Below are 144,179 nucleotides of genomic sequence, written 5' to 3'. Positions count from 1 at the left end.
CTAATGAGCAAGTTAGATTAACAACAAGGTGGACGTTTGTTCTGAGTGCTGCTATACAAAAAAAAAGCTACTTTGTTCGTTCATGTCACATTATTCAGATAAAGTCAGGAATACCGCTGGTGCATCTTGTTTGATGATCACAATCTGCCTGTTCTCTTGCAGGTGTTACATCGCGAGTGGAATCCATTTGGATTTCGTCCATCAGTGTACACATGATTTAGAACCTTTTAGATGAAAAAGCATTCATTCAGCAATCATTGTTCATTCATGTCATATTCATATGGTGTCAACAAATTATGCAAGAAAGGAAATGCTGGTACAATAAACATACTGTTGACCTAGCAATGACTTATAGAGGAACTTGAATTTCATGTTTTACATATAGTACCAGTCAAAAGTTTGGACACCTACTCATTAAAGGGTTTTTCTTTGTATTTACTATTTTCTACATTGACATCAAAACAATGAAATAACACATAAGAAATCATATAATAACCAAAAAGAGTGTTAAACAAATCAAAATCTATTTGATATATTTGAGGTTATTCAAAGTAGCCACCATTGCCTTGATGACTGCTATGCACACTCTTAGCATTCTCTCAACCAGCTTCATGAGGAATGCTTTTCTAACAGTTTTGAAGGAGTTCCCACATATGCTGAGCACTTGTTGGCTGTTTTTCCTTGACTCTGTGGTCCAACTCATCCCAAACCATCTCAATTGGGTTGGCCAGGTCATCTGATGCAGCACTCCATCACTCTCCTTCATCAAATAATCCTTACACACCCTCGAGGTGTGGTTTGGGTCATTGTCCTGTTGAAAAACAAATCATAGTCTAAATAATCAGGAATTCTAAATAAATCACAGACAGAGTCACCAGCAAAGCACCATCACACCTCCTCCATGCTTCACGGTGGGAACCACATGTGGAGATCATTCACCTACTCTGCATCTCACAAAGACACAGCGGTTGGAACCAAAAATCTCATCATACCAAAGGGAAGACTTCCAACGGGCTAATGTCCATTGTTCGTGTTTCTTGACCCAAGCAAGTCTCTTCTTCTCATTGGTGTCCTTTAGTAGTGGTTTCTTTGCAGCAACTTGACCACGGAGGCCTGATTCACACAGTCTCCTCTGAACAGATGATGTTGAGATGTGTCTGTTACTTGAACTCTGTGAGGCATTTATTTGGGCTGCAATCTGTGGCTGGTAACTCTAATGAGCTCTGCAGCAAAGGTAACACTGCATCTTCCTTTCCTGTTGCGGTCCTCATGAGAGTTAGTTTCATCATAGCGCTTGATGGTTTTTGTGACTGCACTTGAAGAAACTTTCAAGTTCTTGAAATGTTCCGTAATGACTGACCTTCATGTCTTAAAGTAACGATGGACCGTCGTTTCTCTTTGCTTATTTGAGTTGTTCTTTCCATAATATGGACTTGGTCTCGTACCAAATAGGGCTATCTTCTGAATACCACCCCTAACTTGTCACAACACAACTGATTGGCTCAAACGCATTAAGAGGAATGAAATTCCACAAATGAACTTTTAACAAGGCACACCTGTTAATTGAAATGCATTCCATGTGACTACCTCATGAAGCTGGTTGAGAGAATGCCAGGAGTGTGCAAAGCTGTCATCAATGCAAAAGGTTGCTTCTTTGAAGAATCTGAAATCTAACATATATTTTGATTTGTTTTAACACTTTTTCATTACTACATGATTCCAAGTGTTATTTAATAGTTTTGATGTCTTCACTACTATTCTACAATGTAGAAAATACTAAAAAAATAAAGAAAAACCCTGGAATGAGTAGGTGTCCAAACTTTTGACGGGTACTATACGTCTATGAGAATACTTTCACCTGAACCACTTTCCCTCGATGTGGTTTTTATTCAAGACTCGATCTGAGGGCTGTCCAGCAATGCCTGTCTGCTTATGGAACTAACGTTTGGAGCTTATGGAGCTAACGTTTGCCAACACGCTATACAACGACAACAACATTAGCCGAACTAATGAGCTTGTGGCTGGGTAACTACTGTAGCAACCAAGCTACAAAGGGGACCTGAGAGTTGGCTAGCTGGAAAACTAGCTAACACCTAACGTTAGATACGTGTAAACAACCGCTTGCTATGAGCCGGTTGGAACGATTGTGTAGCTAGCTAGCTGTATATCGAGAAATATTTCATTCGAACAGTAACGTTATATTTTTGCAAATACTTACCAATATATTCAGCTCTCCGTGTAAGGACTAAAAAGCAGTAGCATCAAAAATAATTATTCTAAACAACGCCACGGAGCAAAGTGGACTGATCGAGAAAAGAAACTGTACTTCCGCAAAAGAGTTTCTGTAGTTTCTTCTTTGGTGTGGTTTATCGGCGGTTGACATCCAACGTTATGGTGCATTACCGTCACCTACTGCACTGGAGGGCCATAGACAGGGATAAATTAAATCTTAAGAATATGTTGCTCTTAAAAAATATAACAAAATATTTGAGACTATATCTAATGAAGTTCTAGTCAATATACTCTTTAAACTAAATTCCTGTATCCACTTCTCCCTCATACTAGATCCCAGCCTCTCTCTTTCCTCTGATACTGCCCACACTGCAGCAATACATGCTCCACGGTCTCTGTTTCCTGGCAATAATCACACTTTCCCGTTGGATGCTTTCCTATCACATTGACAGACTTATTCAACTGGCTGTGTCCCACCCTTAATCTTGCAAAAATAGCCTCCTCTCTTCTATCCCTTCCTGCCATCCTCCCCTCCACAACTTTCCTCTGAACATGAAGTAAATGCCTGCTCTTAGTCTCTCTATTACACTGCTCCTGCCATCTCTGCACCATCACTGTCCATAACAGGCTTTTTGCCTCTGCCTTGCTCATTGAAACTACAACATCAACATCCCCACTACCAAGTGCTTGTTTAGCCAGTACATCAACTGCCTCGTTCCCCTCCACCAACACAAGGGCTGGGACCCAAGTAAATCGTATCTGTATACCCATCTGTCTAATCCTGCCATGGGTTTGTAGCACCTCATAAAGCAGGTCTTGTCTGCTACGTGACATAAAGGACTGGAGACTCATCAACACTGCACATGAATCAGAGCAAATAACTACTTCTGTCTGGCTTGACTTCCTCCACCCACTGCAAGGCCAACAGTATGGCCATCAGCTCCGCCATATATACAGCCAGATGATCTGTAACACGTTTTCTGACTTCCACTCCACATTCCTGCACGACAAATGCTGACCCAGTACGTCCTGTCCTTGGATCTTTTGATCCATCTGTGTAAATGGCCACAAAATCCTGATACACAGTATCCAGACTTCTCTTAAACAAATCAGATGGATGAACACCCTCCCTATCTTAGAGACTACTATTCTGTAGTCTCTACAACACTTCTAGATCAACTACTGGAGGTAGGAGGGGCCGTGGTGGATTTACAGGAATAGCTACCGTTGGACAAAACTCCCTTCCATATAGTCCTATCTCCTTCGCCTGGGTATTACCCCACCCACCCAAAGCTTGTGTTCTGTCTTCGCTCATGTTCACAGCATGCCTCTAAAATCCCTTTCGTAAGATGAGACAACCCATGTCCCTGTAGGTTGACCCAATAATTAATTGCCAGCTGCTGTCTCCTAATCTGCAATGGCATATACCAGCATCTCCAACTGTAGAGCAGCCACTGGAGAGGTCCGAAAAGCCCCACTACATATTCTGAGCCCTTGTATGACACCTAGCCTTTCCAATGACGTTCGGGCTGCCGAACCATACGCTTTACTGCCATAGTCTATTACAGATCGGATCAATGCAACATACATGGTCCTCAATGAGGAACGCCCAGCCCCCCCACTCCTTCCCGGTCAGACAGCGCATCACATTTAGCACCTTCTTACACTTTCCCACCACTTTATCAATGTGTTCTGACCAGGTCAGTCAAGTGTCAAAATATACCCCAAGGAACCTGAAGGACCCCACCATCTCCAAGTTTCTCCCATATAACCTCAATCATACCTCATCTCCCACCTTCCTCCTGGTAGAGAACTCTGTCTGAGTTTTCTCTACAGAGAACCTGAATCCCACATTAATTCCCACCACTCTACCTCATCAATTGCTTCCTGTACCTTCCTGACTATGTATGGCTTCTGTTCCATAAGGCCCCATCATCTGCAAATATCGACCTCCCAGTATCTGGCTGTACCTGAGAGTAAACATTATTGGTCTCCTTGTTCACCTGAGTCTTCCTGACCTCTGCTTATAAGCAGAGCACTGGGTCCATAGTTCCCCTTCCCTTCCTGAACCCACTCTGATGTGGCGATACTAGCCCCCTGCTCTCTAGGAAGTGCGTTACCCTCTCCGTAATCATACGTTCCATAATCTTACATACATGTGATTTTAAAGCTATTGGCCGATAGCTTGTTGGCCTCGTTGGGTCCTTCCCTGGCTTCCGGATTGGTACCACTGCCTCCTTCCAGCTGCCTGGTAGTTTCCCCTCCTCCCACACTGTGTTGTACAACACCAATACCTTATCCAGTGCCTCATCACTAAGATGGTCCAACATAACATAGCACACCTTATCTTTCCCAGGTGAAGTTAACCCAGCCTTACCTATTGCCCTTTTCCACCTCTGCTATGGTAAATGGTGCATTCAACACATCATTTACATCCTCCCTCTTATCCAGCACTCCAGCATGCTCCTCTCTCACGAACCGATGCTATAACCTCTAGTACTGGGCAGCAAGTTCAGTATTTCAGGTCATGTTATTCTATAGACAATGGCTAAATGACTAAATAACAAGCCAATATCCTTTATTAAATGCTTGTCATTCTGACAGGGCAAATCAAGGAGTTCAATATGGCACATGAACCATTTTTTCATAACCATGGTTTAGGTATTCGGATGTTGACATGGAAAGTTAATGTTCATGTTAGACTCGTCTTGAATTTAGACTTCCCTCCCTGCCCTCCTCCAATGGAAACTGAAGCTGCATCAAACCCGGGGGGGTCATGTTTTCTGACTGCTTCAGATAAATAAGGTTTTATTCACAACGTAAGCGTCCATTATTTTTTACATTATCACATCTGATGAAAGAAAGAGAGAAGAGGGAGCCTAGCATATAAATAGATCGCACACATTTGAACTTTTTATTGATTGCAACATAATCACGTAATGATAAAACAACAATTGATAACACTCATTTGTTTTCAGAAATCCTAGCTAACTGTTGCACAAAGATTGCCATTTACGAGGAATCAAATGGTGAGCTGCAGCTTTGACACCGAACATGCCCTACATTCTATTAAAGTGGAAAGACAAAAGTGGCTTTTACATTTCAAAGAACATGATCATATGAAGTAGAAACTTTGCCGTTTTTCTGGATGAACTCAGTGTCCACTCTTTGTCCATCTTAACCTCACAGGTCTACCATTATAGGACAGGTGACGGTAAAGAAGTCCCCTTTAATTTCTGGTCTGGAAACAACATCTTCACAGTCGTACACTACTAATTGGAGGCTATCGTAGAAGCGGCACAGGCACTTGAAAGACATTAACATTGACATACAACCTGGTACACGGTCATGCAATGATACTTGGCCGACATGACTTTGAGGTAATGATTAACATACCGAAGAGCTGCTTGAAACACGGTCTATGTAATTCCAGCCATTTTTCAGCAAATGCACTTTTGAAATCCCCCAGTTTTAACTTGGAATACCCCCGTGCAACAGAAATGAAAGGGCACCAACTTTAGATTGTATATGTACAGTTTTATATAAATATACACATCTACCCCATTAGGAATCTTCATTTTCGACAATGGTTTTTGCTTTTAACTATCAATCTTGTCCACAATTTTTGCGGGTGAAGGCAAAGCCATCCAGTTTGCATAAACGCTATCATTGGCATATCTTGTAAAGACTGGGTTAGTGGCATCAAGTCTGTTGAGCAGTACGGGGCTCTTCTCAGGCCAGTTCGGGTATGACATGCCTAAAAACGAGAACATATCATTTTTCTGCACCGTGTAAAGAAAAAGAGTGCAGACAGTAAAGGCTCCCTCAAATTTAGGACAGAATGCATTTTTCAGAGGTGAATTATAGACGGTTGTTTGACAAAGGACCATGAGAAGGCTATACATTTAGAATCCTATGCAGAAATCACTTCACAGACAATAATGGTGTCCATGGTTCCTGTATAGTTTAACCGAGAAAATATACTGGATTGATTAAATAAGATTCAAAAGACAAAATAGCAACAATTATCGTTACATTATTGGTAATGTATGTCATGACCTCTAAATGTTATCCTTGGCTCACGCACCATTGATAACTGATGTCCACATAAAGCAGATACAAGAATTGTGTCACTGTAACAGGACACCATGGTCACCAAGTCACTGTTTGTTCATGGTAACTAAGTCACTGTTTGTTCATGGTAACTAAGTCACTGGCAGCCATCTTATTGCTAAATACTTTTATGAACTATCAACTGGAAGTGCTTAGGATCTATAGGATTTGTTTGGGAATTTCTTATGAAAATACTTTTACAAAGTATTGTTTATCAATGTTAGCCAAAAGTTGATTTCAAAAGACTTACTGTACGCTTACATTATGCTTAATAGGTAACCTATATACACACAAACAATTCAGACAACTTAAGACAGTCTGGAATCCAAATGTAATAGATAATGATTGATTCAGCAAGGCCCTGTTTCAAATGTTAAACTGTTTTTGAACAGTATTTTCCAAATTAATCAAAAATTGCGGGTGTTGGAATGTGTTTTGAAAATGTTTATGTCGTCCAAAACGTACGTTTCCGAATATAAAATCAATACGTAGGATTGAATGTGGATTACAATATGTCATATAAGGGAATTATGGAGATGTTTACTATTTACAAATGTGTCAATATTTTGGTCAAGTTGAATGTACATCAGAAGCAGGTCCAAATAGTGATCATCAGACACAAGATTCTCCTTTCCCACTGACTCTCATTTCCTAAGAAATGGGAGACGTCTTCATGAAGCATGCCTAGATCACAGTCACACACTACAGGAAGCCAATCACAGCATGTCAAAAACAGAGCTTATGTGTTCTGTCACTAAAATCGAGTAAATGCATGGGAAATTCTACCATAGAGCTTGTTTTCAATCCATGTGGAGGGAATGGTTCGAGGGAGAGGGGCATTATTGCTGTCCACTAGGGGTGTGTCCTCTTCGGAGAGGGCGTCGTCGTACAGTAGGGCGTCGGCTGGCGTAGACGCTGCCAGGTCCAGGTAATCCTGATAACAGGAGAGGAACACCTGATTAGGCTAATCACTAACGACAGGAAGGTGGAGCATACTGCTAATGCTGTCATAATACAGTCATATGCATACAGCCATGCAGTTATGACCTAACTTAACCTCCCATATGGTTAAGATTGTAGCTAACTGGCAATAAGAGATCCAATGACAAACATCTGATAGGAAACCGAATATATTAGAGCAATACATTTCCTACTTTTGTGTGAGATAAAAAAGTATTAAAAGTACTCTGTTTCAAATCCTAAACATATGAATCATATTTTTTCACTGTATTTGGCATCCTAAAAATGGCACTATATTTGGCCTCTTTACCTCAACACAAGACCAACTGCTATCTTTTGTAATTATACGTTTTGCAAATGTTGCCCAGGGCCATATTTTGGGGATGGTCACCTAACATTGGTTATACTTATTGCTGGACACGAGACTGGCCATTTGCGGTTTACTCCATTTATGACGTTGCGTACTGTAACTACCAGTGAGCAGTGTAACGACCGCATTAGACAGAGAAAGAGTGTTGGTTGTTTTTGCTTGATCCTACCCGGTTTTTCACCATCATCTTCTCCAGCTCTTTGCTGATGTCTATGAATATGGGCCTTTTGTTTGACTCCTGTTTCCAGCATCGAAGCATCAGATTATACCTGCAGAAACACATTCATACAACACTTAATGGTCAGAAGCAACAACACGTAACACACGATTCACCGTGAAAAGAAACGAACGGGATGGTTCACCTGCAATTTACAATAGATCATTAGAATGAATAAGTGTGGGTTTGCTGCCGGCTTGTCATGTCATGGATGTCATCACCATCACAGTGTAATAGAGTAACCGTGAGTTTTACTGTGGTTACAATGACGCTGGGGTAAAGTAAAGTGGCACACGTACATTTCCTCAGTACAGTTTTCTGGTTTCTCCATCCTGTAGCCAGTCTTGAGGAGGTTAAAGAGGCGTTCAGGGGCGATGCCTGGGTACGGGTTTCCACCCAGTGTCACAATCTCCCACAACAGCACACCAAAGGACCAGCTGGCAGGAGGCAGAGGACACCACATTAATAGCACCACAGTCTAATGCATGGGTGAAACAGTGACTGTTTGCTGTATAGTTAATCCGAGGCGGTAGGTAGCCTAGCGATTAAGGGGATTGGGCCAGTAACCGAAAGGTAGCTGGTTCAAGTCACTGAGCTGGCAAGGTGGATAAATCTTCCACTCTGCCGTTGAGCAAGGCAATTAACCCCCAACAACTGCTCCCTGGGTGCCAATGACGTTAATTAAGGCAGCCCCCAGCACCTGTCTGATTCAGAGGGTTTGGGTTAAATGTGGAAGACACATTTCGGTCGAATGCATTCAGTTGTGCAATTTAGTATATTTTTTGATCATGCAAATATTGTTGGTTATGGATATGTATCACAGGTGTTTTAAGTTGTTTTGCGCAAGGTACTCACACGTCACTTTGTGTTGTGTAAATGTGATCAAACAAGGATTCTATTGCCATCCATTTCACTGGGATTCGACCCTGAAAAGAGAGGCAAAAGAATAAGAGAATGGACATTGTGATCTCAGTTCTGTGAAAGACATCCTTACTACAATCGATAACAAACTAATTGACAATTTCAGAAAACAATCAAATTTAGTCATTTTTAAAAGTACTTGGGTATTTGACATTTGGGTTCCCTACCTTGCTCCTCTTCACATATGAGTCTTCCTCATACACGTCCCGGGACAAACCAAAGTCAGAAATCTTCATTTTACGGCCCTCCGCAACTAGGACATTTCTTGCAGCAAGGTCCCTGTGAACAAGCTATTGGAGGACAAAAGTCAATTCAAGCTCCGTCCTTTACAAAATACGGAGTCACATTGACATTGAGCTAGGTTTATAATGGGATTCATACATACAGTGGGTTCCAAAAATGTTGGTAGCCTTGATGAATTGACCAAAAATATAAGTTAAAAAAAAAATACTGAGCAATTTATATGCTCCAAAAAATGTGAAATGTATGTTACTTTATACTAATGCAATTGATTAGAGAAAGGGATTTTGTTTAAACAAGTTATATTTATTTTATCTTTAGCATGTTTTGGCATTAGAGTTAGGAGAACAATAACCAGAACTTTACCCAGAACAAACCCAAAACAGGAAGATCAGAATGCCATGAACCAAGAGGTTAAATTCAAATCCCAGGTGAATAATAATGACTGTATAAATGAAAATGCACAATGTAATCATGTACAGTACCAGTCAAAAGTTTGGACACACCTACTCATTCCATGGTTTTTCTTCTTTTAAACTATTTTCTACATTGTACTTTCAGATTTCGTTATCAACAAACGCGGCGAAAAGTACAGTAAATGTGAAATGCACATCAAATCAACAGTGTAATGTTTGGATTAAGTCTTGTGTTAAGTGAACTGCTGTGTCCTCAACTTTGGTCTAATCATTTTTCCACAATCTCCAAACTGTTCCCTTTCAATTGCTACTATGCTTATGCATTTCATAGAAACATTCAAATGTAACCATATCCATATTAACCTATTCCTACTAGTGTAAAGGGTTAAAGGAATGGGCTCTTTGAAACAGTCACATCACTGGAATATTCCTATGAAAACATTAGTTAATGACCTAAATGAGACTCTTAAGGGAACGTTCTCTAAAGTTGTATGAACATTTGTTGTTAACTGGGAAGATTCTTATCAATAAAATCAAACCAAATGTAATATTTGGTCCCATATTACTGGCACGCATTGAGTACATCAAGCAGTTTGTTTTAGTTGTGTTTGATTATTTTGTGTCCAATAGAGATTCATGGTAAATCATGTATTGTGTCATTTTGGAGTCACTTTTTATTGTAAATAAGAATCAAATGTTTCTGAACACTTCTACATAAATGTGGATACTACCATGATTACAGATAATCCTAAATGAATCGTGAATAATGATGAGTGAGAAAGTTACAGAGGCACAAAGAGCACACCCCCCCAAGACATGCTAATCTCCCTTGAAATTGGTAATGGTGAGAGGAGTATAATTTTGTTTGATTTTATAGATCAAAATATTTAGGGATGCCAATAATTTTGACACCTATAATTTTGAGATAAACAATTATTACTTGTAAAAAAAAATCTCTTTCTCTAAACAATTGTATTAGTATAAATATTTAAGTTTTTAGAGCATACAATATAGTTTAGTATTTGTATTATTTACTTTATACAGTCTGTATCACGGAGGCGCTCCGCACTGCTAAAGCTAACTCTCTCTCCTCTGCTCTCATCCTTCTAGATCTATCGGCTGCCTTCGATACTGTGAACCATCAGATCCTCCTCTCCACCCTCTCCGAGTTGGGCATCTCCGGCGCGGCTCATGCTTGGATTGCGTCCTACCTGACAGGTCGCTCCTACCAGGTGGCGTGGCGAGAATCTGTCTCCTCACCACACGCTCTCACCACTGGTGTCCCCCAGGGCTCTGTTCTAGGCCCTCTCCTATTCTCGCTATACACCAAGTCACTTGGCTCTGTCATAACCTCACATGGTCTCTCCTATCATTGCTATGCAGACGACACACAACTAATCTTCTCCTTTCCCCCTTCTGACGACCAGGTGGCGAATCGCATCTCTGCATGTCTGGCAGACATATCAGTGTGGATGACGGATCACCACCTCAAGCTGAACCTCGGCAAGACGGAGCTGCTCTTCCTCCCGGGGAAGGACTGCCCGTTCCATGATCTCGCCATCACGGTTGACAACTCCATTGTGTCCTCCTCCCAGAGCGCTAAGAACCTTGGTGTGATCCTGGACAACACCCTGTCGTTCTCAACCAACATCAAGGCGGTGGCCCGTTCCTGTAGGTTCATGCTCTACAACATCCGCAGAGTACGACCCTGCCTCACACAGGAAGCGGCGCAGGTCCTAATCCAGGCACTTGTCATCTCCCGTCTGGATTACTGCAACTCGCTGTTGGCTGGGCTCCCTGCCTGTGCCATTAAACCCCTTCAACTCATCCAGAACGCCGCAGCCCGTCTGGTGTTCAACCTTCTCTCACGTCACCCCGCTCCTCCGTTCTCTCCACTGGCTTCCAGTTGAAGCTCGCATCCGCTACAAGACCATGGTGCTTGCCTACGGAGCTGTGAGGGGAACGGCACCTCAGTACCTCCAGGCTCTGATCAGGCCCTACACCCAAACAAGGGCACTGCGTTCATCCACCTCTGGCCTGCTCGCCTCCCTACCACTGAGGAAGTACAGCTCCCGCTCAGCCCAGTCAAAACTGTTCGCTGCTCTGGCCCCCCCAATGGTGGAACAAACTCCCTCACGACGCCAGGACAGCGGAGTCAATCACCACCTTCCGGAGACACCTGAAACCCCACCTCTTTAAGGAATACCTAGGATAGGATAAGTATTCCCTCTTCCCCCCCCCCCCCTTTAAGATTTAGATGCACTATTGTAAAGTGACTGTTCCACTGGATGTCATAAGGTGAATGCACCAATTTGTAAGTCGCTCTGGATAAGAGCGTCTGCTAAATAACTTAAATGTAAATGTAATGTCTTTTTGTCTCAAAGTATTTATCAAGGGTGCCAATCATTTTGAAGGTAAGGTATACTAAAGGAAAATCCTTACTTCCACTTCAGTCAAATTTTCACTGAGTCATGCAATGGGAGACTGAGAGAAATTTGACTTAAGTAGAAGTTAAGATTTGGCACATGGTGAATATTTTGAAAGCGGTAATTGCTAGACAGGCACCTTCATTTCAGCCAGGTACTGCATGCCCCTGGAGATCTGCCAGGTGAAAGAGATCAGGTCGCCCATGGTGAGTGCCCTCTCATCTGGATTCTCCAGGTAACTCGAGTTGCGGTTGGCATCGTTGCCTGACATGTAGCTGGGTCCCACCTTTCGGCTCTCACGCAGGAAGTTGCGCAGTGACCCATATTTGGCATATTCTACAATCAGATACATTGGACCTAGACGGAAAGATACAACATTTCAGAACACACACTTAGGCTTACAGTATCTGGCAGGATTGAATTAAATATGCATCACATATACCAGGTATAACACCGGAAGGTTAAGCATTGCAAGGACATCATGTTTTCATTAATATGATCAAGTGGGTCCACAATTTATTGTACCACAATCTCGTGATGACTTTGAGCATCATTTGGTCAGACAGGGTATCTGAGGCACCGCTACCATAAAGGACAAGATCTGAAGACAAGATTCTCATGTATCACACACCTCCATTGTTGACGGTACAGTCAATCAACAATATTGATACCCTCAAACGGTGCTCAGAGTGGATCGGTATGAAGCCTTACCATCCTGGCTGCAGGCTCCATACATCTTGATGACGTGTGGATGGTTGACTTGCTTCAGTAAGGTGAATTCTGACAGGAGGTCCCGCAGTTCACTATGTGAGGCGTGGTCTGTTGCAAAAATAAAAGAGAGATTCATGAAATACTTTCATAAAATACATCACCTTATAGGCCTGCCTAGGTGGCCACACTGACGAGGGTGGTATTTAATAAACTTGCGGGATTGAATAATCTTGGATATCTTATATTCAGAGTTTGTGTAGCCAAAGTGATCTGTTTTAGGTCTTATTCAGGAATCAGGACTGACAAACTGTACCATATGGATGGGCAAGGGCGCAACTTTCACTGGGGATTTTTTTTTTTTACAACTTTATTTAACTAGGCAAGTCAGTTAAGAACAAATTCTTATTTTCAATGACGGCCTAGGAACAGTGGGTTAACTGCCTGTTCAGGGGCAGAATGACAGATTTGTCCCTTGTCAGCTCGGGGGTTTGAACTTGCAACCTTCCGGTTACTAGTCCAACGCTCTAACCACTAGGCTACCCTGTCTTCCCCACATTCTGAAATTGCAATTATGCCCCCCCCCCCAGTTGTATCATTGGAATGTGATACAAAACAAGGCAACTGTGTGCTTTAGGACCATGCAGACACCTCCGAGATGTTGGGTAGGCTGTTTGGAGTGTTTCTCATACCGGATAAAAAAATATATAAATAATAATCATGCCCCCCCCACTTCTAAAACCAAAGTTGCACCTCTGTGAATGGGCTTTCATGAAAATGAATTGCGAGCTGACACTGTATACTATAGGCTACCATTCTACCTTGCAAGGATAAGAGGGGGCATTTCATTTTGTCTCACCTAGGGTAGCAGAACTGCCTGCACCTTATATCTATCATGGGCTGGCCAAAAGTCACATCATAAAAATCTACTTCCACTGTATATTCAGTGTACAGACACCTAGGGACTCGCTCACTACATGAGTCTTACAATAACTGTTCCTATTGTCTGCTCCTTGTCCGGTTAGCATTACCTTTAAGCATTTTCACAGCTACTGTGGTGTAACCAGCCTTTCCTTTCAGCCGGAATGCAGTCGCCTTGACAACCTTCCCAAACTCCCCTTCTCCTAACGTTTTGCCCAGCACCAGGTTTTTGCGTGGAAATTCCCATTTGGGATCCTCCTGTTAAAACAATTAAGCAACACATTTAAAAAAAAAAAAAAACATCTCTATTAATACAACATATATTTGCAGGTCTCATGATCATTCAAAAGGCAATTTAGTATAGCTTGGTTTGCAAAATTCCGGAAACTTTCCAAACATTTTAAGGAAAGGCCTTACAGGTATTTTGAAGGTGTCAATGGCTACTTGGTTCTCCATGGAGTCCAACGAGCCACGGCGCATGTTGTTAGCGGAGTAGCTGATTGGGTAGGATTGTGCGGGCCGCCGGAAGGTCATCTCAGCTGAGGTGATGGGCGGCTTGGGGGAGTTCTTGTGGTAACGATGGATGAAGTAGGAGGACAGGAGAATGGAGACGATGAAGGAGAGCAGCACGGCAGTGGCAATGATGGTCTTGCAGACCTCGTCACACATGGCCTCTGCATCAGACAGGGTAGAGGAGACACTGAACAAAAAACACGATGGAAACCACGGGCAAAATGTAATTTCACCTTTGATTGACATACAGTATCATATCTTTAAACATCTCCATTTGGAATGCTGTTTCGTTACCTATGGGGGGGGAGGAGTATATGGGTCAATACACGTAGAACAAAAAGGATTTGAAATGATACAACTCACCCTCTATATCATCCTTCTCACAGAAGCATTTTTCAGAGTAGCAGTAGCAGGTTCCATGGCCAGCTCTAATGCCAGACATGATGCCCTTCTCATGACCACCTATGACGGGTTCAACTGAGAGACACAAACACATGTAAATCTATTGAATTCAACAATTAAAAAAAAACTCTTGAAATACCATCAAAAAAATAAAGAACATCAATAAGGTAGCCAAATATAAATGGCCGTAAAAGATTTAGGACATTTCTCACTTGTACAATCCTGAGGACATATTGATGCGTCTTTGCTTTCAACTGCATCACAAAAGCCATCAGGGCACGTGCGGAGGTCAGGGGAGCAGGTGGAATAACTTTCTGATATTCCTGAAAGATAAAGGAAAAATATAATAGCATCATTTCCTGTTTCCATTAAATATGTTTCCATTAAATATGTGGCATATAGGGCTTGCACTGAAGAAGAATTTGTCTGTAACCGAGAATAGGACCTTCCAGCTGGATTACCAGGTCAATGACAGGTAATCTGGTCAATGACAGGTAATCTGGTCAATGACAGCGTGGGTACCTTTTGCAGAGCCCTGTCTCCATTGGCACCTCCCTGTGGTTGCCCCCAGGCCTCTGATGGTCACACAATCCCCACGCTGTCTTCCCTTTGCACAGGAGAGGAACTGCTGGTCCTCTAGGCCCTGCTTATCAACTACACAACACAAACTTTATGAAGACAAAACACATGTTCACGGTATGCTTCGCTATTATGCAATTGTCAAGCAAGATCACAAGAGTCTTGGACACGGACAAAGATATGGACAGAGTCTTGGACACGGACAAAGCTATGGATAGAGTCTTGGACACGGACAAAGCTATGGATAGAGTCTTGGACACGGACACAGCTATGGATAGAGTCTTGGACACGGACAAAGCTATGGATAGAGTCTTGGACACGGACAAAGCTATGGATAGAGTCTTGGACACGGACAAAGCTATGGATAGAGTCTTGGACACGGACAAAGCTATGGATAGTCTTGGACACGGACAAAGCTATGGATAGAGTCTTGGACACGGACAAAGCTATGGATAGAGTCTTGGACACGGACACAGCTATGGATAGAGTCTTGGACACGGACACAGCTATGGATAGAGTCTTGGACACGGACAAAGCTATGGATAGAGTCTTGGACACGGACAAAGCTATGGATAGAGTCTTGGACATGGACAAAGCTATGGATAGAGTCTTGGACACGGACAAAGCTATGGATAGAGTCTTGGACACGGACACAGCTATGGATAGAGTCTTGGACACGGACAAAGCTATGGATAGAGTCTTGGACACGGACAAAGCTATGGATAGAGTCTTGGACACGGACAAAGCTATGGATAGAGTCTTGGACACGGACAAAGCTAGGGATAGACTCTTGGACACGGACACAGCTATGGATAGAGTCTTGGACACAGACAAAGCTATGGATAGAGTCTTGGACACGGACAAAGCTATGGATAGAGTCTTGGACAAGGACAAAGCTATGGATAGAGTCTTGGACACGGACAAAGCTATGGATAGAGTCTTGGACACGGACACAGCTATGGATAGAGTCTTGGACACGGACAAAGCTATGGATAGAGTCTTGGACACGGACAAAGCTATGGATAGAGTCTTGGACACGGACAAAGCTATGGATAGAGTCTTGGACATGGACAAAGCTATGGATAGAGTCTTGGACACGGACACAGCTATGGATAGAATCTTGGACACGGACAAAGCTATGGATAGAGTCCTGGACACGGACAAAGCTATGGATAGAGTCTTGGACATGGACAAAGCTATGGATAGAGTCTTGGACACGGACACAGCTATGGATAGAGTCTTGGACACGGACAAAGCTATGGATAGTCTTGGACACGGACAAAGCTATGGATAGAGTCTTGGACACGGACACAGCTATGGATAGAGTCTTGGACACGGACAAAGCTATGGATAGAGTCTTGGACACGGACAAAGCTATGGATAGAGTCTTGGACATGGAAAAAGCTATGGACAGAGTCTTGGACACGGACAAAGCTATGGATAGAGTCTTGGACACGGACACAGCTATGGATAGAGTCTTGGACACGGACAAAGCTATGGATAGAGTCTTGGACATGGAAAAAGCTATGGACAGAGTCTTGGACACGGACAAAGCTATGGATAGAGTCTTGGACACGGACACAGCTATGGATAGAGTCTTGGACATGGACACAGCTATGGATAGAGTCTTGGACACGGACAAAGCTATGGATAGAGTCTTGGACACGGACACAGCTATGGATAGAGTCTTGGACACGGAGAAAGCTATGGATAGAGTCTTGAACATGGACAAAGCTATGGACAGAGTCTTGAACATGGACAAAGCTATGGACAGAGTCTTGGACATGGACAAAGCTATGGATAGAGTCTTGGACATGGATAGAGTTAACATAATTTGACAGGTCTCTACTACACTAGTCCTAAGGTCTCTAACAATGAGGCATGAGCCTTGCAAAATAACTGAACTGATGACTTCCAAATATGAATGCCATACACCCCATTCATTGGTAATCACTGTGTCCAAATCAGCATCAGTCTGGAGTATTGCTGGGAATGAACTTATTATCTCATGTACTTACTATCGCTATCGAGCACAACGAGGATCTGAGTGCTAGCCTGCAGCAGATTCTGTTGCTCTTGAGCAATAACCACATACTGCAGGTCCTGGCACTCTGGCCTGCGAAGCGCCTCTGTGTCGTTTACATATAGCAACCCCACCATGTCCTTGAGGCTCTGTGCAATGCTAATCGCAGCGTAGCATGACTGTACGTCGTCGGACACATTCCCTGTCTTCTCTGCTACTACTAGCCGGTATGTGACATTGATGCCCTGGAACTTCAGGCTGTTGTCCACACAAATCCTACCGACCTGAAATGAGAAGGAACACGAATCATACAGGGAAAATGCTACAGTTCTAATCAGATTGACACATGATCTTACATTTAGCCTTCTGGGGGGGGGAAAATAAGTCCCCGATGAGCTATCCTCTGACATATAACCCAAGTAACCTCACAGACTGCTTTAATGGCATTTCATCACATCAATCTTGAACAGTGGAATACTATTATCTTAAAATAGTGGTCTGCTTCATAAGGATTTCATAAGCAGTATCCCTCTTCTCAAGCAAAGAGGGCTGTATGTGAACTCTATAGGTACCTGGGAGTAGACATTAGCTCTACGTGTTAGTGCGAAGAGGTATGTCACATTGGTGAAGAGAATGGGGACAGGTAAGATGGTGATATTGTAGTGCAGCATCACAGTTCCCTCTGGACCGGGGTATGTAGTGTCATTGACCAGGTAATCCAGCTGGAAGGTCCTATTCTCCGTTACAGACAAATTCTTCTTCAGTGCAAGCCCTACATGCCACACAAAGGGTAGAAGGGGGGGGCTGTTTATTTAATGAATCGATCAAAAGATTTAGTAGACGTTTGTCACATTAACAGGCTGGTTTCCCAGACACATATTAAGGCTAGTCCTGGACTGAAAAGCGACAAGGCTCACACAGTGTCTGGGAAACCAGTCTTTAGAGGGATTGTGCAACTCAACTGGACTACTCACGGAACTCATGAACAGTGCCTCGGACGTTGCCAAAAATGGCCTTCTCTTCTTTGAAAGAGTATTCTATGGTGAACATTTCATTTATCCATGAGTCATTGGTCATCATATTTCCGACGAATCTATTCTGACTCTGGGATTTGGGATACCTGGGTGTTGTGTCTCTATCATAGACAACCAAGTTGCCAAAAGAACTTCCCTGAGAAACACACAAGAACACACGAACAACAGTGGTATCAGTGATACATGTATAGCAATACATCGATATACATCCTTGGTAGTAAAGTAAAGTCACCTGCTTGCGATCAAATTCCAGCACCACGTCCTCTGTGTCTGGTCCACTGACATACGGCGCGTTGTCGTCCTCGTCGTAGACGTTGATATGCAGTGTAACAAAAAAGGTGTCCACCATTGTGTCAGTCTGCACTGTGCAGATCAGCATGGGACTGTATGTCTCGCTCTCCTCCCGGTCCAACGGAGCAGTCACTACCAACTCAGTGGTGTTTTCATTCACAGCGAATGGGGCCGGAACATCTAGAGCCAAACCGGAAACCGTGAAGAGGAGATGTAAACATATCATGTTAGTCTCATGTTGCCAGACTTTGCAGTTTCCTATTCACCCAGCTACTGGAACAGCAATGAGAAAGAAAATTGAGAGAAAAAAAAGATTGAAGTTAATATCGTGCATTCTATAAGAGTGGGAACGTGGGGTAGACGTTGTTAATGTTGTAAATGACTATTATTGCTGGAAACGGCTGATTTTGAATGGAATGTCTACGTAGGTGTACAGAGGCCCATAATCAGCAACCATCACTCCTGTGTTCCAATGGCACGTTGTGTTAGCTAATCAAAGTTAATCATTTTAAAAGGCTAATTGATATTAGAAAACCCTTTTGCAATTATGTTAGCACAGCTGTAAACTGTTAAAGAAGCAATAAAACTGCGGGGGGGGGGTGTCATATGCCAGTGTAGAGACCTGCAAAGTATTTGATGTTTCTCATAATATGATGCACAGAGACAGTGTGGGTGAAGGCAAGTGTAGCAAGCCTCACCGGATTCTACACTGTAGGAGATGGTGTAGTTGGGGCAGACGTTAAGCCTGGTGAGCTGTCTGAGCTGGCGGAGGGCCCCGGGGAACCTGTTCTCCTTGATGTGGGAGCTCAGGTCTTTATCAGGGAAGCACAGTTTCTTCAGCTCTGGTCTGGTCTGGCCACACGGTGGCGCCGTGTCATTGATGAAGGTCAGGCTGACTTGTACGGTGGGGTGGCCGAGGCCACAGAGGAACTTTTTCAACGGTCTGGTCGCAGCAATGACACTCAGCGGCAGCTTCCAAAACTTATCTGATCAGCAAGAGAACCAAAATAGTAACACAATGCCCCATTTAAATCTCCCACAGTGCATTTATTTCTTGATGACTGGGCACTTTCTGGGCTTCTATGCAATTCAATTACTGTCCTGGGCTCCAGTTTCCCAAAAGCATCTTAAATGCTAAGTTCATCGTTATGGTCAGAACCAGATTCTGAAAGCAGATCCCTGAACATGATGTATCACCTTGAAGCTCAATGCGTATTAGTACGCACAAAGCGTGAAAGCTGAGCAAACTTGAATAACTTCCCCTCACACATTTTACAATGTTAAATATAACTGTATGTTTGAAATACACTGGAGTGTTCTGTTCAATGGACAATTGGAAATTGCTATATCAAAGTAAATAGATTGAACGGTCAACTTCACAACATATTCCATAAACAATGGGAAAACAATGCGGGCGCACAACCTTCTGTCTCCTATTAAACTCACATGCAGAGTCAAAGTCGCTCCACTCCAGGGTCTTATTCATGGAGAGTATCCCTGTGGTCTCGTCCAGGTGGAACCACGGGGCATAGGTTGGAGGCCTCAGGTAGCACAGGTAGAAGTGGGGCCGTTGAGAGTCGCTCTCCACCATGGCGTGGACCTGGAGCACGGGTGTCCCTGCAGACTGCCCGACGTACACAGTCTCCTTGTACTGATTCTGGGGGAAGTAGAGCCCAACTGAGCCTGCAAAAAGAAGAGAAAGGCCATGTGTTAGGAATGGAGGTAGTTGGAGGTTCGGCGCGCAGGTAGACAGCACACTTCCACATCCCATCTCTAGGGGGCAGCAACAACTGGGGCAGGTGCTGAGAGGTCTTGACGGGGTCTTTCTGTGTTTGTTTGAATACATTTTTGTTATGGCTTTACTTGTTGTTTTTGTCACCAACAACTGAACATTTATGAACTGCTTTGGCTGGACAACTACAGAGTCACGACAGAGCTCATCCTGGACCCAGGTGAGTACACTTACTTCCTAGGCACATGCATGTTAGCTTTCTCCTACTTTCACGTTAAATGCAGACATGTTATAGAGTCGAGATCAGCTAGACAGGCCAAGAACCCCTAGACATAGCGAGAAGACTATTTTTTCATGGTTGGCTAGCTGCTTTCGTATCACATGGAATCACCAAACCACCCAGATACTATTTACATACCTGGGAATGTAGTCTGAATAAGCACAATGCACTCTGAAATATCAAGACACAGTCTTTGACATTCCCAGTACTGTAGCAAGTAACTGAGATGCTGTTCGATTGAAGAGAGAAAAAAGTAAGCACTGTTGCCAAAAACAGACAGGGAGATTCGTTGCCAAAATGCAGCCAAGACCTGTAACTGAACAGTTTTGTTTTTGTCAGGATAATGTTTCATTTTAGTTGGGTTGAATTATAGGTACCACGATTCGTGATGTCATATGCTTATTGTAATATGCTACTGCTAACACATGCATGTCACCTCTAAAATGATTGGCACCCTTGGTAATAATAAGCAAAAAAGACTGTAGAAAATAAACAATTGAAATACTGAGCTATATTGTATGCTCCAAACAAAATATGTATACTAATACAATTGCTCAAAGAAAGAGATTTAATTTAACAAGTAATACAAACTATTATCAAAAAGATAGGTGTCAAAATTGAGGCAGAGAGAAACATTTGCTGCTCATCGCGTGCTACTCGTTACATTTTGCCATGAAGTCGAGAGAAAATGTTGCAGTTTTAAAACTAAATTCATGCTATTCTACACATTTTGCCATTGCATATACTATCTGAAAGGGCCCCAACCCCCAAAATATAGGAAAAAACTTTTGTGTAATTTTGTGTGATTATTTCTTGGGGGGTTGGAGGCCCCAGGGCACTTGACCTGCATGCTTGTTTGGTAACCCGGCCCTGAAAATGAGGTAACACGCATATAAAATCCATTTGTCATCCATCCATCACTAATGTAAAGAAACAAATGGTGGAATGGAAAAATCCAAGGGCCACAGTGAGAGAATTGGTGGCATCTTGGGTTTAACAAGTCTCCAAATCTACAATTAGATGCCGCCTCCATGCCAACAGGCTCTTTGGAGGGTTTACCATAAAAAAATATATTTTATTGTGAACAACTAACACATGTAAATGCCTGGAGTTTGCTAAATGGCATTGGCACTTGAACTGGAACCTGGTGCTATGGTCAGATGAGATGAAAAATAGAGGTCTTTGGCCAAGCAAACCAGTATTGGCAACAAAAGAAGGATGCATATGCAGAAATAACCTTGTAACTACTTTAGAATATGCTGGTGGATCTATGATGTTCTGGGGCTGTTTGGCTGCCGCTGGTCCTCGGGCCCTTGCTATGTTCAACGTCATCATGAACTCCACCAACTACCAGGACAATTTAAGCAAAAGAAAATGGTTGCCTCTGCCATTAGGATGAAACTTGAAAAGTGGATCTTCCAGCAAGACAATGACCCCAAGCACACAACAAAATCCACAAAGAAATTCTAAATTGACCACAAAATGTACATTTTGCAATGGAAATGTCTCCGGACTTGAACCCCATTGACAGCCTGGCCGCAAAATCCACATGCAACATAGTAAACGTTCATTTTTTCCCCTCCAATTTGTATTATATATTATGTTTTGTATGGTTACATAGGACAGTAGGTTACTTAAGACAAAAACAAAAGTAGGGAGATTGGTCAGGGAGGATGGTTGAGCGTAAAACGCGAACATCTAGCAACCCAAAGTTTGCGTGTTTGAATCACATAATAGACAACTTTAGTATTGTAGCTCATTTGCAACTATTAGGTTTCAACTTGACTTGAAAGTTGCTATTAGCTAAAATGTTAAAGCTGTCTTTATACTTACCTTTTTACATGATTTTCCTCGAAAGAACAACTAGTGGATTTTGAATGCGTCTCCCCTATTTAAAGAGTTGGTCCTCCTGCTCTTCAGTCTGCGAGAGACATTCTGAGGGCAGGTTCATGTCTCCCTTCCTCTGTACATATTTTTTATTTTTATGACAGACACAAAAGTGTCTTTTGAAAACGGCTTCATATATTCCAAAGTCGTTAGAGAATGTGACTATGTATATATTTATGTGGCCGTTAATGTATATAAAGCCTATTTCGGCAAGTTAACCAAGTGTTTGATGGCTTAGCTAGCCATGTCAATGACGAGCTAACTATCACTGTCAGCCAGTGCACTGTAATGTAACGCTAGCCATTGCTAGCAAGTGACTTATTTGTAATCCAAGAATTCTTTAACAAAATATGAATAAGTGAATGTTTACTTTCTTACCATCTTAAAAGGTTTTTATGAAAAGCGTTGTACTTGTACTCTTGTACTTCTTAAATAAAGGTTAAAAAAAATCTAAATTAAATACTCTGTATATATGGATTGATGTCACTTCACATTGCTATTGCTTCTATCTAAAATATATAATGTGTTCTATCCAACCACTGAACGTGTGGCTGTGACCATCCTGTCAATGCCTGTCAGTAAGGGGTCCTTCATGCTCTGGGCATGACTAACTCAAGTGAACGAAATGAGTCGAAAGATTCATTCTCTTGACTGAAAGAGTCGAAAAGATCAGAAAAGACATGAACTTCCCATCACTATTAGCCACAACAAATTTGATTTCGCAATGTATCATACATATTGGCAATTCATAGCATATAATACGAATTGGAGGACGTAACATATCATGCGAAATGGATGATGGACATCCACAAATTAAAGCACATCATGTGAAACGTAACATATCATACTAAATGGAGCGGCTCAATTTACGTGTACTGTGTTACGTCGACCCCTGAGTCCAGGTTGCCATTGAAAACATGTGGTTTGAATTGAAGAGGGCAGTCCATAAACGCAGACCCCGAAGGATATCAAGGATCTGGAAAGATTCTGTATGGAGGAATGGTCTAAGATTCCTCCCAATGTGTTCTCCAATCTCGTAAAACATGATCGAAAAACACTCAGTGTCGTTATCCTCACAAAGTATTGAAATCAGGGGTGCCAATCATTTTGATACGTATCTTTTTGAGACACGTATTACTCCTTAACTCCTTCAGCAAAATATATTTCTCTTAGCAATTGTATTAGTATGAAATAATATCTTTGTAACAAAAACATTTGCATACATTATATCTCAGTATTTGAATTATTTATTTTATACTGTCTTTTTTGTCATCTATAAAAAATAATGAGAGTCGCACACTCTATATATTAACTCCCAGTAATTTATTGTGTAAATCACTGTCTTTTTTCCTCATCTTTATCAAGTGTGCCAATCATTTTGGAGGTGACTGGACCATGGGACACATATCCACTGAACGTAGCTTTTATGCCTACAACATCAGTGAATTTCACAATCCTATTACACTTTTTTTTAAACTGCCTAACTTGAGGGTGTGCCTGCACATACAACATCATCAACTATCAGAAATCTCTTCCCTGATAGGCCTATTTCAATTACGCCACCGTACATGTCAAATGATGAGACTACACAATATGATGAGACTGTATCTGTACAATATATACGTTTTACTGGCATATATCTTATTCTTATGTCAACGGAAATTGAAATGAGGGGCTCAAATGACACGTAAGCAGTAATGAGTTTCTCACATGGTCCATAAGGATGTGGTTTCCGTTTCTCCTTGGTTTCACCTTGGGAAGTATAATTGCTGAGGATAACATGATACCGGGAAGGGGGGGGGGGTTGTGGCCAATGTTGGCTAATCTATAAAGTGCAATAGCAGGCTACTGTATGCATGTTTTACAGGAAAATTGAGATGTGAGTGTTAGACCTGTAATTATATCCCATGTTGTGTTCCTGTCCAACGTCGGTGGGGACGGCCATTTAGGGAACACACTAATGTCATTAGCAGACAGCGAAACTAGATTTCCTATTTCTGTTGGTGCAGTTGAGGCCTTGGCTCTGGTTTCAGACATTGATTTAATTTCGCTGTGCTTGGGAGACAGGGGGTCGAATTGGTGGAAAGAATGTGTCCAGTCTTCCTGAAGGATGGAAATTCAGTCAGCCAAGCTATGACCCTCTTTATTAAAAGCTTTGCTAAGATGAAAAACAAACTGAAGTGCCAGTGGTCCACTTGTCTGAAAAATCTTGGCCAAATTCTGGCCAAAAGCATTTACCCTCCATACAATTCTGCTATTTGGGCTATATTATTTGGTTTCGCTCCACATCTCAAAGTTAAGTGAGGAACATTAATCAACTCCAAGATCTATTCAAATGAAAGCCATTCATAACACTTGATCTGCTTGAGAAAAAACCCCGTAAAGGTGTAATCCACAACATTTGGACATACATTTGAACATAGATTAAGAAAGTGAAGAGGTGCCAGATTTTGTATAGCAACATAATCATGAAGAATATCAAGTGCTAAGAAAAAAGCTCCACCGATCAGTGTTCACATGGACAGCGTAGCAAGAAATGTGACACGTATTCTTACAGCATCCAGCGTGTCCAAATCCAAGCAGCATCCAATGACCATCAGAGGGAGACATTTCCCTTTTCCAGATCCAACAACTAAAACAGTCCCCCTGCCCTGAAATCCAAGGCAACAGGGGAACATGATAACTGTGTCGCAGAGGAGGCTGGAACGGCTCATAATAATGGCTGGAACGGCGCAAATGGAATGGCATCAAACACCTGGGAACCATGTGCTTGATGTATTTGATACCATTCCACCGACTCCGCTCCAGTCATTACCACGAGCCCGTTCTCATCAATTAAGGCCCTTACCAACCTCCTGGGCTGTGGAGATAACACTCCGAAAACAAAGTGCTCGAACATCCTCTTAAGATTCTGAATCCTAAATGCTTGAGCGATGTTTACAAAAAGGAGCCACATCATTGTGTATCAGGGCCAATAGACAAACTATAAGAGCTGATTGTACATAAAATAATATCTGAAATAAGTATTGGGTTTCTTGATCCTTACCTCCTAAATCAGAGGCATATAAGAAACAGAGGTACACTCAGAGAAGATATGAAGGGAGGCATATGTGGACTGACAAGAATCAACGGTCAAACAACAAAACAGGTGAAATTATAATTCAGTAGTGAGGGCTGACTGTGGCTTGAGGTTGGACATGGTGGGTGAACCATATGCTGGCGACTCAATTGGTTTATATCAGTTAAAATTCAATTTATTTCCAGGACGGAAGCCAACAGAAAAGCAAGCAGTTTATATCAAAGCTAATTAATTGAAAGCATCAAACCCGCTTGGGAGCAAATAGGTTTCTTTGTTCAGTGATACCCTTAAAGGTTTAACACTGGAGTGACTCAGGACTGGGATGATTGAAAACCGGAGACATTCAATGTTAGAGACAGTCACTTCAGCAGATGCGCTCACTGCTTTGACCTCTCATAACCATGGCAAGGACTATGACCACAAACACGTGATGCAATCTGAACATATTGATTTCAGCTCAAAGGCATGGCCAGGATTTACGATGGGAAGATACGACTTTCAGAAACCGACACTTCGATCTAATTACCCCCGAAACTGATGGGTGCTAGACATTTGCGTTGGATGGGGTGAGTTACCCCATGTAATGCAAAGAACTAAACACCTTATGAAAATGTACACCATGAACGCAAAGCATTACGTATCAACATTATTGTCAATTAGAAGAACCGTCCGATTTTTAAAAAAAAATGCAATTTTCATCAATTGATATGTCCTTCCTTGAGGGGTTTTAAAGAACACTACGCTGCTGCTATCGTTATGGTGACATGTCACTTTTTCTTTATATTGATTTAATAACCATTACATGCTATAGGTATGAATGAATTGGTTTGTCTTGTCTCCTCCTTTAACCGAAGCCTAGATAGAGACAATCATCTGTCGCAGGACATAAACAAACAACTTGAAACATGTCTGCATACTCAGACCGCCGGTGACAGATAAGAAGGATGTTTAGGATTGGAACAGTTTGACAAACAGACAGCCTGGGGACGTCCTCTGACTCTCAGCTGGCCAGGACAAAGACAGAAACTCAATTAGCTCACGACGCACATCACCGGAGAGATTTACCATCTATGAGCTCATGTGCTACACTAGAGAAAGAGCCCCAGCTCCAACAATTCTCTGCTTACTCATCTGTCTCAGGAGTGACAGACACAGACCCGGGTTCAAATAGTATTTTGAGCGTTTCCTTGAGCCTGCCTGGAGTGCCAGATTGGAGGGGTTTGCCGTTTTGAGACGATTCTATTGGTTCCATAGTGCCAGGCAATGTCATTGAAGCACAGCTAAAGTATTTGAAAGATTTCAACAACAATTTGAATCCGGGTCCGAAAAGATGTGCATCTAGTAGTGGTCTTGTGTCTGGGCAATGAGTTGTCTGACTGTGACAAGAGCAAAGCCCGTGCCCTTTCTACCAAGGTCAACATTCATTCAATGCATCTGTCCCCCAGTAATGGCCCATCGGAAAAGTCAAGTATATGGCAGTGGGCTAATCAATAGCAATACTAATCAACATGTTCATGCTCATTGTTTTAACTGATGAGCTAGAGAAAAACACGCACAGTTAATTCCAAGCACGTAAAGTAGGGCTCATTGAATTATACTACGATGTGTTTTTGTCCCCCCAAAAAAACTACAACTGTGGAATCTGAAAGTCTGTTATCGAGTCATGTGGGTCATAATCATCACGCACACGATCTGCTTGTGTATAACCCATTATTCCACGCAGAGAAGGTATAGAAAACACCAATGTGAGAATATAAATCAATCTAAATCTGAACGCTGTCACGATCACTCTGTTTCCAAAAGTAAAACAGTAATGAGAATAATTACGGAAGACTGAGAATAATTACGGAAGACTGAGAATAATTACGGTAGACTCTATACAAGATCCAATTAACTAAAAGGCCGCAAATCAAGCAATAACTCAATTGATGAAAGTTATTATTGATTATAATGTTCTTCGTTTGCATTGGCAACACACAGAATTGCTACATGATACTGTCATGTCCAGATTTTTGTCGGCGTTGTTCATCAAATCAAATCAAATTGTATTTGTCACATGCTGAATACAACAGGTGTAGACTTTACCGTCAAATGCTTACTTACGAACCCTTTCCCAACAATGCAAAGTTAAAAAGTAAGACAACTTTGCTAAATAAAAAGGAAATATTAACACAATAACGAGGCCATATACAAGTAGTACCGCTACCGAGTCAATGTGCAGGGGGGTACGAGGCAGTTGAGGTAATTAAGGTCACATGTACATGTAGGTAGGGTTAAAAGTGACTAGGCAATCAGTAGAGTTAATAAACAGAGTAGAAGCAGCGTATGTCAAGATTGTGAAAGAGTTTGAAAGTGTGTCTATGTGGCATATTATTATATTATCAATATGCATGTTGGTGTGTGTTTTGTGTGTGAGCAGATGTAGTGCGTGTGTATGTGTGAGTGTGCGGGTAGAGTCCTGGGAGTGTGCATAGAATCAGCGCAAGAGAATCAGTGCACAAAAAAAAGAGGGGGGGGGGAGAGGATCAATTCAAATTATCCGGGTAGCATTTTGATTAACTGTTCAGTAGTTTGGGGGGTAGAAGCTGTTCAGGAGCCTTTTGGTTCCAGACTTGTCGTACTGTTGCAGCGAGAACAGTCCATGACTTGGGTGGCTGAAGTCTTTGACAATTTTTAGGGCCTTCCTCTAACACCACCTGGTATACAGGTCCTGGATGGCAGGGAGCTTGGCCCCAGTGATGTACTGGGGCTGTACGCACTACCCTCTGTCGCGCCTTGCGATCGGATGCCGGGCAGTTGCCATACCAAGCGGTGATGCAGCCAGTCAAGATGCTCGCAATGCTGCAGCTGTCAAACTTTTTGAGGATCTGAGGGTCCATTCGAAATCTTTTCAGCTTCCTAAGGGGGAAGAGGCGTTGGCGTGTCCTCTCCACGTCTGTGTTGGTGTGTTTGGATCATGACAGGTCCTTGGACACCGAGGAACTTGAAACTCTTAGCCTGTTCCACTACAACCCTGTCGATGTGAATTGGGGCGTGCTCGGACCTCCGTTTCCTGTAGTCCACAATCAAATCCAATCAAATTGTATTTGTCACATACACGTGTTTAGCAGATGTTATTGCGGGTGTAGGGAAATGCTTGTGTTTCTAGCGCCAACAGTGCAGTGATATCTAACAAGTCATATCTAACAATGCGCACAATTTAAAGTAAAGGAATGGAATTAAGAATATATTAATATTTTGACAAGCAATGTCAGAGCGGCATAGACTAAGATACAGTAGAGTAGGATAGAAGACAGGATATACATATGCAAAATATGTAAACACTATTAAAGTGACTAGTGTTCCATTATTAAAGTGACCAGTGATTTCAAGTCGATGTATATAGGGAAGCGGCGTCTAATGTGCTAGTGATGGTTATTTATCAGTCTGATGGCCTTGAGATAGAAGCTGTTTTTCAGTCTCTCGGTCCCAGCTTTGATACACCTGTACTGACCTCGCATTCTGTATGGTAGCGGGGGTGAACGGGCAGTGGCTCGGGTGGTTGTTGTCCTTGATGATCTTTTTGGCCTTCCTGTGACATCAGGTGGTGTAGGTGTCCTGGAGGATCATCTCCTTTGTCTTGTTGATGTTAAGGGAGAAGTTGTTGTCCTGGCACCACACTGCCAGGTCTCTGACCTCCTCCCTATAGGCCATCTCATCTTCGTTGGTGATCAGGCCTACCACTGTAGTGTCGTCTGCAAACTTAATGATGGTGTTGGAGTCATGTGCTGCCACGCAGTCGTGGATGAACAGGGGGTAGAGGAGGGGACTAAGCATGCAACCCTGAGGGCGTTGAGGGTCAGTGTGGCGGATGTGTTGTTGCCTACCCTCACCACCTGGGGGGCGGCCCGTCAGGAAGTCCAGGATCCAGTTGCAGAGGGAGGTGTTCAGTTACAGGGTCCTTAGCTTAGTGATGAGCTTGGATCATTCATCAAAAAGCACTAACAAGCTTCATCTCGCTATCTAGCAACATACTAGTGATAAGGATAGGCCAACCTCAAACTGATGTTTTTGGTTCCATCAATGTTTGGCATTTGAGTTACTGCATAGTGGATTGAGACCCAATGTGTTGTGTCCACGGGGCTAATTTAATTAATGAACATTCGTCATGCTTTTGTGTTGTGGAACTGCTTTCTGTGGCCTCTTTATGTGATAGCGTTGCAATTGAATTCAACATTTTGTTAGTCAGAGTAAGGGGATGTTTTTCTTTGTAACAATTTCTTTGCTTGACGCACATAGAAGAACCTCAGGTAGACTAATGTCGTAACATAGTAATCAATTCCCCTCATAACATAATCCAATTAGCCTCAGAGATGACAAGAACCGAATGCAATGTCCCATGTTAATCAGTCAACAATAAATCTAATATAACATCTCCTTAGGGGTTAGCTAACCTAGCTTCGACTACAAATTCAGTTGAAGAATTCCTCTGGGAATGACTGGGACATTAGGAAGTGAACAGAGGACAGGTCATGCAGCAGCTGATCTATGTTCATGTCTTCCTCAACATCAGGCCACTTACATGAAATGCCAGTTCCAAATATATACCGTTACGTTATTATACTGTTATTATTTGACATGTTCTTATATGTTAAAGTAACCTGTAGTTTTCTTCCCTCGGGGGTTTTTCCTAGCCAATTTGCCAATTTGCTCTTTGCGGTCTCGACCGGGTTACTGCATGACAGCTGATGTAAAATAGGGCTTTATAAATACATTTCAGTGATAGATTATCTGTATTGTAGCCAACGTATAGGCATTGTCTGTGTTCGACACCATAAGCAATAACTGCCCTGCCTCCGCTTGGCATTTTCTCTTCATTTACCACTTCTCAGGTTTCATGCTTGGTCACAGCAACAGCACTTCCTGGTCACTGATTTTGACAACTAGGCTATACAATACCTGCTGATGTGTTAGACTTGCCTTGCGTGTTCAATCAAATTGGCATGCTGTCCATGCAATCGGCGTGATCATAATGGCCCTATACATAAAGGGAGGGTCCCTAAATTCATCCAACAAATAGAACACCTTATTAGTCCAAAGGGTCCAAATGCCACTGCCAAAGCAATCCCAACGCTGAGCCATTTCTACATCTATCGCTACCCTGCCTGGTCAAAGAGAAAGCGAGAAAGAGGCTTAAAAAGAGCTCAGCTCAGTCGTGCTATTCTTCGTTGTGGTAAATGATCGGTCAAACACAGCATGCATCACCGACCACTGGAAAATTATTTGTCAAGACCCATGTGAGAGAAGAAAAAAAAAGAGCGCTAAATGCCCCGGGGACACAATTTCAATCAATGTCTCCTTGTCCTTCCACCAAAGCTAATTGGAATGTGCCCGTGCAATGGGTAGGAAATGTGACCCTTGACTGACTGAAGGATCAGGGACAGTGCCAGTGCAGGGAAAGGTTGTTGTAGCATCCATGCAGTAGAGGACCCTAGCAATAGACATACATACTGTAGACATTGGGCTTGGTCTCTCATGCTGTACATGGCAGTGAACCAATTAAGTACAATACAATGAGTACCTCGGTCTTTGAGAGAGAAGCACATTTATATCATTCTGGTGTTTTTGAGTATATGATTTTGTGACTAGGTTTACCTATAACAGTACACGTGCAAAATATGAATACAGTAAAATATCTAAATACACTGGTAAAACTGGAGTCCATATAAAAAAGAATGTATGTTTCAAAACAATTCCTATAGCTAAGCAAAACATGTCGATAGAACATCAAATGTAGGTAATACATTGTGTGTTACCACAATATGCTGATACCCTGAGGACAGTGTATCAACTCCTACACATGCAAACTACTGCCTATGGGAAAAGGTCCTCATTGACCCAAGAGTATCGCACAGCTGAGCTTTTATCTCCAAAACATTGCAGTAACATTGAAGTAACATTTGCTGATGTGGGGAACTGACATTCAACATGTTGGCTTGGTTTTGCTCCTATAGTGCACGTTCTATAGCGTACATTTTCACCACAGAAAAATTCCCATAAACCAAACTATGACTGGAATAAAAGGAAAGAAATGGGGTAGCACTCTAACAAATACGTTTTTCTTTTCTTCCAATTATACTAAAAGAAAACGCACTGACAGCAAGAGCAGAAAATGTAGAAGATTTAGAATGCATCCATAAGCAACCCAAGACACAAGCTTAACTAAATCATATAATGTAATAAAGGCCTAAATCAAATAGTGTCATGTATCAAATTAGATTTATTGGTCTGGTCCTTCTCAAAAGCAATGGATGCTGATGAAAATGATTGTGCTAATTCAAGGAGGAGAACCAGGTGAACTGTCCGCTAACAGAACTTCCTGTGGGAGGTGTAGGGAGCCAATCACTAGGGATTACCACTTGGGATAGCGTTTCAAGGGTTAGAGTTCCTCCCAGGGCTACAAATAGGGGTAATAAGGTCAAAACAGCAGGATCTACAGATCAATGTTTTTATACCTAAAACATCCATGTCTCTTTACTTATGAGATGCACCATGTTCCTACTTCCTACAGGTGACTGATTGATGTTCTGTCAGTGGTAACCTTTTCCCCTGAAAAGGGTCAACTCACCTGAACCTCGAACATTGACCGTGCAACCCTTTGGTCATAACAGTAGGCTACCCTCAGCTCCCCGATGGTGATTTCACACATTTGTTTCCACCAGACAATTGTCATCAAATTATGGACAGGATTGGGGAAATTCTCCCTAGATTACTTTACATTTATTGTTTTTCATGAAAGATGAGGGCCTATAACGTCCTAACATTTTGCTCATCTTAGTAACCTGAACTTTTGAAACACTTAAAATGATATATATTTAATACACAAAGATTCTGGATAAAAAAATATTTCCCAAAGTATAGGAGGGGTTTGCTCAGGAAATACGGTACCTTTTTCACTGAGGACAATAACACATTAATAGCTCTTCAGAGATAGATGGGAGGGGTTGAGGGGAGCTGAAGGATGGGACTAAAAGCAAACAAAAGATAACTAATGTCAAATATACTGTGTCCGTAAAATATATATAGTCTGTATAAGCTGGAAGTAGAAGCCTAAGTGTTATTGTCCATTGATGTACTCTAAATAGGTGAGGGATGGTAGGGTTAGGGGGAAATAATAAAGGAAAATAAATGTTTTTTATTTATTTTTTAAACACATTAATAGGCTAAGTGTAGACAGGTAGCTAAGTGTACACAGGTAGCTAAGTGTACACGAGAGAAAACACAGTAATCCTAGCAAACATTTAAGTCAGTCGATCTGAATCATATATTACATGACCACAAATTTGACAGAGCTGGATTACGTGATAAATCAAAAAAAGTGTTGATCTTTAGGCCACCTGTGTAGTCACCGCTTTCATGACGTGTATGGAAATATACACAGATATCAGATTTTGGAGTGTTTGAATAGAAATACAATTTTAGCCTTCACGTTATGCTAAAATAATACTGATTTCCAGCAGACATTTTGCATGCGCTTCTCGATCTGTACACCTCCTGTATATGTACGTGCACAAACTCTCCAACCAGCCACCATTTCAAAACACTGATGGCCATTACAGGAGCATTGAGTGCCAATTTCCTTTGTTTGATTACCCCAGCAGGAACCATGTATACTGAACAAAAATATAAACGCAGCATGTGAAGTGTTGGTCCCATGTTTAATGAGCTGAAATAAAAGATCCCAGAATTTTTCCATACATACAAAAACCATATTTCTCTCAAATTCCGTGCACAAATTTGTTTACATCCATGTTAGTGAACATTTCTCCTTTGCCAAGATAATCCATCCACCTGAAAGGTGTGGCTAATAAGCTGAATAAACAGCATGATCATTACACAGGTGCACTTTGTGCTGGGGAAAATAAAAGGCCACTCTAAAATGTGCAGTTCTGTCACACGACACAATTTCCCAAGTTTTGAGGGAGCGTACAATTGGCATGCTGTTGCCAAAGAATTCAATGTTTATTTATCTACCATAAGCCGCCTCCAACGTCATTTTAGAGAATTTGGCAGCATGTCCAACCGACCTCACAACCGTGTAACCACACCAGCCCAGGTACTCCACATCCGTCTTCTTCACCTACGGGATCTTCAGAGACCACCCACACGGACAGCTGATGAAACTGAGGAGTATTTCTGTCTTTAATGAAGCCCTTTTGAGGGGAAAAACTCATTCTGAAGTGGTTGGGCCTATGCCCTCCCATCCCACCCATGGCTGCGCCCCTTCCCAGTCATGTGAAATCCATAGATTAGGGCCTAATGAATATATTTTAATTGACTGAGAACCTTATATGAACTGTAACTCAGTAAAATCATATAAATTGTTGCATATTGCATTTATGTTTTTGTTCAGTATACCAGTTATTGATAACTTGGGGCGGCCATATTGTCCAAGGTATCATTACAATAATTAGAACATGACTGTTAACTGTTCAAATATCCATCTCTACAAAGGCTCATGATTTAAAGCAGAATCCCTGTATAGATAAATCATATAAATAGATTAATTTTCAATAAAAAAGCTATTGTAATTGCTGTGGCTTTAATGTGATTGAAGTTTGCTTTATTTTAATATCATCTGAAATAGTTAGTGTCTGCATTTGGCAAATCACTTTATACCTGTATGAAATTCCATCTACCTTACAGGTTGGATATCATTAGTAGGCCCACTTCACTAAATTATGAATGATTAAGTGACAAATATTTACAGTCAAACTCAATCAAAAGACATTGTTTTCCCATCAAAACACATGTTGTAGTTCCATCTCTCCACTGTTTTCCAAGTAACAGTCATGTCCTCTTATGGATGACCCTCATCTAACCTTATTGTTGTCACCATCAGTGGCCAATCCTATCCATTGACCTACTATCATTTTAAAAATGTGATGTACTGCCCTGTCTTTAGTTATGCGTTATAGGACGCATTTGCTATTAGAACGGTGGGTTGGTTCAGTTGTTAAACTGCCTGTACCTTCTCATCAGAAAACAAACATGCAGTGTTTGCCCAAAGACTGGTGCACCTGCCGCACACCTGCCCTCAGACCGTCACCGGGCGCGTGGCTTTTGTTCCGACAAAACGAGCAGGTGTAGAATCCATCCAATGCTCTCGTCTAGCCTGTCCGATGCTGTATTCAACACCTATGCAATTAGGACTGGGGCCTGCAAAATAACGTACTATTGACTCTCGAAATCTAGTTTAGGCCTACTCAATTTGATAAACAACACATCATTTCATAGGCCTAAGAAACGCGGGGACATTGGTTCAAAACAGGGTAGTGTATAGGGCCATTTCTGTTTCAATCTGCACATTTTTACGACACTGTAATAGGCCATATAGGCCACTTATCGTTGCTCCAGCTCCTCAAAATCATTTGGGTGTGATTTATTGCGAGTTTAGTTTCCAGATATCCCCTGCGGACTGAAGACAATATAAAGGCAAAGTGGTACATTCTGTAGAGCATTACTAAATGCCAACTGCTGCCACTGTGAAAAATAACCAAAGAACATTTACACAACTATGACAACTGAAGTACTTTATCATTTTTTACAAACTCTCCCATGGGTGATTACGTAACACATTAATTCCATACTCTCAAAAGTGAATGAAATAGGTCTAGCTATATAGGCTGATGTTTTTTTTCCCTCCCTCAATTCAAAGTAGCCTTACTATAATTACACTTAAAAATAAAAAAAATGCTAAACTGACTTTTATATGAACAGTTTATATGTGCTCTAAATTTGGATAAATATTTTAGTTATTCTATCAATACTTATACACAATGGTCTATAGTTGAACAACCTTTCTGCTTTAGCGCTCAGGCCACACACTGCGATTGACAAACTCTTGAGCCATGAGTTAGACTATAAATATAGTCTGGTTGGGGGTAGAGTGTTAGTACAGTTGGGCAGTGGGATTGTGAATGGGATTATAATATTATGGTATATAGCTGTATGCATTTTACTCACGGAGGCCATGTGCCATGCCATGCATATCACGAACGGAAAGGACAATGTATTTATACTATATGCCAGCAGCATGCCTGTTGTCTTATAACATGTTACTGTTATAAATACTCTCTGAATCCCATTCAAATCCCCAAACGAATCAAATGGCATACGCGTTTTAGTCCATTTTAGACTATACATATTCCATTGAATTTGCCGTGAATGTTGAGTCATGGGATTTCACGTCTTAGTAATGTGTTAGGAACGAACATACTGTATTTGCTTGCATAAGAAGCAAGATATTTGGAATTGAGATTTGACATTTCGTGAACATTTATTCGAATTGACATTAGTCACATCAATCTCTGTATATCATCTTGACTATGAACAAGATGCCCTGAGAATTGATGCTGACGAGAGGACAAACAATGATTGGCTACACTCCAACTAGGACATGTTTGTTTAAGTCACTATAACTAAGCTAAATGAACATGCTTGCTTAAGTCACTATAACTAAGCTAAGTTAAAACGTTCAGCCACGAACAAGCTTTACGCACGTTTATGCACGGCCCTTCATAAATCACACAGCGACATTAACGTTTCGTTTGACTACGTATATTTCCATCTGATTTCATCGGAAATTAAGTCAAATCCACCTATTCTGTAAGGTGAAACGAATTTGAATAATAACAAAGGTAAACTACATGCTTGCTACATGCAAACTAGGCTATGTTGTTCATTCAGATAAACGCACGCGTATTTAGATAGATTTAAACTCCATTCCCAGAAAACCATGAGATGCGATAGAGGCTAATTGAGGCTGACCCTTACCTTCACACAACAGCAGGAGGACCAAAACGATGTTTCCCAGAGAGAAACCACACGTTTGCCCCATAATCGCCAATCATAAGTGAAAGTTGCAGGATGAATAATCAAAAATCACGCGTAGAGACCACTGGTATAAAAGAACCGTAGAGAACCTATGGATAAAAACGTAAGCAAGAGTAATGTACTAGTTTTCCCGCACACAGCTCCTCCGGGCAAACAATGAAGTACATTGACGGAGTGCCTGTCCCATTGGGCTGGTCTCTGCAGCTTTAGCTGCTTGACCGTCTGTAGCGAGAAGTGCAGGGGGAGGTTTAAATCAAGCTAATATTCAGCGATGTATTTTTTCAGTCCAGCCGGAGCAGCACACTGTACGAGATAACATCTCCCCACACAAAACAAATATATATATATATATATATATATATATATATATATATATATATATATATATATATATATATATATATATATATATATATATATATATATACATCACAGAATGTCAAATCATTAACACCCCCCCCACACTCATTTTCCTATTAGTGCTAATGAAAAACATCTCAAAAGTGCTGTGCTTTTTACTTCTTACCTCATGCCTCCTATTTGTGAAGTTAATTTTCCAAATATGCTTATGTCATATGTCTAGGATTATTGGACATTATTAGACCTTACTTTTAGGTGACTTAATGGTAGAATACAGGTCTTGATAGGTCTATGGCCAAGACTAACCGGTGCCCCCGCACATTGACTCTGTACGGGTATATAGCCTCGCTATTGTTATTTTACTGCTGCTCTTTAAATTGTATTTTTTTGTATTATTAAAAAAAAACGTATATATTTTTTTATTTAGACGTATTATTCTTAAAACTGCATTGTTGGTTAAGGGATTTTAAGTAAGCATTTCACTGTAAGGTCTACTACACCTGTTGTAGTCGGCGCATGTGACAAATACATTTTGATTTTATTTTGATAACCGAGCTGATCACAGGCCCCTAAAAGACCTTGAAACTCAGACTGCAAACATCTCAAACCATCTGTTTGTCAGTGATATGATAGATTGATAACAAGTCAGCTCTGTGAGTGTGCACACTTACTGAACTTCTGCCAATGCGTGGGTGGCAAGGTGAAGCTAGATGCCGTACCAGGGCACCTCGTCCTCCACTGATGTATCCATTCCACTGGGGGCTCTGATACAGAAGACTCGCATTGTTTCAAGGATATTTCATATGAGGTATGTTTTGCCATGTATAACTTGTGAACAGGTGACAGGTCATCATGGCTGCCTCATTTGATGATGAGGATCTTTATTTACATTACAGTCAGTTAGCAGACGCTCTTAAACCAGAACAAATGACAGAAGTGAATGCATACATTGTCCTACTTTTGTTGTATGGGTCCCCAGTGGGAATCGAACCCCTAACATGAAGTAGGCTAATATACAGAGTTAAACGGACAACTGTCTGGCTGCTGTTAACAAGTGTCCAAGCCTGTGAGTGGGAGCTGTGCTCCGTGTAGCTCCAACCCTGGCCAAGGCTTATAACGAGAGCGGGCCCTTGTTACCCTCAGTCTGGGGAGTGTTTTCTGATGTTGAAGACTTTGTGTCTCGTCTGGGATTACTCTCAGGCTGCCTGATTGTCTTGGTTTCTGTGGAGTAATGGATTACTCTGCCCCCAGGGCAGCCTACCAGCCAATCACACAACAATCACTTCAATCATAAAACCTAGCGGTCAAACAAGGAAATGCTTCCAATTGTTTTTTCCACCATTCATTTCCCAATAGGGGATTTTAGAAACACTTCAAATAAGGTTTTGTGTAGGCTTACCCTGGCGTGACGTTTTGATAACTGTGTGAATCTCTCTAGGACAAGGGGACTTTTATCAATATATTTGCCTGTATTTCACCCCCCAAAAACAAGTGCTAATTAGCTGCTAACGTGGCCATCATAAAGAAATACAAATGCCGTGATGGACGAGACTGCTAAATCGAGGCGAAGGTAAGAATCTCTAGATTAAGCATCTAATGTTAAGTAAATTCAGTAACAAATAAATTGGCAACATTTCTTCAAATTGACAATTCCGTGAATTGTCTTTGTGCAAGTTTTAAATTGACACAATACCTGTTGGCAAAAGTGTCAGCTAGAGATGACTTGCAGGCGCTTGCAGGGATTTGTAGTCTTGCGTGATGTCTACTTTGAAGCTTATTAGCATTTTAGAATCTGAGAGTAAATAGAGCCGAATTATATTGATAAAAGTCACCTTGTCCGAGAGATTTATACGGTTATCAAAACGCCTACACAAGCCTACACAAAACACAGCCCTTATTTTAAGTGTTTCTAAAAATTCCCAATGGGAAACATTTATGGTGGAATAACGATTGGAACCATTTCCCTGTTTGACCGCTAGGTTTTATGGGTATTATGATACCTCAACTGTGGGGCTATATGCACGTGCAGCCAAACACCAGAGAGAGAGAAATGCACAGAGGCAAATACACAGAGATAGAAACACACATGCCTGTCTGTCCACCTGCACACACACACACACACACACACACACACACACACACACACACACACACACACACACACACACACACACACACACACACACACACACACACACACACACACACACACACACACACACACACACACACACACACACACACACACACTAGCATAAGTGTTTTTCAAAAAGGCACTGCAACATGTTCAATATCACAGTCATTTAAATCTCATCATTTGTGTATTGTTAGACACATTATGCGATGTGGTCCCAGATAATTGTGGTTGTGCAAGTGATTTCAAATGGAAGGAGACACTAACATGTGGTCCCCTTGACAGTGCATGCATCCAGCAATGCCCTGGGGCTCAGTATAATGTTGAAAATACATATTGTGGAGAGCCAGGTTACACCTTAGAATAGGGACCATATACAAGCTAACAGCATATATCAGACCAGCCTCAATAGCCTGGTATTACACTGAGTGTACAAAGCATTATTTCCATGACATAGACTAACCAGGTGAATCCATGTGAAGGCTATGATCCCTTCCTGATGTCACTTGTTAAATCCACTTCAACCAGTGTAGATGAAAGGGGAGGAGAAAGGTTAAATAAGGATTTTTAAGCTTTGGGACAATTGAGTATGTGTGCCATTCAGAGGCAAGACGGAAGATTGGTAGGATGTACCAGGCACACCGGTTTGTGTCAAGAACTGTAATGCTAATGGGGTTTTCACTCTTATCAGTTTCCCGTGCATATCAAGAATGGTACACCATCCAAAGGACATCCAGCCAACTTGACACAACTGTGGGAATCATTGGATTCGACATGGGCCAGCATCCCTGTTGAACGCTTTCGACACCTTGAAGAGTCCATGCTCCGGCAAATTGAGTCTTTTCTGAGGGCAAAAGGGGGAGGGGGGTGCAACTCAATATTAGGAAGGTGTTCTTAATGTTCTGTACACTCAGTGTATATTAATTGGCTACACATTATATGAATGGCTAATAACTCATTTATGAAACATTAACATGACTTTAGAACTATAATTACTAGAAAAGGTCATATTACTGTATCAGGGGACTATGTGATAAAGATTATGTAGGTCTAATGGTAGCCTGGCGGGTAGGAGTTTAGGGCCAGTAACCAAAAGGTTGCTGCATCGAATCCCTGAGCTGACAATGTAAACATTTGTTGATCTCCCCCTGAGCAAGGCAGTTAACCCACTGTTCCCGGGGCGCCCATGGATGTCGATTAAGGCAGCCCTCTGCACCTCTCTGATTCACAGGAATTGCATTAAATGAGGTTGACACATTTCAGTTGAATGCATTATATTGTGTAAATGTCTAGGTATCCCCCTTTCCCTAATAAAAAATGTGAATGTAGCTAATTTCCTATAGAACGTATTTCCTAAGTTATCATACGTCAGACTATAAGTATCCTGAGATACACAGTACCAGTCAAAAGTTTGGACACACCTAATCATTCATTGATTATTTTTAATATTTTCTACATTGTAGAATAAAAGTGAAGCCATCAACTATGAAATAACACACATGGAATTATGTAGTAACCAAAAAAAGTGTTACATCAAAATATATTTGAGATTTGAGATTCTTCAAAGATTCTTCAAAGTAGCCAACTTTTGCCTTGATGACAGCTTTGCACACTCTTGGCATTCTCTCAACCAGCTTCACCTGGAATGCTTTTCCAACAGTCTTGTGGGAGTTCCCACATATGCACTTGTTGTCTGCTTTTCCTTCACTCTGTAGTCCAACTCATCCCAAACCATCTCAACTGGGTTGAGGTCAGGTGATTGTGGATGCCAGGTCATCTGATGGAGCACTCCATCTCTCTCCTTCTTGATCAAATAGCCCTTACACAGCCTGTAGGTGTGTTGGGTCATTGTCCTGTTGAAAAACAAATCATAGTCCCACTAAGCGCAAACCAGATGGGATGGCGTATCGATGCAGAATGCTGTGTTATCCATGCTGGTTAAGTGTGCCTTGAATTCTAAACCAATCACAGACAGTTTCACCAGCAAAGCAGCCCCACAACATCACACCTCCTACTCCACGCTTCACGGTGGGAACCACACATGCCGAGATCATCTGTTCACCCACATCACGTCTCACAAAGACACGGCGGTCGGAACCAAAAATCTCAAATTTGGACTCATCAGACCAAAGGACAGATTTCCATCAGTCTAATGTCCATTGCTCGTGTTTCTTGTCCCAAGCAAGTGTCTTCTTCTTATTGGTGTACTTTAGCAGTGGTTTCTTTGCAGCAATTCAACCATTTGGTTACCAACTGGTGCAGCGGTCTAAGGCACTACATCTCAGTGCAAGAGGTACCACTGCAGTCCCTGGTTTGAAACCAGGCTAAATCACATCCAGCTATGATTGGGAGTCCCAAAGGGCAGCGCACTGTTGGCCAGGGTAGGCCGTCATTGTAAATAAGAATTTGTTCTTAACTGATTTGCCTAGTTAAATAAAGGTTAAATAATAATTTAAAAAAGAAGGCCTGATTCACGCAGTCTCCTCTGAACAGTTGATGTTGAGATGTGTCTCTTACTTGAACTCTGTGAAGCATTTCATTGGGCTGCAATCTGAGTTGCAGTTAACTCTAATGAACTTATCCTCTGCAGCACAGGTAACTCTGGTAAGGTAAGGCGGTTTTTGCGGCTGCACTTAAAGAAACCTCTGAAAAGTTCCGGAATGACTAACCTTCATGGTATAAAGTAATGATGGACTGTCATTTCTCTTTGCTTATTTGAGCTGTACTTTTACCAAATAGGGCTATTTTCTGTACCCCCCTCCCCCTTGTCACAACACAACTGATTTGCTCAAATGCATTGAGAAGGAAAGAAATTCCACAAATGAACTCTTAACAAGGCATTCCTGTTAATTGAAACACATTCCAGGTGACTACCTCATGAAGCTGGTTGAGAGAATAACAATAGCGTGCAAAGCTGTCTTCAAGGCAAAGGGTGGCTACTTTGAAGGATCTCAAATATAACATATATTTTTATTTGTTTAACACATTTTTGGTTTCTAAATGATTCCATATGTGTAATTTCATAGTTTTGATGTTTTGTCTATTATTCGGCAATGTAGAAAATAGTACAAATAAAGAAAAAACGCACAAAAGAGTAGTTGTTTCCAAACGTTTTACTGGTACTGCATGGTCAATGTGAATTCATATTGTGAGAAGAAAATGCATCGGCAATCTCATGACATGTTGAACCACAACATTATCAGAGATTTTTCTTTCTGGAGAGTTAGTATGCAGGTTGACATCTATTTTCATGAATCTTGCCCTGGAGGCAGCTCTGCAGGGTAGTCCCTTGCTGGCACAGCCACAAAGTCATAAATCAAAAGTCAATCGTAGCCACACTGCAAACCCTAATCCCAAACCTTAAATGAAGACCAAAATGCTCATTTTTGTTTTCATGGAATTTATGACAGCGGAAATCACTAAGTTCTGTCTCTAGGGCAAGATTCATGACAATAAACGTCAACCTACAGTGAGCATGGCATCAGGTTAGATTCATAGAAAGGCATGTGCCTTTGGAGATTGTGACATTTTTACAAATCGACTTTGAAATACTGAACTTTTATATTGTTGTGATTTCCATCCATCCATCCATCCATTAATTCACCGACTCACTAACTAATGTATTTATTTGTTAATTATTGTGTGGGGAATGCACACAATATGTTGAAATGTTAAGCATTTCTACAACTACACACTAGGCAGTGTGTTTTGCGAGGCAATTACAGTCTTGTGCTTTGCTCAAGAAGGCTAGATGCTCCTCCTGTGATATGAACTAACAACCAACAACCAATTACCAAAACCACCACGCCATGTTACACCAAATCATACCTGCTATTAAAAAGATTACACAACTACCCACAGATGGAAAATACTGCATTACTTCATTACAAGATGAAATTAATCTTTGTAGACCATACACACTCAGTACTACAACCAATTTGATTTACTGCAGTGGGCTAAATCAGGGTTGCAGAGTGTTTCTTGGTAGTCTTAAACAAATCTACTTTGAAACAAAAGTATACACCTCACACATATGGTTATGGGCTTCAAAAAAATATGTACCATATCAGATATAGAGTTGAAATGTATTACATTTTGAGTTTGCAACACTTTATATACATCACAGAAGACTGAAATATAATTTATGATTATATAATTATGTAACAAATTATAACATTCCACCTATGAGGCCACTAGAGGGAGATTTGGTCATTTGACTGCAGGAAAGGGCTACCAGACAGAATGAAAATGAACAGCTATTCAACATGCAAATGATGAAATTATGTTTATTAAACCATTTTAGCACTTTTTCATGTTCATTTATAAAACCGTACATCGTGAAATAATGTTTTTTTTAGAGTGCAATTACCCAGAGCTGACTCAGAGCAGTCCTCTCAGGAATGAAGTTAAATCTTAACATCCCTTTTGTATCTCAGCAATGCAGATATGGAACATGGCAATCCCACAAGACAACGTCAATCAATCAATCAAATTCTATTTAGCTAACCGACCCTTACAATACAAGTATAGCTGAGTGCTTGGAGCAATCTAGGCCTAGTTCTTAACTAAGCTTTTTTTTTGCTCGTGCAAGGCCAACTGATATAACTCCACAACCAAGAACTTTCCAGAAGTTTTTTGAAATACGAATAGATTAAATATATATATATATATACTTTGAAGTGATAGTTTTCTCTATGGGACATTTTCGGCAGCTTTAATATCAGTGGGCGAATTGAGTGGTGTTATTTCCCTGATTTTGTATTAGTATGAGTGCAAGAGGTGATGTTCATATTAATGACACTCCTTAGTGAGCTGTCCATCTTGACCCACATTAAACTGTCACTCGGAGAGCAGATGGCACACACACACTCTGCCTAAGAGAGGTGGAGTGGCCATGGCAACAGACTCATAATGGCTACCCTGGTGTAGGGGAATCGCTGGCTCTAAGTTGTTTGGTACCACCTCAGTATATTTGATTGAATCACTCTATTCAGTGCACAACAGAACTGATATCAAGTTAAAAATCCTGAGATGTTACAGTTCCCCTTTCTAGTAATTGAGCTGTAAAATAGACCAGATTCCATACCATTATCAGGAAGATACTTTACACTCTTAGAAGTAAAGGTGCCTGGAAGAAACTTTTGGGTTCCAACACCGGCAGAACCATTCCAGTTCAAAAAGGGTCCTTGAGGAACCCCTCTGAAAATGGTCTTCAATGAACCCCTGTGTAAAGGTTCAACATGGAAGCATTTTGTGATGGGAGGAGTTCGATTTTGAACCTTTAAAAAAATATATTGTAGAGGTGCCAGTCTATCAGATTGGAGGTGTGGCTTTCAGATAGTTATTTTTGGCCACCCGTTAGTGTAAATGTAATTCCTGTTCATCATGTTAAGTTTGTAAACTGCAAATTTAACATTTCCTTGACTATTTATGCATATAATATTAACACTGCTGATTACATATAGTAACAAAGTGTTAACTATTCCAATTTTGGGATTTGCATAGGCTCTTGAGGAACTCATACACCTCTGTTAGCTTCATTGAAGCTACACAACTGTCAGTGTTTAACCCTGCTGTGACGACAATACAATAGAACAGATAAACAGGAATGACAATTACTCTAACACGTGGCCAGAAAAGTATATATCTTAAAGACATGCCCCTACTAAGCCACGCCTCCACTCCAGGGTTCCTCCAGGAACCCTTTGCTACATTGAACCATTAAATGTTCCTCCAAGAACCCCTCAACTAACCGAAGGTGCAAATATGAACCATTGACGAGCAATGGCTCCTTGAGGAGCTATATGGGTTCTTTGAGGATCTCCATGGTTCCTAAATTTACTACTAATTCTAAGAGTGTAGTGTGGTTAGGTCTACCACATACCACTGTACAGATTTGAATTAATTACATAGATAACAGAATTATCCACATACACTTTCACATCAGATCAAAACAAACTGTATTTAAAGTGCATTTAAAATCACAACACACAACACACTTTACAGTAAAACAATAAAGTCAAGCATTTGCAATAATTCCCACAACAATGGCTCAGAATGAAAGCAAACACTGAATGAAAGGAGTTATTAGATTTTGAGAAAGAACTTCTTCCTGTATAGCAGGAAAGCGATGAGGACCCAGAGAGAGGTGGCCCACAGGCTCTGGAACAGCTTCTCCCAGTGGCTGTCCACAAAGCGCATCTCCCAGCTGAAGGGGAAGTAGGACCCCAGGAGAGAGTGGCCCACGTACACAAAGATGGAATTCATCCCTGCAGACCACCACAGAGACAGGAAGTCAAGGTATCCAAAAACAAAGGCATGGTTATCAAAAGTGCTTGTATGAATCAGGGAGCCTTTCAGCAACTTATTCCCATTAGGAAAGTTGTCATTCATTCCCAGCGCGAAAAATAGGTTGAAATGACATCATCACAAACTGCTTGAAATTACATCATTATGGTGACATCATTTCAACCGGTTTTGACCAGTTTTGCCCGCTGGATTGTAACACATTGCCTTGTTCCTTGATGTCTTAGCAATGTACCCCTGTGCCATCTTCCTTGTGTACTTACCTGGGTAAATGAAGGGTTGGCCGCCCCACCAGCCCTTAATGTCCATGACGAAATACATGACTCCCAGCAGGAGGAAAGAGAAGCAGCCCATACAGGTGATATACGACAGAGACCTACAGTATTTGAACGCACAACACATATACACTTTATTGTACAAGCTATACAGCTGTAAAAGTTGCACCTGACTCTATCTACTGTATGCTGCATAGTGCACAAATAGATAGTCATTCTAATTCTTGGCTTCTCTTGAAATAAAATGCACTCTGTTATGTACGCACTGTTCTGTTTTTTTACACCTGTATGAGGAGTGCACTGCGTGTACACTTTTCCATGGGGAAGCTTGGCACTTGTGATTAAGAGTTTGGATGACCAGTACAAAGCGTAGCTATATAAATGTGGAATAGATTTGGCTGCTGATGCTAAGCTACAGTACAGTAAAGTATGGTAGGCTAGTACGATGCATTAGCGTCAGTTGCTGGATCCTTGGCTCGCGACCCATGGAGACATGCCGGCGAGTCACGTCCCGTCTGTTCCAAAGTGCAAGAATGTTTCGATCTAATGTAAAACGGCCACCTCCCAGATCATTGCAGCAGCAGGCATCTTTTATCTCATCTGAAGGAGGGTCAAAAAAAGACTAAGGCCGGGAGTTAATTTCTTTCAGACATTCCGGGTAGGGACTCATACTCAACAGCTCAAAAACCTGAGCATGATGGACTGCCTATAAAACCAGGGCAGGTATAATGGCTAAGGACGAGCTTGGCTATAGAGGAGAAGCTCGTGTGGGAGAATCACGGGAGATTCTTGCTTACATATCATAGATGAAACGGTAGTCTGTCTGACATGACATTAAACTCATTCATATTCATATTACATGCAGGGTGAGCGTGGAAGAAACACGTCAGCTGCAACATATATGGCTGTAATCATACAACATTTCACGCAAAATAATTACCGTGATTGAAATGTTCATCAAATATTTGTGCATCCGATGGGAAAGTCTAGACATTGAATTCACCTACTTTTTATACTCTGTGGGAATACAGTGAGCGCTGTGTGAGTTGTGTGTAAATTTCATGCTAATATTGTCCCCTGAACTCCATATTGTCCCTCTACACTTTTAGAAAGGGAGGGGCTATCTAGAACCATAAAGGGTTCATCAGCTCTCCTTGTAGGAAAACCCTTTGTGTTTCCAGGTAGAACCTTTTACAGAGAGCTGGCCAGGGGACAGTTTTCATGCCAAGATGGGGGGGGGGGGGTAGGGAGGGAGTATAAAACAGCCTGTTTTCTTCCTGGCTGTAAAGAAGAGTGATCTTGTCGGAGGATGTATCGCCCGGCTTGCCTCACACTCTCTGACAGCCGGGGTGATTAGTTACAGCCGTATCTGTCGTTAGAGGTAAGTAAACGCGTGTTTGAGCAGGCCTTGATTTGTGCCTGCTGGAAACTCATCCTTTCTTTTGTGAGGAAAAGTGACTGGATTTAGAGGGTCAGGATTCACTTACCAAAGGTTTTTATTGACAGGTATAAATCCTTCGTCTCGCGTGCACTTAGAAAGGATGGCTGCTGAGATTCCCTGAGGGTGGAAATGAAACAGATTTCAAATCGATGCAGGCGATAAAGCCAGCAGTATTGGGTCTGCTAAAACATGGGCCAACAGAGTCAAGCGAGTCAGTCAGATTAACTGGTTATCTGAGCCTCAGATCAACAAGGTTCCTCACGAATGAACTGCAAACCAACCGCTTCAAATCCATCTCTACCATAACTGGATCTCTCCCAGCTCGTACTGGGTTTCAGGGTAAAGCATTTGTAGCCTAGAAGAATAATGCTTCTGTTTACCAATTCTTATAAACAAATATGCATATCAAATATCAATAAACACCTTTATTGCATCATATATATATTTACCTATATTAATAATTAAGCTTTATTTCATTTTTTTGTTGTGCTTGTGCATTCCTTTAAGAAACCCTGTAGATCCGAACCTAAACATGCTTGTTAGGTGGATATCCATCATTTGTATAGATGACAGAATCGATGGGGTGGAAATAGTCTGGCTGTGGCTAGATTGAGTCTCCAGGCTATGCAGGCAGGCAGAATGTGGGCTGGTATGTGGGGCAATCGCTCAATTTCAATCTCTCACTCCCCAGCCCTGATCGTTGAGCTTGAATTAACTCCGGCTGCTATTTATTGGAATGAGGAAGCACGGCCGCCCCGGAATATCAAGGCACCCTCAGTCAGACAGAGAATTCATGCCACAACAACACTATTGAAACATCTCATCTGTCCCTCCTAGCGGTGAACTGTCTGTCTGTAGCTGAATCTGTGTATCAGAAAGAATAAGCAAAATACTCGCTCAAAAAAGAAAAACACAGGAGTTTATTTCACTTTAAGATTAAAATGTAATGTTTCGCCCGCCAACTGTGTTATCTGTGTATAATACTGTCCCTGGTCTGCCTGAAGTGAATTCTGTGTAGAAAACTGCCTCTAGTCTTTGAGTATCTGTTGTTGGCTGGCTGTATCAATTAGCTCCTTACCAGGAAGGGCTAACTACCAATGTCAAGAGCATATTTCTGATACAAGAAGCTGCTGAAGTACATCTTTACCTCTCCTAGAAGGTCACATCTTATCAGACAAGTAATTAATAAGAGCTGGTCAATCAGTCTGACTCTTTTCACCATCCATATGGGGAAAGACAAGTAACATTGTTCCATGTGACTGGAAGTAAAATGGGCTAGAATTCCAATAAAAAGTGAATCATCAGCCCAAAACCAAAATGCAATTACTTTTTATTTAATTTTACATTTTTAATTGAATATCCAAAACGTATAATATACTTGCAGTGAAACCGCTCAAACAACTAAATCATACCAGTCACCCAACAGACTTCCATTCAGAGTGACACACAGAAGCATCCAGGGTCAATGCCCTGCTGAAGGGCACGTTGACAGATCCCCCACCAGGCCAAAACACATGAACCCGAACCGTCCAAGATCCCCCCCCCCACAGTTCCCCAATAGCTGTCCCTCAACCATTCAAGACCCCTCCCACAGCCCCCCCAAGAATAAAAATAAAAATACTATTAATTCCATTCTCCACCCCCAAGAACTCCCCAATGCACCAACAACCAAGAGAATGAACTAAAGAGAAAAAAGACAGAAGAAAACAGCAAACAACATTATTCTATCTCCCGCACAGGAAGTCCACTCCAACTAGTCTCCAATTCCACATCCCAACCCTCAGCTTCCCTCAGCCCATCCCACCTATCTCTGCTGGCCACCCTCTTCGGATTTCTATGCAACAAATATCTTTCAACTATGCTGTGATGTTTAATGTACTATTTCAATCTATCTAATCGAATAGAATCCAAAGATTGCAAGTCGAAGATAAATACTTTTACTAAGAGTATTAGTATATTAGTAATTGACTGACCTGGTCTCTCCAGATCTCCTAACAGTACTATTTCTTGGGTCAATTTTAGATCAATGCTATGCATTTTCAGCCATTCCTGAACCTGAGACCAGAAACAGGCTACCTGAGGGCAATACCAAAATAAATGGTCTGTTGATTCTGTTTACACACAGCAAGATCTGCAGAGCTTCGATCATTCTATGCCCCAAATATTCAACATTTTGTTGGTGGCAAGAATTCAATTTAATAATTTTAGCTGAAAAGCACGAAGTCTTGAATCTTGCGTTGTTTTATATATCAACTAATACACCCTGTACCATGGAATCAGGACAAAAAATAAATACATCTCTTCCCAACTATTTTGCAATCTGTATGGCACAGTTGTCAACATCCTGGTCCTCAAATGAAACTGGTATACTTTCCTATTTTTATTTTTATCCGCCAGTGTTGATCCTTTATATTGGGCAGACAGACCAGTTCCCTACCTCCTCCAGCAGCCACCTGCCTCCTCCATTTTTGGGGTAATGCCGTAATCAATTGGTTGTACTCTTGGATTGAGCAGACCTTTCCGTACAATTCTGATAACTCTTCCATTCCAATTTACAATATCATTTAAGACCAAATACCCTTTTCAAACATCAGCCATAATATTTGTTCTAATATTTGTTCTATCTTTTCAGGGGGGTGAATTGTAGCCAGCTCTGCAATGCCTGAGAGATACATTTCAATTAATAGAAAATGAAACATGGCAATCTGCACAAAGGCAAAAAGGTCATTTTTAAACAATGGATGGGCTTTTCTTAGTAATCTACTTGAGAACCATTTAGGGTTCAAGTAAAACTTTTGAATAAGTGAAGCTTTTAGAGAGAGGTTTAGTGCTTTTATATTTAATAATCTCAACTCACCCAATTCATATTCATTATATAGATATGCACGCTTTATTTTGTTTTGTTTAGCGTCCCAGATAAAGCGAAATAGGTTTTCTATTGAAATTCATTGTGGAGAGCTTGTTTATATATTTTGTGATATGAATACTAAGTATGTCTACTTCACCATCAGCCCATTTTATAGGTAAACTGCAGGGTAATGTAAAAGTTGTATTTTTTTAAAGATCCAATACGTAATATTGTACACGCATAATTAGGTTTTAGTCCACAGAGTACAGAAATGTTATCTAGATCTTCAATGAGACATTGCAGTGATCTAGCTTGCGGACTTAATATAAAACTTGAGTCATCGGCACACATGGACACCTTTTGATTTCTAATCCTATAATGTTGTTATTGGATCTGATTTTAATAGCTAGCATTTCAATGGCCATAATGAATAGATATGGTGACAGCAGACACCCTTGTTTAACTCCTCTTGACAATTCAAAACTCTCAGAGCCGTTATTTACTATTTTGCACCTGGGGTTGCTATACATTATTTTTTTTTACCCATTTTATAAGAGAATCACCGAAATTGAAAAAATCCAGGCATTTATAAATCAAATACAGTATTACTTCATCAAATGCCTTTTCAAAATCTGCTATAAATACCAGGCCTGGCTTTTTAGATGTTTCATGATGTTCTATTATTTCTAGTAGTTGTTGTATATTATCCATGTAAAAAACCTGTCTGATCAGGATGAACAATACCTCCTAAAAACCTTGTGCTATGCATTTTGGTAGTATTTTTGCATCACAACATTGAAGTGTAAGGGGCCTCCAGTTTTTGAGATAAACTGGGTCTTTATATTTACCATCTTGGTCTTTAGTCGCTCTGGATAAGAGCGTCTGCTAAATGACTTAAATGTAATGTAAATGTAATCTTGGTCTTGTTTTAATAATAGAGAAATCAGACCTTCCTGCTGAGAACCTGACAGACTACCATTTCTATAGGAGTAGTTAAAACAATCTAACAATGGAGCTTTTAGTATTTCAAAAAAGGCTTGATATACCTCTACTTGTATGCCATCAAGCCCTGGGCTTTTTCCAGACTGAAAAGATTTAATAGCCTCAAAAAAGGTCGTCCTCTTTAATTTGGCCTTCGCACTGATCTTTCTGTACGTTTGTTAATTTTACATTTTTAAAATATTATTTCGAAAGAATTCCTTACCGCAATGACTTTGTAGCATGTTTGCGTCTCAGAGATACCCATAGAAAAAGTCAGAAAAGACACCTCTACAGAACAAGCATTACACCCTCAGCTTCGTTTACATGCGAAAACAGATCGATGCTGTGCTTCCAACTGCCATTGGCAGTGTCTTATTTGAACCACTATTTCTGCAAACAGCTTTTGAAGACAACACATTATATATCTGCCTATTCTATAGGACACCTCCAACATAACAATAACATACAGTACAGAGTATTGTAATATTGTTATGGCTGCTAGTGCTAACTGGTAAATTGTACGACAGAAATATCAAAATAGAGCGAACATTGGCCGGTAATGTTTTTACATGAAGGGGGCTTACTTTATCACCCTGCGCCTCTGGGAGGTACAAAATGGATCTAATTTATTTTGGCTCCCCAAGCTACTCGCCCTATAATAACAGTCAATAAGATTCAACCCAAGAAACATAATGGACAGATTTGTCATAGGAGTTGAAGATAACATTTAAATGCCTCTGATGGGGCCTCTGATGATGTTGAACTGCTTCACAGAACACACAAATACATTCCCCTTTTTATAAGGTGGTGCATCGGAATCCCATTATACAATCTGCTTTAAAAAGGTATGATTGTACCTGAAATTGGGGTCTGTTTTGTTCTCAATAATTATCGAAATAATTGCTTCATGTTAACATAATCTACGAAATCAAATATAATTATCTACATCAAAGGATAATTCATTTATGATATAATGGAAAATCAAACCTATGCTAATTTGAATACTTATAATAAGACTTAATAAAACTCTAAAACCAGGCAAATAGCCTCCTCCATTTTACAGTGTATATAGCAGCCTCAAGATATTCCCATCCGGAGTCTGTTTGGTTCCTTGTTTTTCCTTGCCTTGTTGAGACTTCAAAAGGTTTCTGATCCAGCTAAAACCTCTCCATCACCACCCCTGGTCACCGGGTCCTGGAACTCAAGATCCCTTCCCTTCCACCATAACATGGAACCTCTAACTACAGCCAAGGCCATGTAACTCTGCCAGCTCTGCATCATGCATTGTCCCACTCATTCTTGACATAATTAACATAGTCCATATGATTAGGCTAAACGTAAAATCACTACATGGGATCTCGTTTGAGTGGAGGGTCAAACAGATGAAAAGAGTGGTCGACATTTCACATAACACTTACCGTTTCCCCCCACGGGATAAAGCCCCCCCCCCCCCAAATGAAATAGTGGCCAGCTTGTATCCCTTTCTTATTTTGAGACCACCCACACACAGCACTGTCCCACCAAAACAGTAACATTACCCGTCAATGTATGTAAGAAACACAATGGTTTCATAATGACTAATCTTTACATCAATATCACCGGTGTACCTCACTTCTGGTCCTGGAGGACCGAAGCGCAGAGGCGTTTGTTCCAGCTCAGCACTCAAACGATGGATCCAGCTTATTTTGGTTTTTGATGACTGGTAGATTTTTCTAATCAGATGTTAGCTGACAATATTATGGTTAGACTGGGACAAAAGTTGTTGAGTACCAGTAGTGAGGAATACTGGTTTATACTGTCGCATAAAACCAGGATCTGCTAATGTAAATTTAATCTTAGGGTAGGGTACAACCATACACTTCAACAGAGCATAGTAAACAGAGAGGAGAACATGAGCTCTTTGCCATGATGTCGGAGCTTAATGTAACTAATATCCAGGATTCGTAAATTCTGAATTCACACATGAGAGACACACAAGCAATGAGAGACACACAAGCAATGAGAGACAGAGACTATCCCCTGGGACAGAAGATACTTGTGTCTGCCCGGAAACAGACATGGTTGTGTTGTTTTAACATACACAGAGATCTCATACCTACTACAGACAGACTGCTAATGAGCTGTTACGACTAACTAGTGACTAAAAAGTGAAACGCCAAATGACTTACTTTTCTTTATAGTGCCACATCGTCATGTGGCTTCCCTTATAAACTAAGATATAACCACCAATAGACTGCAGGGGAGAGGCATTTGTTTTAGTCTTGTTTGGTCTTTGGTATTTTTATTTGAAAGGAAATTATTACATATATCGTGGGCTGTGGTGTTGACTTATCCCAAAGTAATGCAGAAAGAGACTAAGACATGCCAGTAATATTTCTAAACAGATGTGGGAGGCTTTACAGTACATACCAGGAGGATGGCCCATACTAGGAATCGGGAGAGGACGCTGATATTCTTTTTCCTGTAAAAAATGAGAATTTTTCCCGCCTGTGGAAATAAAGGACACTGATAAGCAGGCTAGGAATACAGGTAATTTAATCGTTACTGATACTTTGAAGGAGAAAATCCTTTAAACAGGTTAGATGTAGTCGGTTAACTAAATTGGCCCATAAAGTGGATGTGGTTGTTGTGTGCCTCTGGTATGGCGGTCATATTTCTCATATCCCTTTGGTGCCAGATGTGGCATGTAAGTCACTAGCGCTCTCTGATTAATTTGGTGATGATGAATATGTCTCAGCTGAGGACATTAGCATGGGCAAACACAGGCGAGGGGAGTGGACACCTGGCGTGTCGTCTAAGACTCGCTGACTGAAGGGCTCAGCGCTAACCGCCCACAGGGAATTGCGCTATGCGGCTGCTTTCGCATGGCAACTTCCCACTGCGAAAACGGTTTAACACGACGTTGTCGCCATCAAAGTGCAAGAGTTGTTTCAAAGGCTCCCACCCTAAAGACCCCCAAACTCCGTCCTCACCTTCGGACGACATTCTGTGTCAATAACGGAGAGCAGCTGTGCAGACATGAGGCGGGAAAATGTCCCTGAGACAACCTCCATTTTAGTAGACTACTGATTCAACCTTAGTGTTATGGTGCAGGGACAAATCATAAAAAAATTGAAAGACAAATGAAAAAAGGAATGAAATATCCATACATGACCTTTGTTATTCAAGTTTTGAAATATCGTGAAAACACATGCGTAAGAGGGCCTTAAAACCTTTGGCCTTTTTTAAAAGTTACGACTGAGGTACATAATCTGGTAAAAACGGTACAAAAATATTGGGTCAAAAACTTGAGGGCTGCTTACTTGCATCCCCATGAATCCCATTACAATGGAGTTGATAGTACCCAGAACCCCCTCTGGGTCAAAGGGCTGGGTAGTATGATATATTGCCTGAAAAACACAACATGAGAAGAACGAACAAGCCATTTCCCATGGAGCAGGTTAATGTAAAGACAATTTCACTAATGTGAAATTTTTTTGTATTTGTTTTGTAACAATGTGCTTGCCATTAGATTCCCTAAGTTAAGTTGATATTCTTATCATTTGCTGACCTAAAAAGTGATCAAATCTGAAATATTATATAAAAAATAGAAGAGAGAAAACTGTAATACTCCTCCTACCTTGCATGTTGGCCAATGGTAGATGTTATCTCCTAATAACCACTTGTCAATGTACCCAGCTGCTCCCCCAGTACAGTTGGGATAAAGGCCATTATCCCCAATCCCACCTGCCCCTAAATAACCTCTTTTGGAAACAAAATCCTAGATCAGACTTCTACATCTATAGTACAAATCAAAAGTTTAGACACACCTACTCATTGAAGGGCTTTTATTAATTTTTACTATTTTCTACATTGTAGAACAATAGTGAAGACATCAAAACTAGCACAGCATTCTGCAACAAACCGCCATCCCATCTGGTTTGCACTTAGAGGGACTATGATTTGTTTTTCACCAGGACAATGACCCAAAACACACCTCTAGGCTGTGTAAGGGCTATTTGACCAATAAGGAGTGATGAGTGCTGCATCAGATGACCTGACCTCCACAATCACCTGACCTCAACCCAATGGAGATGGTTTTGGATGAGTTGGACCACAGAGTGAAGGAAAATCAGCCAACAAGTACTCAGCATTTGTGGGAACTCCTTCAAGACTGATGGAAAAGCATTCCAAGTGAAGCTGGTTGAGAGAATGCCAAGAGTTTGCAAAGCTGTCATAAAGGAAAAAGGTCTCTACGTTGAATAATTTGTTTAACACCTTTTGGGTTACTACATGATTCCATGTGTTATTTCATAGTTTTGATGTCTTCACTATTATTCTACAATGTAGAAAATAGTTTTAAAAAACAACAAAAAAAACCTTAGTGTGTCCAGACATTTGACTGGTACTGTACATCTAATCACAACACACATATTGTACAGTGTATGTTGATGAGAAAGACAAGGACAATAGTAAAAATGGTTTTCATAATCCACATTTAGTCAAACATACTCAGCTGCCTTGGGAGGCACAACACTGCCAGGCAGGGTCAAGCACAGAGGAGAGAGGAGCACAGAAAAACTGAAAAGGAGGAATAGAAGTGGAGCACAGAGAGGACAGAGACAGGGAGGAAGGAGAGTGAGGAAGATGGATCCTCTGCCTTGGTCTAAATGTACATGGCAGACTGAGATTGGCTAATTATCCCCTCTGAAGCAACAACCACAGACCCTTAAATCACAGTGACTTATAAAACCAGCTAGCTAGCACAACACATGCTGCACAGGGCACACTAACACCTGCCCAGTTAAAGCCACAGACGCAACCACAGCCACAGCATCACCCCAGTTTACTGGTCCAAATATCACATCACCATAGCACATATAAATATCAAACATAATTGTTTTCATTGTCATCACTCCTTGGCTTAAAAATGATTTATAAGGTCTCCATATTAGGACAGTCACCCATCCAAATCCCATGGATGTGTGACTTTGTCATAATCTGGACACCATAATGTAGTTACTGTATATTGTAGAGATAATTGTTTATTGGATTTGGTACATCACATAGTGATAATCTATCAAGGTCTTTATAATGATAATCACATGATAAACTGAAAAACCTTTTTAGTGTGTGTATTCAGGCATTTGACTTACGTGGGACAGTTAGGCACAGGCAATAGAAAGGTGAGACACAGCCATAATATCTCCAGGAGAATAATGAAGATCCACTCTGGCCAATACAAGACCACATCCTGGACAGGGTCCCACCAGCGATCCTACAGTTAGACCAGGCAAAATTAATTTAATTGACACATTAAACTTGGCGTAGTCGGCAGGATGGCATTTTAGGGAATAGCACCCTAGCTTTCCAAGTGTTACATAATGCAAAAACCTGCGCGTAGCAACCACCTACACTTTCTATGGTCTTATACGTTTGCTTTCCAGAGTGTAATTACTGATGAAAACGAACTTGACAAAGTCAGAGTCTCACCCTGCTCAGTGGGATCTCTCTCATGCCACAGAAAGTCTGCATCAGAGACAGTATGAAGTAGGTGAATCCCAGACGCTGGAGGACTCCAGGGATTCTCAGCCAAGACCAAGATACTGTAACACAGAGAATGACTCTTCACACAGACCTGTGATCATTGACCAGAACACTGTAATACAGCCAGTGTCACCAACACAGAGAAATGGCTATATTCTGGGCTGTGACTTTGTCATATCCTCATAAGCCTGCAACAAGAACTGCAACAAATACATGTACAGTCCAAAAGCTCCAACTGTCTGGAGTTATACTTTTACACTGGAGTTATAGGCTATACACTGAGCATTGACGCAATAACAAAATGAAATACAGACATTCTTGAAACGGTGCATAACTATTTCTGATGACTTAAGCTACTATTTGCACAGGAAAGGAATAGTATCAACCATTGACAGCTGGGCGACCACAATAATTCTGTTCCATGAGGGAGGATATGGGTGGAAATGAGTGTCTTCGGATGTTGAGGTGCGTGTCCGGGAGGTGGAAGGCTCATCAAAGATTCCCTGTTATCTCCAGGCCCAGGCAAATTGGGGAGGACATGAATGGCCTTCAGTTCAGATATTGATGGTAATCTCCACATTAGTTAATAGAAAATCTCTTTGTGGCACAAAGATCATTCCAAAAATATATAATCCCAATCATTGATCTGGACAAATCAAATAAGAAGCGGAAATGTATTTTTCCACAGGAAAAGAGGAAGCGCTTTGGGTGACTAATAACATGTTTGTTAAGTCCATAGGTTACACTCCTATGAGATTGGTCTCTTGTCTCTGCTATCTCTCACAACACTCATCATTATCAAGTTCAATATGCAAGCATGAAACATCCACAAAAGTTACTTTGAAGTTAATCATTATGGCTACTGCATGGTCTTTATGAGTCATGCATCAGTATTAACCCGTTTCACTTGTGGGAATTGGCCTATATGGATAAGGGTAGATTGAAATGCTTATGCATAACCATGGTAGAAGTTGAGATGGGAAAAGTATATTATAATATGGGAAAAAGGAATTGGGACTCCCAATCACGGCCGGTTGTGATACAGCCTGGAACCGAACCAGGGTCAGGAGGGACGCCTCTAGCACTGAGATGCAGTGTCTTAGACCGCTGCGCCACTCAGGAGCCCTCAAATGGCTTTAATCAATATACTCTGAGTATAAGCTTGTTAAAGATGAAAATTCTAAAACTCAGAGAATTCTTCCGGTTGGATGTGGCAAATTATTACAAAGTGGAAATAAATGGGTTCCTGAATCAAATAAAGCATAGTGATGAAGAATCAAATGGAAGGACATTTTATGGAGTGGGACTTGAATCAATGGAAATGTATCCAAACCCCGCAATAAGTTAGGCTATTAGTGTACATGCAATCACCTCATAACAGCTAAAGCTGACTTGCGCTCCAAAAACTAAAACCAACCTGTATATCGGCAGTAAAGCTAACCTTTCCCTTTTAACCAGCGGCTGGTCATTTTGAATGGGTAAAAACACATCAAAGGTGTTCATGTGACCACAAGAGCAGTATGCATATTGAACGAATTGAAGCACCTCCATTTCCTTATTAGATAAAACCCAGGGTTAGACATGACAAGGGCATCATGGGGAGGGTGGAGAGAGACAGCGGCAAAACGACACTGTCTACAGTGCTGGATGGGAAAACTCATGATCTTGTTATGAGAGGTTTTACACTACGTGGCATCTACAGTCTACAGCTGGTACCATGTAACACTATCTGTTGAAAATGTCCATTACAGCAACACTGGTTGTTTTTGCTCAAATCCTTGTTTTTGTTAAATGTCCCCTGATGCTGTGTTCCCCACTGCGAGCAATAACAATATATATTTTTTAACCCGGTTACAGAGACATCCACCCAGGAAAGTCCATTAGCGCCAGGGTTAGCTAATGTGTGAAGGGCGCCCGTTCTGACCCTCGTGGACAGTAATAACTCCACATTGTCCCGACAGCTTTCCTCATTTAACCCTGTCACGTCTCTGGCAGCCAGCCGCTGCCCGCTACCCTACTATGCTGTCAGACTTCATAATCATAATCCAACAGGGGCTTTACATAAGAAAAACATTGCAATTGTTCCAGAATTTAGCATGGCGACCAAGAACAAGATCTAGGTGTCACGCCCGGACCTTAGAGATCCTTATTATTCTCTATGTTTGGTTAGGTCAGGTTGTGACTCGGGTGGGAAAGTCTATGTTTTCTATTTCTTTGTTTTTTTTGCAGAGTGTGGTTCCAATCAGAGGCAGCTGTTTATCGTTGTCTCCGATTGGGGATCATATATAAGTTGCCATTTTTCTTTTGGGTTTTGTGGGGTCTTGTTTAGTGTCTGTAACTCACAGAACTGTTCGCTTTGTTATTTTGTTTGTGTTTTTTGTTAATAAAAATCATGAACACTTTCCACGATGCGCTTTGTTCCACTCCTTCCGACGAGAGTTGTTACACTAGGAAACATTGAACTCCACAGTTTGTAATGAAGATACTTTTGTATACATATATAGTGTATGTGTGGATGTATAGTGTATGAGTGGATTCTGCTATTTCAGCCACACCGGCCTCTGATCGGTGTATAATATCAAGCACACTGCCATGCAATCTCCATAGACAAACATTGGCGAAGGAATAGCCTTACTGAAGAGCTCAATGACTTTCAACGTGGCACCGTCATAGGATGTTTGCCCTGCCAGAGCCACACGAGTTCACAGAACTGGACCGCTTAGTGCTAAAGCTCGTAGCGCATAAAAATCATTTGTCCTCATCTGAAATCACTATAGAGTTCCAAACTGCCTCTGGAAACACAATAACTTTTTGTCAGGTGCTTCATGAAATGGGTTTCAATGGCAGAGTAGCCACACACAAGCCTAAGATCACCATACGCAATGCCAAGCATCGGCTGGAGTGGTATAAAGCTTCCCACCATTGGAAGGGAAAGGGGGATACCTCGTCAGTTGCACAACTGAATGCCTTCAACTGAAATGTGTCTTCCGCATTTAACCAAACATTTCTGAATAAGACAGATGCGGGCACTGCCTTAATCGACATCCACATGGACTCTGGAGCAGTGGAAACGCATTTTCTGGAGTGATGAATCCACAGGATGTTGGTGGCACCTTAATTAGTGAGAATGGGCTCATGGAGTGGAATACATCAACAAACATGGTTTCCATGTGTTTGATGCCATTCCATTTACTCCATTCCAGCCATTATTATGAGCCGTCCTCCCCACAGCAGCCTCCACTTGATGAATCACGCTTCACCATCTGGCAGCCCGACGGACGAATCTGGCTTTGGCGGATGTCAGGAGAACGCTATCTGCCCCAATGCTTAGTGCCAACTGTAAAGTTTGGTGGATGATGAATAATGGTCTGGGGATGTTTTTCTTGGTTCGGGCTAGGCCCCTTAGTTCCAGTGAAGGGAAATCTTAACGCTACAGCATACAGTGACATTCTAGACTATTCTCTGCTTCAAACTTTGTGGCAACAGTTTGGGGACTGCCCTTTCCTGTTTCAGCATGACAATGCTACAGAAATGGTTTGTCGAGATCTGTGTGGAAGAACTGGACTGGCCTGCACAGAGCCCTGACCTGAACCCCATTGACCACCTTTGGGATGAATTGGAACGCAGACTGCGAGCCAGGCTTAATCGCCCAGCATCAGTGCCCCGACATCACTAATACTCTTGTGGCTGAATGGAAGCAAGTCCCTGCAGCAATGTTCCAACATCTAGTGGATGTAGCAAAGGTGGGTCCAACTCCATATTAATGCTCATGATTTTGGAATAAGATGTTCGACGAGCAGGTGTCCACACACTTTTGGTCATGTAATGTATCTAATGGTATCTAAACAATAGTTTTCCAAACTCATCATGGTAAGGTCATATGGAAACAGGAAGATACTGGTGGGGAATGTTTGCAATGACTTGCTACAGATTCAGCTCCTGAACTGCTTCAATAGCAAGAGTTTTATAACTTTAATTACTTATTGCATGTTTCATTACTCCCATATGTTTCTGGTGCATGCATGGTTATGATTTAGGGTTCACAACGTTCCTTGGTAAATCAAACATTTTTTGTAAAAAAAGTGTGTACCTACATAATCCATCCTTTGGAGAGTAGTTTATGAAACAAAAGCCGATAAGGATGAGGACCACAGTTCTCCATGTTAGCTTTCGTATTAGCTGCCGACGGCTAACTCCCTTTTTCTGCATGGAGGTGAAGGCCAATACTACAGACGTCCCAAGGATGAACACAAACCTGAATGACACACACAGTGAAACATTACAGTACTCGGAGACAACTCAATTAAAGGGACATTGCACTCGAAGATCAACGTTTGCCAGATGTTGTCCTACCTCAAAAGCACTCTAATATCAAGATACATCTATGTCCCACACCTTCGACTGTGTTTGTCCAGCTGTGCTTCAACCCCAAAGGAATGTATATGATAAGCACCGCAAGTCTAGAAATTACATGATGCTTATCTTGTCCATTCATTTTGGATTGTGGCTTATAGCTGAATCTACAAAATAATTTTGAGGTAAAAAAAAAAAAAAAAAAAAATTGGACAAACTTTGATTTTGGAGTGTAATATCACTTTAATTAGTTACAATATCGAAGGATAAAGGATAATCTTGCTGGTCAAAGGGTCTAATGCCATTTCCGGATAACTTATATATATAGTGGGGCAAAAAGTATTTAGTCAGCCACCAATTGTGCAAGTTCTCCCACTTAAAAAGATGAGAGAGGCCTGTAATTTTCATCATAGGTACACTTCAACTATGACATTCAAAATTAGAGAAATAAATGCCATAAAATCACATTGTAGGATTTTTAATGAATTGTTTGGCAAATTATGGTGGAAAATAAGTATTTGGTCACCTACAAACAAGCAAGAATTCTGGCTCTCACAGACCTGTAACTTCTTCTTTAAGAGGCTCCTCTGTCCTCCACTCGTTACCTGTATTAATGGCACCTGTTTGAACTTGTTATCACTATGAAAGACACCTGTCCACAACCTCAAACAGTCACACTCCAAACTCCACTATGGCCAAGAACTAAGAGCTGTCAAAGGACACCAGAAACAAAATTGTAGACCTGCACCAGGCTGGGAAGACTGAATCTGCAATAAGTAAGCAGCTTGGTTTGAAGAAATCAACTGTGGGAGCAATTATTATGAAATGGAAGACATACAAAACCACTGATAATCTTCCTCGATCTGGGGCTCCACACAAGATCTCACCCAGTGGGGTCAAAATGATCACAAGAACGGTGAGCAAAAATCCCAGAACCACACGGGGAGACCTAGTGAATGTCCTGCAGAGAGCTGGGACCAAAGTAACAAAGCCTACCATCAGTAACACACTACGCCACCAGGGACTCAAATCCTGCAGTGCCAGACGTGTCACCCTGCTTAAGCCAGTACATGTCCAGGCCCGTCTGAAGTATGCTAGAGAGCATTTGGATGATCCAGAAGAAGATTGGGAGAATGTAATATGGTCAGATGAAACCAAAATATAACTTTTTGGTAAAAACTCAACTCGTCGTGTTTGGAGGACAAAGAATGCTGAGTTGCATCCAAAGAACACCATACCTACTGTGAAGCATGGGGGTGGAAACATCATGCTTTGGGGCTGTTTTTCTGCAAAGGGACCAGGACGACTGATCCGTGTAAAGGAAAGAATGAATGGGGCCATGTATTGTGAGATTTTGAGTGAAAACCTCCTTTCATCAGCAAGGGCATTGAAGATGAAACGTGGCTGGCTCTTTCAGCATGACAATGATCCCAAACACACCGCCCGCGCAACGGAGGAGTAGCTTTGTAAGAAGCATTTCAAGGTCCTGGAGTGGCCTAGCCAGTCTCCAGATCTCAACCCCATAGAAAATATTTGGAGGGAGTGGAAAGTCCGTGTTGCCCAGCAACAGCCCCAAAACATCACTGCTCTAGAGGAAATCTGCATGGAGGAATGGGCCAAAATACCAGCAACAGTGTGTGAAAACCTCGTGAAGACTTACAGAAAACGTTTGACCTCTGTCATTGCCAACAAAGGGTATATAACAAAGTATTGAGATAAACTTTTGTTATTGACCAAATACTTATTTTCCACCATAATTTGCAAATAAATTCATTAAAAATCCTACAATGGGATTTTCTAGATTTTTTTCCTCATTTTGTCTGTCATAGTTGAAGTGTACCTATGATGAAAATTACAGGCCTCTCTCATCTTTTTAAGTGGGGGAACTTGCACAATTGGTGGCTGACTAAATACTTTTTTGCCCCACTGTAGATAGGCTATACTGTTACAGTGATACACACCACCCATGTAAAGTTCCTGGCTATGACGCCCTGATTCTAATCGCGTCATCACTGCACAATACCCTTCTGTGTTCAATAAACATTTGGGACTAAACAATTTAGTGCATAAGATTCAATCATGTTCAGTCTTAAACAAGTGTCTGTATGTCTGAGCAAAGGAGTCCTAACCACACACTGTCAATTAGTTATCAAATTGGTCGAAACAAAAGGTAACGCAACACGCGTCATTGTGGTGTTAGTTACAGTGCAGTGCTAATCAGAGATCGCGTGATCCGTGTGAACTACTTGACCGTGTTCGCAACGTAGGAGCATAATTAGCTCGAAGCGTGTGTTAGAGCTTCCTCTGCTCGTGCCTGTAATAATTCTACAGTGATCCTGACAGTCGTTGCAGTGAAACCCACCAAGGCATCACAAGATCAGCCACAGTAAGACCTGGAATAAAGAGACATGCTTGTTGGTCACAAGGATCAATACAGATGGATAGACCAAGCAGACAGACACAGACAGACCGTATTCATACTGTCATAAAGTGCATGATTAAATGTAGACATTCAGTCAGAGAAACTGTGAGAAACAAAACCTACAGTATACCCACTACGCTACTAAATATCTATAGTTCTCGGTTTTCTGTCCAGATAATCAAGACTAGCAATACAAACTGGGCTCCACTCCAAAACAGCCTGGCCCGTTTGATTAATAATAATTTATTCAATGCCCCTGAAGTCGTTTTTTTTGTTGCTTTTATAGTTGGACTTTCAGACTGAGTGATTTATAAACGTCCAAACTTCCATGACGGAGCCACGTAGTTATATCAAAATCCATCAACTTTCCATTGGACTCTATACGATTCAGCCGATGTGATGAAGGGGCTATTATGAAGTTTAAATTGAGTTTGCCTTTAAATACTGTTGGAGATGCACTTGGTAATAGTCTCCATTAAGATTTAACATGCAACCCTCCCTCCTCATCTTCCCCTAGGTTGTTAGTGTTATTGATCCATTGGGAGGGTCCTTGATGGCCTAGATAAGAAATTACACCATTGCCCTCCTTGTTGGTTTGAGCCTGACTTTACAGTAGAATTGATCACGGAGAGAGTTTGGTGTGTATGGTGTGGTGATGTATGTTAGAATTGTATACTAACCATTCCAAGGCGCGTGTTCAAATATCCAGTACCCTCCACCCCCATAGTTCACAAAAACCATGATTGTCAGGGAAAGTCTATAAATATTGAAAAGAAATATAGATTTCAGTTGAACATATAACCAGCTGGTAGGCTGGTATTGTTAATATTGGACATTGACACCTGGCATGAAATTATAAAGAAAATGTTGGTACAGTACATAACTACTTTTCTTTACATAATTTACTTTTAATAAAGACATGACTTCTGAGTCAAATATCAAAAGGCCAAGGGTGTGTATATTCTCAGTGGTGTAAAGTACTTATGTAAAAAATACTTTTGCAGTATCGGTACTTTACTTTACTATTTATATTTTTGACAACTTTTACTTCACAAATTCCTAAAGAAAAGAATGTACTTTTAACGTAATTCATTTCCCCCTGACACCCAAAAGTACTCTTTACATTTTGAATGCTTAGCAGGACAGCAAAATCATCCAAATTCATTTAACATTTACATTTACATTTACATTTACATTAAATTCACACACTTATCAAGAGAACATCCCTGGTCATCTCTTTCTGCCTCTGATCTGGCGGACTCACTGAACACATGCTTTATTTGTAGATTATGTCTGAGTGTTGAAGTGTGCCCTTCGCTATAAGAAACAAGAAAAGTGTGCCGTCTGGTTTTCTTAATATGAGGAATTTGAAGTGATTTATACTTTGCCTTTAACTGGGTGACTACCCCTTTTACTTGAGTCATTTTCTATTAAGATGTCTTTATGACAATTGGGAACTTTTTCCACCACTGTATATTTTCACCCACCGAAACGTAATACAAGGTAATGCAATCTAAGCATAATGAATCACTCAGGAAATGAACACTTGTCCTCTAGATCTACTCGTGCAGGACTGCTGACTAAAGACTTTGACTCTAATTTATGATACACTTATAACTTAGTGCTCGCGAGGGCCGCTGAAACACAGCATACATGATGAAATACCACACTGAATCAGCTGCTACGGGAGACGGGTGTTTGTGTCACATTTCAGAAAATGGGTATTTACATTTACATTGCACAAATTTGCTTCATGGGTATAGTGCCGTAGCTTTCTCAATGGCAGATTCACTCCTTTCACCAGCTATAAAATACCATTACTGCTTTTGATTCATGAGTAATGTTAATGGAAAAAAAATAAAACATTATTTGAGGACCATAAAGCAAAGCTCCCAGTAGAGGTGATCGGATAAGGTGCACTGTGTCTACCTCAGCTTGAGCCTCGCTTGTTTTTCCGCCCAGATTCAATTAAGAAGCACACCAGAAGCCATTACTGCTCCTTTTAGCCCTAACCTGCTGATACAAGATTTGAATCTGGCACTATCATCTCAAAAGGGATATTAAAGCCAAGCGAACTCTGTTGCATACACACATGCATATACACACACATACATTCATGCTCGTATGCACACGCATGCAGGCACGCATGCGCACATGCACAGAAACACACGTCACATGCATCCTCATTCCGATTGTAACGAGTAACGTCCATTAGTCGTCATAGAGACAGAGACAAAGGTTAAGTCATTTTCCCGAGGAAGCCTGTGTAAATTGCTGCAATATAACGACTTATTGCCAATCTTATAAATTAAAAGCATTTGGTGTCTGACTCTCTGGCCTACATCTTTGAGAGAACCATCTTAGTCAGATTAAATTACCAATTCCTAAACCTTCCAATGCCTTATGAAATTGGCTTGTGACAGAGGGCAAAAGATTGTGATTATTAAGCTACTTTACAATGCAAAACATGAGCGCTTCACTCATTTAGTTCAAATTCCAATGATTGTCAGGTTAAAGCACCTAATTTGAATAGACTTGATTGTGGCCATTTGTACCACTTTATCAGCAACTTTACCACTTTATCAGCAAACAGAATCGTTGAAGCTTCTCAGCATAGTAATAACGATTCTGTGATAAACAGTTTGACGAACACCCACCAGATACAGGTGAATTTCTAGACAGACACAACGTCATGACTAATACAGTGGTTATCATTGGATAAAAATAACACAAGCAGTACAACGTGGGATTCAAATGGATTTAATTGACATTTTTTTTGGTCAACAACCTACCCAAAATACTACAATTCTAAAGAAAATCTACATTTTACAATTAATGAAAACGTATTCACCCCCTGAATCAATACATGTTAGAAACACATTTTGCGGTGATTACAGCTGATTACATTAGTTTCTTTCCTGAAAAGCTCCTTGGTCTTTGTAGTTGAATCGATACTTGAAATTCAATACTTGACTGAGGGACCTTACAAATGTTATTTGTATGGGAGACAGAGGAACCCTGATTATTATAGTCCATGTAATTTATTATGTGATTTGTTAAGCCACATTTTACTCCTGCAGGCTTGACCAAACAAATCGGGTGAATGCAATGACTATATTTTAGCTATTTCATTTGTATTAATTTGTAAACATTTGTATCATTTTCTTTTCACAGACATTATGAATGAAACGGCTGTCTTGGGTGGAAGCGCAGCGTGGTTAGTGTTAATCTTAATTTAATAATAATCCAAAACTGAACACTTCAAATTACAAAACAACAAAAGTGACAACCGAAACAGTTCTATCTGGTGCAGACACACAAAGACTGAAAAACAACCACCCACAAACCCCAACAGAAAACAGGCTACCTAAATATGGTTCCCAATCAGAGACAATGACTAACACCTGCCTCTGATTGAGAACCATATCAGGCCAAACAAGAAACCCAACCTAGAAACACAAAACATAGAATACCCACCCAACTCACGTCCTGACCAACTAAAACAAAGAAATAACACAAGAACTAGGGTCAGAACGTGACAATGGAGTATTTTGTGTAGATCAATGACAAAAAAAGACAACTAAATATTTTTCAATCCCACTTTGTAACGCAACAAAACGTGGGGGAAAGTAATCAAAGTGGGTTAAGACTTATTATATCCACTGTGGATGCGCTTGGGACGATAATACCATCACATTCTGGGGGGTTTTGATCTCTTTACATGCATCAGCAATTAGGCTTTAAGTTCTATACACTGCCTCTACAAGCAAATGGATGGCTACACTCAATCACTATTGAGTATTGAGTTACTTACATTATCGCTAGCCACATCAAGTACATGGAAACCCAATCTAGTCATAACAAATGTCTCATACTTGAGAGGAAATGTCATGCTGCTTATTTCAGTGGCCAAATATCAAAGCACAGAATGAAAAGTATACTGTCCCCTCAGTAAACATCCACCTATCGATCAAGTCTATTCATAACATTGGTGCACGTACAGTGCATTCAGAGATAGTATTCAGACCACTTGACTTGTTCCACATTCTGTTACGTTACAGCCTTATTCTAAAATCATTTTTTTTAAAATTCCCTCATCAATCTACACACAATACCCCATAATGACATAGCGAAAACAGGTTAGTATAAAAACAAAAATGTAAATAAAAAAACACTCCTGGGTTGTCTTGGCTGTGTGCTTAGGGTCGTTGTCCTGTTGGAAGGTGAACCTTCCCCCCAGTCTGAGGTCCTGAGCGCTCTGCAGCAGGTTTTTATCAAGGATACATTACTCCGTTCATCTTTCCCTCGATCCTGACAAGTCTCTCAGTCCCTGAAAAACTTTCCCACAGCACAATGCTGCCACCACCATACTTCACCGTAGCGATGGTGCCAGGTTTCCACCTGACGTGACGCTTGGCATTCAGGACAAAGAGTTCAGTCTTGGTTTCATCAGACCAGAGTATCCTGTTTCTCATGGTCTGAGAGTCCTTTAGGTGCCTTATGGCAAACGCCAAGTGGGCTGTCATGTGCTTTTTACTGAGGAGTGGCTTCCGTCTGGCCACTCTACCATAAAGGTCTGATTGGTGGAGCGCTGCAGAGATGGTTGTCCTTCTGGAAGGTTCTCCCATCTCCACAGAAAAACTCTGGAGCTCTGTCAGAGTGGCCATCGGATTCTTGGTCACCTCCCTGAACAAGGCCCTTCTCCCCCGATTCCATAATTTGGCCGGGCGACCAGCTCTAGGAAGAGTCTTGGTGGTTCCAATCTTCTTCCATTTTAAGAATGATGGAGGTCACTGTGTTCTTGGGGACCTTCAATGCTGCAGAAATGTTTTGGTACCCTGACCCAGATCTGTGCCTCCACACAATCCTGTCTCGGAGCTCTATGGAAAATCCACTCGATCTCATGGCTTGGTTTTTTGCTCTGACATGCACCGTCAAATGTGAGACCTTAGAAAGACAGGTGTGTGCCTTTCCAAATCATGTCCAATCAATTGAATTTACCACAGGTGGACTCCAATCAAGTTGTAGAAACATCTCAAGGATGATCAATGGAAACAGGATGCACCTGAGCTCAAATGTTGAGTCTGATAGCAAAGGCTCTGAATACTTATGTAAATAAGATATTTCTGTTTGATTATTTTTTTTATAAATTTGCAAACATTTCTAAAAACCTGTTTTTGCTTCATCATTATGGGGTATTGTGTGTAGCTTGATGAGAAAAAACATTTATTTAATCCATTAATCCATTAGAATAATGCTGAAACGTAACAAAATGTGGAAAAAGTCAAGGGGTCCGAATACTTTCCGAATGCACTGTAACTATCTTTGTTATTCATTATATGAATACCAGAGTGTTAACAGGGTATCCCTAACCCTAACCATGCTATATGACATGAGTTTAGGTGACAAAGGTTAAATGTCGCTATTTTGACATATTCTAATGAGACATGTTATTGGCTCAGCCCCCTGGTTCCATTTGTAAGTTACACTATCCTGTTTTGCTGTAATTGTTGTTGCATCTTCAATTTATTACAAATAATCTTTAGCGCAATCTTAATATAATAATAATAATATATGCCATTTAGCAGACGCTTTTATCCAAAGCGACTTACAGTCATGTGTGCATACATTCTACGTATGGGTGGTCCCGGGGATCGAACCCACTACCCTGGCATTACAAGCGCCATGCTCTACCAACTGAGCTACAGAAGGACCAACTGAGCTACAGAATAAGTGAAACGGCTGAAGGCTTTTAGAAGTGCCACAAGACCAAAATCAAGATCCTTTTCGAAAAATGTAAAGCGCAAACAAAGTCGAGCTGTCCTCTATAACTCTCGGTAGTGGAGTCTGAGGAATGAGCTGAAAAGTCTTTCAGAGGAGAAGAAACCCCTTTTTGGCTTCAAAAATGTACCAGCCTTCATGGCAGATGACTGATGCCTCTTTCCCTCAGTGAAAAGTTGTTACTTACTGGCCTCGGGATCATAACTCATCCTGCCAAGGTGCATTGGAACCTTAATCTTGAGCTTTGATAAAGCACGTCTCGAGGTATAGGAATCATTCAACTGCTACAGGAACCAATATGAGCACATCGATACGTCACAGATTGTTTCAGCGGCGTATCTTCTCAGGCAAATGTAACTCTTGTATTACATATGATTAAAATCTGTTAACTTTACTTGAAGAGAATATACATTCATACAAAAGGCATTCGTAACATCTTTATGAAACCAGCCGTAACACCTTTTGTGAGTGTTACAGGAAAAAGGTTTTAGCACATTTATTCAACATCATTCTCGACAAGTTTTCAGAAATAAAAGTCTCTCGGAATAAATCCTTATTTCATTTCAGCATTGTACAATGGAAATTTGATATGGCCACAGTACCCAGCCCTCTGTCACACGCTTCACGTAACAGGCTGGGAGCAGCATGGGGTTGGCGGTCAGTGACAGTGTGCATTGTGTGTTTTGCATCCTCTCTTGAGATCTTTCAAGTTGGCAAGATGCCACTGGGTAAACAGCCGTTGGAATTATCAATATTACCCTATTGAATTAGGAACTTTTTTTTGTGACGACATCTGGGACAAGTTGGATCTGAAGTAAACGGAGTGCCTGGCCTACCTGGCCTACAGCGCCTTCTGGTCTGGAGCACCATTCGTAAACTTCCTGTTAGGCCCTCATGATGTTTTCTGCCAATAACAGCCAGAAACAAGTGCTATAAGGATAGCACACGAGTTGGGTTGGGTACTGTGGCTGTGGAACTAAAAATGTCAGTTGTACAATGGATACATGAAGATCTATTTCAGTGTTACTGATAACTTTTCGTTCTGTAATGAAAAAAATACTTTTATTTTGAAAAATCCTGATGAATGATATTGAATAAATGCATTATGGAGGTTGTTATGAATCAACCCATGTTGTGTGTCCCCCCGTCCACACTAGCACCAGAATCCTTCTGTCTTCTAGTAAGAGCCATAACTACAGGAACATGTCATCACAGTGACATATAACTAAATGTTACCGTCAGTGACATTTGTTAGCCTACATTTCAACATTCTGACATGTTTCTGATGAGATAGGTCTGTCGTTGATTATGTGTGAAAAGCCCAGAGTAAAGTTACTGGTTAGTGTCAGGGAACAGTGGTAAGAACACTTGTTTTCACAAGCTTCTAATTGGGCCTTTAACTTGTACTTGTATTCTCTAGAGCATGTGAAAATGTGATTTATTACTACGATTTATTATACGGTAATGTACTGGGGGCTGGGAATTGCCAGGGACTGGCACGATACAACATTATCACGATACTTAGGTGCTGATACAGTATGTATTGCGATTCTCACAATTCTGCATGTATTGTGATTTGAATCCCACATTTGAATTGTGATGTGATGTTCCAAACATATTGCTCACTATATGTCTGCTGCAGAGGGACACGAGAGAGAGAGAGAGAAAGAGAGAGAAAGAGAGAGAGCCATGAGAAAACGAGTTCTGATCAGTCAGGGAAATAAAAGTGCTGAAAACATGCTCGCTCACCATTTCAAAAGAAGACGTGGATCAAGCTACAGGACGAAAAATGCAGGCGTTTTGGCGCAGGTACAGCCAACTGGTGCTAGCTAACGCTACCTACAGTACAGTAGCGTTAGGATTTCACCAGTAGTGCTGGGATTTTTACAAATCGATACTTGGTTTCAAATATCGATATATCATATCATTAGATTCTTCATATGTAACTGTATTGATTTTCTTCCCCCCACCACTAGTATCTACATCATGGTCATTTCCTGGTAACTAAAAGCATTTTGAAACAACGTGATGATGAGCAGTTTCATTTTCCCGGCTGAGGAAGGCTTGATATGTTGATTTGAAGATATACAGTCGGACCAAAATTAATACTAAGTCAGCTGGAGCAGACACAGTGAAGGAGATTTCAACATTTACAAAAGCTTCAGATGAAGGGAGCAGATATGGAGAAGTCTGCTACGATACTAAAAACCTGGCTCTGGAAAGCCCTTTCCATTCTATCCCAGCTGTAGATCTATGGCTCAGTGAATATGTGCTGATATGTTGATGGTATTATTACATCAATTATTTGGCGAAGGGGAGGTCAAACCCACACCAGCTTCCTGTTTCCAGAGAGGCGTGCTTTGTGTTTGCCCCGAGGCCACTATTAAGTAGAGCAGGGATCCAAGATTAAATCACACCACTCTTGTCCAACAGAAATACGCTGTTCTCAACCATAGATAGACAACAAGATATTACGAATCATGCCCAAAGCGATTGCCTGAAAACAAAGGCTCAAGTGACCATGCAACCAGACATTGACCCGTATAATATGTTGTTATACAATACATACGTTTGTGTTCTGTATAACTTCAGCATGCCTATGATTAGCCTGAAATCAATTAGCATGTAAACAAGCCATACGTGGCGATAGAGAGAAACAATCAATGCCATGTACATACCCTCGGAAAGTGTCCAGTGAGCGCAGTCTTGTTGGTTTTGGCTGGGCAGTGTTAACCTCGTCCCCACAACCTTGGGTTTCATCCTGAACAAAAGGTTTCATTTTTTTGGGGGGCTACTTTACATTACTTAGGCCTTATACCAAAGTACAAGCCGGTGTAATAACCTATTATAACCATTTAATAAGCTAGCGAGTACAGTACAAGCAGCTATGACTTACATACTTGTTGCACACTACATAAGTCACACCTGAATGAATAAATACCCTTGAATAATGTAAACAGCACAGTATGTAATGTTTCACTGTTGGCAAAAAACGCGATTTTTGTTTGGTTGAAATCCATAGTCAAATCATGCTTACTTGATATTATCGCCTCCGCTAGTGTGTAGCAAACACAAGGTAAACTTGAATTTGCAGTTACAGAGTAGAGAAATGAGTCAGTTGGACTCGTATGTCTCTATTCTTCTTTCTAGCCTTGCTGAGTAGTAGTTGGCCACTACTTCCTTGTTTTGTAAAGAGCAGGCTTGGATTACTCTGGCCTGCTGCCCTCCCAGTTTGAATACCCTGGCCTGTTGGCCTCCATGCAGCAGTTTGGAGGGCCAGAGCAGGAAGACACTAGCACTAATTCTGTATGATGGATCTGACTGCCATCATGAGAGCATATGGGAGATGAAGGCCTCTTCCTCGAGAAGATGAGAGGAGCTATTCATGATCTCCAAAAATACGCAGGAGCCTGTCAGGCTGTCACGTCATGGACCAAGACAAGATGATAGATACAATGCTTGATCTATCACTAATGTAGGTCTGCTGACTCTGCTAACATTTGTATCAATTATCATATTAGTATCTCACAAATGGCTTAGTGACCGGAGTCTGGTGGCTTTCATTCATTTCATATGCCTCTTAAACTTAATAGAAAAAGTGCATGAAAACATTTCAATGCATTTGGTAGATCAAAAGCTGAAGTCGAGTTTAGATTCCAGAGGACAATGAATTCTATAAGATAAGTGATGTTTTGGATGTAGAAACGTAGTGTGTTGTATGGAGAAACATAAATCCCAATTTGAGATTTGCGTTGTGATAAGTGAATATTACACTTACATCCATTGCATGTCGTGGTCCTTCGTGACAAATGGTCTTGATGAGCTTTGTCGTACAACGCCTCCTGTAGACAGAAAACTAGGAGCTTCAACTGTCACAGCACGTCAGTTTGGCTTCAGATCAAAGCAGACATGTATTCAGAAAGTTCACTGTAAAAACGATTTCAAATACGGTACCTGTACAGGTAGGGAACAAGGACACATAGGAGACTAATAAGTGCCAGTAGAAGAGCTGCCACCAACAGAGCTGTACAACAAGATCAAAAGAGGATGAGTCAGTGGAGGGCACTTGCGAATAGGAAGCGGGGGAAAGGGGCTCCCTTGCAAATTTGGGACATACAAAAATCATAAAACAGATTTTTTTAAATAATCCTAGTAAATAAAACTATTACAAATAATGAATTCATTACTGAATAGAGTTTTTAAATTACCCAAATCCTCTCTGACTGAACTGAAGAGAGAAACCAGACAACAACTTCCTGTGTTACATCACTGCCCAGTCTGGATGTCCATGTCAGGAGAGTTATATACCCCTCTATCAAAACAGGATCTGACTAGGGATACGAGGGCTAAATACCACTTTCAGGCCAGCTCAAACGATTTTCTCAGCATTGTCAGTCTCTAAGCTCCCCAGTGGCTTACTGTCACCCAACCAGGTGACCAGGGGATCCCTCAAGAGACAAACCCAGCCCAATATGAAATTCCAAACCAACCCATCACAGAGCAGTCAATCTATGCAATCTAAGGGACAGTAGAGTAACCCCCCCTCAGTGTGCCTGGCACCTACTACCATAACCCGTTCAAAGCCACTTAAATATGCCCTCTGAATGGCACACAAACACAATCCATGTCTCAGTTGTCTCAGGGCTTTAAAATACTTCTTTAACCTGTCTCCTCCCCTTCATCTACACTGATTGAAGTGGGTGTCAAAAGTGACATCAATAAGGGATCCTAGCTTTCACCTGGATTCACCTGGTCAGTCTGTGTCATGGAAAAAACAGGTGTCCTTAATGTTCTGTACACTCAGTGTATGTTCAGGGGCCGGGCCACGGAAAGAATAGTGCTATTGCCTTCTTGGATAGGTTAATGTGCTAAATTGAAAGATAATAGCCATATAATACACAAATAAATCAATTGGCCAAACAAGTGTCATTGACCTATAGAATATGAAAACAGCTATGTAATTAGAGGACTCAAAGCAGAGGGGACAGGAAATGCCGTGCTCCCTGTTTGTCGTAGAGTGGAAAAACAAACACGGAGCCCGTTTTAATCCTTGGTTGAATACACATGGTGACATCCGCTCTGAACAAAGACTGCGCACGGGATCCCTTCTGAAAAAGACCTCCATGACTCTCAAAACACGGAGAGGGTAAAGTCCTTATCCTCAACATAGAAATGTGATATGAAAGGAAGTCATGTTCTGGTTAAAATAATCTAATCGCTTTACATATGTACAGTAGAGTCATCTTCATTGTCAGCTAAATAACTTACAGATTCAGGATCTGTTTCATTTAAACTCAACACTGAAACCGCAACAGACTTGGAAATTAGATCCTAAAATGACCTTGAGGCATGTATATTAGTTAGATGAATGCTTGTTAATGGTCACTATACCACAAACCACTCAGGAAGCAATATGGCTTAGATTAACCACGCAGGTGACTTGTGGTCTGGGGTACTGTATGTGCAATACAGTGCTAACAACGTTAGAGAGTGGACTTGCATGTCCACTGTAATATTCAATGGTGTCATAGCTCATGAGACCTGGTTACAATTGTCATATACGCAGAGTTACAGGACCGCAACACATTCTCTATCACATATACTGTATTTCAAACATAAATGTAGCTCACAGATGCAAGTCACAACTCAGTATAAAGTGAACTTTTTAAATTGCAAAAGGCCAACTCTAACCTGCTCCCTCTGCCTTTCGCTTCTGTTGACGACCAGCCTGTTACTTAAAGTTGAGAGAGCCCTATGGGGCCTGACTATAATCACAGGACAGTGAAGTAAATGGAAGCTGATCATAATGTGGGGTGATGCAGTCACACTAGTCACATATCTGCCAGATAATGGCTACTTGGCCTTAACAGTCCGATCTACAACACAATCTGCAGTATTGTTAAGTGGAGTGTACATTATAGAGAGAGAAGCTTTCAAAATCCCATTACGGCTTAATCCCTTCACGCTCCCTAATGTATTACCCAGAATCTCTTTCCTGCTCAGAGCACTGACCAAAACAAACAGAAAAGCTTTTATTTTGATCCGTTTTCAAGAACGGCCATCTTATCTAATCGATACGCATCTTGTCCCATGAGAGGAAAGAGGTTTCCTTCTCAACAGAAGTGTACAACACAGCTGATGTCTCTTCTTTGCTGTCTCAATTAGGAACTGTGAGGATCCAATCACAGGCTTAGCCTGACTCCTAGAAGGAGTCACAAGTACATTAGTACTTTCTACTTAAAATTGTATTGTCATTTTGCCTATCATCCACTGTACTCAATAACTGTGATGCCACAAAAAGTTTTTTTAAATGCAAACACTCCATATCTTAAATCATCTTATCTGTAAAATAAAATGGTCAAATATGTCACATTTTCTGTCAAATAATTTTCTAAATCGAGTATCTATTATCTAGTATGTAAAACAATGTTGCTGTTCTAAATGTTTTGTTTTCAAAATTATAGGAAATTGTTTTTGTTAACTCACGGAAATAGATGTTACTTGGACTGACATCCACAGTCTGATAGCAAATGACATTGATGGGAGATTCTGACTCTTGGATCCAGACAGAGTAATGGGCAGCTTCTTCATACAACTGACTCCAACTGTATCAACAACAATGCACTCAATAAGGGGAAGACACTCATCATTACATTCATCACCAAAAAGCATGCATTTGATTGTCCTTTTAGTCTGCTGTATGATACATTCACTGGACATTGCTACAATACACTTGAGTATGAATTTCCCTTTGACCTTAGGGGTAAAATGGTCCTTTCCACGCTATGCCCTCTGAGGTTTCTGCACAGAAATAAATGTAGCTTGTGGGGACACCTAGTGTCTATAATCCAGTAGTGCAGCCTTCAGCTGTATCCTATACATCTCCGGTTTCAACACCCCAAAATGTGCATTACAAGCTCTTAATGATATATCTTGGGGATGACATACTAGCTATCACATGGAGTGTTTTTTTTAAGGGATAAAGGAAATCGATAGTGGCTCAGTCTGGTTAGGGACCTCAGCATTGATCTATAGGAAGCCCAAGACTAGACCTCAGCTGAAGAGGAGAAGAGAAACCTGCCCCTGCCTTGTTGTGTGAAACTAGATCCCTTGGAGCACGTTCAAGGGTGAGCCCCAAATGGAATGCTCTGCCCTGACCTCTTGTAAAGGTCTGATTGTTTATAAATATGGCCACCGCCTCTTCTTGTAGAACGTCTCTTCTGAGGTTTCCACCAGACATGTTTCTTTGCCAGCTTAATGGCTCTTTCCTATATTATTGGAGTGTCAGCTCCTATTAACCCCAAAAAGGGGCCTCTGATCAATACTCGGCGAGGTAGTTTCAGCAGGAGCATATATGTCTGGCTCAGAAAGCAGGTCAGGATTACATTCCCACCCCAGTAAATAACCGAATGGATTTCAAATGCAATCATTGGAATGCCAATGCAGTATATTCTGCTCTGTGTCAAGACCTGGGAACATTACAGACCTGCAACCTTCAAATATCATGCTTAATTCTTGTATTTTGCTCATTGATGGCAACACTATCTATGGCAATTGTTATGCATTGCCTATGTAGATGCCATTCCAGTCATATGCCTAATTATACGCTCAATATCGATGAATACATTACCTGCAGAGAGTTGTGTTTCTGCCCATTGGTTGTAACTGCAGTGTCAGAGTGAGGACGGTGCTGACCACGACAGATGCATTCTGGGGACCATTTGGAACACTGACCAGGGGCTGGTACAGACACTGCAATGGGGGAGAAAACAGGCTAAGCAGATTCTGAGAAGGCACAGGTTTGTGACGTTTGGTTATGATGGTGCTGTCGAACCCAGCGGTTAACTTTCTTTGTTTCATACAAATACAGAAGCATGATATGCTATGTCATGTGCACCTTGGACCAGATACCTAGCATTGTCGCACCTGTGAATGGAGCTAAAATACGCAACTGTCTTTTGACATTTTCTCGGAATCTCTCATTGACTTTTTTATATATACCCTTTTCAACCTTGTAGTAGTAATAGACACTGTACCTTGTAGCAGTAATAGACACTGTACCTTGTAGCAGTAATAGACACTGTACCTTGTAGCAGTAATAGACACTGTACCTTGTAGCAGTAATAGACACTGTACCTTGTAGCAGTAATAGACACTGTACCTTGTAGTAGTAATAGACACTGTACCTTGTAGTAGTAATAGACACTGTACCTTGTAGCAGTAATCAGATGTGTAGAGGACATCAACTCCGGTTGGTAGCTGGTTATGGAACGTAAGACATGCCTGGTCTAATTTCAATGCAGGCCGTCCTAAATACAATGGATTCATAACAATATTGATACTGTAATTTTACAATTCCATTAAAAAGCTTGATCTGAATCTTAAAGATAAAACAGGCTTTTTAAGACTGGGCCCAGCGCCACGAGTGGGCAAAACATGCCCCTTCCGTTTGACTTTTATGTCCCTATATAAAAAAACAGCAAAAAAAAAAAAGGTCAAATGATTGAGTGACAGGTTGGCGCAAAATCTGTATGCCAGCTTCGCTGGCACGTCGGTGTGTGTGTGTAGGGGGCCTATGGAAGGTCACTGGGGTGGTTAGGTATGAATCCTTTGGGTTTTCCGTACAAAGAGGGGGAAAAATGCTTCTCATCTGTGGTCGGCTAAGTGAATAACGTGATACGCCTACGCCTGTGATATTTTATTATGATTTATAAGGGTGAGGTCAAGTTTGCCATTGAAGCTGCTTCACTCAACTCTGCCTCACTCCTCACCACTACAGAGTTTTGGGTAGGTTCTTAACTAGCTGAAAGAAGAAAGACAACATGTCTGAACGATTCAGCGAACGCAACAGTCAACTGGTGGAAGCCCTGCGTGACCTTGACCAGTGAGACATGACTTTCTAGATGTGAAAAATGTGAAACCACTGCTGGATCGAAGCAAAACAGATTTGGTGCAAGCTGAGTTTAGTGTCGCTCGCCAGTTTTTGCAGACTGAAATCGCCGGCTCCAATGAGGACAAATGCACCCCACTAGATATCCTGCACCGATTCTCTGGGCCTCTCTCCGCTATGCTGACCGTGCCCACTGGCACATGGACTGACTTTAGGGGCATCCACAGCAGCATGCCAGAACTAATTTTCCACTTCGACAAATGTGTTCAGTCAGCACAGAAGAAACATGCTACTGTCAGGACCCGGTTACGAACCCGGGTCTCCTTAGTGAGAGACAGTCACTTAACCAACTGAGCCACGAATAGTCGGCAAAACCCAGAAGATGAGGCAGACACAGCAGTACTTGAGACGGTGTATTTAATGAAGTAAAATGTGAAGTTCTTCAGGAAAACATGTAACTCCACAACCTCAAAAGGAATCCTACAAGAACAAAGGAAATCCTCCAAGACAAAAAAAGGTAAATCCACAAGGTGGAAGGTAAAGCACAAAAAGCCTCAAAAGATACTCAAAAAACAAACAAACAAGAACAAAAAACAGAATTCCACAAGAGAGTCCACCGGGATCAACAAGAGCTCTAAGAGTACTAGGGCTGGGTGCTAACATACAAACACAGAGCAAAGAACAGAGGAAAACAAAGGGTTTAAATACAATCAGGGGAAACGAGGCACAGGTGCAAATAATAATGGGGATCAAGGGAAAACAAAAGGTCAAAAGGCACAATGGGGGCATCTAGTGACCAAAAACCGGAACAACCCTGGCCAAATCCTGACAGCTACACCTGAGGAAAGCTCAACTAATCCAACTGGCATTTGAAGGGGATGTCACAAGAACATTTTGGAATAGATTGATCGATTTCTCAGAAAGCATGGCTGCGTCTCACTGTAGTAGGCTATGTTTTGGTTATTTGGATCTCCATTTTCCGTGTTTGTTTATGGTTAATGTAACTAGCCTAAGTACAGATTGTGTCATGGCTTTTTCGATGAGATATTTAGTTTACTATGCCTACTTGATACCACTGTTTTGATCCGTTTAAATTCATTCGTTCCCATTCGCAGTTGCGTCGGTATACTAAGCCAAACTGCTATTCATTATTTTGGTTTGCATGCATGATTAACTAGGCAACTACTTTCAGCATTTAGTCAGCATTATTTTTGGTAAGACAGCTGTGTGTACGGCTGCATTCACGTAGGCTGTTTGCAATAGGTGAATTACCCTGTCTATCCTGCAGCCTATGTTCATTACGAAAACGGCCTTGCTTTAGGATGTAGGGCGCGCTCCATTGTGTTGATACAGCGAAGGGGAGATGGGCTACAGATTTTGCGCCAACCTGTCAATGGTCTCGGAGTCACAGCACTTAAACTTTATGTTTATTGTGGTATAGCGTGATATAAGCAGAATTCAATGTAATTCCAATCCAAGTACCCCCCCCCCCAAACATTGTGCTCTCACTCACCAATTTCAACTGCCCCCCTTAGTCACTTTATCCTGGCGCTGGGTCTGCTTAAGACACTATAAATGAGCCTGTGAAAGCTGTGACTCACACTCAAGTCAGGGGCATATACAGTGCCTTCGAAAGTATTCAGACACCTTGACTTTTTACACATTTTGTTACGTTACAGCCTTGTTGTAAACATTTTTTTTAAATCCTCACCAATCTACACACAATACCCCATAATGAAAAAGCGAAGACAGGTTTAGCGTTTTTTGTAAATGTGTTACAAATAAAAATCAAAAACACCTTATTTACACAAATTAAATTGATTGGAAAGGCACACACCTGTCTTTCTAAGGTCTCACTGTTACCAGTGCATTGTCAGAGCAAAAACCAAGCCATGAGGACGAAGGAAATGTCTGTAGAACACAGTGTCAATCTTAAATGGAAGATGTTTGGAACCACCAAGACACTTCCTAGAGCTGGCCGCCCAGCCAAACTGAGAAATTGGGGGAGACTGGCCTTGGTCAGGGAGGTGACCAAGAACCTGATGGTCACTCTGACAGAGCTCTAGAGTTCCTCTGTGGAGATGGGAGAATCTTCCAGAAGGACAACCATCTCTGCAGCACTTCACCAATCAGGCCTTTATGGTAGAGTAGCCAGACCGGAGCCACTCCTCAGTAAAAGGCACATGACAGCCCGCTTGGAGTTTGCCAAATGGCACCTAAAGACTCTCAGACCATGATGAAACCAAGACTGAACTCTTTGGCCTGAATGCCAAGCATCACGTCTGGAGGAAACCTGGCCCCATCCCTACGGTGAAGCATGGTGGTGGCAGCATCGTGCTGTGGGTGTAATGATGGGTGCTGGTGAAACATTTCAATAAAACAACAAAACCAAGAACACGACACTAACATAAATCAAATCAAATCAAATCAAATGTTATTTGTCACATACACATGGTTAGCAGATGTTAGTGCGAGTGTAGCGAAATGCTTGTGCTTCTAGTTCCGAAATTGCAGTAATAACCAACAAGTAATCTAGCTAACAATTCCAAAACTACTACCTTATAGACACAAGTGTAAGGGGATAAAGAATATGTACATAAAGATATATGAATGAGTGATGGTACAGAGCGGCATAGGCAAGATACAGTAGATGGTATTGAGTGCAGTATATACATATGAGATGAGTATGTAAACAAAGTGGCATAGTTAAAGTGGCTAGTGATACATGTATTACATAAGGATGCAGTAGATGATATAGAGTACAGTATATACGTATACATATGAGATGAATAATGTAGGGTATGTAAGCATTATATTAGGTAGCATTGTTTAAAGTGGCTAGTGATATATTTTACATCATTTCACATCAATTCCCATGATTAGTGGCTGGAGTTGAGTCAGTGTGTTGGCAGCAGCCACTCAATGTTAGTGGTGGCTGTTTAACAGTCTCTCGGTCCCAGCTTTGATGCACCTGTACTGCCCTCGCCTTCTGGATGATAGCGGGGTGAACAGGCAGTGGCTCGGGTGGTTGTTGTCCTTGATGATCTTTATGGCCTTCCTGTGACATCGGGTGGTTAGGTGTCCTGGAAGGCAGGTAGTTTGCCCCCGGTGATGCGTTGTGCAGACCTCACTATCCTCTGGAGAGCCTTACGGTTGTGGGCGGAGCAGTTGCCGTACCAGGCGGTGATACAGACCGACAGGATGCTTTCGATTGTGCATCTGTAGAAGTTTGTGAGTGCTTTTGGCGACAAGCCAAATTTCTTCAGCCTCCTGAGGTTGAAGAGGCGCTGCTGCGCCTTCTCCACGATGCTGTCTGTGTGGGTGGACCAATTCAGTCTGTCTGTGATGTGTATGCCGAGGAACTTAAAACTTGCTACCCTCTCCACTACTGTTCCATTGATGTGGATAGGGGGTGTTCCCTCTGCTGTTTCCTGAAGTCCACAATCATCTCCTTAGTTTTGTTGACGTTGAGTGTGAGGTTATTTTCCTGACATCACACTCTGAGGGCCCTCACCTCCTCCCTGTAGGCCGTCTCGTCGTTGTTGGTAATCAAGCCTACCACTGTTGTGTCGTCCCCAAACTTGATGATTGAGTTGGAGGCGTGCGTGGCCATGCAGTCGTGGGTGAACAGGGAGTACAGGAGAGGGCTCAAAATGCACCCTTGTGGGGCCCCAGTGTTGAGGATCAGCGGGGTGGAGATGTTGTTGCCTACCCTCACCACCTGGGGGCGGCCCGTCAGGAAGTCCAGTGCCCAGTTGCACAGGCCGGGTCGAGATCCAGGGTCTCGAGCTTGATGACGAGCTTGGAGGGTACTATGGTGTTAAATGCCGAGCTGTAGTCGATGAACAGCATTCTCACATAGGTATTCCTCTTGTCCAGATGGGTTAGGGCAGTGTGCAGTGTGGTTGAGATTGCATCGTCTGTGGACCTATTTGGGCGGTAAAGCAAGTTGGAGTGGGTCTAGGGTGTCAGGTAGGGTGGAGGTGATATGGTCCTTGACTAGTCTCTCAAAGCACTTCATGACGACGGAAGTGAGTGTTACTGGGCGGTAGTCGTTTAGCTCAGTTACCTTAGCTTTCTTGGGAACAGGAACAATGGTGGCCCTCTTGAAGCATGTGGGAACAACAGACTGGGATAGGGATTGATTGAATATGTCCGTAAACACACCAGCCAGCTGGTCTGCGCATGCTCTGAGGGCGCGGCTGGGAATGCCGTCTGGGCCTGCAGCCTTGCGAGGGTTGACACGTTTAAATGTTTTCCTCACGTCGGCTGCAGTGAAGGAGAGTCCGCATGTTTAGGTTGCGGGCAGTGTCAGTGGCACTGTATTGTCCTCAAAGCGGGCGGGCAAAAAAGTTATTTAGTCTGCCTGGGAGCAAGACATCCTGGTCCGTGACGGTGCTGGTTTTCTTTTTGTAATCCGTGATTGACTGTAGACCCTGTCACATACCTCTTGTGTCTGAGCCGTTCAATTGAGATTCTACTTTGTCTCTATACTGACGCTTAGCTTGTTTGATTGCCTTGCGGAGGGAATAGTTACACTGTTTGTATTCGGTCATGTTTCCAGTCACCTTGCCCTGATTAAAAGCAGTGGTTCGCGCTTTCAGTTTCACGCGAATGCTGCCATCAATCCACGGTTTCTGGTTTGGGAATGTTTTAATCGTTGCTATGGGAACGACATCGCATTGTAATGAACTCGCACACCGAATCAGCATATTCGTCAATGTTGTCGTCTGATGCAATACGGAACATCTCCCAGTCCACGTGATGGAAGCAGTCTTGGAGTGTGAAATCAGATTGGTCGGACCAGCATTGAACAGACCTCAGCGCAGGAGCTTCTTGTTTAAGTTTCTGTCTGTAGGCAGGGATCAACAAAATGGAGTCGTGGCTTTTCCGAAAGGAGGGCGGGGCAGGGCCTTATATGCGTCGCGGAAGTTGGAATAGCAATGATCCAAGGTTTTTCCAGCCCTGGTTGCGCAATCGATATGCTGATAAAATTTAGGGAGTCTTGTTTTCAGATTAGCCTTGTTAAAATCCCCAGCTACAATGAATGCAGCCTCCTGATATATGGATTCCAGTTTGCAAAGAGTCAAATAAAGTTCGTTCAGAGCCATCGATGTGTCTGCTTTGGGGGGAATATATACGGCTGTGATTATAATCGAAGAGAATTCCCTTGGTAGATAAGGCAGAACGCCGATACACAATAACAATACCAACTGGTGAGTGAACATGGGAGAGTGACATATAAAGGGGAGGAGATGATGAAGGTAATGTAGTCTAGGTGTGAATCATAATGATCATAATGATTAACAGGTGCAAGTAATGATGAGTGCCAGGTGTGCGTAATGATGAATCCCAGGACCGGTGGTTAGTACTCTGGCGACGGCGTACGCCAGAGAGGAGGAGCAGGAGCAGACGTGACAGTGGGGATGTTTTCCAGCGGCAGTGATGGGAGATCTTTAGAATCAAGGCAAAGATGAATGGAGCAAAGTACAGAGAGATCCTTGATGAAAACCTGCTGCAGAGCGGTCAGGACCTCAGACTGGGGCGAAGGTTCACCTTCCAACAGGACAACGACCCTAAGCACACAATCAAAACAATGCAGGAGTGGCTTCGGGACAAGTCTCTGAATGTCCTTGATTGGCCCAGCCACAGCCTGGACTTGAACCCTATCGAACATCTCTGGAGAGACCTGAAAATAGCTGTGCAGCAATGCTCCCCATCGAACCTGACAGACCTTGAGAGGAACTGCAGAGAACAATGGGAGAGACTTCCCAAATACAGGTGTGCCAAGCTTGTAGCGTCATACCCAAGAAGAATTGATGCTGCAATCACTGCCAAAGGTGCTTCAACAAAGTACTGATGAAAGGGTCTGAATACTTATGTAAATGTGATATTTAACTATTTTATTAGCAACATTCAGTTTTTGCAAAAACAGTTTTTGCTTTGTCACTATGGGATATTGTTTGTAGATATGAGGGGAATTGAAAAAATATATATTTTAGAACCAGGTTGTAAACGTAAAAAAATGTGGGAAAAGTCAAGGGGTCTGAATTCTTTCTGAAGTCGTTGTAGAGACTGGTGTTAGGAAGACTAACTGTAAATAACATGCCTATCACAAAGATGACCATGCAGTAAATTAAATGACATGAGTCATAACTGATAACAAAAGACAGTTTGCAAATCTACGCATTTCATTGTACTTTGGATATGGCAAAAAAGTTGCTTAAAACATGGATAGGGTGGTACAGTAAATATAGAAAAGTTAACTGAGATCATTTGATGCTGCGTTGAAAAAATTAACTAATATGTAAAAACGTAGAAACTCATTTTGGTTACAGTTGGCAAAGTAAAGCCACTGTACAGTTGAAGTCGGAAATTTACATAGACTTAGGTTTTCGTCATTAAAACTCATTTTCAACCACTCCACAAATGTCTTATTAACGAATTATAGTTTTGGCAAGTCAATTAGGACATAAACTTTGTGCATGCCACAAATAATTCTACCAACAATTGTTACCGGACAGATTATTTCACTTAAAATTCACTGTATCACAATTCCAGTGGGTCAAAAGTTTACATACGTTAAGTTGACTGTGCCTTTAAACAGCTTGGAAAATTCCAGAAAATTATGTTATGGATTTAGAAGCTTCTGATAGGCTAATTGACATCATTTGTACCTTTGAATGTATGTCACAGCTGTGGTCCTTCTGTAGCTCAGTTGGTAGAGCATGGCGCTTGTAACGCCAGGGTAGTGGGTTCGATCCCCGGGACCACCCATACGTAGAATGTATGCACACATGCCTGTAAGTCGCTTTGGATAAAAGCGTCTGCTAAATGGCATATATTATTATTATTATATATTACGGCTGTCGAATGAACTGGACCAAGGGGTAGCGTGGTGAGGGTACATATTCCTTTAATTATTATGCCGCCAACAATAAACAATAAATAAAAAACAACCGTGAAGCTAAAGGCTATAGTGCCAACAAACAAAGACAACTACCCACAAAGACAGGTGGGGAAAAGGGCTCCCTAAGTATGGCTCCCAATCAGAGACAACGATAGACAGCTGTCCCTGATTGAGAACCATACCCAGCCAAAAGAAAGAAATACAAAACATAGAAAAATGAACATAGAATGCCCACCCAAATCACTCCCGGACCAAACCAAAATAGAGACATAAAAAGTTCTAAGGTCAGGGCGTGACAGTGTATTTCAAAGCATACCTTCAAACTCAGTGCCTCCTTGCTTGACATCATGGGAAAATCAAAATAAATCAGCCATAAAAAAATTGTAGACAAGTCTAGTTCATCCTTGGGAGCAATTTCCAAACGCCTGAAGGTACCACGTTCATCTGTACAAACAATAGTACGCAAGTATAAACACCATGGGATCATGCAGCCATCATAACCCTCAGGAAGGAGACGCGTCCCGTCTCCTAGAGATGAATGTACTTTGGTGCGAAAAGTGCAAATCAGTCCCAGAACAACAGCAAAGGACCTTGTGAAGATGCTGGAGGAAACAGGTACAAAAGTATCTATATCCACAGTAAAACGAGTCCTATATCAACATAACCTGAAAGGCCGCTCAGCAAGGAAGAAGTCACTGCTCCAAAACTGCCATAAAAAAGTCAGACTACGGTTTACAACTGCACATGGGGACAAAGATCGTACTTTTTGAAGAAATGTCTTCTGGTCTGATGAAACAAAAATAGAACTGTTTGGCCATAATGACCATCGTTATGTTTGAAGGAAAAGGGGGATGCTTGCAAGCTGAAGAACACCATCCCAACCGTGAAGCACGGGGGTGGCAGCATCATGTTGTGGGGTTGCTTTGCTGGAGGAGGGACTGGTGCACTTCACAAAGTAGATAGCATCATGAGGGAGGAAAAATTATGTGGATATATTGAAGCAACATCTCAAGACATCAGTCAGGAAGTTAAAGCTTGTTCGCAAATGGGTCTTCCAAATGGACAATGACCCCAAGCATACTTACAAAGTTGTGGCAAAATGGCTTAAGGACAACAAAGTCAAGGTATTGGAGTGGCCATCACAAAGGCCTGACCTCAATCCTATAGAATATTTGTGGGCAGAACTGAAAAAGCGTGTGCGAGCAAGGAGGCCTACAAATGTGACTCAGTTGCACCAGCTCTGTCAGGAGGAATGGGCCAAAGTTCACCCAATTTTTTTGTGGGAAGCTTGTGGAAGGCTACCCGAAACGTTTGACCCAAGTTAAACTATTTAAAGGCAACGCTACCAAATACTATTTGACTGTAAGTTAACTTCTGACCCACTGGGAATGTGATGGATGAAATGAAAGCTGAAAAAAATAAATAATTTCACATTCTTAAAATAAACTGGTGATCCTAACTGACCTAACACAGGGAATATTTACTAGGATTAAATGTCAGACATAGTGAAAAACTGAGTTTAAATGTATTTGTTTTAGGTGTATGTAATCTTCCAACTTCAACTGTATGTATAGGAATTGTTTATGACTGTGATTCAGTTCAAATGGATTGAGTTTGCAGTACTTCTATAAATGCATAAAGTATGCAGTCCTATACATTCTCTGTTGGACAGCAAAATAAGACCACCTTTAACACCCTTACTCCTGAATTAAAAACACTCACCTGAACACGACTTTGCATCAAGCTTTCCTTCATTTCGTCCAGTTGTAAGAAAGAACACACATAGGATCTGCGTGAAGATTCTTCTAGGCTCCATTTCCTACAACAAAACAATTCCACTGCAACTCATCTTTATGACAGCTACAGATATAAACATGGTTCAAAGGGCACTATGCATGCATGCGTGTAGAGTTGTCTCGTTTTGTTTGGAGTCTCTTTGGGATCCGATTGAGAGGATAAGACAGCATAAACAGTCACATGCAAAGTTATGCGTATAATGCATTATGAAGAGGGCATTCATAGGACATGTTACACAAAGGTTTTATCCACCCATTTGAAACTCATGCAATATGAACATGAATGTGTGCGCTGTTAGTATGGTAGCCAGTCGATATTGACACCACCTCCATACTGAGTCAGTTCCTTTAAAAAAAAATGAGATTCCATTGCTGTACAATCCCAGGGTGTGTCTTACACCCAAAGATACACAGATGAGAGGGAGCCACATTCTAAGACTCTTTTTCTTTTGGGGGGGAAAGAAGAGCTCAAACAGCCCTCAAACAGCCCTTAGTACTGCAACTGTAGTCAATACAAGACAAAGATCGAATCGTACTACGCCGGCTCCGAGGCTCGTCGGATGTGGCAGGGCGTGCAAACTATTACAGACTGCAAAGGGAAGCACAACCGAGAGCTGCCCAGTGAAACGAGCCTACCAGACGAGCTAAATAACTTCTATGCTCACTTCGAGGCAAGTAACACTGAAACATGCATGAGAGCATCAGCTGTTCAGAATGACTGTGATCACGCTTTCCACAGTCGACGTGAGTAAGACCTTTAAACAGGTCAACATTCACAAGGCCGCAGTGCCAGACGGATTACCAGGACGTGTACTCCGAGGATGCGCCGACCAACTGGCAAGTGTCTTCACTGACACTTTCACCCTCTCTGTCTGAGTTTGTAATACCAACATGTTTCAAGCAGACCACCATAGTCCCTGTGCCCAAGAACACTAAGGTAACCTGCCTAAATGACTACCGACCCATAACACTCACATCTGTAGCCATGAAATGCTTTGAAAGGCTAGTCATGGCTCACATCAACACCATTATACCAGAAACCCTAGACCCACTCCAATTTGCAAACCACAACAACAGATCCACAGATGATCTAATCTTTATTGCACTCCACACAGCCCTTTCCCACCTGGAAAAAAGGAACACCTGTGTGAGAATGCTATTCATTGACTACAGCTCAGCGTTCAACACCATAGTGCCCTCACAGCTAATCACTAAGGTAAGGATCCTGGGACTAAACACCTCCCTCTGCAACTGGATCCTAGGCTTCCTGATGGGCCGCTCCCAGGTGGTAAGGGTAGGTAACAACACATCTGCCACAGGGGCACCTCAGGGGTGCGTGCTCAGTCCACTCATGTACTCCCTGTTCACTCATGACTGCATGGCCAGGCACAACTCCAACACCATCATTAAGTTTGCTGATGACACAACAGTGACACATCACCGACAACGATGAGACAGCCTATAGGGAGGAGTTCAGAGACCTGACCGTGTGGTGCAACATGATCAAGACGAAGGAGATGATTGTGTACTAAAGGAAAATGAGGACGGAGCACGCCCACACGCTCATCGACGGGGCACATTTCATCCCATCACAAATCATTTAATATTCAAACATTTAAATTGAACAACAATTCCAAGTGAATCTGATAACTCTGATGTATAGACTTTCCACTGTAGAGTTTATGTCATCTTATCATTGATGAGAATGTCTCAAATGACAACCGAACTGACATCATATTCATTAAGTACCACCGCATATGTTCAATTGTTCGGATTACCAGAATATAGTTAATTTCCCCCCACATACTGATGTTCCCAGAATCTCTATGTTAACCAAGGTTTTTTTAAACGTAACCTCAGTAGGTTAGAGAAGGGAAAAGAAGTATTTATGACTGTCATAAACCTATCCCCCAGGCCAACGTCATGACACTGGTATGACAATTGCTCGGCCTCCGACAGCAAGACACTACAGAGGGTAGTGCGTATGGGTCAGTACCTCACCGGGGTCAAGCTTCCTGCCATCCAGGACCTCTATACCAGGCGGTGTCAGAGGAAGGCCCTAAAAATTGTCAAAGACTCCAGCCACCATAGTCATAGACTGCTCTCTCTGCTACCGCACGGCAAGCGGTACCGGAGCGCCAAGTCTAGGTCCAAGAAGCTTATAAACAGCTTCTACTCCCAAGTCATAAAACTCCTGAACAGGTAATCAAATGGCTACCCACAAATGGCTACCCCCCCCCCCCCCACGCTGCTGCTACTCTCTGTTATTATCCATGCATAGCCACTTTAATAACCCTACCTGCATGTACATAATTACCTCAATTACCTTGACACCGGTACCCCCTGTATAAAGCCCCGCTATTGTTATTTACTGCTGCTCTTTAATTATTATTATTATTATTATTTAATTATTATTTAATTATTATTATTATTATTTTTTTTTGGGGGGGGGGGGTTCTTGAAACTGTAAGTTAACTTGTTGTTTTCAGCGCATGTGACGAATAAAATTTGATTTGATTTGACCCTACCACCCCCAGCCCAAACCCATCTACCTCAATGTCTAGCCACTCAATGTCCGCACATCAACAAACCCTTTGCAGTGCAAACCACAGCAAACCACTGAAGCACCATATTCATTTCCTACACTCATTCAGGCCTTTTAACCTTGATCATTTGTCATCTCCCTCTGTTCATTTCCTTAACTAGCTAATTTCCCGAGTGCCCCGTTATACAGCTGAGTTCACAGGGTCATCTCACAGTAGGGAAACTCATTAACCTTTGACCCTCATTGTACCCTGACACAGGGACAGAGAACCATGGAATCTCTCTGACATATGGCTCTTCATAAGCTTAGCGTAGACTAAACCATTGAATGTTACACACTGACCTACATTCGTGAATTACATCAATCAGTCATTTTTTGTTTAGAGTGAAAGGTGCTGTTTGAGACCATAATCTGTCAATATCCTTTCACAGAGATAACATGGATGCCCTTTTCAAATGTTTCACATAATGACCGGCTAGTGAAATGGTGTTGTTATGGGCAACAGTGGTGAGGATTTAAGATTATGGTCATGCCGAAGTCCAGCAGTGTGTATTTATTTTCAGGCTTCTGCATGGACAGCTAGAACAGGACTCCAGCTTGCATTCGAGCTGCTTTTAACTGTGATAGCCGATTGCCTCAGTGCAAGTGAAGCAGAGCCCTCAGTCTCTCTGAGAACAGCCAAAAACCACAGTGAGTGAATTTCTTTGTATTGTAGCTTCTTTATGTTATGAGCCACATGTATTCTGTCTGGCACACCTGTGAGGCGTACTGTGTTGTTTTCAATAGATAATTAAGCAATTGGAGTTATTGATTGGGCCATAAATGAGTATTTGAAAAACAGAATACTGAGTGAGTCTTATAACATGAGATGGCACCGAAAGTGTATATAATGTTTTTTTTTGCAATAAAACATATTGTCCTGACTGGAACAGAGTCTATACAGCCAGTCATTGAATGAGATGAAGCCTTAGGTTATTGTCTGCCTGTGGTCAATGTGCTGTTCCCAAAATCTGTCAACGCTTCACAGATAGTGATAAAGAAGATTAGCATATTGCTAAGATACCGGTTGATGGCATTCTCCTTTAAAATCAGCTGCTTCGTGGTGACATCTCTTTGCTTTGTCTCCATGTTTGTTATGCAGGTGAATGAGGACCCAAAAGCGACTTAACGAAAACAGAGTCTTTGTTCCAGTCTTAGACAAAAGCGATAATCCTGGATATTATCTAGGTGAAAGCAAAAACAGGAAAACCGAAATCCACTCGTCAGTAGAGAGGAATGACTGGAGACGCGACCACAGACTGCAGGTCGCATCGGGAAGGCACCGGCCATAGCTGACATTGACACCTGCTCACACGCAGCATCTGAAGAAGGTAAAACACGACAGGGCGGAACAAGGACACAGAACAGCGAACATCATACAAGGATCCGACAAGGACAGAAGCGGAAAACAGAGGGAGAAATAGGGACTCTAATCAGAGGGCAAAATAGGGGACAGGTGTGAAAAGAGTAAATGAGGTAGTTAGGAGAATGAGGAACAGCTGGGAGCAGGAACGGAACGATAGAGAGAGAGAGCGAGAGAGGGAGAGAGGGAGGGGGAGAGAGAGGGATAGAAAGAGGGAAAGAACCTAATAAGACCAGCAGAGGGAAACGAATAGAAGGGAAGCACAGAGACAAGACATGATAATCAATGACAAAACATGACAATGTTGGCTCGACACCAAGACCGATCATTTGGAGGCATTGACAAATCCTTTTACAAATACCCTCCTTTTTTAAGTACCTTTCAGAATGAACTTAGTTTAAAGCTCATGTGATAGCACATGTGTAAAGAGCTGTGGAATCCCATTGAAGTGATGAGGAGAAAGCAATGGAGCCTCCCACCATTTTGAAAACCAGGGATGTTTTCAATTAGGGTGACACGTTCAGAATGTTGCAGAAATAAATTCTATTAAAAAAAATTATTAAAAAACAATTCTACATAAACAGATAATTGAACCGCTTCTACACAACACATATCTATCTGAACGTTATGAACAGGCCCCAGGAATGCAATGCAACACTAACTCCAGATGGGCTTCTACGCAACCAATCACAGTTTGCATTTGTGCAACTGCCAACCTTCACATAGGCAGCCAGTGACTATTTGCTTTGATCTTCCCAGGCCAGTAAAAATCCAGGGTTTGAGTGAGGAGGAGAGGGAGCGTCTACTCCCCTTGCTCCGGAACGCCCAGTGGGTGGTGGTGGGAAGGGACGCCATCTACAAAGAGTTCATCTTCAAAGACTTTAACCAGGTCAGAAAAGCTTGAATATATTCATAAAAAGTGTCTGAGAGTGCTGATCTAGGATCAATTTAATGGCTGTAGGGTATAAAATGCATTTGACTTGATTATGACAATGAAGACTTGGACGTACAGTGTGATACTTTATCTTACAGGCCTTTGGCTTCATGTCCAGAGTGGCTCTACAAAAGCAGAGAAAATGGACCATCACCCTGAGTGGTTTAATGTGTACAACGAGGTATTTCAATAAGCCCACTAGGATTGCCTGGGGTAGAAGAGATATAGACAAACCTGTTATCCCTTTCACAGCTAGTGATGCTGTCTCTCCATATGTCACTATAGCTTTAACAGGTGTATGTCCATCTGAATAACCGGCGTATGTCCATTTATCAGTAAGATGGCGCTGGAAGAAATGGCAGCAGTTTTACGGGCGACCATCCAATTGTGCTATTATGTGTCCTTTCGCATTATTTGTAACTTATTTTGTACATCATGTTTCTGCAACCATATCTTACAGCAAAAAAAATAGCTTCTGGATATCAGGACAGCGATCACTCACCTTGAATTAGACTTAAGATTTTTCTTCAACAAGAAGGATGCACAGGACATTCTACGAACACCCGACAAGGCCAACATGCCTGTTATTTGCAAGAGGAAGAGACGCAGGTACAGAGGACACAGAGCGGGATGCCTCGTAAGGATCGCAGAAGGCGAGTGGGAAAGCTGCCATTACGTCAATATTACTTGCCAACGTGCAATCATTGGACAATAAATTAGACAAGGTACGATCACAAATATACTACCAACGGGACATCAAAAACTGTAATATCTTATGTTTCACGGAATCGTGGCTGAATGATGACATGGATATTCAGCTAGTGGGATATACGCTGCACTGGCAAGATAGAACAGCACACTCCGGTAAGACGAGGGCGGTCTGTGCATATTTCTAAACAGCTGGTGCACGAAATCTAAGGAAGTCTCTACATTTTGCTCGCCTGAAGTAAAGTATCTTGTGATAAATTGCAGTTTTTAGCTCTACTTTTCGTGGCTGTTTATTTACCACCACAGACAGATGCTGGCACTAAGACCACACTTAGTCAGCTGTATAAGGAAATAAGCAAACAGGAAACCACTCACCCAGAGGCGGCGCTCCTGGTGGCCGGAGACTTTAATGCAGGGAAACTTAAATCAGTTTTACCTCATTTCAATCAACATGTTAAATGTGCAACCAGAGGGAAAGAAATTATAGAACACCTGTACTCCACACACAGAGACGCGTACAAAGCTCTCCCTCATCCTCCATTTGGTAAATCTGACCACAATTCTATTCTCCTGATTCCTGCTTACAAGCTCAAATTAAAGCAGGAAGCACCAGTGACTCGCTCTATAAAAAAATGGTCAGATGAAGCAGATGCTGAACTACAGGACTGTTTTGCTATCACAGACTGGAACATGTTCCGGGATTCTTTCGATGGCATTGAGGAGTACACCACATCAGTCACTGACTTTATCAATAAGTGCGTCGAGGACGTCGTCCCCACAGTGACTGTACGTACATACCCCAACCACAATCCATGGATTACAGGCAACATTTGCACTGAGACAAAAGGTAGAGCTGCCGCTTTCAATGTGTGGGACTCTAACCCGGAAGCTTATAAGAAATCCTGATATGCCCTCCGACATCCCATCAAACAGGCAAAGCGTCAATACAGGGCTAAGATTGAATCGTACTACACCGGCTCCGACGCTTGTCGGATGTGGCAGGGCTTGCAAACTATTACAGACTACAAAGGGAAGCACAGCCGCAAGCTGCCCAGTGACACGAGCCTACCAGACGAGCTAAATCACTTCTATGCTCCCTTCCAGGCATGCAAGAGAGCATGAAGACAACCTGCCTAAATGACTACCGACTGGTGCAATCACGTCCGTAGCGATGAAGTGATTTGAAAGGCTGGTCATGGCTCACATCAACACCATTATCCTAGAAACCCTAGACCCACACCAATTTGCATTCCGTCCAAACAGATCTACAGATGATGCAATCTCTATTGCACTCCATACTGCCCTTTCCCACCTGGACAAAAGGAACACCTACGTGAGAATGCTATTCATTGACTACAGCTCAGCGTTCAACACCATAGTACCCGCAAAGCTCATCACTAAGCTAAGGATCCTGGGACTAAACACCTCCATCTGCAACTGGATCCTGGACTTCCTGACGGGCCACCCCCAGGTGGTGAGGGTAGGTTGCAACACATCTGCCACACTGATCCTCAACACTGGAGCCCCCCAGGGGTGTGTGCTCAGTCCCCTCCTGTACTCCCTGTTCACCCACGACTGCATGGCCAGGCATGACTCCAACACCATGATTTACTTCTTTGGGATAGGGGGCAGCATTTTCACTTTTGGATGAAAAGCGTGCCCAGAGTAAACCTCCTCCTACTCAGTCCCAGATGCTAATATATGCATATTATTATTATTATTATTATTGGATAGAAAACACTCTGAAGTTTCTTAAACTGTTTGAATGATGTCTGTGAGTATAACAGAACTCATATGGCAGGCAAAAACCTGAGAATAAATCCAAACAGGAAGTGGGAAATCTGAGGTTTGTAGTTTTTAAACTCAGCCCCTATTGAAGTTACAGTGGGATATTGGTTATGTTGCACGTCTTAAGGCTTCCACTAGATGTCAACCGTCTTTAGAAACTTGTTTGAGGCTTCTACTATGAAGGGGGGCTGAATGAGAGGGGAATGAGTCAGAGGTCTGCCAGCAGCCTCGATCTCAGTCACACGCATTCACATGAGAGGTAACTCTCGTTCCCTTGCTTTTCTACAGACAATGGAATTCTCCAGTTGGAACATTATTGAACATTTATGATAACATCCTAAAGATTGATTCTATACATAGTTTGATATGTTTCTACCACCAAACTCCCTAACAAAAGGAGGTATATGGACATAAATTATGAACTTTATCGAACAAATCAAACATTTATTGTGGAACTGGGATTCCTGGGAGTGCATTCTGATGTAGATCATCAAAGATAAGGGAATATTTATAATGCCATTTCTGACTAATGTTGACTGTTATGGCGGTTATTTATTTTGGCCTCTGAGTATTGTACTCAGATTATGCTGTTTCCATAAAGTTCTTTTGAAATCTGACACAGCAGTTACATTAAGGAGAAGTTTATCTAAAGTCCCATGCATAACACTTGAATTTATCAACATTTATAATGAGTATTTCTGTGTATTGATGTTGCTCTCTGCAAAATCACAGTATGTTTTGGAACTACTGAACATAACACGCCAATGTAAAATTTCATTTTTGGATATAAATATGCACTTTATCGAACATAACATACATGTATTGTGTAACATAAAGTCCTATGAGTGTCATCTGATGAAGATCAAAGGTTAGTGATACATTTAATCTCTATTTGTGCTTTTTGTGACTCCTCTCTTTCGCTGGAAAAATGGCTGGGTTTTTCTGTGACTTGGTGGTGACCTAATAAGCTTTTGCTGTAAAGCATTTTTGAAATCAGATGCTGTGGCTGGATTAACGAGAATTGTATCTTTAAAATGGTGCCTAATACTTGTATGTTTGAGAAATTTGATTTATAAGATTTCTGTTTATTTGTATTTGGCGCCCTGCAATTTCATTGGCTGATGGCGAGGGGTTCCCAGACAGGTTAAGTTTGAAGACTACACAACAGTGGTAGGCCTGATCACCGACAATGACGAGACAGCCTATAGAGAGGTCATAGACCTGGCCGGGTGGTGCCAGAATAACAACCTATCCCTCAACGCAACCAAGACTAAGGAGATGATTGTGGACTACAGGAAGAGGACCGAGCACGTCCCAATTCTCATCGACTGGGCTGTAGTGGAGCAAGTTGAGAGCTTCAAGTTCCTTGGTGTCCACATCAACAACAAACTAGAATGGTCCAAACACACCAAGACACTCTTGAAGAGGGCACGACAAAGCCTATTCCCCCTCAGGAAACTAAAACAATTTGGCATGGGTCCTCAGATCCTCAAAAGGTTCTACAGCTGCAACATCGGGAGCACCCTGATTGGTTGCATCACTGCCTGGTACGGCAATTGCTCTGCCTTCGACTGCAAGGCACTGCAGAGGGTAGTGCGTACGGCCCAGTACATCACTGGGGCTAAGCTGCCTGCCATCCAGGACCTCTACACCAGGCGGTGTCAGAGGGAGGCCCTAAAAATTGTCAAAGACCCCAGCCACCCCAGTCATAAACTGTTCTCTCTTACTGCATGACAAGCAGTACTGGAGTGTCAAGTTTAGGACAAAAAGGCTTCTCAACAGTTTTTACCCCCAAGCCATAAGACTCCTGAACAGGTAATCAAATGGCTACCCAGACTATTTGCATTGTGTGCCCCCCCAACCCCTCTTTTATGCTGCTACTCGGTTTATCATATATGCATAGTCACTTTAGCTATACATTCATGTACATACTACCTCAATTGGCCCGACCAACCAGTGAGTGCCGCTGCCCCCCCCCCTCACCTCCTCTTTTACACTACTGCTACTCTGTTTATCATATGCATAGTCACCTTAACCGTATCTACATCGACATACTACCTCTATCAGCCTGACTAACCGGTGCCTGTATATAGCCTCGCTACTGTATATAGCCTCGCTGCTGTTATTCTTCAGTCTTTTTACCGTTGTTTTTATTTCTTTACTTACCCATTGTTCACCAAATACCTTATTTGCACTGTTGGTTAGAGCCTGTAAGTAAGCATTTCACTAAGGTCTCCACCTGCTGTATTCGACGCATGTGACAAATAAACTTTGATTTGATTTACCCTGTATTTCCTGCAGTCTCTTATCCTCTCCACCAGGTCCAGATCGCACACATGACTGCTGGGGCCTCTCCCAGAGAGACATCACTCCGACTACCTTCATCGACCAAGCATCTGTCCTCTGAGCAACTCATGGCCTGCAGCCACTTCAGTCTATCAGTTCCAGTCATTTCAGTATGTCATTTCAGTGGCAGAACCCAGAGCAGAGGACACCTATTCATCCCGCTCCATACGTTCATTCAGATAACTAACCTGGGACAGGAACAGGAAATGACATCCCAGAATCCCAATGAATGTTTAATGTTCACGTTCAATTCATATTGTAACATTTAGTAAGTGTGGTGTTACTAGACAGATGCGGAAAGTGGATTTAAGAGCACAAGACCATAGGCCTATATACAGTGGGGTCTGAAATTGACACCCTTGATAAAGATGAGCAATAATGACAAAAATAATAATAATTCAAATACTAAGCTATATTGTATGCTCCAAAAATGGGGAAATTATATTATTTTATACTCATACAATTGCTCAGAAAAATAGATATTGTTTAAGAAATAAGACACTTCTACAGTCATGTCAATAATCCTGAAGGAATTGTAAATAGTGAGAAAGTTGCAGGGGTTCAAAGATCATATCCACAAGACATGCTAACCTCCCGTTATTGGTAAAGGTGAGAGGTTAGCATGTCTTGGAGGGTATCATCTTTGACCCTCTAACTTCCTCACTCATTATTCAAGATTCATTCAGCATGACCTGTAATCATGGCAACATCCACATTAATGCAGAAACATTCTATTCTTATTTACAATGTAATTCATGACACAATACATTATTTACCATTCAAATAATCTGAAACCCAACCAAAACAAACTGCAAAAGATTGCAGTCACAAGCTTCATGTCGTCATGTGTGCTAGGAATATGGGACCAAATGCTAAACTTGACTACTTTAATTTATAAGAATCTGTAGGGGTGTCAATAATTTTGACCCTTACCTTTTTGAAGAAAGAGTATTACTTGTTAAACAAAATCTCTGAGCAATTGTAGTATTAATTAATATAATTCCCCAATTGTTTTTGATCATACAATATTGCTCAGTATTTATTTTATTCAGTCATTATTGCTCATCTTTATCAAGTGTCAATTTCGTAACCCACAGTAAATTAAACATTCCTCTATCACCAGCTGAGCGGATCAGGTGCTCTAAAATAAAAAGCATCAAAAAAGGTACGCAATATGACTCTAGCTCTGACTACGAACTTCTGTTCATTCGTCATTATCTAAAATTATAGTGGCAACATAAACACTGCGTTTTGTTGTCAGTCTGTCTAGCCTACTTGTGGCTACCATTTGTCTCAAATGGTTTTCCTCTGTCTAGTAAGTGGCAAATAAATTTGTTTGAATAACCAGTGTGTCTTTATTAATTTGTCAAAAGTGGCCTACAGATAAATGGGGCAAGCCACAGAATATTTCACCCCTCCTAGAAATCACAAGATGATAAACAAGATTTAATCAGATTGAATATATTTATCTAAAAAACAACAAATGGAACAGCTGTTGTGGTACTATTGAAAATTGTATGTCGCTTAGCTTCCGGTGTGCTGAATGTATTTTTGAATCAATTGTTATGCTGAAAAAAGGAGTGTAGTCAAGGCCAACAAATGCTTTCAAAAGGTGTTTCCTCTGGAGTAATGAAGGATAGCAAACAATTACACAATAGTCAGGGGTGGATGTAGTGATTTAGCAACCTCAGGCAAAACATGTTTTAAATGAGTTTTAATACAGTAAATAAAAGATGACGACTAGTATTATTTTTTAAACATTTAATGATATTATTTCAAATGAACAACACTTACATGTACGGTATAAAAGAGAACTGGACCTTACTGAACTCGATGTTATGAAGCCAAATCCCTGAGGCTGATCGATACATACAAATATAATCTACATTTCCTTAGAGATACATAAATATATTTTTATGGATCTATTCATTGGCGTTACCCAATAGCACTCGTCAATCTAACCTATAAAAAGGCATACAGGTAAATGCCTAATGCTGTTACAATTATGCCCATGCAACAACAACAGAAAGGCATGATCTACCATACCTCCTAGAGGGCAAGGTGCTTCGTTCAGACTTTCACAGGCACATTTTGTAAAGCTGACCCAATTCTCACTGTACAAGTTACAGATTATATGGTGGGGTAATCACTAAGCAGCAATTTCTCATGTACTAATACTACCACAATCATTTTCATAAAGGACATGTACATGTTTCTATTGCAATTGAAAATAATCTCCTGGCTATTGAAATGTCACAATATTAGTGGATGTTTCCCCATTGACGGCTCCACCGAAAAATAGAAACCACAGGATGAATCCGTCGTCAGGTCTCTGACAACTGTGTGCCTTTGAGGGCCACACTGTCCATTGCTTTTCATTCTTGCTACATAATCAAGCAGTGGCGCTAGAAAATCAAAAGAACAAACTAGAAACTGCAGACCTCGAAGACCAGAATTGACCCCCAACAAAATTAGTGCTTGCCCTGCAGTCAAAAAGAAAAACACAATGGTTGAAGATAAGAAAAGGAAAAAAGAAAGACACGAGACAATTTGTAATTAAAAAAAAGAAAAAGAAGTGGTCACATAGTCAATGCTTAATGATACACCAGGACGAGGCTAAAAGTCATCATATCATCATAACATTCTTGTCAGACTATTTCCCTCCTTATGACTCCAGAAAGGGAAAACATCTACGACACAGACATGGAAAGAAAACAACTGATATGTACTTAAAGTTTGACTACAAACACTAACGTGAAAGCACATTGGAAAGATCAAAGGATTTTTGGGGTGTCCCACCAAGTGTACAGTAGGGGTGTGTTTTTTTTTTGCAAACAGTTTGATCCCAGTAGCATTGCTTTTAAGAACAGTTTGCAGGTTATCAAATGCCATAACAGTTTAGTCTGAAATGTTTAAACCTTATATGAAAAACTGAGACAGGCTTTTCCTGTCTTCTTTAGCCCTATAACGATGTTACTGGGTGAACAAGCAACACATTTGCATTGAACAGAAACTGAGGTAGATACAATTAGAAGATACGTTGATTACGTTGATTACTTTAATACAAGAACACATTAAAAAATGATTTAAATCGGAGTTGGAGACTTAAAACAGCCTATAAAAGATGCCGAAATAAGTTGTTTTCAGTTCCTTGAGATCAATTCTAGGTTAAACCGTTCGATTCACGGCTAAACCATTGACTCAAATAGAAAGGGGTAATGAATATGTGGTCTCAGATTCTTAACATATTGGCGGTGCACAGTATACTAGGTAGTGTACTACAGCAGCTGGGGTTTCCTGCTGCCTGAATTATTACTGAAACATGCAATTAGCCACAGATGGACGACAATTAGGAATACATGTATATATGCACTATAGTACAATAAGTGGCTAGGAAAGTATTGTGCTAAATTCAAAAGGAGCTCAAGTCTTAAAAATGACTCAAGTTTGTTGTCCATAGAAATCCATGCATATATGATTGCTCCTTTATCATTCATTACTATTCATTGGGTCATTATTTATTTCACTAGGAAATGAATGATTTTCAGTGAAAACTGTTACTTGTTGTAGATTATTCGAACAGAGTCAGATTTAAAATCACTGTCTGAAGTACCTGGAACATGAGTATTGAGAAGTATATCGTGTTTTCTGGTAGGAGGCAGTAGAGGGGTTCTCCCTGACTTATGATTGTGGTCTTGCTCTCGACCAAACATTACTCGGAGGCTAAAATGTTCTTCTAAGAATTTTTTTTTATCTAGAGTATTTTCAATCACCACTTTAGAACGAGACAATTATGCGAGAGAGATAGCAGGATATTGTAAATTAAAGAGTTCATAGCATCTAACTGAAGCAGAAAATCTTGAGACAGGACATTGCAATTACCACTTGAATTAAACCGTCGTCAAGTGCTCTATAGAATTTAGAAAAAACTAATTTATATTACATTTAAAAAAATTCTCTCTCTCAAAACCATACATAACTTTATCTGAATGGCTTGAGCTGCTATTCTACATATGTGCTTTTACTTTCCATATATTTGAAAAATGCCTCGGTAGCTAAAAACAATGGCTTGTGCTTCTGAAGATATCTGAAAAAGGGTGTGTGGATAGATTAAAGGTGGGCAAGATAAGGCAACTGTTGAGTGATTCAATGGGTGGACCAGAGGTGAAGCAGGCTGGTAAGCAGGGCTGTGTTCATTAGGCACCAAACGGAAGGAAACACACTAAAACAGGGAGGAACTACTTGAACTTGTCTAACAAGAAACACTTATTTTCTTTTTCCGATGCAAAACGTTTTACAACGCTTTCCATTGCGTGCCCTAATGAATATGACCCAGGTGTGTGTCCAGGACACAGCCTACTCAGTGGGCCTTGCCGTTGCTGTTGCCATTTATATGGGTCTTCTGGGGCTGAGAGGACCTTGGCTCCTCTGTGCTGTAGAGGCAGTCCAGGAAACCGCAGGAGATCTCTGTCACCATGGATCTGTCAGGGATGGACTGGGCCATGCCATAGATCGCTCCCTAGAGCATGAACATTTATGAATGTAGAGCCATGTAAATCCAATAAGTTTGCAAATTAAAATATAAAACAAATATGTTTGCAAGCGAAGCTACTTTAGAGAACATTAAAAAAAGTTTTTTTTCTCTCATTTTAAGTGTGAATATAAATCTCCAAAAATAATCTTACACGATTGATATTTTCTATTAGAGCATTGGTGCACTGCTGGGAAGTTTATTCCAGGTAACGGAGTCAGCATTAACACTCACCATTCCAGTGGTCTTCTCATTGGGGTTCTTCAAAATGAGAGCCACCTGCTCTTTGACCTCACTGATGAACTGTTCGGCCACACCTTCCTGTGTGTGCAGCACTGTACAACAGATATGGATGCTGCGGTGGGACAGAGAGAATGTTGTTTAAAAGAGACACAAAAGTACTTAAAACATTACTCAAAATGGTGCCCGGGGTAGGGCTGCATGATTAAAAAAATTCCGATCCAAATTGCGATATTGAAATGTGCATATCTCAAAAGGCTGTGATTTCTCTCATTTCTTTGACACTAGACTACCATACCTACTCTGATGAGATTCGCTAGACTCCGTTCATTCCCTCTATACATGCACAGAGGATGCTGACCAATCACAAGTGTCCTCTCTCGCTCTCTGCATGGCATGTAGAATTGGGCTACTTTGAAAACGAGGTCACGGGTGAAAATGTATTTGTTTGCAAATTTTTGGGCTACTTCTAAATTGCACTGTGGCCGCCATTGCATTTCTCTTAAAATATATACATTTCACTGTGACCTGCTACTGATGACTATCAGGCAGTGAGGCAGGCTGTTGCTGAGTGAGTGAGTGAGTGAGTGAGTGAGTGAGTGAGTGAGTGAGTGAGTGAGTGAGTGAGTGAGTGAGTGAGTGAGTGAGTGAGTGAGGAGGACCGGTGGGGTGTGTGTGTGTGTTGAGCACAGTCAACACTGTTGAGATGGCACTGCAGCAGTCAGTCATGACAAGTGATGTGAGAACAACAAACTAATTAACTAGCACTAGCTAGCTACATCCTTTTCCCTCATAATTCTTGTTTGCCACGTTCGTTGTGTCCTGACCGCCGCCAGTCTTACCAATCATTACTAGAGCCAACACAGTAAATAGTTGTCTAACAGTTACAGAGAGAGACAAAGAGGATCGAACAATGTGCTTTCTTTCTGGGTATGTAGACAGGGCACAAAATTAAGGTAGTCCCGGGGACGCACAAAAAAATAAAAATGTCTGGGACAGTTCTGGGAAGATAGATTCAAAATTCATAGAACTACTGTACATCAAAATATATATATTATTGCTTCACATTAGAACGGCAGCAATGCACACACGGCAGTAGGCTATGCGCAAATGTTCCAAAATTAAATTAGCGGGAACACACCGTTCTAAAAAGCTATCTGCACATGCGAGCAGTTTCATGAGACCGATGAAAATATCCATTCGACATTTAGAACGAGGGGAGATCTAAAGATGCAACAACTAGCATGGGTTGCTAATATGACTAGGATTGTGTCTTCGCCTGCTGGACAATGAAAAAAAAAAGTTTTGAAACAAGACATGCCTCAAAATGACATAAAACCTCCAGATTTATGGTTGCCTCTACTCAGACTGCAAGGTTGGTGGGGTGCAGCAGACACTGACCATTTGATCTGAACGAACCATGCCGAGTATGTCGACTGAATCAAGCCTTTAGATAATGTTAACCAACATTCTAATTGTCAAACATGACTGCCGTTTAGCTTATATTGATGTAATTAAAAGACTTACAAAAAAAAAAAAATTGGCGACATTTTCTGGCGCCTCCCTCACGTCAGCATCGGTGTGGACTTGAGGCTGTAGCCAATATACATATATAACCCAATTATTTATGTACATTTATGCAAAATATTATTCCAACGTTGGCCTTTATAGAGGCAAGGTGGTGAATTTCAGCCTCAGTTGACAGCCCCATGAATCTGTCAGTAGTAGGCTATTCTTATTTAAACATCTTTAAATACCTTTAAAAATCACTGAATGACCTAGGTCCAATGAGTAAAACCATGTTGGGACGGTTTGAAATGCACTTTGGGACAATTCTGGGAAGGTGATGAAAAAATGTTATTCTTGAGCCCTGTGTGTAGCAAGCTAGCTAGCTAACATTGGTCAGAAAGTTGGAAGTCAGACGAGAATGGGGCGATTAATTCCATTACTGACTATCAAACTATAATAGTAGTGTTTAAAAAATAAAAATAAACTCTTCGGAGGACACACATATGTACAATTTATGCATATGTAGCACAAAAGCTGTGAAAACAAAAAAATACATACATTTGACATACATGGTACTTATATATACAGCAATCACAAGACAATAATACATTACCAAACATTTAATCCCACCCATCAGCCTCAGGCCATCACACCTATCACAGTAGACCATCCTCATTTGGTTTCCACGTGACATTTTTTCAATTGTGATGTTTTACATGAATTCTGAACCTTTGATTGACTATGTCTTTCCAAAATCGCCCAACACTGCTATTTGTAAGGTTAGTTTTGTGATTTTTTTTTAACCATTCCTGAACCTGTGACCAGAAACACGCTTTATAGGGGCAATACCAGAATAAATTATCTAGTGATTCGGGCTCTTCACAGCAAGAGAAGTCAAGGGGTTTGAATACATTCCGAAGGCACTATGCTTTTGACTTTTTCCACATTTTACAGCTTAATTCTAAAATGAGATTAAAAAAAACATTTTCTGAGAAATCTACACACAATAATCTATATTGACAAAGCAAAAAAAGTTTAGAAATTTTAGTAAATTTAGTCAAAAATAAAAAAACAGAACTACCTTTACATAAGAATTCAGACACTTTGCTATGAGACTCAACATTGAGCTTAGGTGAATCCTGTTTCCATTGATCATCCATGAGATGTTTCTACAACTTGATTGGAGTCCACCTGTGGTAAATTCAATTGATTGGACATGATTTGGAAAGGCACTTCCCTTTCTATATAAGGTCCCACAGTTGACGGTGCATGGCAGAGCAAAAACCAAGTCATGAGGTCGAAGGAATTATCCGTAGAGCTCCGAGACAGGATTGTGTCGAGACACACATCTGGGGAAGGGTACCAAAACATTTGTGCAGCATTGAAGGATCCCAAGAACACAGTGGTCTCCATCATTCTTAAAACGGAAGAAGATTGGAACCACCAAGACTCTTCCTAGAGCTGGTCACCCTGCTTTTTACATTTTTGCTATGCTGTAATAAAGGCTTTCCACCCCCCCCCCCCCCCCCATTAAAACAGCCTCTCTGCTATTACCCAATTCAATTAGTGTTGTTTACACTGTCCAAATAGTTTTTCTGCAGTAGGATTTGTATTGTATAACGAGCTTCACAATCATTATTTTAATTCAGGGCTTATACATAGCCTATGCATATGCTTGAATATGTGTTTTGAATTAATCATCACCTTAAAAAGCGCTGTTCACTTCAATTCATTGTTAGGCTTTGAAACAACATCCACAACGACCATGTTTGACTCCGTTTCAACCTGTTGTTGAACTTCTTTCTTCAAATTGATCAATGACAGCGAGGTGCGTTTTAAAAGCACAATACTGTTTTGATGAGTGTTTGTTTGAATTGCATTAATGTCAGAGTGGTTAGAAGGACAATAGAGCCCCTGAGTACCAGGCCATTGACGAGTTGGGTACTCTCAACACATGTCCTGATTGCATAAGAGGAGATTACCATGACTCAACGGTCACATGGAATTTAACTGACTCATGACTCATAACTGCTGGTGTGGCCGTAATACGGTAACAGCCCTAAGCACAGTGCATATAGTTGATTTGATTAAAACACATAGGATGTTTCTATATATGGAAAAACACACATAAAAAAAAAAAAAAACAGATGACTGACTCTTGGTCGACCAATGATTTTCTTTGTCGGGGGACAGCCCTAATGGAGTAAAAAGTACATACATTTTCTTTAGGAATGTAGTGGAGTAAAGGTTGTAAAAATATATACAAATAGTAAATTACAGATACCCCAAAAAAGTACTTAAGTAGTACTTCAAAGTATTTTTACTTGAGTAGTTTACACCACTGAAGAAAAAAGTGCCCGACAGCAGCAAAGCCCCTCAGCCACCTACCGTAAACAGGCATTGATTGCCTATGCGTTTTCAAGTGTAACGTCCTACATTTAAAAAAAACACCCCGCAGGCTATCCCCTAGCCAAAGGCATGGTTCCTATTGACACATTCCGCAAAGACAGCTCCAAGAAGATGATAAACAAGCTGGACAGGAGATACAAGTATCCTACACTGTACAACAAAAATAAGGGAGAAGTTGAAACATGTCACATTGATTTACTGGACCAGACTCCAATGTTTTGGACAGGATTCACCTTGCCATCAGTAGGCTACGTGTTATATGTTTAAGGCACTTTGACATTTAATACGCCTACATATACATAATTACACAATCACAAGCTTCCTATTCCCTCGGCAGCCTACGGTTAATTTAGGTTATTTAAGAAAGCAATGGTAAAATAGGAACTCCTCATTCATTCACGAATAAGTGCTGTGCTTACAGCGCTGTCACGAATATTACCGAAGGTGACTCCCCTTCTTGTTCGGGTGGCGCTCGGCGGTCGTCGTCGCCGGTCTACTAGCTATCGCCGATCCGTTGTTCTGTGTTCGTTTAGTTTTGTCTAATTGGTAGCACCTGTTTCTAGTTTGATTGTTAGGATAGGGTATATATAGTCTGTTTAGCCCGCTTCTGTTTCGTGCGGGCTTGTTCGTCTGTTTTGTTGGTTGAGTGTATTTTGTTGTATTTTGGGTTACACGCTGTCCGGTTATATTTCTGTTCATTTGTATTTTCACTTTGTACATGTATTGTTTCGGGACATTAAAGCGTGTTGTTTTTCCCACATCTTTGCTCTCTGCGCCTGACTCCACACCTCTTCACTCATAATTGTGACAGAAGCCCGCACCACGATATGGAGTCAGCAGGAGCAGCGACCACTCCTCTTCCCACTATGGAGGAGAGACTCCAACATCACACATCCATCCTCCATCGCCTAGGATCAGCGATGGAACGGATGATGGAGAGGATGGATCGTTGGGAGAGGAATGGTTTCCCTACTACTCCACCGACCCTCCTACCAGCAACTCTACCATCTGCCCCATCTGGATCCGGTTCCAGCGCTCTGCTCATGACACCTCCGAGGAAATACGATGGAACAGCGACAGGGTGCCAGGGATTCCTGCTGCAATTAGACCTCTACCTGTCCACCGTTCGACCGGCCCCCTCAGAGGAGGAGAGAGTAGGGGTCCTCATCACCTGCCTGTCTGGTAGAGCCCTGGAGTGGGCTAATGCGGTCTGGAACGGGCCCGACTCGGCAAGAGACAACTACTCAGAGTTCATCCGCCGTTTCAGGGCCGTGTTCGATCACCCTCCAGAGGGTCGTGCGGCAGGTGAGAGATTGTTCCATCTGAGACAGGGGAAGAGGAGCGCGCAGGACTTCGCGCTGGAGTTCCGGACCTTGGCTGCGGGAGCAGGGTGGAACGACAGGGCCCTGATAGACCATTACAGGTGTAGCCTGAGAGAGGACGTCCGTAGGGAGCTGGCCTGTCGGGATACTACACTTGGCCTGGATGGACTGATAGACCTGTCGATCCGGTTGGACCATCTGCTAGCTGCTCGTGGACGTTCTGAAAGGGTCTTGTCAGTTCTACCTCCTGATCCTCCTGCCCCTATTCCGATGGAGTTAGGAGGTACCGCATCAAGGGAGATCGGAGGAGGAAGCTCCTCCTGTACCAGTTGTGGCCGGAGAGGGCACACGTCTGGTCGGTGCTGGAGGAATTCATCTGGGAATCATGAGGGCAGGCAGAATACTCATCGGTCACCCCAGGTGAGTAGAAAGCACCACACTCTCCCAGAGTTTCCTGTTGGTCACATGTTTCTATTAATTTGTTTCCTAAATTATTCTCCTTCTCTCCAGCATAAGGCACTGGTAGATTCAGGCGCAGCTGGAAACTTTATAGATCGCGGACTCGCTCAGAGGTTGAGGATTCCGTTAGTTAAAGTAAACCCCCCTTTTCCCGTGCACTCTTTAGATAGTCGACCATTAGGGTCAGGGCTGGTGAAGAAAGCACAATTTCGTTGGAGATGATTACGCAGGGGAATCACAAGGAGCGAATTAGTTTGTTCCTTATCGATTCACCTGCGTTTCCAGTTATTCTGGGGATTCCCTGGTTGGCTATTCATAATCCTACGATTTCGTGGAAACAGGCAACTCTACAGGGGTGGTCTGATGAGTGTTCAGGCAGGTGTGTAGGGGTTTCCATCGGTGCTACAACGGTGGAGAGTCCAGACCAGGTTTCCACCGTGCGCATTCCAGCTGAGTATGATGATTTGGCTATCGTTTTCAGTAAAAAGAAAGCGACCCAATTACCACCCCATAGGCAGGGGGATTGCGTGATAAATCTCCAGGTTAACGCTGCACTTCCCAGGAGTCATGTGTATCCTTTGTCTCAGGAGGAGAAGGTGGCTATGGAAAATTATATCACCGAGGCTCTGGGACAGGGGTACATTCGGCCCTCCATGTCACCTGTCTCTTCGAGTTTCTTTTTTGTGAAGAAAAAAGATGGTGGTTTGCGTCCGTGTATTGATTATAGAGGTCTAAATTCCATCACAGTGGGTTTTAGTTACCCACTACCTCTCATTGCTACGGTAGTGGAATAATTTCACGGAGCGCAGTTCTTCACTAAACTGGATCTCAGGAGTGCTTATAATTTGGTACGTATTCGGAAGGGAGATGAGTGGAAAACTGCATTTAGTACTACGTCGGGCCATTATGAGTATCGCGTCATGCCATACGGTTTAAAGAATGCTCCAGCTATATTTCAATCCTTCGTGGATGAAATACTCAGAGACCTGCACGGACAGGGTGTAGTGGTTTATATTGACGATATTTTGATCTACTCCGCTACACGCACTGCGCACGTATCTCTTGCGCGTAAAGTTCTTAGACGATTGCTGGAGCATGACCTGTATGTGAAGGCGGAGAAATGTGAGTTTTTCAAACAATCAGTTTCCTTCCTGGGTTATCGTATTTCTAGCTCTGGTTTGGTAATGGAGGGTGATCACGTTAAGGCCGTGCGTAATTGGCCGACTCCGACCACGGTAAAGGAGGTGCAGCGGTTCTTGGGATTTGCCAATTACTACCGGAGGTTTATCCGGGGTTTTGGTCAGATAGCTGCCCCTATTACCTCACTGCTGAAGGGGGGACCGGTGCGTTTACAGTGGTCAGCAGAGGCGAACGGAGCTTTTCATAAGTTGAAGGCGATGTTTACTAAAGCGCCGGTGTTGGCACATCCGGACCCTTCTTTGGCGTTTATAGTAGAGGTGGACGCATCAGAGGCTGGGGTTGGAGCTGTGCTCTCACAGCGTTCGGGTGTGCCACCGAAGCTCCGCCCCTGTGCTTTTTTTTCTAAGAAACTCGGGCCAGCGGAGCGGAATTATGATGTGGGGGATAGGGAGTTGTTGGCTATGGTTAAGGCCCTGAAGGTGTGGAGACACTGGCTTGAGGGGGCTAAGCACCCTTTCCTTATCTGGACTGACCATCGTAACCTGGAGTATATCCGATCAGCTAGGAGAATGAATCCTCGTCAGGCAAGGTGGGCCATGTTTTTCACCAGATTTAATTTCACTGTCTCGTATAGACCAGGTTCCCTCAACACTAAGGCTGACGCGCTGTCAAGACTTTACGACACTGAGGACAGGTCCATCGATCCTACTCCCATCATTCCGGCAGCTAAGCTGGTGGCACCGGTAGTATGGGATGTGGACGCGGACATCGAGCGGGCACTAAGGGGGGAACCTACGCCTCCACAGTGTCCGGAGGGTCGTAGGTACGTGCCGCTGGCTGTTCGTGATCAATTGATTCGATGGGCTCATTGTCTACCCTCGTCGAGTCACCCAGGTGTTTATAGGACCGTGAGAGGTCTTGAGAGGAAGTACTGGTGGCCCACTTTGAGGAGGGATGTGCGATTCTATGTTTCCTCCTGTTCGGTGTGCGCCCAGAGTAAGGCTCCTAGACACCTGCCAAGAGGTAAATTACAACCTCTTCCCGTTCCACAACAGCCGTGGACCCATCTTTCGGTGGATTTTCTTACTGACCTTCCCCCCTCTCAGGGTAACACTACTATCCTGGTCGTTGTGGATCGGTTCTCTAAGTCCTGCCGTCTTATCCCATTGCCTGGTCTCCCTACGGCCCTACAGACTGCGGAAGCTCTTTTCACCCATGTCTTCCGGCACTACGGGGTGCCCGAGGATATAGTTTCTGATCGGGGCCCCCAATTTATCTCCCGTGTTTGGAGAGCATTTATGGAACGTCTGGGGGTCTCGGTCAGCCTTACCTCAGGGTATCACCTGGAGAGTAATGGTCAGGTGGAGAGAGTTAACCAGGAACCAGGAGGTGGGTAGGTTTCTGCGGTCGTATTGCCAGGACCGGCCAGGCGAGTGGGCGAGATATATTCCCTGGGCAGAAATAGCCCAGAATTCACTAAGCCACTCTTCTACCAACATGTCACCATTTGAGTGCGTGTTGGGGTACCAGCCAGTCTTGGCACCGTGGCATCAGAGCCAGACTGAGGCTCCTGCGGTGGAGGAGTGGGTACAGCGCTCTAAGGAGACCTGGAGGGCAGTCCAGGAGTCATTACGCCAAGCTAGTATAAGGCAGAAGAAGAGCGCTGACCGTCACCGCAGTGAGGCCCCCGTGTTTGCACCTGGGGACAGGGTCTGGCTCTCGACCCGTAACCTGCCTCTCCACTTGCCATTTAAAGTCCTGAGGAGAATAAATGAGGTTTGTTATCGATTATCACTTCCTTCGTATTATCGTATTAACCCCTCATTTCATGTGTCTCTTCTCAGGCCGGTGGTAGCTGGTCCCATGCAGGAGAATGAGGTACCGGAGGTTCCTCCACCCCCTCTGGACATCGAGGGGTCCCCGGCGTACAAGATACTAGCTATTCTGGACTCGAGACGCCGGGTGAGAGGCTTGCAGTACCTCGTCGACTGGGAGGGGTACGGTCCGGAGGAGAGGTGCTGGGTTCCGGCGAGGGATATTCTAGACCCATCCATGTTGAGTGAATTTCATCGCCTCCGCCCGGATCGCCCAGCGCCTCGGCCTCCGGGTCGTCCCAGAGGCCGACGTCGGCGCGCTGCGGGAGCTGCGCGTCAGGAGGGGGGTACTGTCACGAATATTACCGAAGGTGACTCCCTTCTTGTTCGGGTGGCGCTCGGCGGTCGTCGTCGCCGGTCTACTAGCTATCGCCGATCCGTTGTTCTGTGTTCGTTTAGTTTTGTCTAATTGGTAGCACCTGTTTCTAGTTTGATTGTTAGGATAGGGTATATATAGTCTGTTTAGCCCGCTTCTGTTTCGTGCGGGCTTGTTCGTCTGTTTTGTTGGTTGAGTGTATTTTGTTGTATTTTGGGTTACACGCTGTCCGGTTATATTTCTGTTCATTTGTATTTTCACTTTGTACATGTATTGTTTCGGGACATTAAAGCGTGTTGTTTTTCCCACATCTTTGCTCTCTGCGCCTGACTCCACACCTCTTCACTCATAATTGTGACAAGCGCACTATATTTGGATGACCACGTTAAACATTTACGTTTGTTAATATGTAGGTGGAATAATCCTATCTAGCCATTTACAACGTTGGAAAATATTTGTTTCATTTACTTGTGTATTCATTCACACGATCTCATGTTAGAAGTGATGTTCTCCACCCCGACAATTGTTTTAACTATGTCTGATGGAATTACCAAGTTTTCACCCAAGTGTTCGCAATATCCGGCCCAAAGAAATCGCCATTAGATATTTTGTCCACATCGTGACTTTGTTTTCTGGTATTACCTCAGCATACAGTGCATAGTTAATATTCTATGAAAAAAAGGTATACATTATAATTGATAGGTATGACTGAATTTCAAAGATGTGAAAAAAGTTTAGGGAAACATACCTGGATGGATACTGTAGCGTGTTGAGATTCCAACCCTTTGACGTCAGTGCATTGGATAAACGGAAAATGTCGAAGACGTCAGAGCCTATTGCCACCACGGACACTTCAGGATCTCCAAACACAAACACTCCATTCATCTTACGGATTCTATCCAGAAATAAACAAAACCAACACAACTCAAATATTTATCCTATCCAAAAACATTGATCTCAATTTGCTTACAAAGAGCTGTTAGAAACAGTGAAATCTAACAATATTCTGGGCCTGTTGTAAATAGGTTAAAAGATGGTTTAGGAACCAACAGAAAGCGAATCAAATAAGCAAACTTGATGAAAGAAAAACAACCATAATGTTTCTGATTATACCTATAAAAGGTTTTGCTTTACCACATATCCAAATCTGGTTAAAACCTCCACAGGCTCTGTGTCCCGAACTTGGGACGGTTGAGTTAATGTAGGCTAATGCAATTAGCATGAGGTTGTAAGTCACAAGAAAATTTCCCAGGACATAGACATACCTGAAATTGGCAGAAAGCTTAAATTCTTGTTAATCTAACTGCACTGTCCAATTTCATTGTAATGGCAATTACAATGAAATAATATCATGCTATTGTTTGAGGAGAGTATACAGCTATGAACTTGAAAATGTATTAATAAACCAATTAGGCACATTTGGGCAGTCTTGATACAAAATGATGAACAGAAATGCAATGGTTCATTGGATCAGTCTAAAACTTTGCACTTACAGTCTAGTGGCCAAAATCTAAATTGTGACAGGGATGGAATAATGCATTATGGCCTTTCTCTTGCATTTCAATGATCATAGTACAAACAAAAACACTTTTTTATTTTATTGTATTATATTTTACCAGATCTAATGTGTTATATTCTCCTACATTCATTTCACATTTCCCCAAAATTCAAAGTATTTCCTTTCAAAATGTTATCAAGAATATGCAAATCCTTGCTTCAGGTCTTAAGCTACAGGCAGTTAGATTTGGGTATGTCATTTTAGGCAATCCTTAAGAGGTTTAACAGAGAAAGCCGAAAATCAAGGCCTATAATGTCTACAGTAAAAGATGGGTCTCTTACTCTGTCTTGATAGTTCGTGCAGTGTCAATGATCTTCTTAGTAGTCTTTATGTAGCCATCCTCTCCCATGTACATCATGGTGGCCCAGCACGCTGCGATGATACCGCCTGGCCGAGAACCTGCCACTGATGGGGATGCATAGATGCCCCCCTGCCAGTCTGGAGCCACAAAGTACTGGTAATGCCTGTACTGTTTGTCACTATACAGGATCACTGATGAACCTTTGGGGGCAAAGCCATACTGGAGTAGAGGTAGATCAAAAAAACTAGAAATTAGTCAACAACAACAACAAGTCAACACAACAAGCAAAAAAAACAGATGTTTATGAAACAATGAGCATCTTATGATTGAAAAGCAAGAGGGAGAAAATGTTAGGTAAGACTGTGAGATCCACACCCTGTTCTTACCTTGTGTGTGTCTGCAGAGATGCTGGTCACACCCTTTACCCTGAAGTCAAAGGGAGCCAGTGGGTAATTGGCTTTGGCCATGAAAACTATTAGAAACCCTCCCAAACAAGCATCCACATGCAGAGGGAGGTTGTACTTTACAGCCAGCTGAAAAACACCATGTGTGATGGATTAGGTCATTTCAGGTAAAGTACTATGCAACAACATTGTTACTACACAGGTACACAAGCAACTTAATGTAAGCATTACCGGTTTTTAAAATACATTTTCCCATGACTTAGTATGAGAAGTAGATAACAATGAGACGCTTTACCTTTCCTACTTCCTCAATAGGATCAATGATTCCATGGGGGAACTGGGGTGCGGAGCATACCAGCATGGCTGTGTTCTTGTTGATGGCTCGCCTCATCGCCTATACAAAACAACTAGGAGTTAAAAGGAATCGTGATATTGCTTTAAGACAAATGATTATGGCGATGATAAGTCTAATCCACCCTCAGTAAGAACCAGTCATTCTAATGTCATTGTTGCCACCATGTTTTTTTGTAGGCCCGGGACGACACCAGTATTGCGATACTGGCAAGGAAACAAAACACGAAGCAGATTTAACTTCTTTAGGAAAACAGCCCTAATTCTGGAAACAAACATCATTACTTTGTCATCCAGAGTGACAATGTATTTTTCCAAGCTACGTCACACAAAATTTAAGGTTTGCAGGTTTTTTTTAAAGGACCAAAGAGTTCAGTCTGCTTTGTGTTTTCATTCTTGCCATGGAAAAAAATAGAGATGCAAAAAAACTAGGGCTGTGACGCTACCTGTAACTATTGTCATGTCTGAAATGGTCATCTTAAAACAGTCCAAACAGAGGAAGAGTTCCCCAGTCAGTCACGGCAGTGACAGTCATTAGTTAAAGTAGTGTCACGTTGCAAGACATCACACCATATTCTTGTTACCTAAAGTAGGCTGGGGTCAAGTTACAATTGGGAATTTGTAAACCAACCAACCTACATTTACTCTGACCTTCTGTGTATGCAGACCTTTTGTTTATTGAGCACGGACCGACTTTCCAGTCAAGTTATTATTTGGACTAACCATTAGTATAGGAACAAAATAAATATTTGCACCTTAACATCCACTTTCAAGGTCTTCTTGTCCAGGGGGATGTGAACAAGCTTCATTCCAAAGTAGTTTGCTGCTTTGTCAAAGGCTGCATGAACACTGACTGGTGCGACACTGCAAAATTAGGGGAGGAAATACAGCACAGATACTGTATAAAAATAATTTCACAGGCGATATAACCCGTATATACAGCCACAATCACCATTTTATGAGACCGCAAACATTGAGCATGCGAATCAAGCTTGTTCTGAGACCAAATCTAATTTTATTAGTCACATGAGCCAAATACAACAAGTGTAGGTAGACCTTACAGTGAAAAGCTTACTAACGAGCCCCTAATCAACAATGCAGATTCAAAACAAGAGATAAAAGCAACAAGTAATTAAAGAGCAGCAGCGAAATAACAATAGCGAGACTATACAGTTGAAGTCGGAAGTTTACATACAAGGTTTAATGACTCCAACCTAAGTGTTTTTCAACCACTCCACAGATTTCTTGTAAACAAACTACAGTTTTGGCAAGTCGGTTAGCACATCTACTTTGTGCATGACAAGTGATTTTTCCAACATTTCTTTACATATAGATTATTTCATGTTATCACAATTCCAGTGGGTCAGAAGTTTACATACAGTAAGTTGACTGAACCTTTAAACAGCATGGAAAATTCCAGAAAATGATGTCTTGGCATTAGAAGCTTCTGATAGGCTTATTGACATCATTTGAGTCAATTGGAGGTGTACCCGTTGATGTATTTCATGGTCTACCTTCAAACTCAGTGCCTCTTTGCTTGACATCATGGGAAAATCAAAAGAAAATCAGCCAAGACCTCAGAAAACAAATTGTAGACCTCTGGTTCATCCTTGGGAGCAATTTCGAAACGCCTGAAGGTACCACGTTTATCTGTACAAACAATAGTACGCAAGTATAAACATCATGGGACCACGCAGCCGTCAAACCACTCAGGAAGGAGACGCGTTCGGTCTCTTAGAAATTAACGTACTGTGGTGCGAAAAGTGCAAATCAATCCAAGAACAACAGCAAATGACCTTGTGAAGACGCTGGAAGAAACAGGTACAAAAGTATCTATATCCACAGTAAAACAAGTCCAATAGCGACATAACCTGAAAGGCCACTCAGCAAGGAAGAAGCCACTGCTCCAAAAACCCCATAAAAAAAGCCAGACTACGGTTTGCAACTGCACATGGGGACAAAGATCGTACTTTTTGGAGAAATGTCCTTTGGTCTGATGAAACAAAAATAGAACTGTTTGGCCAAAATGACCATCGTTATGTTTGGAGGAAAAAGGGGGATGCTTGCAAGCCGAAGAACAGCAAATAGTCTGGGTAGCCATTTGACTAGATGTTCAGGAGTCTTATTGCTTGGGGGTAGAAGCTGTTTAGAAGCCTCTTGGATCTAGAATTGGCGCTCCGGTACCACATGCCGTGCGGTAGCAGAGAGGACAGTCTATGACTAGGGTGGTTGGAGTCTGACAATTTTTAGGGCCTTCCTCTGACACCGCCTGGTATAGAGGTCCTGGATGGCAGGAAGCTTGGCCCGTTCGCACTACCCTCTGTAGTGCCTTGCAGTCGTTGGCCGAGCAGTTGCCATACCAGGTAGTGATGCAACCAGGATGCTCTTGATGGTGCAGCTGTATAACCTTTTGAGGATCTGAGGACCCATGCAAAATATTTTCAATCTCCTAAGGGTGAATAGGTTTGGTCTTGGTGTGCCTGTCTTCCGCATGCTTGGACCATGTTAGTTTGTTGGTGATGTGGACACCAAGGAACTTGAAGCTCTCAACCTGACCCACTGCAGCCCAGTCGATGAGAATGGGGGCGTGCACGGTCCTCTTTTTCCTGTAGTCCACAATCATCTCCTTTGTCTTATTCACGTTGAGGGGAGGTTGTTGTCCAGGCACCACACGGCCAGGTCTCTGACCTCCTCCCTATAGGCTGGTCTCATCGTTGTCGGTAATCAGGCCTACCACTGTTGTGTCATCAGCAAACTTATTGATGGTGTTGGAGTTGTGTCTGGCCATGCAGTCATGAGCGAACAGGGAGTACATGAGTGGACTGAGAACGCACCCATGTGGGGCCCCAGTGTTGAGGATCAGTGTAGCGGATGTGTTGTTACCTACCCTTACCACCTGGGGAGCGGCCCATCTGAAAGCTTTGAGGGCACTATGGCGTTGAACGCTGAGCTGTAGTCAATGAATAGCATTCTCACATAGGTGTTCCTTTTGTCCAGGTGGGAAAGGAAGGTGTGGCGTGCAATGTAGATTGTATCATCTGTGGATCTGTTGGGTCGGTATGCAAATTGGAGTGGGTCTAGGGATTCTGGGATGATGGTGTTGATGTGAACCATGACCAGCCTTTCAAAGCACTTCATGGCTACAGACGTGAGTGCTACGGGTCGGTAGTCATTTAGGCAGGGACTATGGTGGTCTGCTTGAAACTTGTTGGTATTAAAGACTCGGACAGGGAGAAGTTGAAAATGTCAGTGAAGACACTTGCCAGTTGGTCAACACATGCTCACAGTACACGTCCTGGTAATCCATCTGGCCCTGTTGTCCTTTTGAATGTTGCCCTGTTTAAAGTTCTTCCTCACATCGGCTGCGTAGAGCATGATCACACAGTCGTCCGGAACAGCTGGTGCCCTCATGCATGTTACAGTGTTATTTGCCTCGAAGCGAGCATAGAAGTAGTTTAGCTCATGTAATCATTATATAAAGTGCCATTGTTTAAAGTGACTAGTGATACATTTATTACATCAAATTATTATTTATTAAAGTGGCTAGTGATTTGAGTCAGTATGTTGGCAGCAGCCACTCAATGTTAGTGATGGCTGTTTAACAGTCTGATGGCCTTGAGATAGAGACTGGAAAACAGCTTCTCAGTCCCAGCTTTGAAGTACTTGTACTGCCCTCGCCTTCTGGATGATAGTGGGGTGAACTGGCAGTGGCAGTGGCAGTGTCCTTGATAATCTTTTTGGCCTTCCTGTGACATCGAGTGATGTTGGTGCCCTGGAGGGCAGGTAGTTTGCCCCATGGTGATGCATTGTGCAGACCGCACTACCCTCTGGAGAGCCTTACGGTTGAGGGCGGAGCAGTTGCCGTGCCAGGCGGTGATACATCACGACAGGATGTTCTCGATTGTGCATCTGTAAATGTTTGTGAGGGTTTTGGTGACAAGCCAAATTTCTTCAGCCTCCTAAGATTGAAGAGGTGCTGTTGAGCCTTCTTCACAACACTGTCTGTGTGGGTGGACCATTTCAATTTGTCCGTGATGTGTACGCCGAGGAACTTAAAAACAGGGAGTACAGGAGAGGGCTGAGAACGCACCCTTGTCGGGCCCCAGTGTTGAGGATCAGCAGGGTGGAGATGTTTCCTACCCTCATCACCTGGGGGTGGTTCATCAGAAAGTCCAGGACCCAGTTGCATAGGGCGGGGTCGAGACCCAGGGTCTCGAGCTTAATGACGAGTTGAGGGTACTATGGTATTAAATGCTGAGCTGTAGTCAATAAACAGCATTCTTACATAGGTATTCCTCTTGTCCAGATGGGCTAGGGCAGTGTGATTGCGATTGCGTCGTCTGTGGACCTATTGGGGCGGTAGGAAATTGGAGTGGGTCTAGAGTATCAGGTAGGGTGGAGATGATATGATCATTGACTAGTCTCTCAATGCACTTCCTAATGACAGAAGTGAGTGCTACGGGGCGATAGATGTTTAGCTCAGTTAACTTTGATTTCTTGGGGACAGGAACAACGGTGGCCCTCTTGAAGCATGTGGGCACGGCAGACTGGGATAGGGATTGATTGAATATGTCTGTAAACACACCAGCCAGATGGTCTGTGCTTGTCCTGAGGATGCGGCTAGGGATGCCGTCTGGGCTAGCACCCTTGCGAGGGTTAACACGTTTAAATGTTTTACTCACGTTGGCCACGGTGAAGGAGAGCCCAAAGGTTTTGGTAGCGGGCCGTGTCAGTAGCACTGTATTGTCATCAAAGCGAGCAAAGGGGTTGTTGAATTTTTCTGGGAGCAAGACGTCACTGTCTGCGACAGTGCTGGTTTTCTTTTAGTAATCCGTGTTTGACTGTAGACCCTGCCACATAAGTCTCCCGTTTAAGCCGTTGAATTGCGACTACTTTGTCTCTATACTGACACTTAGCTTGTTTGATTGTCTTGCGGAGGGAATAGCTACACTGTTTGTATTTGGTCATGTTTCCGGTCGCCTTACCATGATTAAAAGCAGTGGTTCATGCTTTCAGTTTTGCAGGAATGCTGCCATGAATCCACGGTTTCTGGTTAGGGAAGGTTTTAATAGTCACCGTGGGTACAACATCACCAATGCACTTACTAATAAACTCGCTCACCGAGTCAGCATATACATCATTGTTGTTGTCTGAGGCTATCTGGAACATATCCCAGTCCACGTGATCGAAGCAATCTTGAAGCGTGGAATTAAATTGGTCGGACAATCGTTGAAAAGACCTGAGCATGGGCGTTTCCTGTTTGAGTTTCTGTCTATAGGCTGGTAAGCAACAAACTGGAGTCGTGGTCAGATGTGTCAAAAGGAGGGCGGAGAAGGATTTTGTATGCATCGCGGAAGTTCGGGTAGCAATGACCCAGAATGCTGCCAGCTCGAGTCGCGCAATCGACATGCTGATAAAATTTAGGGAGCCTTGATTTCAGATTAGTTTAGTTAAAATCCCCAGCTTCAATAAATGCAGTCTCAGGATATATGGTTTCCAGTTTACATAGAGTCCAGTGAAGTTCTTTCAGGGCCGTCGAGGTATCTGCTTGAGGGGGATATACACGGCTGTGGTTATAATCGAAGAGAATTCTCTTGGTTGATAATGCGGTCGGCCTTTCATTGTAAGGAATTCTAGGTCAGGTGAACAAAAGGACTTGAGTTTCTGTATGTTGTTATGATCACACTATGAGTTGAATCATAAGGCATACACCCCCATCATTCTTCTTACCAGAGAGTTGTTTGTTTCTGTCGGCGCGATACATGAAGAAACCGGATTGCTGTACTGACTCTGATAACATATCCTGAGTGAGCAATGTTTCTTTGAAAGAGAGAATGTTACAATCTCTGATGTCTCTCTGGAGGGCCACCCTTGCTCAAATTTCATCGACCTCGTTGTCAAGAGACTGGACATTGGCGAGTAGTATACTCAAAAGAGGTGAGTCCATCTACAGAGCCTGACCAGAAGACTGCTCCGTCTGCCCCTTCTGTGGTGCCGTTGTTTTGGGTCGCCTACTGGGATCAGATCCATTGTTCTGGGTGGTGGTCCGAACAGAGGATCCACTTCAGGAAAGTCATATTCCTGGTCGTAATGTTGGTAAGTTGACGTTGCTCTTATATCCAATAGTTATTCCTGCTGTATGTAATAATACTTAAGATTTCCTGGGGTAACAATGTAAGAAATAATACATAATACTTATTGATGAAGCAAATGACTGACGGTGTAGTCCTCAATGCCATCGGAGGAATCCCGGAACATATTCCAGTCTGTGCTAGCAAAACAGTCCTGTAGCTTAGCATCGGCTTCCTCTGACCACTTTTTTATTGATCTCATCACCGGTGCTTCCTGCTTTAATTTTTGCTTGTAAGCAGGAATCAGGAGGATAGAATTGTGGTCTGATTTGCCAAATGGAGGGCGAGGGAGAGCTTTGTATGCGTTGTGTTTGTGGAGTATAGGTGGTCCAGAGTTATTTTTCCTCTGGTTGCACATTTAACATACTGATAGAAATTTGGTAAAACTGATTTAAGTTTCCCTGCATTAAATTCCCCAGCTACTAGGAGTGCCGCCTCTCGGTGAGTGTGGTCTTGTTTGCTTATGGTGGAATACAGCTCATTCAATGCTTCCTTAGTGCCAGCCTCTGACTGTGGTGGTATGTAAAACAGCTACAAACGGTAGGTAGTGTGGTCTACAGCTTATCATGAGATACTCTACCTCAAGCAAGCAATATCTCGAGACTTCCTTAGATATTGTACACCAGCTGTTTTTTACAAAAATACATAGACCGCTGCCCCTCGTCTTACCAGACGCCCCTGTTTAATCCAGCCACTACATCATATAACCAGCCAGCTGTATGTTGATAGTGTTGTCATTCAGCCACACTCCGTGAAACATAAGATGTTACAGTTTTTAATGTCCCGTTGGTAGTTTAGTCTTCCACGCAACTCGTCAATTTTATTGTTCAAAGATTGCACGTCTGCTAGCAGAATGGAGGGAAGTGGGGTTTATTCGATCGGCTAAGAATTCTCAGAAGGCAGCCAGACCTTCGCCCCCTCTTTCTCCGCCTCCTCTTCACGCAGATTACGGAGATCGGGGCCTGTTCCCGAGGAAGCAGAGTATCCTTCGCGTCGGGCTCGTCAGAGTCGTGAAAGGAAAAAGAGGATTCTGTTAGTCCGTGGTGAGTAATCGCAGTCCTGATGTCTAGAAGTTATTTTCGGTCATAAGAGACGGACGGTAGCGGCAAGATTATTTTTTAAACTTATTTTGTACATAAAGTTAAACAACGCAAATAAATGAAAAGGAAAATATTGGCTGGGGCCAAGTAAAACGTCTGCCATCCTCTCTGGCGCCATTTTACCCATCTGGTGTGCCACGAATAAAAATAATCTGGGGCTATATTTTGACAGTGAACTTACATTTCAGGATGTTTCACACCCCGCTCATAGGCCATGTCTCTGTACGCCTTGCATGCCATCAATATGCTTTCAGTTCCTCCGGAGGTGACCTGGACAAAGCAGAAACAGCAGCAGCAATCAGTGTTCAAAATATGCTGGCACATACGTTTTGATTATTCTCTTGAGAAGAACATTTCCCAAACCCTAGGTCAGTGAGTCTTGTGGGAGTACTGAAGGTAAACTCACTGTGCCACAAGAGTTGGGCCCACCGTTGAAGAGGGTACACGCCATTCTCACAATCTCTGCCTCCATCTTCCTCACACCGGGAAAGAGGTCTGGGTGAAGTGGGTTGCTCCATGCAAAGTCTCCATATACCTAGAAACAAAAGGAGGAATATAAGAAGGGAATCACTAAGCGATGACATTTGTCATATAAACAAGGGATATTCAGACTGTAGAATGAGCTTTAAATTTTTAAAAATGTATTACTCAAAACACTACACATAGATGTTAAACTTGATTGTTCATTCAAAGAATTCAAGACAAAACAAAGACTGTTGTTTTGTGGACTAGACATACCTTCACCAAAAGTTTGGTAAGTGTCTGATCTCCCCAGTATACTGCGCCTGAAACTCGTCCTTTCTCCCAATCCACTTCATCTGCGAAGAGCAGACAACAGCAATACCTCAGGAAATGACTATTATAATTTCACAACTTTCCCTACAAATAAAACCAATGCTAAAAACACCCTGTGCAACAGGCACACTTGTCAAAATGTTTGTCAGATTTATTTTTGCCACAAGTAGCCAATACAAAAAAGGCACGTAAGGTAATTTGCTCCGTAATAAGCCATTATATTATGCCATTACATTATATTATTTCTCAACAAAAACACAGTCTAGAACATACCAGTGCATCTTACTCAGTATTTTGTTTTCTATGATATAGTCAATACCATATATATATATATATATATATGGCAGTAAGTCAATGGCCCCATAGGCTACAAAGTCAGAATGTAGAAAAATAAGCTCCAGAAACTGCTCTGGGACAACTCTCAGCCACTTACTCAGTGTTTGATACTCTCTGATCCGGTCTAGAACTTGAACTTGGCTAAGCCCTTGTTCAGGCAGCTGTTTAGTGTAGCTCATGCCCTCCTTCAGTGTGCAAAGACTGAGAGACATGTCAGCCAGGGCCTTTTTCAGCTGGTTCTGGATCTGGTGCAAAGAGACACCGAGTTAGTTACATTACACACATCACCACTCAGACAACACAAACCATTCCCAAGGAGGAGTGGCATTGAGGAGAGTGTTTAGGCTACAACACTCTGGCGTTCACAACTTATCTAAAAGTGTTCTCGGAAATATTGAAAATATATGGAAGCAATCAAAACTAGCTAGTTGTTTTGTTGTGAAAGTATAGGTGATAGCATGCCAGGAAGATCTGGGCTATCCAAATATGTTTGAGGCGAGACAGCACTCAACTTATATAATGTAAATTTAGATGTAACCATCGGATTAAAGTGTAGCCTATTAAATCCAAATAGTTCTAGTCATTCTGTAATGACCAACAGTAACCCAACATTATCACAAGTCCACGATGTAAACTGTGTCAAAGGTCTCACCCCCCTTCCCCCTCCCCGCATGCCGACACTCAAGTCATCAGTGAGTGACTCATACCACGCCAGACAAGGAAGAGTCAGAGCACATCTGTGGAATAGAGGAACACAATAACCGCTTGAAACTTACTGTCGCGCCAACAAAGGGTATTTTTCTGATGAGTCGAAAGCACTGCTTCTTGAGTCGGGATGTCAGGGCTATTAAGCGACAAAAGAAAGAGACGGATTGTGTTGAAATAAATGGTAGATGTGCAGCACAGTACAAAACCACAAGCTGAATTCGACGGGGAATTTTTACATAATAATGCAGCTACTTGGAAAGGGCAGACAATTCAAAAAAAGACCAACAGCTGGCGTACAAGCTAATACTGGAACACAGTTTCCTGACAACATTCCTGACCAATTAGATTTTGTGTACAGCAAGTTACTTGCCATCAACAACAAAAAACAAATCGTAATTTCCACTGATTTGGAATAGAAATATCATTGATCTGTAGTATTCTGGAAAATGCACAAACATCAAGTGAGAACACTAACATGTCTGAACATAGTTATGTCACTTGTAATGACTGTAAAACAGTCTCTTTGTACGTTTTCCAGCTAACTGAAGTGTGGAACAACAACAAATACAGCAACTGCAAGTTCAAACATATTTCAAATGGTTGGCCAGCGACAGAGTGCTGTAACTGATCAGCGATACACCGAAATTGTTTTGTCAGCTGATCATTGCTCACAATTATAATCAGGAAAAAGTATTCAAGTCCATACAGGGATTGAGATTAAGGGTTGCCATTATGCCCGGGGCAAGTGACCTGAGCAGTTGCCCCATTGGGCAGGTCATTTATTTTAACTGACAACAACCAAAATACAAAGAATTATAGTAGTCTGGACTCTCTGGTTCCCCCACTGTGTGTCGGTGAAAATAGCTACTAAACATTTTGGGGCAAATGATCATAATCGTCGGGCAACACAAAAATACTCAATCCCTGCCATACTTCGGTTCTAACTCTAGGTGCTTTAATGCTGACACCTACCCTGCATCTCAATTCTTTACCGTTCTACCAGTCTGCACATTGGATTGACATAAGCATGAGCCAGAGAGAGTATTACATCATATTCTTACACCAGTCCGTTCCTTTTAAATACATGAGGGGAAGTGAATAATTGCACACTCATTCAGACGGGTAAAGAATCACGAAGCAACATGTCTGATTAAAACCACACAAAAAAAAACACTTTCCATAATGTAGAACACCCATTCATCACGTTTTCCATGCATACGATACACGCAAGCTTTATTCCATAATGAGAAAACATACTTTCTTGCTGAAACAAGAAGCCTTTGACCCAGACTGCTCCTAGGGTAGATACAAGAGTAGCTCCAATGATCTGCCAGGGTTCCAGCTCCTCGCAGTTGGTGTTCACAAGCCGCTTGCCTTCCTCCAGGTAGAGCAGTAGCATCTCCTTGTACACCTCCAAGGCACTCTAGGAACATGGAGAGATGACATTGTTCATTTCCAATTGTAGCTCCGTCTGTACTGCTATGCAATGTGTAAGAATTTTCTGGGTGGGCCGTGGAGACTACATGCACATAAAAAAAACATACTCTCACTATCAACTACGTTTATTTTCAGCAAACTTAACCTGTGTAAATATTCGTATGAACATAACATTCAACAGACATGTGTCCCTGAACAAAAGGGGGGGGGGGTCAAAAACAAAAGTAACCACCAGTATCTGGTGTGGCCACCAGCTGCATTAAGTACTGCAGTGCATCTTATCCTCATGGACTGCACCAGATTTGCCCGTTCTTGCTGTGAAATGTTACCCCACTCTCCCACCATGGCACCTGCAAGTTCCTGGACATTTCTGGGGGGAATGGCCCTAGCCTACACCCTCCGATCCAACAGGTCCCAAACGTGCTCAATGAGATTGCGATCCGGGTTCTTTGCTGGCCATGGTAGAACAATGACATGCCTGCAATGACAATAAGCTCAGTCCGATGATGCTGTGACACACCGCCCCAGACCATGACGAACCCTCCACCTCCAAATCGATCCCGCTCCAGAGTACAGGCCTCGGTGTAACGCTCATTCCTTCGATAATAAACACGAATCTGACTATCACCCCTGGTGAGACAAAACCGCGACTCGTCAGAGAAGAGCAATTTTACCACAAAAGTTATTTTTGTTATATTTAACATTTTGAAACTAAATTAAGTCCACTAATGCCCAAAATGATTAACACAGCTGTTCATTTGAGAGAGATGCAAAGACAGCACAAACGTAACCTTTTTTTAGAAAAGTAAGGATGCCACCCAGTGTTCTCATTAATCATCCCATATCTTTGATAAACACAGAAATTAAAACTGATTTCCAAAATGTTGTCGTCCCATCTTGAGACTTACTTATTTGTCCTTTGCCATTTTTATTATCCATGGAACATCTGGCCCAGGCAACTTTTCAATCGAAAGAAATAAGTAGATTTTTGGCAAATTGGTGTTATCAATTCATCTCATTATTTGCAGACGATATTTTACCATATCTAGACAACTTATCTTAAATCGCTCTCAAACACATTGAAGATCATAAATTACTTTAATAACTTGAGATGAAGCTGAATTTATCTAACCAAATCAGCATTACTGACTCTCAAGACCCCAACGGAGTGCATTTCTTCTATTGGAATCCCAAACGTTTCTGATTTAAAATATCTGGTTGTAGATACAGTTGCAGTTGGAAGTTTACATACACTTCGGTTGGAATCATTCAAACTCGTTTTTTCAACCACGCCACAAATTTATTGTTAAACTATAGTTTTGGCAAGTCAGGTAGGACATCTACTTTGTGCATAACAAGTACTTTTCCAACAATTGTTTACAGACAGATTATTTCACTGTATCACATTCCAGTGGGTCAGAAGTTTACATACACTAAGTTGACTGTGCCTTTAAACAGCTTGGAAAATTCTAGAAAATGATGTCATGGCTTTAGAAGCTTCTGATAGGCTTATTGACATCATTTGAGTCAATTGGAGGTGTACTTGTGGATGTATTTCAACGCCTACCTTCAAATTCAGTGCCTCTTTGCTTGACATCATGGGAAAATCAAAAGAAATCAGCCAAGAAAAACAAATCTGTAGACCTCCACAAGTCTGGTTCATACTTGGGAGCACGGTACCACGTTCATCTGTACAAACAATTATACTTGCATACTAACACCATGGGACCACGCAGCCGTCATACCGCTCAGGAAGGAGATGTGTTCGGTCTCCTAGAGATGAATGTACTGTGGTGCGAAAAGTGCAAATCAATCCCAGAACAACAGCAAAGGACCTTGTGAAGATGCTGGAGGAAACAGGTACAAAAGTATCTAATATCCACAGTAAAACAAGTCCTATAGCAACATAACCTGAAAGGCCGCTCAGCAAGGAAGAAGCCACTGCTCCAAGACCGCCAATAAAAAAGCCAGACTACGGTTTGCAACTGCACATTGGGACAAAGATCGTACTTTTTGGAGAAATGTCCTCTGGTCTGATGACACAAAGGTAGAACTGTTTGGCCAAAATGACCATCGTTATGTTTCGGGGGGAAAGGGGAATGCTTGCAAGCCAAAGAACACCATCCCAACTGTGAAGCACGGGGCTGGAAGTATCATGTTGTGGGGGTGCTTTGCTGCAGGAGGGACTAGTGCACTTCACAAAATAGATGGCATCATGAGGTTGGAAAATTATGTGGATATATTGAAGCAACATCAAGACATCAGTCAGGAAGTTAAAGCGTGGTTGCAAATGGGTCTTCCAAATGGTCAATGACCCCAAGCATACTTACAAAGTTGTGGCAAAATGGCTTAAGGACAACAAAGTCAAGGTATTGGAGAGGCCATTACAAAGCCCTAACCTCAATCCTATAGAATATTTGTGGGCAGACCTGAAAAAGCGTGTGCGAGCAAGGAGGCCTACAAACCTGACTCAGTTACACCAGCTCTGTCAGGAGGAATTCACCCAACTTATTGTGGGAAGCTTGTGGAAGGCTACCCGAAACATTTGACCCAAGTTAAACAATTTAAAGGCAATGCTTCCAAATACTAATTGAGTGTATGTAAACTTCTGACCCACTGGGACTGTGATGAAAGAAATAAAAGCTGAACTAAATCACTACTATTATTCTACCATTTCACATTCTCAAAATAAAGTAGCGATCCTAACTGACCTAAAACAGGGAATATTTATTAGGATTAAATGTCAGGAATTGTGAAAACTGAGTTTAAATGTAGTTGGCTAAGGTGTATGTAAACTTCTGACTTCAACTGTATATTGTACCTGTAACCCCCCCCCCCCCATCAAATAGAGAACAAAAATAAATATACTGCACAAAAAATATAAAACGTGTTGGTCCCATGTTTCACGAGCTGAAATAAATAATAAAGAATCCCAGAAATGTTCCATATGGACAACAGTTTATTTCTCAAATTTTGTGCAACAATAATTTGTTTGGGTTGGCAGGTAGCCTAGTTGTTAGTGTGTTGGGCCAGTAACCGAAAGGTTGCCAGATCGAATCCCCGAGCTGACAAGGTAAAAATCTATTGTTCTGCCCCTGAACAACGCACTGTTCCTAGGCCGTCATTGTAATTAGGAATGTGTTCCGGCTTGCCTAGTTAAATCGAATAAAAAATAATTACATCCCTGTTAGTGAGCATTCCTCCTTTGCCAAGATGATCCATCCACCTGACAGGTGTGGCATATCAAGAAGCTGATTCAACAGCGTGTAAAATGTGCAGATGTCTCAAGTTGAGGGAGCGTGCAATTGGCATGTTGACTGCAGGAAGGTCCACCAGATCTGTTGACAGATAATTAAATGTTCATTTCTCTACCATAAGGCGCCTCCAAAGTAATTTGGAGGTCAGGGCCCTGTGTAGGCCATCCAGCTTCCCCACTTGTGGGATCATCTGAGGAGGGAGGGGAGGGAGGGGAGGGGAGGGAGGGGAGGCAGGGAAGGGAAGGCAAGGAGGGAGGGGAGGCAAGGAGGGAGGGAGCTGAGGAGTATTTCTGTCTGTAATAAAGCCCTTTTGAAGGGAAAAACTCCCCAGTGGGTTGGCCCGGCTGCCAAGTGGTTGGGCCTATGCCCTCCAAGGCCCACCAATGGCTGCACCCCTGCCTGTACCCCTGCCCAGTCATATGAAATCCTTAGATTAGGGCCTAATTAATGCATTTCAATTGACTGATTTCCAAAAAAATGAACTCAGTAAAATCTTTGAAAATGTTGCATTAACATTTTTGTTCAGTACACAATTTGGTCACAAAAACAAGTAATTTTTATGTGCATCACTCACAGCCTTTTATCCACAAAAAAATAAATGGAAACATCTCTGGTGGGAAAATGTGCATAATGTTTCAAAATGGACTTTAGAATATTCACATAAAACTATTTTGCCAGTTGGATGGAAACCTAGCTACAGACACTGACTGTCACCACATATCACCGTCATTTAATCATGTCCCCAATAGCAGATTTACATCCTGTGCACAAGATCGAAATGACCATCCCTTAAAACACACAAGTCACAATGCAATTCACTCATAATCAATTGACATCACACTTTCCATCGTACACAGTTCAACACACCATCAGTCAACTTTAATCTTTGCGAAAGTAGAAATACAATACCCAACAAGTACCAATACGTCTACTAATGACAAGTACTTACACCAGAAGACTCGCGCTACGGTTCAATTTATTTCGCTCTGTAGACACGCAGTTGCGGACATTACATTAGAGAGAAAGTGATTTGGGTAATCTGCTACTTCAAAATCCAACTAGTCTTTAGAGTGACAGGTAGCCCTGGTCGCAGTTGTAAATGAGAACTTGTTCTCAACTGGCCTATCTGTTTAAATAAAAAGGTGAAATAAATGTTTGTTTTTTAAAATCCCACAACCAGGTGAGGTGGAGGAATAGGAGTCAGCTGACTACACTCTGCCCGTCATCCATTAGACATAACATTTGTAGCCAATGGAGGAGAGAAACCTCAGACACTTTTCCCTCCCCAAACAAATTAACTTGGTGTTCATTTGAGTGCAGAGGAAGTGCAATAACATGCAGGTGTTCATTATCAATCAACTCAAATACTATCTGATAGACGTATCACTAACGTATTCCAAATACATTCAGTAAGGAATACACTATCAGGTGTGGAATATAGGAAAAACTGCTCATACCGTATCTGCATTTGACAAATTAAGCCTATTCCCAAATCAGTGGCTATAGTAAATAATTCATTAATTTCACGAGTGCGGTAAAATGTGTTTATCTAGATCACTACTTTTTATTTTTTTATTTTTTTTACAACACTGCGTTTCTGCTTGATAACAATAAAGGTAGTATCCATGAAGGTCTCCCTCCTATAATCAGATAGGAAAAAGATTAAGGTCCACAAGACAGTAACTTGAATAACCACTATTCCTAACCACTGAATCGAACATCGCTTAAAGCCTTGGGGGAAATATAATAGGTACTGGTGATGCAGTACAATGACATCATGCAAACTAACCATGCTCAACGCAGAGTATGTGTTTGCAACGCAAACACTTTTAGTTACTTCATGAGAAATGTGGGCTTTAATTGACGACTGACTACTTGCTTAAATGGAATCACGTCAATCCAGGTCTAGTAAAAGTCGCAGCAAAAAAAACAAAAAAAACAGTATGACATTTAAAAAAATGGTTTACGTAATAAAGACTACTGACAGTAGTTTTACAGGCAGGGGCCTAGCCTATGGTAATGACAAACCCAAATTCTACAATGGATGAACCTGAATGAAAGCTTTGCCTTTCAATCACAAGAATACACCCACTGACGACAGTTAGGTTTAATCTCCGACATGTTTGCGAAATAGCGCAGAGTTGGGAGAAACATACTATGTGACCGGCAGCGGCCATGTATCAGATGGGCAGCTAATGTTTATGCATTATCATAGGATTAGGTTTCATTCTCCATCTAAAATGGTGAGAGAAAAAAAACCGAACGTTTTGTCAGGACTTTTTAAATATGTATGCAAAAGCTGTAGTTCCCTTTTGAGTTCTTCTGTGCTTTCTGTAGCACAGACTGCAGCGCTGAGCATCCAGTGCCACATTTAATTTTTTTATATGCCATAAACTGGAGAGATTAAATGGTGTTATCTTGAAAGTCCTGGTGCAACAGATATAAACACTTTTGCCACGTACGTGCTCTTTGTTACCCGACACATTTCTTTCTGACATTTTTAAAATAACATACGTTTGTCCGTCACGAAACTTTTTTTTCGTGGCCGTCTTCGCATTAGGAGAAATAATGCAGTGCCCTAGCCCGGTCTGAAGCCCACGCTTATTTTGTTCTCTCTATTGTTGTGTAAACGCCCATGCATCCGTTTTCCCAGGCCAACACTATTCTGTAAGGAGACCTTTGTTGTCTCCAAGGGGAGGTCGTATTTCTCATGGAAATGTACTGGGTGTGAGGAGGCCACTGCTATGAGAGACATCAAGGAGAAAACAGTGTGATAATAAACATTAGTATCAACACTGGCTTGGCAAACACATTTTATGAATTCTTAGAGTTCTAAAGTCTGTGTTTTATGGAAAATAAAATTCAAATACTTCAAATAATGAAGTCAAATACCATGATCTAAGCTTCAACTGTCAACACTGAGTTCATTTGTGACGCTGCCTTCATTGCGCACATAGACCTACCGTGGATTCAATTCCGGCACATGCCCTTCTGGCATAAATAACTCAAAATCGGGGGATTGACATCATTTAGTTACACATTTAAAATATGGACAGTGGAGGGATATTTGACCCAGATCTGGATAGGAAATTACTATACCAGAAACTTAATTTTAAAGACAGTTGCATTTAATGCATAAAATACATAGAAAACAAATTAAATAATAACAGTAGGCTACGCCAACATTAGTTTCCATTCATACAAAAGGGTTGGGTAAATTCCCATAGTTGGTATATGACGAAAGGCACAATAACCCCCCCCCCCCAGGAGACTGAAAAGCTCTCAGGAGACTGAAAAGATTTGGCATGGGTCCCCAGATCCAAAAAAAAGTCATACAGCTGCACCATCGAGAACATCCTGACCGGTTGCATCCACCGCCTGGTATGGCAACTGCTCGGCATCTGATCTTAAGGCGCTACAGAGGGTAGTGTATACGGCCCAGTACATCACTGGGGCCAAGCTTCCTGCCATCCAGGACCTATATAATAGGCGGTGTCAGAGGAAAGCCCATAAAATTGTCAGAGACTCCAGTCACCCAAGTCATAGACTGTTTTCTCTGTTACCGCCAGGGCAAGCGGTACTGGAGTGCCAAGTCTAGGAACAAAAGGCTCCTAAACAGCTTCTACTCCCAAGCCATAAGACTGCTGAACAATTAATCAAATGGACACCGGACTATTTACGTTGACCCCCCCAGCCCCCCTCCATTTATTTTGTACGCTACTGCAACTCCCTTCACTGGAACTAAGAGGCCTAGCCTGAACCATGAAAAGCAGCCCCAGACCATTATTCATCCTACACCAAACTTTACAGTTGGCAATATGCATTGGGGCAGGTAGCGTTCTCCAGGCATCCGCCAAACCCAGATTCGTCCGTCAGACTGCCAGATGTTGAAGAGTGATTCATCAATCCAGAGAACGTATTTTCACTGCTCCTGAGTCCAATGTCGGAGAACTTTACACCACTCCAGCCGATGCTTGATTTGTGCATGGTGATCTTAGGCTTGTGTGTGGCTGCTCGGCCATGGAAACCCATTTCATAAAGCTCCCGATAAACAGTTCTTGTGCTGATGTTGCTTCCAGAGACAGTTTGGAACTCGGTAGTGAGTGTTGCAACCGAGCACAGACGATTTCTACGCGTTATGCGCTTCAGCACTCGGCGGTCCTGTTCTGAGCTTGAAGGCCTACCACTTCGCGGCATTGCCGTTGTTGCTCCTAGACGTTTCCACTTCACAATAACAGCACTTGCCGTTGACCAGGGCAGCTCTAGCAGGCCCGAAATTTGACGAACTGACCTGTTGGAAAGGTGGCATCCTATGACGGTGCCAGGTTGAAATTCACTGCGCTCTTCGGTAAGGCCATTCAACTGCCAATGTTTGTCTATGGTGATTGCAAGGCTGTGTCAGCAATGGGTGTGGCTGAAATAGCAGATTCCACTAATTTGAAGGGGTGTCGACATACATTATATGTACATAAGTATCTTGAAACCGGCAATGTGGTAATCAATAATGGTTGCAATTGAGATCAGCTGTGCGGGTGAAATTTGAGCCTATTGATGGCTTAACGAGGCATTACTTTGCAATAATACAGTGTCATCAATGGTTGCTATAGGCCACTTGTTATTGGATTATATTCCAATATGCTACATTCTTGTAGGCTACTCGTTAGCCTATACATTGCCACATAACAAAAGGTGTGAAAACCGATGATAGCCAGGGAAACAAACAGTAGGCTGAGTTGAGCTGATTTGTGCCATCAGTTGATTGACAGATGTAGGCCTACTGTAGAACGATAAAGTTTCCTCCAGTGCGGATGCTAGCTAGCCCACGTTTTATAGTTAGGCTGTGTATAATTTGTCCATATACTTATGGTCTTTTGAGTGGATGGCTCTTACAGTAGGTGTGATTTCCATTGCTAAACTGTTATGCACCAGCTACAGTAGCATAGACCTACTGTACTTTCAGTTTGATGCTGGCATTTGTAAATCGTCCTTGTCGTGGATTGAAAGCCTGTATTGTGTGGCCCTACTATTTCATTTTGAAAAATTGTCAAGATGTTTATGCATTTGACCCTATCCAAATTCGATTTAGTTGAGCCGAGACACTTTTCTTTGATGCATAAATCATCAGACAATTCATTTTACTTTTTGAAAACATTGAAATAAATGCAATTATCTTTTCGCTTCAGGATTGTTTTGATCACATGGACTGGGATATATTCCGGGTAGCTTGCAAAAATAATCTAGACACTTATACGGTGACTGAGTTTCTAAGGAAGTATATCGGAGTACCGACTGTGACTAGTAAAAACCTACCCTAACCAGAAACCGTCAATAGATGGTAGCATTCGCGTGAAACTGAAAGCGCAGACCACCACATTTAACCATGGCAAGGTGACTGGTAAAATGGCAGAATTTAAACAGTGTAGTTATTCACTCCGCAAGGCAATCAAACAAGCTAAACGTCTGTATAGAGATAAAGTGGAGTCGCAATTCAACGGCTGACATGAGACATATGTGGCAGGGACTACAGATAATCACAGACTACAAAAGCAAAACTAGCCACGTCGTCCAGCCCGACGTCTTGCTTCCGGACAGGCTAAACTCATTCTAAGCACGCTTTGAGGACAACACAGTACCACCGACGCGACCCGCTACCAAGGACTGTGGGCTCTCCTTCTCCATGGCCGACGTTAGTAAAACATTTAAACGTGTTAACCCTCGCAAGGCTGCCAGCCCAGAAGGCATCCCTATCCGCATCCTCAGAGAATGTGCAGACCAGCTGGCTGGTGTGTTTACGGGGATATTCAATCTCTCCCTATCCCAGTCTGCTGTCCCCACATGCTTCAAGATTTTCACCATTGTTCCTGTACCCAAGAAGGCAAAGGCAACTGAACTTAATGACTATCGCCCTTCAGCACTACCTCTGTCATCATGAAGCGCTTTGAGAGACAAGTCAAGGATCAGATCACCTCTACCTTTCCTGACAACCTAGACCCACTTCAATTTGTTTACCGCCCCAATAGATCCACAGACGATGCAATCGCCATCACTCCGCACACTGCCCTATCCCATCTGGCCAAGAGGAATACCTATGTAAGAATGCTGTTTATTGACTATAGCTCAGCATGCAACACCATTGTATCCCTCCAAGGTCATCATTAAGCTCGAGGCCTTGGGTCTGAACCCCGCACTGTGCAACTGGGTCCTGGACTTCCTGAAGGGCCACCCCCAGGTGGTGAAGGTAGGAAACATCACCTCCACTCTGCGGCCCCACAAGGGTGCGTTCTCAGCCCCCTCCTGTACTCCCTGTTCACCCATGACTGCATGGCCAAGCACACCTCCAACTCAATCATCAAGTTTGCAGATGACACAACAGTAGTAGGCTTGATTACCAACGATGACACCACAGCCTACAGGGAGGAGGTGAGGGCTCTGGGAGTATGGTGCCTGGAAAAAAACCTCTCACTCTACGTCAACAAAACAAATGGAGATGATTGTGGACGCCAGGAAACAGCAGACGGTACACTGGTGGAAAGCTTCAAGTTCCTTGGCATACACATCACTGACAAAATGAAATGGACCACCCACACAGACAGTGTGGTGAAGAAGGCGCAACAGAACCTCTTTAACCTCAGGAGGCTAAAGAAATTTGGATTGTCAGCTAAAACCCTCACAAACTTTTACAGATGCACAATTGAATGCATCCTGTCAGGCTGTATTACCGCCTGGTATGGCAACTGCACCACCTGCAATCGCAATGCTCCCAAGAGGGTGGTGTGGTCTGCCCAACACATTGCAGGGGGCAAACTACCCACCCTCCAGGACACCTACAGCACCCAATGTCATAGGAAGGCCAAAAAGATCATCAAGGACATCAACCACCCAAGCCACTGCCTGTTCACCCGACTATCATCCAGAAGGCGAGGTCAGTACAGGTGCATCAATGCTGGGGCCGAGAGACTGGAAAACAGCTTCTATCTCAAGGCCATCAGACTGTTAAACAGACCTCAATAGCATATTAAAGGCTGCTGCCTATAGGCATAGACTGCAAATCACTGGCCACTTTAAGGAATGGAACCCTTGTCACTTTAATACTGTTTACATATCTGGCATTACTCATCTCATATGTATATAGTGTATTCTATACTATTATATGGTATCTTTGCCATGGGGCAAAGAGAAAAATGTGCAGTTTTATAGGTAATCTGATACTATTCTACACATTTTGCCATGAGGCTGAGAGAAAATGTTGCCGTTTTAAAGCTATTTTCCAGCAATTCTACACATATTGTCATGGGGCAGAGAGAAAAATGTGCAGTTTTATAGCTAATCTCACGCGATTCTACACATTGAGGTTGAGAGAATTTAGACGTTTTTTAAACATAAAACTGCACATTTTTCTCTCTCTATTTGTTAGTCAACTTGTCTATAATTAAACACATGTAGCTTTTCTTCTGTGACTGTCATTAGCCTATATGCTACCCAACTTCCGGGTTGGAGCGAGTGGTCGCATCGGCACTTCGCTCCCGCAGGTAGTATAACTTTTTCATTACATTTCATTACATTTCATTATAGCACAACGGTTTGATTTGTCTAATCTTAGCAATTTCTTCTCAGCTAGCTACATAGCCGTCTTTGTATCAAAGATAATTGCGTAATTATCGTATTTCGCCGTCCTAACGTAGTCTTCACTAGCCAGCTAGCTAACGTCCACTGATTAGCTGCACTGGAGAAACTATTAACACTCAACTGAACGACTTGATTAGTGTAGTGTTAGCTAGCTACATAGCTGTCTTTGCTGTCTTCGTATCTTCGTATCCAAGATAATTGTGTTGTTTAGGTTTAGAGTGTGTAGTCTTAGAGTGATTATCTTAATTTACCGAGGTTAGCTAGCCAGCTATTTGTCGTCCTTAACGTAGGAGACTCTGCTAGCTAGCCAACAGCTAGCCAACGCTAGCCAACGTCTTCTGAATAGAACTCAACAACCCGGTCGCATTCACAGGTAGTATCACATTTTCACTTCATTTCATTACAGTACAACGGTTTGATTTGTTTGATCGTAGCTAGCTACATAGCTAGCTACATAGCCGTCTTTGTATCAAAGATAATTGTGTAGTCTAGAGCGATTTTCTAGGTTAGCTAGCCAGCTATTGTCGTTCTTTTAACGCAACGTAACGTAAACAACACTACTAGCTAGCCAGCTAGCCCCCGAATAGCAGCACCTTAGAAACTATTACACTCAACGGAACGACTTGATTAGTGTAGTGTCAACAACGCACCCACTGCCAGCTAGCCTACTTCAGCAGTACTGTATCATTTTAATCATTTTAGTCAATAAGATTCTTGCTACGTAAGCTTAACTTTCTGAACATTCGAGACATGTAGTCCACTTGTCATTCCAATCTCCTTTGCATTAGCGTAGCCTCTTCTGTAGCCTGTCAACTATGTGTCTGTCTATCCCTGTTCTCTCCTCTCTGCACAGCCCATACAAACGCTCCACACCGCGTGGCCGCGGCCACCCTAATCTGGTGGTCCCAGCGCGCACGACCCACGTGGAGTTCCAGGTCTCCGGTAGCCTCTGGAACTGCCGATCTGCGGTCAACAAGGCAGAGTTCATCTCAGCCTATGTCTCCCTCCAGTCCCTCGACTTCTTGGCACTGACGGAAACATGGATCACCACAGACAACACTGCTAATCCTACTGCTCTCTCTTCGTCCGCCCACGTGTTCTCGCACACCCCGAGAGCTTCTGGTCAGCGGGGTGGTGGCACCGGGATCCTCATCTCTCCCAAGTGGTCATTCTCTCTTTCTCCCCTTACCCATCTGTCTATCGCCTCCTTTGAATTCCATGCTGTCACAGTTACCAGCCCTTTCAAGCTTAACATCCTTATAATTTATCGCCCTCCAGGTTCCCTCGGAGAGTTCATCAATGAGCTTGATGCCTTGATAAGCTCCATTCCTGAGGACGGCTCACCTCTCACAGTTCTGGGCGACTTTAACCTCCCCACGTCTACCTTTGACTCTTTCCTCTCTGCCTCCTTCTTTCCACTCCTCTCCTCTTTTGACCTCACCCTCTCACCTTCCCCCCCTACTCACAAGGCAGGTAATACGCTCGACCTCATCTTTACTAGATACTGTTCTTCCACTAACCTCATTGCAACTCCCCTCCAAGTCTCCGACCACTACCTTGTATCCTTTTCCCTCTCGCTCTCATCCAACACCTCCCACACTGCCCCTACTCGGATGGTATCACGCCGTCCCAACCTTCGCTCTCTCTCCCCCGCTACTCTCTCCTCTTCCATCCTATCATCTCTTCCCTCCGCTCAAACCTTCTCCAACCTATCTCCTGATTCTGCCTCCTCAACCCTCCTCTCCTCCCTCTCTGCATCCTTTGACTCTCTATGTCCCCTATCCTCCAGGCCGGCTCGGTCCTCCCCTCCCGCTCCGTGGCTCGATGACTCATTGCGAGCTCACAGAACAGAGCTCCGGGCAGCAGAGCGGAAATGGAGGAAAACTCGCCTCCCTGCGGACCTGGCATCCTTTCACTCCCTCCTCTCTACATTTTCCTCCTCTGTCTCTGCTGCTAAAGCCACTTTCTACCACGCTAAATTCCAAGCATCTGCCTCTAACCCTAGGAAGCTCTTTGCCACCTTCTCCTCCCTCCTGAATCCTTCCCCCCCTCCTCCCTCTCTGCAGATGAGTTCGTCAACCATTTTGAAAAGAAGGTTGACGACATCAGATCCTCGTTTGCTAAGTCAAACGACACCGCTGGTTCTGCTCACACTGCCCTACCCTGTACTCTGACCTCTTTCTCCCCTCTCTCTCCAGATGAAATCTCGCGTCTTGTGACGGCCGGCCGCCCAACAACCTGCCCGCTTGACCCTATCCCCTTCTCTCTTCTCCAGACCATTTCCGGAGACCTTCTCCCTTACCTCACCTCGCTCATCAACTCATCCCTGACAGCTGGCTACGTCCCTTCAGTCTTCAAGAGAGCGAGAGTTGCACCCCTTCTGAAAAAACCTACACTCGATCCCTCCGATGTCAACAATTTCTTTTCTCTCCAAAACTCTTGAACGTGCCGTCCTTGGCCAGCTCTCCCGCTATCTCTCTCTGAATGACCTTCTTGATCCAAATCAGTCAGGTTTCAAGACTAGTCATTCAACTGAGACTGCTCTCCTCTGTATCACGGAGGCGCTCCGCACTGCTAAAGCTAACTCTCTCTCCTCTGCTCTCATCCTTCTAGATCTATCGGCTGCCTTCGATACTGTGAACCATCAGATCCTCCTCTCCACCCTCTCCGAGTTGGGCATCTCCGGCGCGGCCCACGCTTGGATTGCGTCCTACCTGACAGGTCGCTCCTACCAGGTGGCGTGGCGAGAATCTGTCTCCTCACCACGCGCTCTCACCACTGGTGTCCCCCAGGGCTCTGTTCTTGGCCCTCTCCTATTCTCGCTATACACCAAGTCACTTGGCTCTGTCATAACCTCACATGGTCTCTCTTATCATTGCTATGCAGACGACACACAATTAATCTTCTCCTTTCCCCCTTCTGATGACCAGGTGGCGAATCGCATCTCTGCATGTCTGGCAGACATATCAGTGTGGATGACGGATCACCACCTCAAGCTGAACCTCGGCAAGACGGAGCTGCTCTTCCTCCCGGGGAAGGACTGCCCGTTCCATGATCTCGCCATCACGGTCGACAACTCCATTGTGTCCTCCTCCCAGAGCGCCAAGAACCTTGGCGTGATCCTGGACAACACCCTGTCGTTCTCAACTAACATCAAGGCGGTGGCCCGTTCCTGTAGGTTCATGCTCTACAACATCCGCAGAGTACGACCCTGCCTCACACAGGAAGCGGCGCAGGTCCTAATCCAGGCACTTGTCATCTCCCGTCTGGATTACTGCAACTCGCTGTTGGCTGGGCTCCCTGCCTGTGCCATTAAACCCCTTCAACTCATCCAGAACGCCGCAGCCCGTCTGGTGTTCAACCTTCCCAAGTTCTCTCACGTCACCCCGCTCCTCCGTTCTCTCCACTGGCTTCCAGTTGAAGCTCGCATCCGCTACAAGACCATGGTGCTTGCCTACGGAGCTGTGAGGGGAACGGCACCTCAGTACCTCCAGGCTCTGATCAGGCCCTACACCCAAACAAGGGCACTGCGTTCATCCACCTCTGGCCTGCTCGCCTCCCTACCACTGAGGAAGTACAGCTCCCGCTCAGCCCAGTCAAAACTGTTCGCTGCCCTGGCCCCCAATGGTGGAACAAACTCCCTCACGACGCCAGGACAGCGGAGTCAATCACCACCTTCCGGAGACACCTGAAACCCCACCTCTTTAAGGAATACCTAGGATAGGTTAAGTAATCCCTCTCACCCCACCCCCCCCTAAGTTTTAGATGCACTATTGTTAAGTGACTGTCCCACTGGATGTCATAAGGTGAATGCACCAATTTGTAAGTCGCTCTGGATAAGAGCGTCTGCTAAATGACTTAAATGTAAATGTAAATGTAAAACAATTACAGACCAATATCCCTTCTTTCTTTTCTCTCCAAAACTCTTGAACGTGCCGTCCTTGGCCAGCTCTCCCGCTATCTCTCTCTGAATGACCTTCTTGATCCAAATCAGTCAGGTTTCAAGACTAGTCATTCAACTGAGACTGCTCTCCTCTGTATCACGGAGGCGCTCCGCACTGCTAAAGCTAACTCTCTCTCCTCTGCTCTCATCCTTCTAGATCTATCGGCTGCCTTCGATACTGTGAACCATCAGATCCTCCTCCACCCTCTCCGAGTTGGGCATCTCCGGCGCGGCCCACGCTTGGATTGCGTCCTACCTGACAGGTCGCTCCTACCAGGTGGCGTGGCGAGAATCTGTCTCCTCACCACGCGCTCTCACCACTGGTGTCCCCCAAGGCTCTGTTCTAGGCCCTCTCCTATTCTCGCTATACACCAAGTCACATGGCTCTGTCATAACCTCACATGGTCTCTCCTATCATTGCTATGCAGACGACACACAACTAATCTTCTCCTTTCCCCCTTCTGACGACCAGGTGGCGAATCGCATCTCTGCATGTCTGGCAGACATATCAGTGTGGATGACGGATCACCACCTCAAGCTGAACCTCGGCAAGACGGAGCTGCTCTTCCTCCTGGGGAAGGACTGCCCGTTCCATGATCTCGCCATCACGGTTGACAACTCCATTGTGTCCTCCTCCCAGAGCGCTAAGAACCTTGGCGTGAACCTGGACAACACCCTGTCGTTCTCAACCAACATCAAGGCGGTGGCCCGTTCCTGTAGGTTCATGCTCTACAACATCCGCAGAGTACGACCCTGCCTCACACAGGAAGCGGCGCAGGTCCTAATCCAGGCACTTGTCATCTCCCGTCTGGATTACTGCAACTCGCTGTTGGCTGGGCTCCCTGCCTGTGCCATTAAACCCCTTTAACTCATCCAGAACGCCGCAGCCCGTCTGGTGTTCAACCTTCCCAAGTTCTCTCACGTCACCCCGCTCCTCCATTCTCTCCACTGGCTTCCAGTTGAAGCTCGCATCCGCTACAAGACCATGGTGCTTGCCTACGGAGCTGTGAGGGGAACGGCACCTCAGTACCTCCAGGCTCTGATCAGGCCCTACACCCAAACAAGGGCACTGCGTTCATCCACCTCTGGCCTGCTCGCCTCCCTACCACTGAGGAAGTACAGCTCCCGCTCAGCCCAGTCAAAACTGTTCGCTGCTCTGGCCCCCCAATGGTGGAACAAACTCCCTCACGACACCAGGACAGCGGAGTCAATCACCACCTTCCGGAGACACCTGAAACCCCACCTCTTTAAGGAATACCTAGGATAGGATAAGTAATCCCTCTCACCCCCCTTTAAGATTTAGATGCACTATTGTAAAGTGACTGTTCCACTGGATGTCATAAGGTGAATGCACCAATTTGTAAGTCGCTCTGGATAAGAGCGTCTGCTAAATGACTTAAATGTAATGTAATGTAAATAAACTCTTGCTCGCCAGAATGTCATAAATCGACAGAATTCAATCTAGTCGACATTGGTAAAATTCCTGTTCCGGAATAAAAATGTACCCTACTTTTGCTCTATACTTTTACTGCAAGAAATGCTTAATTCTGCAGGAGTTCAAATGAAGGCTTCCATGAGAGGTTGTAGACCTACAATTAGTGTCCAGATTTCAGTTTCCATTTAACCCATCTGAACATTAGGCCACAGTTCCCTCCACGTGCCAGTCCTCGTATTGTGACTGTCAAACTCGTATAGCGCCTTACAATCGTCCTCTTCTACCACTTCCATCTTTCCAAAACATGACTTTTCTAACCTTCCCCTCTCCATTTTCATCTCTCCATTTCGCAGCTTTTCTCTTATTGGAATTCAACTCTGACATTGTCGTTTGGCCTCTTAACTTTTTCTGCCTGTTCCCAAAAGCATTTGGCGATTGGCGTACAGGTTATTTGCCATGCGTACAGTTAGGCATTTAAAGCTTAGACTTATGTACGAATGCCAGATAGCCTAAACTAATATAAGAAAAAACTCTAATGTAGCCTATAGATAAACATTGCACAAGAATGATACATTTATGGATTTTTTAAGGTATTATTTTCTCTTTTTTTCAACCCGCACGCCACCTACCCGCCCTGCACTTCTAGAGCTACATAGGATACTTGAACTAGTCTAAGGTACAATGTAGGTATGGTAGAGCATTGTATACAATAGTGCTGAGCTATTAGTGCTTGAGGTTGGTTAGGTTTCGGTTCGATTATTTAAAAAATCATCACGTTTTGGATTTCAATAGCTTTTTAAACATTAAAACGCACTATACATTATGTGGGTTGAAAACACTAAAAGTCAAATGAATTAAAGTCCCATGATGGTTGTGACTGCCCATTACTACTTTTCACTTATTAATAAACACTTATTTAAATTAATTTAATAAAATATTTTTGTTTTGTTTATTACATTTGTTTTATATGATGACAATTATTTCATTCCAAGTATCATCAATATAGAGCTGCTGCCTATGCTGTCTGACAAATCACTATTTTAGTAGTTCTTTAAAGTAAATAAGGCATACTTTTATGACTGCTGAATACTAATGATCAATCACTTAGATTATGTATTTTCAGGTAGAGATACCTTGCAATGCAACTGCTTTCCATCCCCCTCGATCGCGCATTCCTCGGTCTCTTCTCATAGCAGGCATAAAAGAAACACAGACCGTAAAAGAAACACAGACCGGACAAGTAGGCGCGCAATGGATTATGGCCATTGTAGTTAATTACCACGTTTTCTGCATTAAACTGTGTAGAATATTGGCCTGTTGGAAATTACAACTCCCTACTACATTACACAGTTCAAGCATGATCTGATTTATCTCTAGAGAAACTGTGAAATGTGCTAATTGAGCTCACAGAAAAAAAACCTGAACAAAATGGAATTCAAATAATTGAACCGATATATTTCCATTCGTTGTTTTAAATCACTCAGCACTAGTATACAAACACCCCCCGTGGCAATTGTAAATATTTTTTCAGACATTCAGATCCTCCTGCTGCAGGATTATTTTCCTCTTGCGACTAAACGGGTCAAATTAAGATCCGACATCTGTAGTGCAAGTGATAAAAAGCACATTTCCATGGCACGTGTTGAAGGTACTGATGTCCAAAGACGTACAGTACGTGTGGCTGCTGATATCTGTTTATATCGTATTATATACTGTGTAAGTTTATAGCCATATAAGGCTATATAGGTCCGCTAATACAGGACTAGTAAAGGCCCAGTTCACTACTTTTGTGAAGATTATTATTTATTTTTTAACATATTTTACATTTGATTAATATTTTGTTTTCATTCAGATTTTTCTAGGGGTTGGGGTGCTGAACCTTCAGTAAACGCTCACTTTCTATGTCTTAAATCACTGCAAATGAGATTGCCTACAGGAGAAACAGTTTTTGATCATAAAGTTGTCATTACATTTGACAAGTAGGCGCGCAATGTGAAGAAATAACCTGTCAAGCTACAGGTGACTCTAGTCCATACTCAGAACACTGACATTTCTGACAAGTTTGCCACATTTCTAGAATGCATCTAGTCAGTTATTCACTCCAATAACTGTCAGAAAACCCGTATTATACTGCAAACTAAAAGAAAATCAAACCTACAACTAGAAGGTTATGCCTGCAAGAGTGAATAGTTGTTGAGGCAGTTAAGACAAAATGTATCTTCAGTTGGTAGAGCATGGCGCTTGTAACGCCAGGGTAGTGGGTTCAATCCCCGGGACCACCCATACATAGAATGTATGCACACATGACTGTAAGTCGCTTTGGATAAAAGCGTCTGCTAAATGGCATATATTAAGAATCGTGACCTTTCCATATCAGATTCTTGATCTGTATTTATGCCACATTCCCTCCGAATACATACACAAATAAACTACCCTTAAGAAAATGATCCTCGCACTTGAAAAAGGATCGACTTCAAAATAATTGTAAATGCCAGGGGTGTTATTCAAATAGTAAGAATATGTGCTAGAATCACTTTAACAATGCGAGAACTATGTCAACGCCGTAACGTTAGCGCTCCAGGGCAAGAAACATGATTGTGTGTAGGCAAACTTCGCTCCACTGTTCTGAACGCTTTACTATCGCTTGCAGCAACACAGTAAACTTAATTGTTATAATGTAAATAATTCATCAGTGAGACCTGCTGCTTGTATGCTTTTTGACACACGGAGTTATCTAACGTTACATGGCTCAAGCAATATTTAAATTTATCCAGAGAAAGAAAGAAAATCCTATTTAAAAAAAAGCCTATTATTGACTTACCCAATAGTCCATGGTTAGTGTCAAGACAAGCCTTCAGCAAATGATTGTCTTCACTTTTTCTTAGTAGGGAAAGTCACTTCAATATCTTTGTATAGCTTGCTTTGTGGTCGAGGATCTGATAAACATACCACTATACTACAGAGAATCGTATCCTAAATTCAGGAAGTGACAAGCAACTAAAAAGCAAGCAACCTTCGTGTTGTTCTTCTTCTTCTTCTTCTTCTTCTTCGTCAAGGTTTTATTGGCAGACTACATCCCCAAAGGCGCATTGCCGCCACCTATTGGGTGGGGTAAAAACGGAGCTACTTTAACGATTTTGTTTCTTAACTAAACATTTATGAAACACACTCATATTAATGTAAAAAAAAAAATCAATGTACTACTTCACTTATTCAAATGTAGTTAGATCCGTACACAGCCTCTGGGGCCTGAGAGAGGGATGCATCCTCAGACAGTATTCCCTGCAATGTTTCAGCAGTGAAATCTTGCAGATCCAAGAACCTTTTAGCCGCTTTCACAGTGATTTAGTTTGTCCTGTAAAATTAATAAACGCAACAAAATCAACATTCTTCAGGATTACATGCTGACCAGATCGGACACGTTGCGTGCGCGAGCATCGCAAAATAAATTTAGAAATAGTGTTATTCAATTATTGCACCCAAACTGCTCGCACGCCAGCGAGCGTCTGCGATGCCAAGGGCTAAAATAGAAGTCCTTTCTATTTCTGACGCAGATGCGCTGCAAGTCCTGCCTCTCCCATCTCCTCATTGATTTAGAGAAGCAGGTAACCACGTGCCATCTCCTCATTGGTTATACCCACGTAGGTGATTGAAAGACGAAATGTTTTGCCATTTGTCATGGTAAAAGTGTAGATGCCAATCACCATATAAGTTCAAAGATGAAAAAGAGAGGACTAGAAACGATTCGGTTGGCTGTGGATTAATTGTCGGAGTAGAGGACCTTGTGCATTTCAGGTAAAATAACAACTCAATGTTAATACCCAGGACAAATTAGCTAGCAACAGCAAGCTAGCTAAATAGGACAAATTAGCTAGCAAGTGCAAGCTAACTAGCTAAATTGCCATACATGTTTAATGATTTTCGACCTGTCCCCAAATTAATGTAATTGGTTCAGAGTTTGTTTTGATATTTTAACATGCGTGTTGAGATTGCGTTTGGTGTAGGGGGACAAAATAAATGTATGCACGATGGCACACGATGGCGCACGATGGCGCATGCGCACATCCAGTTTGGGCTCCGTGTTAGTGTTTCAGAATCTTTCAACTGACTGACACCCACATACTGTTGAGCAACATCCACTGCCATAGCTACATGAACTCTACTCGCTACTTCGTCAGTGTTCACTGCATCTGCATAGGAGGCCTTCTCGACAGCCCTGATCCTTCCTACTTTGACCTCCTTCACTCTGGAACTTGATTCCCATCACAGACTATTCAAAAAATAATATTCCGTCTGCAAATACATGTCGCGTGGCCAAACGTTTTACAGTTATGACACTGAAGTGGCTTTTGTTCATAAGCTTGCACCACATATCTCATATATACCAGCCTTACATGAAGCCTCAATATCCATCGAGATGCCAGATAGGTGCCCTACTCCGATAATCATAGCATTCCACTTCATGTGTTGATAGTACTGTACATCCCCAGTGCTTTGACCTTTTTGCTCTTTTGAAACACATGAAATCAATATCATACCTACCACTCTTGGTCACTCTGACTGACTCCACAAGTCCAATGCACTCTTCACTATCTTTGTGACCACAAACAGGTTTCCCCCAAAAACATCCTTGCTGATGAATCGCACTCCAACAAGGAATGACGCATTATCATACCGAGGCTCATCTTGATTTACAACTTTACACCTTTTTAGCTCCATTCTTAGATGTTACAGTAGCCTATTACACTAATTTCCTCTATCTTCCCTCGCGCCAACAGAATCAAGCATTACTTCTGCTTCTGCCATTGCTCTCAAACCCCAAAACACTCCCAGCAAGCAACCTTTCCATCTTAAATGGTACTTTCACGTCAACTGGGAACTCTAAAAAATATGAGGTCAAATCATGACGTCAGTGATCTTCAGTTCGGAAAGTCAAATTCCGAGTTGGATGACCGCTCAAAACGACTTTTCCCGAGTTCCCAGTTGTCTTGAACACACAGAAGTCAGACATTTCCGAGTTCCAGTTGTCTTG

At 42.3% G+C, this 144,179-nt stretch overlaps 4 protein-coding genes and 1 pseudogene across 7 annotated transcripts in view; 1 reads left to right on the top strand and 4 right to left on the bottom strand.

Moving 5' to 3' along the window:
- Nucleotides 1–2,353, bottom strand: part of csgalnact2 (chondroitin sulfate N-acetylgalactosaminyltransferase 2) — a 10,094-nt gene extending 7,741 nt beyond the window's left edge. The window contains exons 1-2 of one of the 2 annotated variants that reach the window (XM_046359025.1): nucleotides 2,219–2,353; nucleotides 1–224 (exon numbers count right to left, since the gene is read on the bottom strand). The exon at nucleotides 1–224 is cut by the window's left edge and continues 769 nt beyond it. The gene's annotated coding sequence lies outside the window, so the exon portion shown is untranslated. Of the gene's footprint in view, nucleotides 613–2,218 lie in introns of those variants that run through there. The other variant, XM_046359026.1, reaches the window with a different exon arrangement.
- A 2,779-nt stretch (nucleotides 2,354–5,132) lies between these two features.
- On the bottom strand, nucleotides 5,133–36,464 carry ret (ret proto-oncogene receptor tyrosine kinase). 2 transcript variants are annotated; one of them, XM_046359017.1, is made up of 20 exons: nucleotides 36,160–36,463; nucleotides 19,813–20,049; nucleotides 19,065–19,352; nucleotides 18,308–18,546; nucleotides 18,016–18,211; nucleotides 17,614–17,813; nucleotides 17,037–17,325; nucleotides 14,962–15,093; nucleotides 14,652–14,762; nucleotides 14,401–14,514; nucleotides 13,942–14,198; nucleotides 13,635–13,782; nucleotides 12,607–12,714; nucleotides 12,035–12,252; nucleotides 8,981–9,103; nucleotides 8,748–8,818; nucleotides 8,192–8,329; nucleotides 7,845–7,944; nucleotides 7,132–7,279; nucleotides 5,133–5,989 (listed from the first exon to the last, which is right to left on the bottom strand). In XM_046359017.1, exons 1-20 carry the CDS (start codon nucleotides 36,221–36,223, stop codon nucleotides 5,832–5,834), a joined length of 3,339 nt encoding a protein of 1,112 aa, XP_046214973.1. In that variant the 5' UTR covers nucleotides 36,224–36,463; the 3' UTR covers nucleotides 5,133–5,831. The 2 variants fall into 2 exon arrangements, with proteins under 2 accessions (XP_046214973.1, XP_046214974.1); XM_046359018.1 differs by having other exon boundaries at nucleotides 5,853–7,279; nucleotides 36,160–36,464.
- A 6,515-nt stretch (nucleotides 36,465–42,979) lies between these two features.
- On the bottom strand, nucleotides 42,980–86,302 carry si:dkey-192p21.6 (uncharacterized protein LOC565246 homolog). Its single transcript, XM_046359016.1, has 18 exons — nucleotides 86,169–86,302; nucleotides 76,858–76,955; nucleotides 76,277–76,398; nucleotides 75,133–75,251; nucleotides 72,601–72,670; nucleotides 72,425–72,488; nucleotides 71,325–71,407; nucleotides 63,546–63,622; nucleotides 62,806–62,836; nucleotides 60,185–60,345; nucleotides 56,037–56,149; nucleotides 55,700–55,821; nucleotides 54,184–54,307; nucleotides 53,867–53,953; nucleotides 52,974–53,051; nucleotides 46,782–46,852; nucleotides 45,283–45,395; nucleotides 42,980–44,982 (listed from the first exon to the last, which is right to left on the bottom strand). The coding sequence occupies exons 1-18, from the start codon at nucleotides 86,260–86,262 to the stop codon at nucleotides 44,801–44,803; spliced, it is 1,809 nt and encodes a 602-aa protein (XP_046214972.1). The 5' UTR covers nucleotides 86,263–86,302; the 3' UTR covers nucleotides 42,980–44,800.
- A 4,554-nt stretch (nucleotides 86,303–90,856) lies between these two features.
- On the top strand, nucleotides 90,857–96,820 carry LOC124042262 (annotated as a pseudogene).
- Nucleotides 96,821–97,711: 891 nt separating this feature from the next.
- On the bottom strand, nucleotides 97,712–142,191 carry LOC124041437 (sphingosine-1-phosphate lyase 1-like). Of its 2 annotated transcripts, none has more exons than XM_046359014.1 (14): nucleotides 141,969–142,191; nucleotides 122,707–122,872; nucleotides 121,518–121,585; nucleotides 120,839–120,986; nucleotides 120,349–120,428; nucleotides 120,017–120,145; nucleotides 119,792–119,880; nucleotides 113,135–113,243; nucleotides 112,324–112,422; nucleotides 112,011–112,157; nucleotides 111,605–111,843; nucleotides 110,514–110,660; nucleotides 100,731–100,851; nucleotides 97,712–100,484 (listed from the first exon to the last, which is right to left on the bottom strand). In XM_046359014.1, the coding sequence occupies exons 1-14, from the start codon at nucleotides 141,978–141,980 to the stop codon at nucleotides 100,326–100,328; spliced, it is 1,713 nt and encodes a 570-aa protein (XP_046214970.1). In that variant the 5' UTR covers nucleotides 141,981–142,191; the 3' UTR covers nucleotides 97,712–100,325. The 2 variants fall into 2 exon arrangements, with proteins under 2 accessions (XP_046214970.1, XP_046214971.1); XM_046359015.1 differs by lacking the exon at nucleotides 141,969–142,191 and adding an exon at nucleotides 123,119–123,155.
- Nucleotides 142,192–144,179: the final 1,988 nt, after the last annotated feature.

The sequence above is a fragment of the Oncorhynchus gorbuscha genome, linkage group LG08 (assembly GCF_021184085.1).
Source record: "Oncorhynchus gorbuscha isolate QuinsamMale2020 ecotype Even-year linkage group LG08, OgorEven_v1.0, whole genome shotgun sequence".
NCBI lineage: Eukaryota > Metazoa > Chordata > Actinopteri > Salmoniformes > Salmonidae > Oncorhynchus > Oncorhynchus gorbuscha.
The sequence above is the reverse complement of the archived record's forward strand: the minus strand, read 5'-3'. Positions and strand labels throughout refer to the sequence as shown.

What these genes read in the sequence shown, in the direction of transcription:
- LOC124041437 (XM_046359014.1), bottom strand. An exon ending in CAGAGAGTATCAAACACTGA is followed by an intron (nt 120,429 to 120,838) that starts GTAAGTGGCTGA and finishes TGCTCTTCGCAG; the next exon opens with ATGAAGTGGATTGGGAGAAA. An exon ending in GGTGTGAAACATCCTGAAAT is followed by an intron (nt 113,244 to 119,791) that starts GTAAGTTCACTG and finishes CTAATTTTGCAG; the next exon opens with TGTCGCACCAGTCAGTGTTC.
- ret (XM_046359017.1), bottom strand. Translation starts at nt 36,223, where the DNA reads ATGGGGCAAACGTGTGGTTTCTCTCTGGGAAACATCGTTTTGGTCCTC. An exon ending in ATGTCCTCAGGATTGTACAA is followed by an intron (nt 14,515 to 14,651) that starts GTGAGAAATGTC and finishes TGTGTCTCTCAG; the next exon opens with TTGAACCCGTCATAGGTGGT. An exon ending in TACACAACACAAAGTGACGT is followed by an intron (nt 8,330 to 8,747) that starts GTGAGTACCTTG and finishes GCCTCCTGCCAG; the next exon opens with CTGGTCCTTTGGTGTGCTGT.
- si:dkey-192p21.6 (XM_046359016.1), bottom strand. Translation starts at nt 86,262, where the DNA reads ATGGAGCCTAGAAGAATCTTCACGCAGATCCTATGTGTGTTCTTTCTT. An exon ending in TGATGCAAAGTCGTGTTCAG is followed by an intron (nt 76,956 to 86,168) that starts GTGAGTGTTTTT and finishes CATTGTATTTAG; the next exon opens with GACGGCCTGCATTGAAATTA. An exon ending in CCAACCCTTCATTTACCCAG is followed by an intron (nt 44,983 to 45,282) that starts GTAAGTACACAA and finishes GGTGGTCTGCAG; the next exon opens with GGATGAATTCCATCTTTGTG.